Here is a 144,179-nt window from a genome sequence, read left to right as displayed (position 1 = left end):
GCGAGTGTTATCTCCACCTGGGCTGGAAGGGGCCTCGCTTCCGCCATCAGCACCACAGGAGAAGAGTAAAGGCAAGGAGCCAGTACCGGAGGAAGGGCCATCAGGTGAGCATGAGACCGAGTTCGTTCTCCTCCAGGATGATGAGACAAATGCAGAACCCACCAATGAGGAGCTTATAGAGATAATCAAAGAGCAGCAATAAGAGATTGAAGACTTGACCATTGATTTAAAAAGGGCCAAGTGGAACATGAACTACCTGGAACAGAGAAATAAACAGCTTGAGGACCAACAGATGATCTTGGAGCTGCAGAACATCCGTGAGCATTGCCAAGCTGCTCAAAGAAGAAGAGCTCCGCTCAGATCTTTGGAACAAGCAATCAATGAAGACCGGGAGTCCAATCTTGAGAGGGTCAACATGCATTTGGAGAGGTTGCTGGACAAAGCCGACCAGAACCTTGCTTTATTGAGACACATGACTTTCCACTACAGGGTGCGGAACATGAGTGCACAGGCCCGGATAAGGAGTTTAAAGGCAAAACTGAGGAAAGCAACAAGAAGGGCAAAAAGCGAAAAGGAGCAAGATAGACTTAGAATCTTGGCTGAGGCTTCCTTGGCTCAGCATGGCACCCCATAGGGATCCTTCAGCTCAAATTTCAAAGAATTTGGGCAAATTTTGGTCACAGGCAAATTTTTTGGGCACAAAACAGGAAATTTCTCCCTGTGCGCCGCGCCACTGGCGCAACGCTAAAATTCTAGGGCTCCAATGGAGAAACCGCTTGCATATTCGGATTCAGCATCGAAAAATACGTCTACTGGTGTCCGGGAAAGAAATTTTTACAAGTTTTGGGTCTCCTAAAGGTCAAAAAACACCCAAAAATGGCCTCTCTGCCACTTTTTAGACACACAGAAAGCAGTCTTGGGAGAATGAAGTTTTGGAGGGGAAAATGAGCTTTAAATTTAGAAATTCTAGTTGGGTTGGAAAGTAGACAGGATAGGATTTCCAACAAGCCCACTTGGGCACATTTTGGACACCTACAAGTGCCCCAAAACAGGCTCCAAAGTGGCGCGATGCACAGGGAATTTGGCACGGCGCACAGGGGAAAAAACTGCCAAATTGCTCCCATTTCGCGAAATTTCGGGTCGCGACTTCTCCAAGTGGGCCCGGTCATCTACTCTTCAGTTTTTTGGCACCAAGGACGGATTTTAAAGAATTTTCTCTCCAGGTGGGCATCTATCCAAGTGGCAAAAGAATGCAAAGGGTCACCACAGCCAAATGTCATGCTTGAGAGTGCTGCACCTGTAGCTGATGGTTGGCTCTCCATCTCCTTTTCGAAATGATTTGAGTAACTTCCCAACCCCTGGGCATTCCATCTCTTCTCTACACTTTCTATATATTGTAATCAAGTTATTTTCAAAGGGTTGGCTGGCTTGTAACTTCTGGGAGACTGTTGGAAAGAAACTTTGTTTCTTCACTGTGTATTTTTTATAGAGAATTAATGGAAGGCAGCGGCTCTGTTTCATGAGATTCTTGTGGTTGTGAGTGTAGAAAATGTGTTCTTATGTTTCATATGTATCTTGTTATGTTTCATAATTCATTTCACGTTTCATTTCAGTGAAATTTTCTAAGTGAGATTAGGTAGAACTCAATTTATATTGCTCTGCCTGTAGGAAAATTTCATATGCAGTGTCATTCTTCTATTGAAAAGGATTCATGCGACCATGCCCTTTTCACTGTCTTCAGAAATCTTCCCATTCCGTGTCACCTTAAGTTGAAATTGTTGCGCTTCCTGCCTACCTTGCCTCACGGAATAATCCGTGCCTTCATTCTCAATTCTCTGTTCTTTGCTAAGCGCCAGTCCCATATACATCCCAGAAGCTCAGCCACTTTCAAAAATCTTTTCCAAAATCATTTTTCACTTACTAGCCTAAGGTAAACATTGCATTGCAAGTCATCTTCGACCATTTTGCTTATCTATTCACTGAGCGTGACTTGGAGAGAGCCCTCTCCTGCTCTGGTAGGGCTAGCTACCAGACTGAGCGTGGTTTGTGGTTACCCTAATTTTTGCCTTCCTTCAGCCTAAGGCAGATTTAGGTGCTAACAAAGTACAAGAGGTGGAATATCTTGGTCATATTTTATCTCATGAAGGAGTTAAGGTAGACCTAGCAAAATTAAAGCCATTAAGGAATGGAAAATCCCCACATCCATAAAGCCTCTGCGAGGATTTCTCAGGTTGACAGGGTATTATCGCAAGTTTGTTAAGAATTATGGGAGAATAGCAACACCTCTAACAACATTATTGAAGAAAGATGCATTTTCATGGACTCCAGAAGCAACAAAGGCCTTCGAACATCTTAAAGAGGCAATGTGCCAAGCACAGGTCTTAGCTACATCAGACTTCACAAAAACCTTTATTGTGGAATGTGATGCTTCAAGGAATGGAATTGGTGTTGTTTTAATGCAAGATGAAAGACCCATTGCTTTTGAAAGTCATCCAATCAAGGGAAAGTTTTTACACAAAGCTATTTATGAGAAGAAAATGTTGGCAATACTACATGCACTTAAGAAATGGCAACCCTACCTAATGGGAAGACAATTCAAGGTAAAAACGGATCATGATAGCCTTAAATACTTTTTAGAACAAAGATTATCCTCTGAAGAGCAACAAAAGTGGGTCACAAAGATGTTGGGTTATGACTTTGAAATCATCTACAAAAAAGGGAAGCAAAATGTGGTGGCAGATGCACTCTCAAGAAAGGACGAGGATGTGGAAGCATTGTTGTGCGCCATTTCTATTATCCAACCAGATTGGATAAATGAAGCAAGTGAGGAATGGAAGAATGATGAAGAAGCGTGGGCACTTATTCGAAAGTTACAACAAGATTCCAGTACATCTGATACATTTAGCTGGAAAAATGATTTGTTATGGTACAAAGATCACTTATACCTCTGTAATAATTCCCAACTCAAACAAAAGATTCTTATGGAATTGCACACTTCTCCCTTAGGAGGGCACTCAAGATTTTTAAAAACTTACCACAGGGTTAAGAAGGAATTTTTTTGGGATGGCCTTAAATCGGATATTCAAAAGTTTGTGGCAGAATGTTTGGTTTGCCAACAAAATAAAGTGGAAACAATTAATACCCTGGGTCTATTACAACCTTTATCCATTCCAAGCCAACATTGGGAGGAGGTTTCAATGGATTTTATCATAGGTTTACCCAAGTCTGAGGGAAAGAGTGTCATCATGGTGGTATTTGACAGACTTACCAAGTATGCACACTTTTGTGCATTATCACATCCATTTAAAGCCAGTACAATTTCTACTGCATTTATGGAAACAATTCAAAAACTACATGGAAATCCAAAGATTATTGTAAGTGACAGAGATCCCATTTTCACTGGAAATTTTTGGACAGACTTATTTTCTTGTCTTGGTACTCAGTTAGCTCATAGCTCATCTTATCATCCTCAATCTGATGGGCAAACTGAGATAGTAAACAAATGTTTGGAAGGATATCTTCGTTGCTTTGTATCTGATAAACAAACACAATGGGTCTAATGGTTGCCTCTGGCTGAATGGTGGTATAACACTTCCTTCCATACAACAACAAAAATGACCCCATTTATGGCACTTTATGGATATCATCCACCATCCATCACATCATATTTAAGAGAAAATTCTAAGGTTCAAGCAGTGGAACATCACATCGAACATCAACAACAAGTCCTCCAACTCTTAAAGGATAACCTCGTGTTGGCACAGAATAGAATGAAACAACAGGCAGATCAACATCGCAGTGAAAGAAGTTTTGATGTAGGTGATTGGGTATTCCTACAGCTACAACCATATAAACAAATGTCCCTCAAGCAAGCTAAGAAGGATAATAAATTATCACCAAAGTATTATGGTCTGTACAAGGTGTTGCAAAAGATTGGTATGATGGCATACAAATTGGAGCTTCCTGCAGCTTCTCGAGTGCACCTAGTTTTCCATGTTTCATGTTTAAAGAAGGTTATAGGCGACAAGCTCCCAGTTCAAAAAATATTGCTAAAACTTGACGAGGAAGGAAAAATTATATTGGAACTGGAAACAGTCACAGAAACAAGAACTCGACAGCTACGAAATCGATCAATTTCAGAGTATCTCATCAAGTGGAAGAACTTATCCACTGAAGATTCCACATGGGAGGATGAGAATTTTATACAGAAGCATCTAGAACTACTCAAGCGTTGAGGACAACACTGTTTTGAAGGAGAGGGGCATGTTAGGTCCTTAAAATACTAGTGATTATCCCATTACTATTGTAGTTGTATCCCTTGTTAATATTGTTGTGCCCCTATTGTCCCCATATTGTTATTACTGTGCCCCATAGAATTCCTCTATTGTTATTTTTATGGCTTTATATTATTATTGTTAGGTCGTTTGGGTTATATTGTGACTCCTTAGACTCCTATATATAGAAAGGAGGTTTTGTCATTTGAATCATCCAAGAATTGTTCATTTGTGTAATATAAAGGAGGTGGCCCCCTCGAAGAGGCTAAATTCTAAGGCGTTCAACTATCTTTTCTATCTTTTTGTGAGCTGGTTTCATAACACACGATGTTGATTTGATCATTGTCGATATTTCTAAGCCACATGTCTTCGATGATATACCTGTTGGTGAAGTGGAAACCCCACAAGTTGTCGAGGCACTTCAACTCAAGCTGATGGTTATGTCAGGTCCTCACTATCTTGAGGTCAATTCCACTCCATATCATAAATTTGTTGAAACACCCAAGCCTCCTCATCACTCTCCTATTTACATTGAAGATCAATCTAGTTCACAAAATTCACATCCTCCACCTGAATCACATGATCCCATCGCTCATGCATTGGAGGAATCATACACAACGAGCATTCTTGCTAAACGTAAGTTGTATTTATTTCTCATGTTTTTGTGTTTGTCATGGTCAAAAGAGTGTGCATGTTTGTCACCTACGCAGAGTGTGATGCATGACCATGATATGTTTGCAGAATGCTTGTCTTGCGCTTTTATTCTTTTATTTTCTGTGGATATACTTAAACTCATATCGTGTTTGTCTTCGCTGTTATATCACTTTTGTTCATTGGTTTACACGTTTCTCGTTCTCATAGACCACGCCATCACCAACATGGGTCAACCAATGCGCCGATGGCTGCATTGGAAATATCACTTCACATGAGTCGGCCCATGCACTGTTTAGTTTAGGCGTAGGATTAGTGTTTGCTTTCTTGTTTTTCTTTGTTTGAATGCTCACTTCATTTACTTTGTTTGTGTTTCTTGTTTGCTTGCTTCACTTTCTTTCTTTTCTTTCATTTACTTCTGTCCTTTTCTTTTTGTTTGTTTTCTTGTTTTTTTTCACCCATGGGTTAAGTTCGCATGAAACCATGTGTGGCTCTCGAGACAAGCAAGGTGAGATACAAGAGTAATTGTACAACTATAAACACTTGGTTATCTGTTGTCCTCTCTCTTTATGAAATATCTCATTGTATTTAGTCAATGATACCCTAATGGAAAATACATTCTATTCAGAGTGAGTCTTGGTGAAAACACAATGCTTGCACTTTAACTAGTACCACCTACTCTAATCAGTCCTTTTGGGTTAACCCTTGTCATCTCAGTCAAGTAGAGTAAGGTGAGGGGGAAAACCTTAACAAGTATTGTCAAAGGTATACATAAAATACTTCTATGAAGGGACAACCTCTTTTGCTCCCAATAAGTCGGGATCCCTCTTTTGCCTCTGAAATAAATAAGTGCCTACACACAGTTCGTTGAAAAATGAAAAAAATGAGTAGCAACAACAATAGCAGCAAGTAGCAAACCTGTGCAAGACAAAGGCAAGAGGAAAATTTCTGAAAGCACATAGATGGAGAAAAGCTACAAGTTTAAGGAAGACCAATTGTGGAAAAGGTAGCTTTGGATATAGATGCAATGAGGCGATAACGCGACGGGAGGATAGTGCAAAGAAAGAGGGAGAAGAAAATACTGGAAGATGCAGAGATGATGTTGTAGGAAGTCTAGTAGAAGCTCAAAGAAGAATAAGAGTTGCAAAGAAGAGAGAAGGAAGCGTAGTATTAGCATGAATAGGAACAGGAATAGGAACAAGAACAGGAGGAATTGAAAGGTGCACAGATAGCGCAAACTACATTGATACAAGTTGAAGACTCTGAACCAACAGCAGATGAGGAACATGCTGAGAAGTTACAGGAACGAAAACTTGCTCTACATGATGAACCGATAGTAGAACATATGGACATGGAGATAGAGCAGCTGGACAGGCTTAGGATACCAACCCCATGCCAAAAGCAACCGAGGTCACTCCATAGGCTTCACCAGCTCCAACCGCAGAGTAAGTCCCTAGTGAACAAGGGGATACCATTCTCCTTGAGGACCATCTGAGAACAGAGGTGTACAACATAACCTTTGATGAGTCACAACACAAAGTTGTACAAGAACATATAGTGTGCACCTTGGATGAGCAGACATCACCTACACACTTTGAAGAATGGGTGATTGAAGCGAACAAAGTTCCTTCTACAGATTAATTACTCCAAAAGACTTGGAATATAAACATATCAATGAAGTTGCATCAGCACTCCAGGAGGGTACACACTTGTAGTGTTCAGCAGTTTGGCATTCCATAGGCCGAGTTTTCCTTTGCAATTCTTTTTTTCGAATTTTTTTATTTTTATTTTTTAAATTAATTAATTAATTAATTACTTTTATTTATTTATTTATTTTAATAATTTTATTTATAACTTTTTTTCTCCTTTTTTTTTTTAATATGATTTTTTTTTTAATGATATGGCCAAAGGCCTAGTAGCAACTGTAGAATGGAGAAGATCCTTCTTCGTAGAGAATGCTTGATTGACGACAACAAAGTTGATGGGAGGTTGATGGCCAAAGGCCTAGTGATCAGCCAACGTGGCTCTGATACCAAATGAAGCGAACAAAGTTCCTTCTACAGATTAATTACTCCAAAAGCCGTGGAACATCAAGATATCCATAAGGATACAAATATTATATTAAATGTATGAATAAGAATAATAATGAATGATTTATAATGAGAATGAGAGGCTTGCTTATATATCAGGCAAGTGTCTCTTCATGAAGAGTCATGTCTCCTTTAGACATGCCTCTTCAACCTAACTACTAATTATTATTAACTAATCATTATTACAATTATCCTTGTTACTTATATTTATATTATTTATGTATTTTATTCTTAACAGTGATTGTGTTAGATGTACGAAGACATCCAACCGCCTTGGCCAATGCTACAAAGGCTTATGCCAAAGCCATGAGCTCGGGTGTTAAGTTCTTGATAGCATAAAATGAGCACATGGCTAAGGAATTACAAGCAGGAAGGCATAGAGAGGAACAATCAACAGGGTCCACCAGAGTAGAGATGAAGAAATCCATACTCGTTGAAGTATCGACTCTTGAGACAGTCACTCAGAGACTATATGACAAGTTAGTCACCATACATAAGGAAGTTGTCCATCTACATGTTCATGAGCAGCACTGCACCAAGATAGCGTGAACGCTCACATATATACATGTCACAGTTGATCTGCGGATGATAAGTCGTGTTGAAGGCCAACTATGTCCCCAAACCTGCAAACAACTCTTTCCAGAACCTAGAAGTGAACTTGGAATCCATGTATGACACAATCTTCTTTGGAACACCATGAACCCTCACTACATATCTGATGAATACCTGTGCTACATCACTAGCTGAATAAGTAGACTTCACTGGAATGAAGTGCGCTACCTTCGCCAACCTTTCAACCACAACCATGATGGAATCATGTTTTTGTTGGAAATAATACTGAGAGGGGGGGGTGAATCAGTATTATCACATTAATAAAACTTTTTCCATTTCCATAATCAGATTCATACATGCTACTTCCACAACTTCTTATGATTAAGTTAATTGATCTTCAATGAGTGCATTAGAACATTATCAACCATATTATCAATTAACAAATGCAGTAACATAGAATAGATCATCACACATAAGGCACACACATGAACACCATGATATAAGGTGGAAACCCAATGCGGGAGAAAACCACCTGCTGCAAGTCATCTCAATCTTCTTCTTAATAAGAAAATCCTTTTACAATATTTGTACTGGTGCAGTCTTATACCAGTACGCGAGCTACAACCCCCTTTGCTCTTGTACTAGCCGATCCATTTACTAGTACGTAGGCTACTACCTGCTACAATGCTCCAAAGATTTCCTTTAGCTCTTGTACTAGCTTAGATACTAGTACGTAGGCGTCGGCCTACAATCTTCTCTCCTTCAGGTACCACGTTTCATCAATTTTCATACTGGATACACTGAAGCACAACACATAATCTGAAAGGCTATGTTTCATCCAATTTTCATACTGGACCCAACAACAACATTGAAGCACATAATCAAACAATCTTCTGAATCACCCAATCACCAGATCCATACACATACAATGATATTATGAGAGTTATCAACCAGATCTAGTACATAAAGATAAGTCATTAATCATGCTGCTATCTGAACTCAATACCAGTAACCAAACATCAGTTATGCACCCAAAACCCTGCAGAATAGTCAAAGGCAGTTAAAACAAATTTCAAGCAGGGACCGCAACTTCACTGGTATAGATCTGCGGATATCTGTACTACCTCCGCACCTGCGCCTTCTGTGGCGTCTCTACACTGCGCCTTCTGTGGCGCCTCCGCACTGCGCCTTCTGTGGCGCCTCCGCACTGCGCCTTTTGTGGCGCCTCTGTGGTGTCTCCGCACTGCGCCTTCTGTGGCGCCTCCGCATTGCGCCTTCTGTGGCGTCTCCGCACTGCGCCTTCTGTGGCGCCTCTGTGGCGTCTCCGCACTGCGCCTTCTGTGGCGCCTCTGTGGCGTCTCCGCACTGCGCCTTCTGTGGCGCCTCCGCACTTTTCCTTCACTGTACTTGCGTACCTGTGGATATAGATAATTTCAAGACTTCAAGAATAACCCAGACTATCAGATCTACAGATCTGATCATGCGTCGAAGTGATCTCAATCCATCAGTAGATTCGCCTTATTTAGATCTAGACATTACTCCCAAGAGATCATAGTATTTCAGATCTAGCTCCCATAAGATGTTCAACCCAAAAACTACACAAGCCAAATGATCTCCTTTGCTTTATATAGGCAAGCTCTTCCTCAAATCATGGATCAATACCACGAGCCAAAACCATAGGATCAAAAAACTGTTGGACTAATACCATGAACCAACCATGAAAGTACGTGAGATCAACACTTTTGGATGCAATACCACGGGCCAAAACCATAGGATCAAAACTGTCGGACTAATACCATGAACCAATCATGAAATTGCGTGAGATCAACACTTTTGACGAGGTACCATGGTCCAAAACCATAGGTTCAAATACCAAGGACTAACTACCATGGACCAAAGGTAAGTTCTCCAACATATACGCGCTTTTCCTTGCATGAAAGTGCGTGAACTTTTTCTCTACATGAAATAAACTTTTCTCTGCATAAAAGTGCGTGAACTTTTCTCTACATGAAATAAACTTTTCTCTGCATAAAAGTGCGTGAACTTTTCTCTACATGAAATAAACTTTTCTCTGCATATAAGTGCGTGAACTTTTCTCTACACTATAATTTATTTTCTGAGATGAGTGGGTTGCCATCAAGTACAACATATGTATCATAATGCCAACAATCTCCCCCTTTGGACTTGATGGCAACAACAACCAATCACTCTCCCCCTTTGACATCAAGGGCAAAGGGTTATGCTCCCCCTAAGAACATGCTCCCCCTGACTATAAACCAGATCTGCCGAAGTCTCTGAATGAACTCCCCCTTTGTATATGCCATGGTGCTCCAATCTGATAATGCTCTTTCTGAGAACAAGCTGAAATATCTGCTCTGCTATATAGTGCTGCTCATGCTCAAGCTCCCCTTGACTGTAAGCAAGGTCTGCAAAAAGATGTTCTATAAGAAGAACATGACTCTATATATCATAAATGACCTTCCTATCACCAAAAGACTCAATACATACATTCATCACAATGGTGATACAAAAATTTACATATGATAACATCATTCATCCCAGGCATAGTGGGGAAACATAGGCCATTACATGACCTGAAGAGATAACTACAATAGAGACATAAAGACCAATCACCTAAGATAAACATCAGCAACAACACTGTATGATCTGCTTCATAGTATCTGTCAACAGCAAGGTACGTCTGCATCAACTCATTCATAACCATCCAGATCTACATGAACCAAGAGTCATCAAATGGAAGCATCTGCATCAATCAACAGATGTACGAAACAACCTATCATCATATAGGTAAGATCTCATCATCATCATGTCTCCAACAATGCAACTTTGAGTAGTCAATCATGAATCCAACCAACAATCCTCATCCATATATGTGCCAAGAACAATAAAGACTCCATGCAAGCATCATTAGAGAATCAACCACAAATCTGATCCAAGGACCATGTGAACAACTCATAACCATAGCAAGATGAATCATAAGCATTGTCACCAAGGATCATAATGCCAACAATGCATTAAGAACATATGCTCCCCCTAAACTGGTGCCATCTATCAGATACTCAGATCTGATTTTATGCTCGAGATATCATACTTCATAGATCAACTTCACTTTTCTTACTGCCTTTCTTCAAACAATCATATACGCAATTGTGCAGTATCCAACTCGCGTATATACGCGACTTTCCTTCATGGAGTTTGCATATGAGATTCAGGACACTGAAGTTTTGTACTTTCAGCTCCCTCTGATTCTAGTTTGTCTGTACGTTGTGCTGTGCCACCTTTTTCTGACTGTACTTCCTTTTTCCTCCATATCTTCAAGCGTGATGATGACATTTTCTCCTTTTGATATGGTGCCCACACTTTGTTCCTGCATTCCTTAGCTATATGTCCAAGCTTGTCACATGCATAACATCTTACATGTTTCATATTCCTCCTGTAACAATCAACAGCTTTGTGACCAAACATATTGCAAGCAAAGCAATATCCATAAAAGTACCTTGATTGAGATGACCTTTCTGCATAATGGTCTTGAATTCTTCTTCTTCTACATCTAGCTGCAACATGTCCAAGATTATGACATACATAACATTCAACATTATTCATAGGAGGAGTAAAGGATTTTCTTTGAGGAATCTCTTTCCTTGGTTGATGATGAGATGGATCTTTCATTTCTTTTGTTGATCACTTTAGATTTCTCTTTAGAGTTCCTTGCTTCACCTTGTGAACTAGATTCACCTTCAACCGATTCATGGAAACCAAGACCAGTCTTTATAGCAGGAGACCTTTGACTACTAAGAATATCATCCAAGACTTTAGAGCTATCTTGAAATCGTAAAATCTTATCCTTTTCTTCTATTTTACCTTTCAAGATATTTACCTCAACCTGAAGCTGTTCTTCCTTTTCAAGAGATTACTTTTTCAAATCTTCTTCAGCTTTTCTTCCTCCTTCCATTTGTTCCCTTAGATTGAGAATCTCCTTTTCTTGTTCTTCATTCAGATCCTGCTGCATTTGACGAACTTGGAAGGCATATTCCAACTAGGATTTTAAGCTGATGACTTCGTTGTCTTGTTTTTCAATTGCTTGATGTAGATCTTCATTCTGCTTCTTTGATTCTTCAAGATCTCCCTTTAGTGAGAGGAATGTAGCTTCAAGAGTTTCATAGTAGCTGGATCTATCTTTGAGTTTCTTGATGGTTGTGCTTCTTTCGTTGACTTCTTTTCTTAATGATGTCACTTCATGCTGCAATTTTTGACATTGGTCTTCCTTGTCCTTGAGTAGTTTTCTTACCTTGTTTCCTTCTTCTAGTTGGGCCTTTAGTTTGGTAGCTTCTTCTTTGAAGTCACATTCCCTTTTGTTCAATAGATCTTGTTGATCTCTAATTTTGTCTGTCAGCCTTTTAAATTCTGCCTCTATTTGATATCTTTCTTGTTCACCCATAAGAGCAAGTTCAGTAGTTTCACTATCACTTCCATCTCTTTCACAAGGAAATATAGCTGGAACATCAGAGGATAACACATTCATACCTGATAATGATTCTGAATCTGATTCTGAATCTGAAGAGCTTCTTATGCCTAATCCCCAATCGATTCTTCCACTGTCATAGCTCTTCTGAGATGACTTCTTTTTCTTAGATGCTTTCTTCTTAAGCTTCTTTCCCATTGTTCCACGGATCTCCTTCAAGCAATCAAGCTTCTATCAAAGGACCTGCTCTGATACCAATTGTTGGAAATAATACTGAGAGGGGGGGGGTGAATCAGTATTATCACATTAATAAAACTTTTTCCATTTCCATAATCAGATTCATACATGCTACTTCCACAACTTCTTATGATTAAGTTAATTGATCTTCAATGAGTGCATTAGAACATTATCAACCATATTATCAATTAACGGATGCAGTAACATATAATAGATCATCACACATAAGGCACACACATGAACACCATGATATAAGGTGGAAACCCAATGCGGGAGAAAACCACCTGCTGCAAGTCATCTCAATCTTCTTCTTAATAAGAAAATCCTTTTACAATATTTGTACTGGTGCAGTCTTATACCAGTACGGGAGCTACAACCCCCTTTGCTCTTGTACTAGCCGATCCATTTACTAGTACGCAGGCTACTACCTGCTACAATGCTCCAAAGATTTCCTTTAGCTCTTGTACTAGCTTAGATACTAGTACGTAGGCGCCGGCCTACAATCTTCTCTCCTCCAGGTACCATGTTTCATCAATTTTCATACTGGATACACTGAAGCACAACACATAATCTGAAAGGCTACGTTTCATCCAATTTTCATACTGGACCCAACAACAACATTGAAGCACATAATCAAACAATCTTCTGAATCACCCAATCACCAGATCCATACACATACAATGATATTATGAGAGTTATCAACCAGATCTAGTACATAAAGATAAGTCATTAATCATGCTGCTATCTGAACTCAATACCAGTAACCAAACATCAGTTATGCACCCAAAACCCTGCAGAATAGTCAAAGGCAGTTAAAACAAATTTCAAGCAGGGACCGCAACTTCACTGGTATAGATCTGCGGATATCTGTACTACCTCCGCACCTGCGCCTTCTGTGGCGCCTCTGCACTGCGCCTTCTGTGGCGCCTCCGCACTGCGCCTTCTGTGGTGCCTCTGCACTGCGCCTTCTGTGGCGCCTCTGTACTGCGCCTTTTGTGGCGCCTCTGTGGTGTCTCCGCACTGCGCCTTCTGTGGCGCCTCCGCATTGCGCCTTCTGTGGCGTCTCCGCACTGCGCCTTCTGTGGCGCCTCTGTGGCGTCTCCGCACTGCACCTTCTATGGCGCCTCCGCACTGCGCCTTCTGTGGCGCCTCTGTGGCGTCTCCGCACTGCGCCTTCTGTGGCGCCTCCACACTGCGTCTTCTGTGGCGCCTCCGCATTGCGCCTTCTGTGGCGTCTCCGCACTGCGCCTTCTGTGGTGCCTCCGCACTGCGCCTTCTGTGGCGCCTCTGTGGCGTATCCGCACTGCGCCTTCTGTGGCGCCTCTGTGACGTCTCCGCACTGCACCTTTTGTGGCGTCTCCGCACTGCGCCTTCTGTGGCGCCTCTGTGGCGTCTCCGCACTGCACCTTCTGTGGCGCCTCCGCACTTTTCCTTCACTGTACTTGCGTACCTGTGGATATAGATAATTTCAAGACTTCAAGAATAACCCAGACTATCAGATCTACAGATCTGATCATGCACCGAAGTGATCTCAATCCATCAGTAGATTCGCCTTATTTAGATCTAGACATTACTCCCAAGAGATCATAGTATTTCAGATCTAGCTCCCATAAGATGTTCAACCCAAAAACTACACAAGCCAAATGATCTCCTTTGCTTTATATAGGCAAGCTCTTCCTCAAATCATGGATCAATACCACAAACCAAAACCATAGGATCAAAAAACTGTTGGACTAATACCATGAACCAACCATGAAAGTACGTGAGATCAACACTTTTGGATGCAATACCACGGGCCAAAACCATAGGATCAAAACTGTCGGACTAATACCATGAACCAACCATGAAATTGCGTGAGATCAACACTTTTGACGAGGTACCATGGTCCAAAACCATAGGTTCAAATACCAAGGACTAACTACCATGGACCAAAGGTAAGTTCTCCAACATATACACGCTTTTCCTTGCATGAAAGTGCGTGAACTTTTTCTCTACATGAAATAAACTTTTCTCTGCATAAAAGTGCGTGAACTTTTCTCTACATGAAATAAACTTTTCTCTGCATAAAAGTGCGTGAACTTTTCTCTACATGAAATAAACTTTTCTCTGCATATAAGTGCGTGAACTTTTCTCTACACTATAATTTATTTTTTGAGATGAGTGGGTTGCCATCAAGTACAACATATGTATCATAATGCCAACAATTTTCTAGATGTGCTAGGAAAACCTTTGACGAAATCCATGGAAATGATCTCCCATTTCCACTCTAGAATCAAAATTAGATGAAGCAACCCACTTGGATGCTTACACTTTTATTTCACCTACTGACAATCTAAGCATACAGCCACAAAATCTGCCACTTCCTTCTTTAGATTCGGCCAATCACAAAACTTGTTCACCAATGTCAATGTCTTTTGGTATCCTAGGTGACCTAAATATGGTTTTGCATGAAATTATCACAAGATAGTCTTCTTGAAATCACTGTCATTCGACACATAGATATTTTCCCTAAATATGACCAAACCATCCGTTGTAAGATGATAGTCCACATCCTGACCACTTGTACCCTATTGTAACCTGTGCATAAGCTCCATGTACCTATCATACTGTTGTCCTGGCTGTAAAATTTGATCCTGTAAGTCTGTCCCATAAGAACTCATAAATCTTATATGATTCACCTGCACTCTCCTACTAAGAGCATCTGCAACCCTATTTTCCTTTCCCTTAATGTACTTGATCTCAAAGTCAAACTCACTGATTGTGGCCAACCATCTAGCTTGCCTGACATTTAGATTTGGTTTGTCAAACAAGTATCTCAATCCACTGTGTTCACTCATCAATCCAAACCTCCTGCCAAGAAGATAATGTCTACACATATTCAATGCATGGATGATCACTGCCAACTCAAGATCATGTGTCAGATAACTCTCCTCATGCTCATATAGTTTCTGTGACTCATAGCACACTACTTGTCCTTCCTGCATCAAGAATCCACCAAGTCCTCTCTTTTAAGGATCTGTACACACCAAAAATTATTTTCCCATATCTGCAATCTTTAGCACTGGAGCATTTATCAACAGTTGATTACACTATTCAAAACTTTCTGCACATTCCTCTATCCATTTAAATTTCTTACCTTGCCTCTATTGTGACATAATAAGATATGCAATGCAAGAGAAGTTCCCGATCAACATCCTACAGTAACTTGCTAACCCCATGAATGATATGACCTCATCCACGTTCTTAGGAACTTCCCACTCCATGATAGCCCTTATCTTTTACGGATCCACTGCTTTACCTTCCTTGGAGACAACATGTCCTAAGTACTATACCTTTGTCTGAAAGAAACTACATTTACTGAGCTTAGCGTACAACTAATTCTCTCTCAGCAATCTCAATACTTCTGCTAAGTGTTCGGCATGATTTTCCTCATTTTTAGAATATATCAAGGTGTCATCAATGAAAACAATAACAAACTTGTCCAAATAAGGACGCAACACACTATTCATCAAGCACATAAAAGTAGCTAAAGAACTAGTCAAACCAAATGGAACTACAACAAACTCATAATGCCCATACGTGGTCCTTAAAGCAATCTTGTAGATGTCCTCTTCTTTAATGTGTATTTGATGATATCTGGATCTCAAGTCAATCTTCGAGAACACTGATGTTCCCTTCAGTTGGTTAAACAAGCATCAAACCTCTACAATGAATATATGTTCTTGATGGTCACCTTGTTCAACTTCCTATAATCAACGCATAACCTGAGAGTACCATCCTTCTTCTTCACAAATAACATCAGTCCACCCCAAGGTGATACACTTGGCCTGATGTATCCCTAATCATTTCCTTCAACTGCAAATTAAACTCTACTAACTATGGTGTGCTCATCTTGGATGGTTCCTTTGATGCTGGTGTTTCCCCTGGTACCAACTCAATGGAGAATTCAACTTCCCTGTGAGGCGACAAATCTGAAATTTCTTCTAGAAACACTTTTTGAAACTACTTCAAGATCGAATACCTATTCATAACTTCTACATCCTTAAAATCCTTACCTTTATTACTATATATATGCACTACAAATAACACACAACCTTTTCTGTGACTACACTTGGCCTGCATAGTTGTCACCATCTCACTGACGTTGCTTTCTTCTTACCCTGCAAGATTCTTTGTTCTCCATTGTCATCCAAACACTCAATAAATTTTTCATAATATTCCACCTTAGTCCTATGAAGATACAACCAGTCTATACCCAAAACCATACTATATGATCCTAATGGAAGTACATTCATATGTGTTGAGGTAAGCATACCATTCAACTCAAATGCGCAAACTCTTACCAAATTATGAACTCTTTTCTTTGCACCTATAGCCAACTACACTAACCAAGATTCTTCATGCAATTATTTATTCGAAACACACTTATCCACCAAGTAAGGACATACATAAATATAATTAGATCCAGAGTAAATCAAAATAGAAAAAAATTGATCACAAATCTTATCCTCCACCTTTATAATAGATGCCTGGTGATCCTCCTGCCTGTTATCCAATATTGCATAGATCTATGGAATACTTTGCCCAAAATCCCCAACTGTCTACACTTCCTATGCACTGTAAATCTAAGGGCTACCACCCTGATACTGTGGAAAAATTGTCTTGAGATGCTCCTTGCCACATATCCAACACTACAACTATCCTTTACCATCACCTTTATTTTGATTCCCTCCATGTTATGAGAAACCGTTTTTCTATCTTGAGAAGGAAATGGATCCTTCAAAACAACAGGATTTGGAGAACCTTTAATAATTTTAAAAACCTCTTCCCAATGTGGGAATTCCTTCATATGGTGATACTCATTGCAAATAAGGTAAGGATAGCGAGGTTTTCATTTTTCGTCCATGGGCTCATCTTTAGTAGGTTTCTCTTTGGAGTAGCATTTTGTTTCGATTTACCTTTCCCCTTATTTTTACCTCCAGTTAATTTTGTCTTACCAGTAGATGATTTTACGACATTAATATCAGAAATAATTTTAGGAGGAAGGCTCTAAGATGGTGTGTCTTGTATGGCCAAAGTCTGAGTATTTTTAGAAATTTTCTTTTTTCCTTTAGACTGTTGGCTAACGTAACCTATAATTCCATCAATGGCATTAGATCTTGATCCTATAGGAGATGTAATAATGGGTTCACCCGTAGGGTGAGGTAAATTCAATATTTTTTCATACAAAGTTCCAGATTGAGTGTAAACTAAGTCTAAGTACTAGGCACGAGCAATTACTTGCTCTTCTGTGATGACACCTCCCTTGGCAACATCTTCTATGATAATAGAAAGAAGTGACTTTACGAACCACTCAGCTAATATTTGATCTGGAATGAAAACTTTGACTAAGTGATATCTACGTATCCATTCATAAATATGATCGGAGATGTGAGTCGAGCTCGATTGTTTTAAAGAATTCAATAATTTGGTACTAGTATCATAATGGATTAGTAATTCAAAGTGGGTTAAAAATGTTGTTTCTAGGGAGTTAAAGTTATAGAAAGAGGCACGAGGTAGTTTTGTTAAACGTAACCATGGCGAAGACAAGAGTGTGAAGGATAAGCCTTGAATTCCATTATTATTCACAATGATACATATTTATAATACATTGGAATGACCATTGGTTTCATATTCCAAGTGGTCTCTTGGACTCCCTTTCACTGTTCAACTTCCACACCAACCCTTAGAGGATTAGGTGTTGAACATTCCCCCCCTTAATCCGAAGGGTATGTATGAGTCCAAGAAGAGTATTTTAATACAAAATGTGCAAAAATGTGCCTGGTAGCACGAGGTTGGATGTTCTCTCTGAAATGTTGGTATAAGGGGGTGGTTTAAGGATAACCACCAACACTAGAATGCTTAGTGTAGTTCCTGAAATTCTTCCAATTCTGGAAAGAAGCTGAAATCTTCTACTAAAGGAAGTGTCCCTAATGTTTTGGAGAGAGAGACCTTCAACCTGAAAAAGGAAGGTCTACAACCAGCATAAAAAGGGAGAACCCCAAGCTAAAAAGGGAGGTCTCAACTTGTGGTGGTTTAAGGATGACCACCAACTCTGGAATGCTTAATGAAATTCCTAGAACTCTTCCAAAATTGGAAAGAAGTTGAAGTCTTCTGCTAGAGGAAGTGTCCCCAATTCTTTGAAGAGGGAGAAGCTCATCCTAAAAAGGGAGGTCTTAACCCCATAGATGGTTTACGGTTGGCGACCAACCAAAGGCATGATCAAGGGTGTCTCTATCTCTGGCTACAACTTTGAATCTAGTATGGAAGGTTATGGCTCAAGCTTGCTTGATGAGGCTTTGAAAAGTGTAGATGACCATCACTTTCCCCCCTGTCAGATACAAGGCGAGAAGATGAAGAGATCTCAACTACAAGACTTTTCAATATTCGAGAACAAATCTTGTTGTATGAGAGAAATATCTTCTTGGTTGTTGAAGCCCATTTCCAAGAAGTGATCCATCCAAGGTGAATCTTTGTTCTTGCAACAGTTTGTTTTTTAAGAATATGTTTGAAGAATGAGTGGTTTTATGACAATGCTCACATGGATGAAGATCAAAACAATGATCTTTCATATGGCAAACTCATTCACAATGTTGGTAGTTAACATTCTGTTGTGGCTACTATGGAAGAGGAGAGGGACCTTGAATAGCTGAAGTTGAACTGTCATGAAGAAACATAGCACTATGGAACTGGACGGGCTTTGATTAATCTGGAATATGAAAGGACACCTCCTTCTCATCTCCAAGACTTTTTATGTGCTTATTGCTGAGAAGCTCCTCCCAAGCTCTGATGATGGGCTTGGGAAGTGGAACTTAAACGTGAAAATATGCTCCTTCATTGGGAACTAGATCTGAATCAACTTCATATTGTTGCTGCTGATGGGAGTATGTCTCAAAGTTCTGAAAAAAATAGGTTCAGAATGATGACTCCACTGTTGTAATTCTTCTTGCTAAATTTGAGATTCAAGCTCCAAAAAATCTACCTTCTCTTGTGTATAATGTAGACATGTTTTAATATCACAGAGAGTGTTCTTGCTAATGTTTATCATCCCATCAACATTGGCATGTATTAAAGTATTCAATAATTCTAATATATTATCCATTCGATCCATTTCACAACAAATGCAACAACATCAACCAATGTGCAATAATTCTTAAAGGAATTCAATACAAATACAAAAGTCTTCTCATAAAGGACTGCTTTTCTATAACGTGCATAGAATTTTGGTGATATTGAGTCTCTAGCAAGAAGTTCTATGGCATCCTCTGTATCTCCTCATGCAAGTACTAGGAATGGTTTAGATCTACCAAGCCCTTAGGTGTTGTTAGAGAAAATTTTGACACAAGAAAGGCACCGTGACTACTAGTTTATACACACCATTGTTGCCTCTACTTTGCAGTCTTTTTCGTAAAATAGAGATGAGGAGCTGAAAGAACAACCTCAGAAGAGAGATGAAATTTTGAGACTTCTCATCAAACAAAACATATTTAAGCGCATTGGAACCGAAGGCAAAGCCAATTCCTTTGTCTATATGTCGCTACTTCCTCCTCCGGCAACCAATTGTCGGCAGATGCTGAGATAACATTTAATTTATGAAGCAGTCTTCATTCAGTGATCACCATAATAGTTATAGCAGTGTTGGTGGTGGATGTGGTGCACTCTCTAAACATTTTGAATATCATGTTATTGTTCTTGGGCTCCATTCATTAGCATCATGGCAGGACCTTAAGGATGATATGCATAAAGTTGGAGATGTTGGTTTTGATCAAGTGTTCTGTGAGGGCAAGGGTGCCACTAGAATTGTCAAATACACTAACTATGAAGATATGAAATATGCTATGATACCATGTTAAACATAACAAGTCACCATTTCACTGCACCATACGCTGATCCCTTCAATCAAATTCGCACAAACTTTTCAATGCATAATAATTACACCTTCAGCCTTGATTCCATCTCAAGACTGGAATCAACCATTAGGTGTCCAACAAGCTTAATGTACCATTTGGCTGCCGAACTAGTTAAAGTTCATTGGAAAAGGCATATACTGATGGAATCATCGATCAAAGAATTCGATGCACACCAAAGATTATATATCATCACATGATTGCATGGATCCTTTCCTGATTTACCTTCAAATTTAGGTATGTCACTTGGCAACTTGGTAGGAATCACAGAGAAAAAAGGATAATAGTAAATAGGATCGTTAGTTAACTGGGATAAATATGGTAAATCTAGCATTGTGATAAATGGTAACTTTCAGCTAGGGTCTTGTAGTAAATCTTGATAACCGTGCGAGTTAAGTCCAACCCCTAGAGGCAAATATCCAGGATATCCTAGAATAGCTTGAGCAATTGGAATTGGAATTCCACTAGGGTAACCAGGGTGAATCATACCGAGTTGAGGTTGAACAGGGACTTGATAAGTATGACCGGGGTATGGTTGACTCTGGAAAGGTTGAGCTTGACCCATTTGACCTAAGTAATATTTCCCTTGTATAGGTTGTGCTTGAAAAGGTTGACCTTGAACAAATTGTAATTGAACAGGTTGAATTTGAAAGAATTGGCCTTGAAAAGGTGGGTTTTGGAAATTTTGGCCTTGGAAAGGTGGACTTTGAAAACTCTTTCCTTAAAAAGGTGGAACCTAGTAAGCTTGACCTTGAAAGGGTGTTTGCATTGTTCTAACAATAGGTTGCCCAATAGGAATCTGTGGTATAGACTAGACTGTAGGAACAATTTGATAAGCAAAAGCCTGTGAGATTGCCTGAGTAGTCTAAGGAACATATATTTTAGGGGTTACTCAAATGGTCGTTTGTGATACTCCTGGAATAAGCGACTGAGAAGAAGTTGGATTCAATTTCGAAATACTTTTTTGAATAGGTGTATGTGGTGAACTCTAAACAAGTCTGTGAATTGATTGTTGAATAGGTATTTGAGGAATCCATTGGACAGGTTGTTAGATGAGTACCACAATACCTGGAATAGGTATTTGGGGAATAGTTTGTCCAGTAGGCTGAAAACGTTGATAAAGCAACACTTATGGAGCACCCGGACCATACTGTTGATTAAAAGCAGGATTCCAGATTGTGTTCGTCCCAGGATAAGGAGTACCATATAAAGGTTGATTTACAACAGGTTGACCTAGGTTAGTTTGGTGTATCTGACTATAGTTACTAGCAAAAGGTTTTCTCCCAACAAAAGGTTGTCCTCTAGGTGGAGGATAAGGTGGTTTCCCCCGAGGATGGTAATAAACGCCAGTTGGGGTTACTTGAGGATTATTTGAATTTGTTGTTCTGAAGATGTAAGCACTTCGGGCATTGAAGTCATGCTCTGAACAGTAGATGTAGATAAAATAGATGACCAAGTAGAAAGTTTGGGAGAAGAGGATGCTCCTGAAAAGGCCACAGTAAGTGACTGGTACCTAGGAGGAACTGATGTACCACCATACAATAGTGATTTTGGGGAGCTAGTAAACATGGATGAATTAACGGGTTGGCTCCCAATAGGAATTTCTGACGTAGTTACTTCTGGTGAATAAAAAGGAATGTGTGGCAGTGAAAAATTCTGACCTAAAAAAATCAAATTTGTAGAAGACTAAGGGTCAGGTTGGAAAGGAGAGAATGCAACTCTTGGGTCAAAAGTTTTAGTACCAGTAAATGGAGAATGAGGTGTCTTTGTTTCTTTGGTAACATCTTCAATGCTAACTAACCCAGAAGATAATTAAGTCGTTACCATCAGCTTCCTTTGAGGTGAAGACAACTCAGGAGTAGGAGCTATAATAGCCGAAGGCGATTCATGTTGAGAAAGTTTAGAGTCAAGTTCTTCTGCCTCTGGTTCGGTAATTTTAGTGTCTGAAACTTCACTAGAGTCAGATTCATTATGAACTTCTTTGGTATTTTCTAGATCAAAGTGAACTAAACTTGATTCTACTTCCTACGTTGGATTCAATTCAGTTTATACTGTCTCATATTGTAAAATTGTTGATGTTTTAGGTTCGTCGGAGGCTTTTGATCCTGTTGACTTCGAATTTTCTATTTTTTTCTTTTCCAATTGACTTGGTGTGTATTCAAGAGGTTGACCTCGCATTCTATGTGATTATCTTGGTGATTCAACTATGATTAAAATTTATCACAAAATTAAACAAAATCCACAATCCAATCCTAAGGTCTCTTAAAAAGTAAAAACAAACAACTAACACACACTAAAAAAGCTAAGGATTCAAACCATGCAAACAATTTTTCCACAATGAAATCACTAATTGGTAATGATCACTCACTCTTTGATGCTCTAAATGTCCTCTTGTCGCTCCCAACAGATTCTCCACAATGTTCTGAAATAGATCTTCAAAGATGTTGGCAAACAAGAGATTAAAGCATATGGAATATAACCAAAGAGATAAATGAATCAATTAACCAATTATACATATGAACTAATCAATTATGCAACCAAAACTCATGTAGGTGATCAAGGAATCCTAAAAATTAAATCAATAGAGATGTAACTAAGAAATAAAAATTGCTTATATTCATAAAACTCGAGAAAATCCTTACAACCATATAGCTTTGATGTAGCAAGCCCTTTCTACAATCTCCAACCCTCTCCTTTGCAAGACAAGCCTTCCAACCTAATCTCAATAGAATAAACCTACTTCCAACAATCCTCCTTCAATCCTCAGACCTATAGTAGCTTTATAGGCCAAGAATGAGAAGTTATGGATCCATTCTCCAAGGGATGAGATCCACTATTAGTGGGATATATGTTACACAAAGGAAGTGGAATTACTCCATGATGGGAGGGATCAATATTGAATAGGCACTCATTCAAAGCTTGTTGGTTGGGATAGATGCTACCAACAATGCTTCTAGACTTTACATTTTATTTTTACGTACGTCAAGTCATGTTCGCAGGTCATAGTGGAAGACAATGCGTACTTGTGCACTGATAATAATGGTCTACCCTGCGTATGGACAAGGAGTGACTAGGAAACAATGAACATGGCCAAAATTAGGGTTTTGTACTATAAGATCCAGAAATTCCACTTTCTTTGCAGGGGAATGTTCTTGGGACACATTTGTGGATAGCGAAAGATCCAAACCGATGGTCATTCTCCCTATATGAAAAAATGTCGTGTAACACATCCTTAGACCCAAGCTCTTTAGGTTTGAGGAAATATAGCTTTATTATCCCAATTTCTTGCAAAACATAATTTTTGTTCACTTGAGATACTTTTTGGCTACAAAACTATGCCAAGGCACTAGTAATGTTTTTTTGCAAGAGAGCTTTTGATTCAAATAAAAACATATTTTATGGATGGTAGGTTAATACCTTTCAAATATCTAATGAAAATGATAGCTTCCAACGAAGGTAAATAACTAATTGGATTGATTGTGGTGATATAAGGAAAAGGAAAACATATAACATATTTTACAACATTCGCCGAATACTTCGAGACCTATTATTGCAGAAAATGTAGAGGAATAATATTCCAATTGTTCTATATCATAACAAAAACTTCAATTATATGAAATATCAACAATAATCTAACCATTTAATGAGAGGTATGATAAAAACAAAACTATTTTATCATAAATCTATGTGTATAACATAAAATTACCAGGAGTTAGGAAAATGGATTCTTAATTTAGCATCTTATGGGTATCTCATATAACTTGAAACAATTGTAGAGATGAAAATATAATGTAAACTCACAAAGGAAAACTAATATGGAAGATATACATTTCCAAGAGTTGAAGGCATAATCTCTTGATTAAAAATTGTAGTAATATTTTTCTAAGATACAATAATAAACTTTGAATCTCAGAATTCAAACCTTCTTTGATTTCTCCTTGAGCATTTATACAAAATATTACAACAAATTATTGTCACAAAAGCAACTTTCTAGGAAAAAACTAATAAAAATAGAAAGAGTTTACAAATGTCTAGTAACTTTCGTTCATTCGTCCCTTTTTCTAGTTGAATTTTGTTTAATGATGGAATAAAAAATATTTTGAAACCAAAATTCAAAAAACCAATACTAATTTGATACACTGGATAGCTATATGACATCATTTTCCTATGGGAAATATCGAAATCTATGTATTTTTAGTATGTTGGAGTAGTTGAAAATATCATTTTCACTTGACAATGAACATACAAATTATCCATCAACTTATCTAATATGGTTGGCCCCTTCAACATTCCACTCATGTTTGAAAATTTGATGGAATATTCTTTGGTTCTTAATAAAAATTCTATGTATGCATCCAGAGACATCAAATTTCCACTTTGATCCCAATATGAGGGTAAACCCATTTCCTTTAAAACATTAAACCTAGAATTAAGTAAATCAACCTCCTTTTTAATAAGTTCATGTTTATCTTGTACCTGTTGTACACAATTTCTCTTAGTTAAAACATTATTGACCTCAATGATTACATAAGTTTTGTCATTTGTATCGATAGCTCTTGACTATTCACAATTTCTAGTGTCGAGGAACTTTACTATTTTAGTAGCAATCTTAGATTTGTCTCCTAGCTCTCTTTGGATCTTGTTAATGGCCTATTAGTATTGTACACTAGTTCTAATTCATCTCAAATGATTCTAATGGATCACCACATCTTTGAAATACTGGTCACTAGTTCTCCCCAAAGAATTTTCCAAGCCTCAACCAAGAACTGTGTTGCCACTTGTTGATTCTTCAACCAAACTATTTCCTTCTGTAATCTTGCTTTTAATTCTTGATCAGTATGAATAGTTGCATTTCTTTTAGCTAGTTCCTCCATGAGATTATTTATCTCAAAATTATTCACTACGAGTATTTTCTTAAGGTTTTCAATTTCAATATCCTTAATACAAAAAGTTGGCATCATTTCAACAAGCTTCTTAGAAGGATCATCCTTGTTGTGGATGGTGCTTGGTGTTGAAGAAGTTGTTGCAAAAACTTGTTAAATATATTCTTTTGTAAAAATTTCAATCTATTGTGCATATTTTTCAAGTTTCTTATTCTATTCAATTATTAGGGACAATAATTGTTCTTTTTCTTTTTGTGCAACTTCTAATTAAAGAGTTTGAACATGTTTAGTAAGTGGCATTTTCATCTTTCTTCTAATTACTTGAATATCAATGTCTCTAGATTTAATTAAGGCATGTATAATGAATGATTCATTTGGATTTATCCCCATTCTAATTATACACTACTACAAGTCATCAATCGTCATGTATGGTGGTAATGTTGGGTACAATGATTTATGGTGGTAATGTTGTGTCACCTAGAGGTGCACCATGATTCAAGGTCAAACCTACTATTGATCCCTTATTCAAATAAAAAATATTGTAGTTGATTTATATGCCCTAATTTGGTAATTTGTGACTATGAAGAGATGTGTTAGGGTAGTGATTAAGTATTGCACATGTGCTATCTATTTAAGCATTGAGAGGCTTTCACAGTGCAACATATTATATATCATCTTTTGGAAATATTTTATTAATTCATTAATGTGTGACCATATCCATGAGTATTAATCTCAATTGATTGATTTCTCATTATTTGAACTAATTCACTTAGCATTCATTGCACTAAATGATGCTCACATGGGTGAAGAAGTGGGATTGATACTAGAGAAATGAATTAGATAACATCAATAATCATCTCTTAGGCTTACACTCAATAACCAAGACTTCCCAGGTGGTCACCCATCCCAAGATTCTTTTGACTCAAGTCCACTTAACCGTGGATTTTTTCCCACAATTAAGTCGCTTAGCTTGCTACCCCATTTCAAAAACCTTAACAAATATTGTGCCTTATGAGCTATTAAATAAGAGTTCCCTTCACTCTTTTTACTTAAGCATTGATTACATATTGATAAATACATGGTAAAAGTATTAGTTACATATTGATAAATACATAGTAAAAGTAGTAACTAGGTTAATGAACACGAGACAAAATATTCAAGTGGCATTTGAACTAGGGTTGGAATTTTAAATACATTCCACCTTCTAATTTTATGGTTATAAAAGTTTTATTAGAATAACTAAGCATTTCGTTTAATTTTGGTGACATGTATGTTAAGTTTCTCACCATATTTGATAAGTAAATCACCTCATGACAAGTAATTCTCACATCAAATTCCATCCTCGATTCCAACTACCTAAAGAAAGCCCCATGAGAGAAGGAATGGATGTGTATTTAGGGATATATGATTATTTTTACATCGAGTATGATGTGTAAAAGATGTATTTATGATATAATATCTAAAACATAAATGACATGTACTAGAGTTGGTTTCCTTCTAGTTTTTGTATATTAGGATCATGAGGAAATATAGAATGAATTCCAAACGAATTTTATACTTCATAAAAAGTTAGAACTCTTCCTAATGAATTTTAAGTTGGGCCATTAAATGTGGTTTCATCATTTCAACCAATGACCCAAGTTAAAATGCATTGGGAAAAGTAAAAAAATTGCCTAGCATATAACCTTTGTAGTGTAGATGTGCTCAATTTGTTAGCCAAGCATCATATTTATGTGTGGATGGGATCCAACTATATTGGTTCTTCTACCTAATGAATGGAATCATACAAGTATACATGGTTGCACGTGATTCTAATCAATTATTTACTTATGGAGCCTAGTTATTGTCCATGACTATGATGGAATTTGGATCCCTCTATAGAAACTATCTAAAAGGTAGGAAATGACCATTTTTGGTATTGTGCTACAAAAGGTTCATGGGGAGTATTGATACAACAATAGAAGTTATTACAATCAACAACTACTTCAATCATTGGTATTAGATGATGGTTGATAGTTGATGGGATCGCCATATTATTGTGAATACCCTTTGAATTGAAATTATAATAAATATGGAAAGTAGTACCAACTTGAGTTGGATAACATTATAGTCATATAAGGGAGAAACTACCTAGTAGAGGAGTTTGCCATGCTTGATTGTGTGATTAATCTTCATTAGTTATAGTAAGACTATGCTCGATTGCACAACTATTATTTTTGTATTAGTGATTTAATGTGAAATAAAATATGTCAAGCAGATTCTTTAACTGGGTTAATATAGAGAAAAAAAACCAAAATAGAAAAGGCACAGATTGAAACACAAAATTTACCTTTGAATCCTAATGTGAGAAAACCAACTAGAAAGGAAGAACAATTCATTTTGTCTTTTATATTATGGACGTCACAATACAAATTTCAAAGTGATCCAAACTTGTTGCAAAGGTATGAGACACGATATTGTATATTCTTATACAATATGATTCTCTTGGTCTTCCCCTTTAATATCACCTCCAGCTTACTAATTGTACCATACAACAATAATGGTGGCTAAAGAAATTGAACTCGTTTCCCTCATTTTACTAGATTTTTGAAAGCTTGGATCAATGTTAGGTATATGATTTCATAATTGTCCTATGATATCCATGATGCTTATAGAGGTCTCTAGTGGATTCCTATGCATTACTACATCCGCAATTGTGAATTATGGTGAAATGATAAAGTTACCTCTTAGACCTATAAAGAATAATTAGACTATTACCTGGTTGAAATGTATTTCTCATACTAAATTTATTTGTCAAAATAAACCACCATTAAAAATATATTAATATATAAAATGCATGCAAAAAAATCTCTAAAATACATGTATTCAAAATTCCATACCTTAAATTAATTACACTTATTACATTTCAAATTAAGCAATGATCATTAAAATAAAATTAGGCTCTCTTTATTTTTATAGTAAATGATTTGAAAATTTATTTATATAAAATAGAATAATTATGTTATTTCTACATTCTTTACTTTTTCAAAAAACTTTATATGCTACTTTTAAAACTATAATATTTTGAGATTTTTCGTTATTTCCAAATCTTAAGAACTTTTCTAATACCACCCAACTTTATATGCTATTTTTAAAACTATAATATTTCAAGATTTCTTAAAACACATAAAAACAACAATAATAATATAATTTGTTGCACTTTTATCTTTGTTGGAAGAAGTTAGATTTCTTCAGACAAAGTGGGACCTCCTCATACAATGGATATGGAAGTTCATGCACATGTTTCACTTCTCTACCTTTGTGTTGGTAATCATTTTGTCCTTTCATTGAAATTCAATGAATAAATTAATATATTATTAATTCCATGTCTTCCAAAGTCCTCTCATCATATCTTGACCTTAAATAGATATATTATTAATTCCAGGGCATCCAAAGTCCTCTCATCTTATCTTCGCTAGAAATAAATTTCCAAGTGATTAGAAACTGAGTGGTAGGATGTGAGCATTGAGATTAGGGACACATGGAGAGGGCCTAGAAGCCTTTGACTTGTGTCCCCACACCGACCACTTAGCATGACCAAAGCATGTTGTGAGCATGACCACAAATTGGAGCCCCACAACCGACATTGGACGAGAAGTGAATATCATATGGTGCCTCAACGCCCTCTATTAAAAAAAAAAAAAACTGATTCCATGAACACTCATTACATTGGAATTTCCGTGGTATTTGGGTACATAACATGTTTGTGCGGTACGTTTTGAAAATTGGATTATTTGGGGTACATAACATTTTATCTTTCACATTGCCTAACCCTATTTTACATATCAATAATTATAAGAATATTATATACAAATAAAAATTTCATTCTATTTTCATTTTATATATTTACAATTATAATAACAAGTTACATGTTGGAATACAAATTTTCTTTGAAAATTTAATGCGGGAAAATTAATAAGAAAATAAAAGATAGTGTATTTTAATTAAATTTATATTATCAAGATTATAAAGTGATCCAAGAGTGTTGTCAAGAGTGTTGTGAAGATATAAGACACTATGATATTTTGATGTGTCTACAATATGCTCTTCTTTCTTTTTAAGTATATCTTTCACACTCAACGATCATATTATGGAACAACAATGGTGGTTAGTGAAAGTGAATTCATTTTTTTTTATTTTAGTAAGTTTTTGATAGCTTGAATTAAGGTTAGATGTATGGTTCCATAACCGTCTTCGAATATCAATGATTTTTTTGAAAGTGTCTAGTGGATTCATATACATTGTTAGCTCCATGTGTGTGAATTATGGTGTGTTGATATGGCTGCAAATAATCATATCATTATTTTGTTGGGGGCATATCTTTCTCATATATACTCCATTTGACCAAAACTAATCATTGTTGGTAAGATATCTATGTGTATAATGCATTAGAAATCTATAAAATGCATTTATTCAAGGTTTGAGACCCCAAAATTACATGTATTTCACCCTAAAATAGGGAATTATTCTACTTTATCATTACAATTTTTTGGGTTTTAAACCAAACTAACCTTTCTAATTATCAAATTCTATATTATAAATTAGAAAACATCAATAATATCTTAGGGTAGTTATATAGATACATCTTTGATTATGCCTTCGCTTGTTGGGAGGCATTTGGTCTCTAGAAACACTAGTTTTGAAAGAGTGAGAAAAACCATTCCTCAACTTTCTCATTAGAGTACCATTTGGACATGAGTGGTAAGTGACCCTTCAATTCTACTTGTCAATGTTCTTATTGACCCTTATGGTCATTATAATCTTTTGCAAAATCATAACCTCTAATAATGTTGAATGTGCATCTAAACTTAAAAAAAAAAAAGAGATTTAACTAATTTAAAATATCAAAATTTACCAAATATAATTTAAGAATTCCTTATATAAAGTAAATATATAAATCATTATTTTTATATTTTGAAAAATTCATATCTCATAGATTTGATTTTTTTTAATGACCTTTCCTTAATAGCATAAAGCTAAAAAAATATATTCCAATATTAAAAAAATAATAAAAACCCACTTTCAATAAAATAATATTCCAAAATTCCAACATAAAAGGTAGGAAAAATATATTTTGTTACACTTTTTCCGAACATTTTTTGCAGTAGACTTCTTAAATGGTAAATAGAATGAGACAAGGTGGGACCTCATTCTTTGTCGTGGTACAAGGGACATCGTGTGGGGGCTGCTCCTCTCTTTTCGTTGGTGTCATTTTATAATCTCCGCCAAAGTCAATAGAAACGATTTCTTCAACAAAATCCATGCATTTGTTTTTTCAATACCTTTGTAGGGAATTGGAATTGGATTGCGACTCTATGGTTAATTTTTTTTATTAGGGTTGTTTGTACAATATAAAATATAATTATGGATAATATTTATTTCTGGTTGCATTTTTGTTTAATAAATATGTTTTTACAAGTTAGTTATACTTTTTCCATATTAAATTTTGTAACAATTTCGGAGGTATATCTATTTTTTAATCATGGTGGTCTTTCTTAACTTTCTCATCTTATAAAGTTATTAATATTGGAAATGGTAAGCAATGTTTTCTTGTTTTGATTAACTTTGAATTTATTGATACACTCTCTTAAAGTCTTCATTTTCAACGTAATTCTTTTTGTATGGTTCATGGAAGAACCAAACCATGTGTATAATAGCTCTTACATTTCTAGTTGTTGGTGCTCACAATCTGTTGATAACTCTGGATAATTCGCCAACAGTAGGGGTTCTCCTACGTATGAAGTCCCAACTAGACCTCACATTGTTCGGGATAGGAGCCCCATCTAGATACCAGCCCGACTGCCATTGTGTGTGTGTTTTGCTCTTGGAAATTGAATGCGGAGATACGTGTGAGACCAAGTGTAATATATTAGAAAAATGAGGACGAGATCAATTCTCCATTGGAATCTTACAAAACATGATATAAGAATACAACAACAACATCATGAGCAAGAGCATGCCTTAAGGAAGCATCAGATAGTTGAGACTAACTAAGACATACACAACAGGGAAGTGCTAGAAATTAACTGCAAGTTCATTCACAATCAATCGCTAACATTAACATTGAATGAAGAGCAAAGATTCAAAGCCAACACATAAGCTGCATGAAAATGAATTAGTTCATAAACATGTAACTCACGTGTAAACCATATGCATACATAATTGGAATACCAGATAGCTAATACAACAATAGAGGAATGCATGGGGTTCAATGCATGAACTGGAAAGCTTCTCATTAATATTGTCGTCCATTCAAATACATGTACAACAAGCTCATCAAAACCCAATAGTGGGATGAGATCAATTCATATCATCTTCATAACATAGCACTAGTCTCACAATCCCTCCACCTATAGGCTACCAAGAGTGAATGCTTTCAGCTCCTCAAGCACAAAATAATGATTTCATTATTAGCCTGGCTTAAGTGCTAAAAGTCCCTTCAAATGAGGCATGAGGTTACATTTATAGAAATGAGGATGGTGAACCTTCACCTTCTCCTATGAATTTTGGACTCCCTCGTGACCTTTCGACTTCCAATTGACTCTTTATGTCCCCTAGGACTTTCATACTTCTACCACGACTTTTGAGATTCTAAGTGAATTGTAATGTTCCCTCTTTTGTCCTTTTCATGATTTCAATATTTGTCTTTTACGTTGGCGCTGATACCATGCTACTTTTCTAGATCAAAATGGGCCTAATAATTTTTCAACAATGGTAACTACTTTTTTATAATAATGTACTTCAAAGAGAATTCTATTTTGATATTTAGAGCATAGTAATCATTCAACAACTATACTTGAAAAAATCATAACCATAAATAGTAATAGACCATAACAGATTGGTTTCATCTTTTTACCTTCACCTTGAAGCCTTTCCTTGCTAATGTGAATCCAAACTTCATCAACTACTTGAAACTGATGATCCACGCGATGCTTATCATGCCTTGCATTATACTTTCCTTTACTCTTTTCTAGTTGTTCTTGAACTGTTTGGTGAATCAACTGAATTTGCTCAATGAATTTCTTTGCTCTGTCTATGTCGTTGTGTCCATCTACAACTACATCTTTCTCAAAGATGAAATCCAAAGGCAATTTAGGAAAATAACCAAGACATGCCTCAAAAGGCGAAGTTAGAGTAGAAGAGTGTTTTGCTCGGTTGTAAGCATGCTCAATATAATGCAACTGTTCATCCCACAACTTAGGATGTTTGCTGCAATATCCTCTTAGAAAATGAATAACTGTCATGTTAACCACTTCAGTTTGACCATTTGTTTGTGAATGGAAGGCTACACTTTTCTTCTACTTGGTGCCCATCAAGTTCCATAATTTGACCAAAATTCCCAAATCAGGATCACGATCACTTACAATAAAAGTAGGTAATCCAAAATGAACCCATACATTTTGAAAGAAAATTTGAGTTGTTTTTTCAGCTGTAATTTTCTTTTACAAGGCGTTAATTTGCACATCTTGTTGAACCTATCCACAACTGCGTACAAATAATCATGACCTTTTCTTGATAAAGGAAGACCTCCTACAAAATCCATAGAAAAACACTCCCATGGATGTGAAGGCACTGGAAGTGGTGTGTACAATCCTATTTTCCTATTACTAGGCTCATCGACTATACACAATGGACAACCACTGATAAATCATGACATACTTTCAAGCATATAAGGCCAGTAAAAATACCTTTGAAGATTTCCCATTGTTTTAGTTACACTGAAATCTTCAACAATAAGAGAACTGTGCACTTCCCTTGTGACATTTACTCTCTCTCCCTGTGGAACACAAAGTTTTCCCAAATGGTACAACATATTATCATGTACATGGTAGTCTAACTCGTCAACTTGGTGGCCTTGACTCAAGTTTGAATATACCTCTTGAAAGTCAGCATCATGTGCATATTGTTCAACATAAATTTCAGGAAAAACAAAATGATTATTGAGTAAAATGGATACATTAACAACTGGCCTAGAAATCATATCAACAACTCTGTTATAAATACCTTTCTTGTACCTAATTACCAAGTGCAATTGCTGTAAAAATTCCATCCAACGAAAGTGCTTTGATTGCTGCAATTTTGTTTGAGATTGCAGATATTTCAAAGGTTGATGATCAGTGTGAATAATGCTTTCTTTTCCCATCAAGTAATGCTTCCATTTCTTCACACTTTGCACCAATGTGTAAAGCTCTTTATCATATGTAGGATAATTAATAACAGCACCATTAAAAATATCAGAATGAAATGAAATGGGCTTACCATGCTGTAAAAGAAATGCACCCATGGCATAGTCACTTGCATATGTTTGTATTTCAAATGGTTGTTTCAAATCTCGCAATGCCAAAATTAGGGTTGAATTTATCCTTTGTTTTAAAGCATCGGATTCTATTTTAAAGCATGGAAGAGAAATTGGCAATGGACTTCCTCGACTACTGCACTTCTCCCATAAAACTCCTTACTTTTGTGACTGATTTGGGTATTGGCCAATTCACAATGACCGAAACTTTAGAAGAGTCAATCTTCAGCTCACCTCCTCCAACTATGTGGCCCAAATACACAAAGGAAGTTTTCCCAAATTCACATTTAGACATCTTCAGAAATAATTGTTCTTTTTTCAAGATATCCAACACTTCCTCACATGCTTGACATGCTCTTCTCATGATTTGTTGAATATCAAAATATCATCTAAATAGACAATTACAAACTCATCAAGAAAGGATCTTAAAACATCATTCATAACTCTCATGAATGTAGTTGGAGCATTGCAAAGACCGAAAGGCATAACCAGCCACTCAAACAATCCCTGTTTGGTTTTAAAAGCAGTGTTCCAAATATCCTCCTTAGCTATTCTAACTTGATGATATCCACTTCTCAAGTCTAATTTAGTGAAATATTTTGCATTCTTCAACTAATCTAGAAAATCATCTATTATGGGCAGTGGGTATCAATTCTTTATGGTAATTTTATTCAAAGCTCGATAATCTACACACATGCGCCAGGTTCCATCTTTCTTGGGTACCAAAACAATTGGTGAACCACATGGAAAAGTAGAGGGATGAATTACACCTTTATCTAACAATTCCTGGACTTGTTTCTTAATTTCTAAACTTTCCAGAATTGACATTCGATACATACCGATATTTGGGAGTGGACAGTCTTGTTGTAGCTGAATTTCGTGTTGAATTCCCCTTTTTGGTGGCAATCCCTTTGGTTCTTGAAACACATCTCCATATTGATTGACCACATCAACCAATTCAGCTTTCAGCTTCACGTCACAACCTGCAAAGGATTCACGCTTTGTGTCATTCTTCTACTTAATCATAAGGAGCATGAGATTCTTGTTGGAATTGATTAGTCGCTTCATTTGCCCTGCGCTTGCTAAAGACAGATTAAGCTTTCTATGATGGGCTCTTACAATCTACTCCACTCCATCTTTGAACAAATGATATTTGTTCTCAAATATATGGAAAAATACTTTTGGTCATACAGATACGGGCTTCCCAACACAATTTCAGAAATATCCAACGATACTACATTTAATTTGACTTCATCAACGAAATTAGCAGTAATAGAAAACTTGAAAATGCATTTCCTTGTGACCTAGAGATTTTCATCCTTGGTTATCCAACCCAACGGATATGGTTTATGATGAGGCATGGTTTCCAGATTCAACTTCTTAACCAAGTTTGTAGAAATTAAATTTTCTTGGGATCCACTGTCAAACAACATATCAATATTGGTGTGTTTGGAAATAACTCTGATATGGAACAACTCAATTCTGTTTTCCTCATTTGAAGCGTTGTGAGAATTATTTGTTGCGTTGGTGCTTGCCACGGCTTCCTCTTTTCTTGTTTTTGCCACGACTTTTCCTTTAGTGATTGTGGCTGCAATCTTTGTTTCATCACCTGATTCAGAACCCAAGTCTTGTTGTACAACAATGTTTGTCTTCAATTTCCCTTTATTGTTAAGTTTCTTCGGCCTTAATTAAGGATGAAGCTTCGAGCAATGCGCTTCATCATGGACCTCTTTGGAACAATTCTTGCACACTGGTTTCTCCCTTTCTTTCTTAACAGAAGCATTTTTCTTCTGCTTTCCTTTAGATTTATTTCATTTTTTCACTACTATGGAATGGGTTCTTCTTACCTTCTTCTTGTAAATTTCTCCCTCTTGCCTCGAGGTATGTAGCTTGAACACATACCTCATCAAGATTCATGGGATTAAACATAAGAATGGCGTGTTGAAGATAGCTATGCAAACCTCCTATATATTTTGGCAAAGTATCTTGTGACTGCAAGTCTACTCCTAGCATAAGAGCTCTTCTCCTAAACTCCTGAGTATACTCTTGCACATTTTGACCTTTTAACTGTCTGAAATTTTTCCAATTCATGATAGCATTTTGCATATGAGCTAAAAGGTAGAATTGTCTTTTTATAGCAGTAATGAAATTAGACTAAGTAATAGAGATCTTACCATGTTTTTTGATTTCATCTTGAGTCCATGCTTCCCACCAAATAAGTGTTTGACCCTCCATTCTCAATGAAGCCAAATGAATTTTGATGTCATCCTCTTGAAGGTTCTGAATTCTACAATACACCTCCAATTGACGAATCCAGCTATCCATCTTTTCTGCATTAACTTCTCCATTGTATATTGGAATCTCAAACTGAACATCTAGTTTAAGTAGAGGTGATTTTCCAGGTCCTTTTGAAGAACGTGGATTTTGAAGAGTTGTAGTAGTGGAAGATGACGACGAAGAGGATGATGATGGAGTGGATGGTGACTTATCACCATCTCCATGACCTCCTCCTCCTGGAGAACCCTCTCATCTTGGATGTCTGGACCTTTCTCCTTGCAACCTCAAATTCCTCTCCTCATAGAGGACTTTAACCATCTCAGTCATATCGAAAAAATCCTTTCTAAATGCTCTTTCATCATCGGTCATGGTAGGTTCTCCTTCATGGGACATGGTCTTCGAAGACTCAACTACAACTTCTGAAACTTGGGAATGTACTAGTGTAGAAGACTTTGGAAACATTTCTTTTCTTACACTTAAGCCAACTACAAGGCTTTCAACCAACTTCCCTTCTCCTCTTTTGAGTTTTAACCTTGTTAGCATGACACAAAACTAGCAAACAATACTCCTTCTTTGCACAAGAAAATCTAGTAAGCAAAAACCAGTGCTCTAATACCAACTTGATCTGAAATGGAGAAGATTAGTAATTCTGTGATAATTCCCCATTCAGAATAAAACCCAATATGCTTATCATTTTCTTATCAAGTGCTTAAGGATTCACCATTTTTGCTTAATTAACTGATTCCCGTGAGAGTTTCTTATGCAAATGTTATAAACAATTTAACATAAAAAAATGTTGAACAAAAGAAAAATAACAGAAAAGAACATCAAAATAAAACACACAACATAGGGATTTGATGAAGAGTTCACCCCTCCTGGGCTACGTCTCCTTGGTCCAACTTCCAATGCTTGGGCCTCTCTATTATGCTCCAAATTACAACAAAAGTGTGTTTACAATGCTCAAATGCCTCTGAAACCTGTCTCAATGATTTTAGAATAGCTAAAACTACTAGAATTGACTCTTTTTGCATTTGATTTGGATAAGAAGTGAAGAATTTATGACCTCTCAGTTCTCCCACAATTTGTTCAACAAATTCCCCTTTTTTGGCCACTAACCATCAAATTAGCCCCAAAATCTGCTAATTGGGCGAAAATTTCGCCGCATGACATGCCATATTTTGTTGGTCGAATCGCAAATTTCAATTTGAAAGTGCTGTGGGCTTATGGTCTATGAAATAAATGGGTGATTTGCGACTACAATATTGGCAGACTCAACGACGCTATAAATTGGAATTCATAAACACCTCGCGTCTGGGATCTTATCGCTTAATCGCAACTCAGCGCAGTGAATCAACAGTAATATTTATGCGGGACTCTACATGGGATATGCGATTGCGATATCACATCGCAACCAATCCTGTCAGGGGTCGATTCTGCAACGCCTTCTCCTTTACGGATTGCGATTGCAATTTGCGATTGCCTTATCGCATCGCAACCCTTCCCTGCTCGGGGCCAATTTCTAATGTCGACCTGCCTGCGTCTTACGATTTGTGATATGTGGGGGCCAATGGCAGTCTGCCACTTGGCGCTTCCTCATTCGCTGAAGAGCTTGGCACATCATCCAATCCTGCATTGTAAGCAAGTCAAACTTGAACTTTGAATTGCTCTAACTTCTGCATACGAGTTCAGATTTGAATGTCGTTCGCACAGTTGGATTTAGAATGACGAGCTCTTTGATATGAAGCTAAGTATAACAAAATTCTGACACTTTGATTTTTGAGCATAATTTTGAGCACCTGATGATTGGAAGAGTAACCAGTTGGAGGAGTAGATAGAATCATATGTATGGTACAAATCCTAGGAAAGCTAAAATCGAACTATGAGATAATGAAACAGATAGGTGTAGTGTTCAAGGGTGATGCAAAGGATGTTGTCGTTTGATGACTAATGGAAATAAATGTTCCCTCCCTTCTCTTTTTATAAGTTATTTTTTTGTAAAGTTGTCCCCCAAGCTTGAAAAAGAGATAAAAGTATACAAGGGAAAACCTCCTAGACATAGTAGATTAGGGTATTCCTTTTTCATAACTAGTTTATCCCAATCTAGAAAATGGTTAAACTTATAGTGGGTAGATGACCCTTCACATACTTTTACAAGTGTGAAGGAGACAAATTCTTTGACAATCTTTTCTAAATTAAGGATTCTGAAAAGATCTTAAAGGAAAATCCTCCTGGAGGAACAAGTGGTATAAAGGATATCAACTAGTTCCGGTAATGATGTAAATGATCATGTCATAATGAGTACAAGAGGTTGGCTAATAAGACCACTCATCGCAACGGTTCCTCCAAGAAAGGGTAAAACACCAAGTGAAAGTGGATGATAGGCCAAGTAGATGATGATGATGGAAGAGATAAACCAAGGCTTATTGTGCAAAAATAGGTTGATAAAGAGTGGAAATCACAAGGGATAAAAGTAGTGGAATCCTCTTGGGGTATAACCAGAAAAGAGACAAAGAAGAGGACATGAGGTTCATATTCTAAGTCATGGTGGGTCAGACAAAGGGATTTCGAAAAGAGGTAAAAATGACTACATGGACACCAATACAACAAAAGGGTGCTAACTAGGGTATCCATGATCAGGCAATATCTACCACTAAGCGACGATGTGCATAACATGATGGTACTCCACACATCTCATTTATTGCACAACATGAAGGGTGTTTTGAAGGATTTGGAAATGCCTATGATTTTCCTTATGTACTAAGAAGATGGATTTTCCATTTTCATTTTGTCACCATGAAAAATATCCACCCTTTGGTTCATCTTATTATTTCCATATGTTGTTTTTATCTTTCCTTGGGGGGTAGGACTAGGGCCCCCCGACTTGGCCTCCACCATGAACTTGAATTCATGACCCAACTATGCTTGTAAGTAAGTGGTGGTGGCCAAAGAATCGACATTGTGTTTGCAGTGTGAGAATCGGGGGTGCTAGGCACTCATTGGCAAGGTGGCCAACTAATTTTGGAGAGGCTCAATATGTGGATTATTCTATCCCTCAACTTACAGTGTCCATTCGTTGCCTTGCACTTGGATGTAGGTACTTTTCTTCACTATTTCCATTCTTTCTCATTGTTGCCTCCTGCAAATTATTTCTTTGGTTTCTTTGTCTCATATTTTCTTTACTCAACTAGTGTTGTCTTATAGGTGCTTTGTATTATCCTCTCATTTTGCTGCTTTGGTTTTCAGGGCTACCTCTCATTCCTATCATACAGTTTAGACCTGTGCTCTAGCTAGCCTATCTAGTCTCTTTATTTCCATCTTGACTGCTTTCATCTTGAATCCTCACACCATTTACCCTTGCCTTGTTGACTCGACAATGATATCCTCTCCTAAGTCACACCTTTCATCCCCTTCTAGCATCTATCATGCCTCAAGCACGCAAGGAGTTACAGAAGCTCCTCTAGGAGAGTTGAGGGAAACAAGAGAGGTCGTCAGTGCACCCATTTTGTTGCCCATCAATATCACTCTCAAACCTCGAACTGCATCCAGTTAGAACTTAACCATGCATCAAGAAAATCCATGGGCGACATGGATGAATTTTCAGAAGCAAACATTTAGCCTTGATTGTTGAGGTGGTCCCTGGTCCTAGTCACACCCATGTGAGGTAGAATTAGTTTCATTGTACCATTGGGTTATAGTGGCATATTGAGGCTCCCCTAAGAAAAGTCTTGTTGGAGAGAAATGAAGCCAAGAGAGAAGCCTCTCTTCAGCTGGATGATATGTAGGTAGAACATCAACATATGTCTCTCGATCATTGTGACATGGCCCTTCGACTTGCCCGAATTGAGGTTATACTTTCTAGAGGAAAAGATGTAGCATCCCCTGGTGCTCTAACAACTCCAATTGATGTTTCCAACTCTACTTGAGCATTGTCATGCCTCATCGTATTGATCATGACAACTCTCTTATAAACTCTTTTATGTTTCCTTTTTCTATGGTTTATGGGCAACATCAGTGCAATTTTGTTAAGATTAAATCTACGTATTACATTAGTAAATCATAAGCTAATAGTATGCTTTAGATGTGGCTTGGTTACTATAAGTGTTATGCAATTTTTTGAAAAAAACCATCATTTTTTCGCCACTAATTTGATATCTCTAATAACACACTGTGACAAAAAAATCACTACTATAATATGATATATCTATCTCTTTTATAATTCATCAATAAAAAGTGAAACTTACCCCCCCCAAAAAAAAAAATATCACTAATATCAAACTCCATGCAATATCAAAATTATTGATTTTTTTTAAACAAAGTATATCATCAACATCCATCTCTATCCAAGTAGAACTAACACGCCATCATTAACCTCGAAAAAGTTGTTTTTAGGAATCAAATAATATGAATTTGTAATTTTTTAGTTTTTGAAAGTTATTTATACTCCTCTGAGTGACCTGTCTTCCATACATTGTGAGTTGGCTTTACCATACCTTCAGCATCCCCATAATTACGAAAGAGATTTAAAGAGCTTTCACTTAAAAAAAGAAATATTATAAAGAGTTTCATTGATACATAGTACAATGATAAAAAAGTTTAAGGAACAAATTAATATTTATTTACATATTATAATAGTTATAAGTTTGATACATTATATTTGGGATCGTATTCAAAGCCTAACATCATGTTCTATTTAATTTTAAAATGAAATTTTATATAAAATAATGTGAATTAGATATGGTGAATAAATTAAGTTGTTGTCTTAGTATTAAAAGAAAGGAAGGATGATCCATAAAATTTCATTTTAATAATGAGGGGACACATTAGTGTTCAACTCCTATGTGGGAGCTTTATGGTGATGTGTTTTACTTTTGATAATTCCTTCTTTCTTTAATAGTGGGTGGATGAGATATACTCGGGGCTCTCTCTTAAATAGCTATGAAAGAAGATTCTTTTTAAGATTTTTAGATATTTATTTCAATCAAATTAAATTTTGTAATAAACAAATCCATAATATTATCTTATTATTAACTATATGCTTTCTTCGTTGCTATCAATTTATTTTTTTCATAATATTATGTTATTATTAATTATATGCTTTTTTTTCCTTGCTATCAACTTGAATTTTTTTTTATAGATTTTTATATTTCTTTTATATTATAGTTTATAATATCATTTAGTTTGGATATATATATATATTTATTATTACGTATTTAGTTTTTCTTTTAATTATGTATTAGTTTGTTTTTGACTAAAAATTTATGTCACTTATCCATAGTTTAAAATTAGAAATTCAATGTTTGTTATTTTTTATTATTATTTAAATTTATTTATTTGTATGGTGATTGGTTAAGGTCTTATTATGAGTTTTTTTAGTAACTTCCATTTCTATTAATTACTAATTTTTTGTTTTTAGTTTTATTTCTTTTAGATTTTATATTTATATTTTTTCTGTTATTCCCATTTTCCTGAATTATAGATTTTCCTCCCTATTTTCAATTTACAATGACTTATTATTATATTAAAAACATATCTTAATAAATTTAATTATAAAAAATTATATAGATTAATAAAAAATAAAACACATAAATATATATAAAAATAAACATATATATTAAAGTGTATATATGTTAATATAAACTATATTAGTCAATCATATTTCTTAATTTTTTGTGATGACAATATAGTATTTTATTAGTTGTTTTACTTTTGTGATGAAATATTTGTCTTTATATATTTTTTAGTTTAATTAAACTATGATCTCATTCAACAATACAATATTGTATTAATTGTTTTATTTTTGTGATGAAATTTTTATCTTTATTATTGTTTAGTTTAATTAACATATATTTAAATCAAGTTGTAGGTACTAGCTACTACTTAGCCCTTATCTTGTTTTATATTGTGTGTTTTTAGATGATAAATGTATTTTTCTTTTATTTTTTTAAAAAATATTTATTAAATATAATTATCACAATATAGAAAATTTATATATTTATAAATATTTAATATTTATAATTTTATTTTCTTAAAATAATATAAAAATATATTATTAAAAAAATTATAAATATTATTTTTAAAATAATTTTTTATTGAGCCGAGAGACTTATTGTATTGTAAAACCCACTAAGAATGTTCGTTCGTCATCAAAGTTGAAAATTTGCTCATGTCAACCATTTTTTTTTTAATCTAAAAAATAACCATATTAAACATTTAATAATATCGGCTCATAAAAACATTTGCAAGTGAAAAAATTAGATTCTTCTCTACCCATATTAAATCCATATTTAAAATATAGACACTCTAATTAAAAATCATTCTATTGTATCTTAATTATCTTTCCCAACTCAAATAGTTTTCTATTATTAAAAAAAAATGAAAATGGATCACCAACATCTTGGGATTAATACACATATGTAAATTATAAACTAAAAACACTAGATCAAATAAAAAACTTCATTTTTATGTTTTTAGATATTTAAAATTGCTCACACTTTAAAATGTTAGATTTATTATAAATGTCAAAAACTTATTACATCCGAGAGTTAATGGCATAGGTTGTTCTGCACACCCCAGAACTTTGAACTTCAAAATTTGTGAAATGTTTTTGTGTTTGAGGCATGTGGATTTATTAAAATGCGGCATGTTTATATAATTATGATATAATTATAGAGTTATAGTTTAATAAGGTGATATTTTTTTATTTTTATTTTTGGAAAAAATGTAAATTTTGCTATAATTTTAATAAAATTTGGATAATATTTTTGGAAATTTAAATTATAGTTGTTTAGTTTCAAGATTTTGAGTGCTTTCACCATAAAAAGGCGATTCAAACACTCCACACTCATTTTCTTGAAAAAAAAATACAAATTATCCAAACAGAATTGTCACCTCAAGAGACAACGCGATTTATAACTAACATGAATTCTCTTCAAATCAATTCTACATTTTATCATCACGGAGTTGGACCATTGGGAAAAATATTGTAGGAAGGAAATGACTCACAAGCACCCAATAAGATCTTTTAGATAGACTTATTGATGACAATTTCTAAAATGTAAATAACAAAATAATGGGATAAGACTTTTAATACTAAGTTAAGTTTAAAGGTAATACATTTAATAATAAAAGTTTTGAAATGTTTTTCATTGTATTGAAAGAGTCTTTCTAATTTAATATGGAATTGATTGATGTTGGTAATGTTATGTAAATTTTTTATTTAGTTTAATTAAAAATTAAAATTAGAAAGTTGAAATTATTTATAATAAAATAAAAATAAAAAATAATAATAAATTATATATATATATATATATATATATATATATATATATAGATAACCACCCTAGATCTATCTTAATTTCAAATCTCTCCAAAGTCCAGAGGGATCAAATCTCTCCAAACTCAAAAATGAGGTTCACCTTGAGAGATTTGATCATTTTTTACACTTGATAGATTTAAGGTTAATATGGATCTAGACTGGTATTCATAATGAATTTAAGATGAAAACATCTCTCATAAAGGATAATGTCCACATAAATATTATTCAAAATTAAATGATAAGATAATAAAGAATTTGTTTAATTTGGATTACTTATAGTTTAATTTACATATATTTAATTTGAAAAAATGTCATAATTATTTTTTATTATAAAAATTGATGAATTTTATTTATATAAAAGATTATGGCAATTTCATATAAATGAATTACATAAGTAAATAATTGGTGTAATGTTAGGAAGTTGTAATAGCTTGTTAGTCATGATTTACAATTTCAAAACCACTCAAAATATCAATTATCCATTGATATGAGATTTATACAAAAGGACTAGAATCCTCAAAATGAGGGAATTGGCTCCTTGACAAGTTGTACATTAATTAAAAACCTTTTTTTTTTTTTAATTAGGTAACCTAATTCACGTGGAAGGCAATCAATTTATTATTATGACGTCTAACCTAAATCATAAATCATATTTGAGATCTTTATGCTTTATTGCAAATTGCATGTTTCATAATGACAAATGAGTACCTTAAAACAAAAACAAAAAACTCCTACAATGAAATGCAAGAACTAAAATAATGCTTTACAAAAAGCATATACGTTTACTAGATTATTTAAAAAACTTTAATTATTATCCCACATGAAAAATTACCCTATCTACACAACTATGGAAAAAAACACTATCCCAGAATTCCCCACACCTCCCTATCTCTAAAAAAAAAAAAAAAAAAATCAAAATCATAATTAATCCTATTTTAAAAAATATATTAAATTAATAAAATTAATAGTTTGAAAATTTTAAAATATATTAAATATTAACATTTTTAAAATAAATAAATATAATAATAATAATTTAATTTAAAGTATTAAATTAACCTATAAAACATCTTATCAATTCTTTTCACCACTATTTAATTTATAAGGTACCCATGGTTCTTGCTCATGCAAACTCAGTATATAGACACATACAACATAGTCACATCGAATATCTTCCATCACGACGAACTTTTGATTATCATAATTTTGCAGCAATTATGAGTGCCTTCTTTAATTACAAAGTAATTTTTATTGAATTGGCCGCTTCGTCGAAATTAGAGAAAGAGATAGGTCGTTGTTAAATGACGCAGTGGTGCTGAAGTTAGTGTGACGAAATGGCCGGAGCTGCTTGGTTGGCCGTCGTCAATAAGAAGTCCGATAAATGCAATAATAGTCTATCTCTATAAGGAATACTCTCTGTGATCTGTAATCTGTAATCTATATCCATTTCTGAGAAATAATATGAGAAGGCATTTTCCGCGTTTGAATACCTGTTCACTTTTATAAATCGTTTGCTGTGTAGTAGTTGTCTCATAATCTTCACTTGAAGTTCATTAGAGGTTCACCAAAGGTTCGAAGGGACACCAGACGAAAGGCGAAGAAGCCGTGTGTAAGGTCGCAGAGCGTGAAAGATCCGAGTAGGTTCGCACTAAGTTCACTAGAGGTCGATCAGCGAGGACAAACGAAGAGACACAGCAAGGCTAAGACAACAGAGCGTGACAGCATAGCGTGCGGAGCGCGTGGCACTATAGCAGCACTATAGCAAGCTTTGTGGAAGCCCCTATGTTGAAATTGCTATCAGAGCCAGTAACGTCTGGTTCAAGAGGTTGGTATTTATAAACTTCTCATAAAAAGAAATGGATCCATTCCGAAAATCTGTTTCCTTTCGTGAAATCGAAGAAAGAGAGTATTCTTCAATAGAAAATCCACTCAGAGATATGTTTGCATTAAGTTCTAGTCGTGTTCTTAACCAAGCCGAACTAGAATATGAAGAGCCACAACCTTCTGCTCGATGGAAATTACCTAGTATCTCTGCATCAGAAGTTTATGATGATTTGTCTATATTCCATTTGAAAGTCGCCACTAGAATTAGTATAAAGGAGTCTATTAGTCAGATTCAAGAGAATTCTGACAATATCCAGTCTATCCCTCTTCTAGATCCAAAAACTTTACAGGCCGAAGCTAAAAGGTTAAATACAAAATATTTGCACTTGGGATGTATAAGGATTGGGATCAATCCTCTGACTCATCAGGGGCTAAATACTTTCGTGCTAGCCACAGTCAGAGATATTACTCATAACAAGTATACTGATTCCATAATAGGTGGGATAGTCGCCCCTCTATCGCATGGCCCAATATTTTTTTACTGTTATCCAAATTTTTCAGTCTATGTCTTTGACGAAACAATAGAGCAAATCCTGCAGTTGCAGATCAAAACCACAGGATTTGACATGCACCAGAAAAGACATAATATAGCCATACAAACCAGGGGATGTTTCCGGCATACAAATACCTTATATCTAGTTGTACGCCATACCCCCAGTCGAGATTCAAAAGCAAGTGTCGTTGTTCTAACTAATTCCAAAAACCAGAAAATAGAACATCAGACAATCCGTTGGGAAGATCTCACATTCCCTGAACACTGGGTAGTTTCTAATCCCAAGCTGCCAGCTCTCAAAAAAATAACCTCTGCAGATATACAGGAGAACCAATCCTCTGTCGTTTTGTCTTTCCCAAGAAGATCCACAATTGACTACAGAGGGATTGACCAAGCCTGTAAAAATTCTCGTTTTTATCGTGATCCATCCACTGTTGATACCGCTTGTTCAAGTTCAGTTTCTTGTAAACATATTTCTTTATTTGAATTTGCCCAGCTTGTCAATTTCAATTCTTTAGAAGTGAAATGTCCTGAATGCCAATCAGCTGTAAATTTATGTACCCTTGCTGAATCTGTCATCCATGAAAATCACCACCTGAGGACTGGAGAAGCCCCTCCTTCCACATCAGTTAATCCATGCCCGAATCCAAAGTGTTCAGATATACCTTTTCCCCATGAGCCAGAGTCTGACCATGTTTTGATGATGCATGAGATTATCACTCTAGAAGGAGAAGATCCCAGATTGACAGAAATGTTCAGTACAATGAGGCCAACTAAGCCTAAATATGGACTAGGCTATTTAGAGAAAACAAAAGGTCTGATTCCTCAATGCAGATTTGGCCCTGTCCCAGATGACTGTAAAAAGCCTGCAGTCATGGAAATGCACAAGTTCTTCACTCTGATGAATGGATGCTTGAAATCAGAAATAAGTTCAAAATGGATGAAAGCCATGTTGAACTGGGACTTATTTACCCATCCAGAAGCAGAACAATTTGGTCTCAGTCATACCATAGAAGAGAAGATTAACTTGTCTCAAGATTGGAAACATTACATGGAAGTCACAAATTCTTGGATTTCCTTTTATGAATGGAAAAGGAATGTTTCCCCTGAAATTGTGATGACAAGATCATCTTCTTCATCATCCACCAAACATGCCTGGACTACTTTAGACGACAATAGAGTGGAGACTCCATCTACTTTTCCCACATATAGAGGAATTATCATAGGGGAAAATCAGAATGCAGAAAAGGCCATCCTTTTGGTCGAAAAAGATGATAATACATTGGGAATAGATGGAAGAATTCAAAAGGCCAGTGAACAAATCAACTGGACTAATACAACAATAAAAGGCCTAGAAATAAATACAGCAAAGACTGTAGAAATTAAAGAGCAATTTGACACTATTCAAGTTTCTCTGAATGAGGTTAATAAGAACCTCAATGACATGCAGTATTCCTCACCAGTTATTGGATCTTATGCCAAAGAATCTTTAAACAAGATAGAAGAAGTAGAGGAAAAGATAGTAGACCACATGGGTACTACTAAAAGTTTAATCACTGGTTTAACTGAAAGAGTTGATAAGATAAGTTTGTCAAAAATTGATAAACCAGTTCCTACCTCTTTTCTCTACAAGAGAAATATAAAGATTCAAGATCCTGTTAAACCAATCAACAGGTTCCTGGCATTATTTCCTAAAGAAGTAGCCACATCTTCTACTGAAAAAACAAAGGCTACAGAGAAAATTACCATTGCTTCTTTATTCAAAGAAGAAGAAGAAGAGAACAAAGAATCTGATTCTCAAATTCTTCCCATATTTGAACCTCTAGAAAGTAGGTTCAATAAATATCCTACACCTGATCTTGAAGGAAACGGGAAGCTTCCTAAAGCTCATACTTTCTTCCCTGAATCACACAGAGAATGGAATATTGATAATCTGAGTGTTGGTCAGATTAGACAATTAATAGACATGATGTTTACAAAATATAAACTCATGTGTCTTAGAGGCAAGATTGAAATTGAAGCATGCAAGACCATTATTCAGTGTTTTACAAGAACACTGCTCAGGTGGTGGGAGACCGAATCATCTCCAGCATTACTAATAAAAATGGAAAGTTGAAGTGCTCAAAGATGAAGCCGGAGATGTGATTCACAATTCAAATGGCTCAACTACAAGCAACATGATTGGAGCTTTAACCTCCATGATCTTAGAACACTGGTGTGGCAGTGAAACGGAGATTGCAAATAAGCATGAATTTATCCTCATGAATCTCAAGTGCCACAAGATGTCACAATATGAAGACTTTCACTGAGATTGGATGCAAAGAATCTATGAAGTGAAAGATTCAAAGAATCTGTTATGGAAACAAGTATATCTTACTGATTTTCCATCCAAATTTGTTGATTATATCAGGTTGCAAGAAGTCTTCCAGTTGCCATTTGAATCATATACTTGGGGTGAGATTTATTCTCACATTACAAAAACATTGGTAAGCTTATGCACCAGTTCCAAAGTAAATAAGTCTTTGGAAAAACTTTCAAAGCTTCCAGACAGAAAGTCCATCTGCAGTAAATATGGACTCACAGTTGATGACCCTCTGGTCAAGAGAAGGAAAGCAAAGAAAAGGGCTAAAAATGAGTATAAGCAGACTACTAAAGTATACAAAGAAAGAAGAAATCCTTCTCAGCAATATAAAGGCTGCTCCTCTAAAGCCAAGAAAGGCTACTACAGGTATGTCCCAAGGACACACTATTATAAACCCTCTGACATTCATTTACACACATCAAAGCAAGAAAAGTGGAACAAACTCACTTGTTGGTTGTGTGGCAAAACTGGACATACATCCTCAAGATGTCCTGAAGGAGAAGAATCAAAGAAGAATAGAGGGAAAAGGTCCCAATCCTCATTTGAGAAAGGAAAAACTATCAAAACAGAGGGACAAATACAATGCATGAAGTGCAGTGCCTGCACTCATAGAACAGAACACTGCCCGAATGTGGTAATCAAAGACCAAATACAGCAGCAACTTGAAGAGTCATCTTTTGACTCCTATAGTTCTTCATGTGAAGAAGAATTACAAGCTCATATACAAGATAGTTCATGTTCAGAACCAGAGTCTTGTTCATGTCCAGAGTCAGAAGAATGTGCTTGTCATATGCATTATGATTCTGATTTAGAATCATACAGTGACTCCAGTTCTGAAGAAATATCCTTCAGACCACAGAAAGAAAAAGTCTTAATGGCTGCTACAGAGGAAGATGAGATAAAAATTCTCTCTCAGATTCAAGCAATGGAGGATGGAGAAATGAAGAATCGGCTGACAGAGGCATTCATGGATCAGCTCAAATCCAGTTCTTCTAGGAATACAGGAAAAAAGCCATTATTTGTTGATGCTTCTTTTGAAAGAAATACCAGATCTTTCCAACGACATCAAGAGAAGCCAGGCAAGGTGCGTTCACTCACCTTGGGGGAGGTAAGTAGAGAGATCCATAACATTAAATCTGAAATCTCTGCTTTGAAATCCCAACTTGCTGAAATTAAAAAGGGAAAGCAATCTGTGGAAGAAAATTCTCACTCATGGGACACAGAAGAATATGCTAAAGATTCCAATCCAAATCTTGAAATCATTGAAGGAAGGAAAGATCTTGTTTTTGGGTTTCAAGAAATGAGAATTCTTGTTATTTCCTACCAACAGCATCATGTGAAGGTGAATATCTGCATAAAAGGAGAAATGTTTGCACTAACAGCACTCCTTGACTCAGGAGTTGATGTGAACATTTTAAATAAAAAAGTGATACCAACAAAGTATTGGATTTCTGCAACGAGAAGAGTTGTAGGATTGGGTAACAAAACGCTCAATTATGAAGTTCCCAAGGCCTCTATTTGTTTTGATCATCACTGCATCAATTTGAAATTTGCAGTAGCAGAAATACCAGTCGACTGTATTCTAAGAAATATCTTCCTAGTAGCTGTTGAACCTCATGGGTCAACTAGGCTAAAAGAAAATAAAGCTGGTTACTTTATCTCTGTTCCTACATCAAAAAGAACAACAAAAAGAATTGAGTTACCATATATCTCAAATCCTAGAATCTCTACAATGGTCCAAACTGTCCAAGAATTGGGTAAAGCAGAAGCAAAACTGTCAGATCTAAAAGATTTGAAATCTACACTGAAAGTAGAAGATCCATTAAAAAATCCTCATGTTAAGAAGAAAATTGAGGCACTGAAGAAGCATATTGAAATAGAATGCTGCTCAGAAGAACCAAATGCATTCTGGCACAGAATGCAGCATACTATCCAGCTCCCATACAAGGAAGGATATACAAGCAAGCCCTGTAAAAGTAGAGCTATTCCAATGAATAAGGAATATAGAGATCTCTGTGAAAAAGAGATCAAGCAACTTCTGGATCGCAAGCTCATTCGAGAATCTGGCAGTCCCTAGAACTGTTACGGATTCTATGTCAACAAAAGAGCAAAATAAATCAGAGGGATTTCAAGGCTGGTAATAAATTTCAAACTTCTAAATTTTGTTCTTGCCGATGACACCTATCCAATTCCCCACAAAGGAGATCTGATTGCAAGGATAGCAGGGGCTAAGATATTTTCAAAGTTTGACTTGAAGGCAGGATGTTGGCAAGTAGCCATTTCAGAGGAAGATAAGTTCAAGACCGCCTTTAGTATTCCAGCAGGCCACTATGAGTGGAATGTCATGCCTTTTGGTTTGAAAAATGCTCCATCTAAATTCCAGAACGTGATGGATAAAATATTTAAGCCATACTTTGACTGGCTTATAGTTTACATTGATGATGTTCTAATTTTTTTTAAGAACATCCAGGACCATTTCAAGCATGTTCATACATTTAAGCAGCTGGTAAAGCATAATGGTCTAGTTTTAAGCAAGAAAAAGATAGAAGTTTTTCAAACTACTATCAAATTTCTCGGCCATACTATTTTCAATGGCCAAATTTCTCTGCAGAAGCATGCACTTGAGTTTGCTGACAAATTCCTAGATGTTATTATAGACAAAAACTAGCTTCAAAGGTTTTTGGGTTGTTTAAATTATGTCAGTAACTTTTACAAGGATTGTGCCACAGACAGGAGCGTATTAAATAAGAGGCTTAAAAAAGAGCCACCCCAGTGGACGGAAGAACACACCAGAGCTGTTCAAAACATCAAAGCCAAGGTAAAGTCTCTTCCTATTCTATATGTCTCTGATGACAGTGCATTCAAGATTGTTGAAACAGATGCCAGTAATATAGGATGGGGAGGTATCCTAAAGCAGAGAAAAGATGGCACTGAACAAGTTGTCCAGTTTGCATCAGGCACCTGGAATCCTACTGAGCAGAATTACTCCACAATTGAGAAAGAAGTAAAAGCTGCATGGAACTACATTAGCAAATTCGATGTCCATTTAATAAACAGACAATTTTTGCTCCGAAATGATGCTTCAGCTTTGCAGAAAGTTTTAACTAAGGACATTAAGAAACTAGGAGAGACGAAATTTTCTAGGTGGCAGGCACTCTTTGCCAACTTCAAATTTCAAGTCAAACATATCAAGGGCACAAAGAACTGTTTACCAGATTTTCTCAGCAGAGAATTTATCCAGCCACAAGAACATATAATGGTCATTGTTACAGAATGGGACCAAAGCCAGAAACAGGAAGTCTTGCATACAATACCAGACAACCAGGATTGGGAAGAATACAGAGACAAATGGAAGCCAACCTGGCAGTTGAGAAATACAAAAGTATTAGATGCCAATTTGCAAGCGCATACTGACATTCAACATCTTGTACCAGAAAGAAGGGTGTACCCAAAAGGGAGTAGATGGATTCATGACATGATCTACACAAAAGCCAAAAGAGATGCATTGTATGCAGAAGATGCCCTTCAAAGAGATTTTCATGATATCTCGAGAATCTAGTCACATGGAGGTATCCGCCGTGGGATTTATGAAAAATATTTTTGCATAAATTGTACCAGAAATCTTGCATGGCCCATGCCTACTCAGACCTCTGCATTATGGCCAGGAGGAGATCCCAAGATAATCTTTCCAGACACAGTATATGATTTCTCAGCATATAAACAGCTGTGGTGGGATTTTCTGAATGTAGATGACAAAGAAGAAACCCATTATAATAAATTAAAATTTAGTACAATGGGGATAATGCAAAGAAATCAACAATGTGACTCGCTACAAAAATGGTGGGCCGACTACAGTGTTAACAGAACAACAATGGACCCACTCTATCATGAAGCATACTGCAGATTCCACTATGATATTTGTTTCAAACACAACATCCCAGATTTCTTCCACATAGCTTATAAAACTGTCAAAGGAATGACGGCAGGAGATTGGTCTCCTTTTCATGATGAGAATAAAACTTTAAAAGAATACATGTCTCACCATTATGAATGGCTTGTATTAACTAAGGTAAAACACCAAATCATTTTAGGTAAACCTATGATTGTTTGGAGGATTTTCACCAAAGCATGGGATGAATTATTGTACAAAAAGCATAGACTCCCTGACATTACTATATTCTGACGGTTCTCATGGGCTTAACCGACAAAAGCATCCATTATTGTAATAATGTTGTCCAGTCACAAGGAATTAATTGTGGCCAGCTTTTCTCATGGGCTTTGCTGGACAAAAGTATCCACTTTGTAAACATTGTAGACAAAATATTTTCCGTAGATTTTTGAATAGTATTTACTTTTCCGGACCAAGAATCTTTGTGCGGATGTCACCTCGGTGTTACCCGAAAGTAATGATTTCGTCCCTTTGTTTGATGCCCTATAGTAATGTTTGTCCCCTCTCATTTGTTATAAAACAACGCTGACTCACAAATTCATCATTCGAGGTGAGAGAATGAATGCTAGAAAAGAGGAGAGGAGAAGCATGGTGATGAGCCCTTTTCCAATAACCTCAAAGCAGCAGGTCCCACATTGTTTATGGAAAATAAAAATGTAATAATGTTGAATTTATATTTTTATATCGTTTTTATATATATAAGGTTTTGGAGTATGTTTTAAAAATATTTTTATTTCATTAAGAGATTATTTTTCTTTCTTGAATTGAAGTAAATAGGTTAATGTCCAAGATTCAGAGGTATCTGGGAGAAGTGAAAGTGTGCCCCTTATGGACCACCAATGGGTGGCATAGTTTTCCTTGAATAATGATGATGAGTCAACTTGCATTCATACATAACAACCAATAATGATTGTCCTCACAGTTGATTTGAAAATTTTTATATATATATGGTTTTAAAAAATAAATTATATTTAAATATATAATTAACTTGAAAGTTAGAGATTTTATAAAAGTGTTTTAAGTTTATTTAAGAGATTAATTAAGGCACATGTGAAGAGATATATGACTGCAATTTGAAGGAGGAAAAGGAAGCGATGGCTCTAGCCCACACGGACTCTGCAGTGCTAGGTCGAATCGCCTTGACACCTAAATGGCAAGCTGCACCATTGATGCCCACCCTTTCTTCTGCAGTCGGTCTTGCAACCGGTTCCAGAGTATGGTATGCCTACCCTCCCTGTTGGCTCTGGATCCGTGTTACTTTGCCTCTGCTGGAGAATAAGCCCGGATCTGGACATGCAGCCACAAACAACCTATCCGCCCCCGAGGACAACCCTGTCTCAGCTAGTATAACGCAGATTGGCGGCGCCATCAAGGGCAGGGGCTGCCGAGAGAGCGACTCCAAGGCCAAAAAGAGGGACGAGGGTTTGAAAAAACCTGATCTCAAGGATAAGGGGAACGGATGGGCCGATTTGAAGGCACCCCAAGATGGAAATGGGCACAATACTGTGGATCTGTGCTTCAGGGACGCCGTTAAATATCATATGGATCATGCAAACATCTAGGGGAAGCTGGATCTAATCAGTTTCTGGAGGATCCGTAACCACACTATAGATCTGGTGCGCATACGGATAACCTCTCCTCAATCAGGGAATTACACAACAGAATATCTGCTAGAATGGGCAAGCAGACCTCACAAGATCCAGATCTGGGGGCACACAACCATCAAGATACCCCTATGCCCTGATTCCCGAGCCAAAACCACAGAGGAACACCAGTCAGGCAAACAGAATGATGATGAACTAGGATTTGAGAACTGGATGAACAAGACAAATGATCAGGGGAAAACTTAGTCTGACTTAAACCCTAGAAAGGAAGAATACATACAGTTCTTCATTAAAGCACTAGAAGGCAAACATTACTGCCTAAGGTTATGGAAGGGTAGCAGCATCCAGGAGCTAAGGATTAAAATACAGAATTTACTTGGCATACTAGAATTGGGACAAAATTTGTTCTACATGGGACGCAGCCTACAAGACAACTACACCCTCCAGGATTACAACATAATCACAGATTCGACCATCATCATCAACCTTCATCTGAGAGGTGGGTGTTCTGGAACCGGCTCAAAGAACACAAACTAGAAGAACATAGGCTCCTTCAAGGACGTTGTCAAGGGTAAAGGGAAAGCACAAGCCAATCCTGCAACAGCCCTTGTTCTTCCCGGGACCTACATTGTAGAACAAAAACCCGAGAATCCTACGCTCACCATTGCAATGCCTGAGGTAAATGCTATGTACTCAGATCTATATTCCCACTCAATTATTTGTAGATTCAACGGGTTTTGGCCTCGATCTAGCGACCTACACCACTGGATCCACACTACCTGGACACTAGACTGCGATATTTACTTATACCCAAAAGGTTTTTTATAATAAGATTCCGCACATAACAGGATAAGGAATACATCCTTAATAAGGGGCCATGGTTCTGGGGCAACGCGGGGCTCTTCATCACCCCATGGTTTCTAAATTTTGACACCAATACTATGGTGGTATCAAAGATGCCAGTCTGGGTTAGGATGCACAATCTTCCACTACACTTCTGGCACCACAAGGTTTTAATCGCTATAGGCAATACCCTGGGAAATTTCTAAAGATTGATGAAGATAGAATTACAAGGGAAATATTTACCTTCGCCAGAATATGTGTTGAAGTAGATCTCAGCCAGGGGCAACCAGAAAATATAACACTAAACTTTAATAACACTCAGTGGATACAATCCTTGGATTATGAAAATACAACATTCCGATGCCGACGATGCCTACAAGCAGGCCACCTTCATAGTGCCTGTCCACATGCAAGAAACATCCCCAATCGGAATAAGAAGCAACAGAGGAAGACTAAAGGATGGAAAAATACAAAGCCAGTGGAAGAAGAAGAAGACACAATAGACACTACAGAAGACGAAGCAGAAAAGGATGAACAAAAAATCCAGGACAACATGCAAAAGCAAGAGGAAGCCCCCAGTGACCCATTGCAGCAACACAATCCCCAGACAACAGGAAAGGAAATAACTGGAAATAAGAGAACTCATGGATCAGAAGGATCTGAGTCGGACAAGGACTCTCCCATAACTATAACAGAAAATCAGCTCTCCATTGTAACTACTACCCCCAACACTGGGGGATGGCGTAAGGTGGAGAAAAAGAAAGGGAGAAAAGAATAGTTTTTTAGTTTTATTTTTTTGTTGTTTTCTGTGAAAACAGGAACAGTATTTCTGCATATGCTTTTTTAGCATCTACAAAATGTAATTTTATCTTATGAATAAAATTACGATTTTTTCTATGGGAAAAAAAAAGAGATTAATTAATATTAAAATTTGGTTAAATTATTGGAAAACATTATTATTATGTTGTAAGGGCATGTCTATTATGGACGTGTCATCTTTGGAATAAATCTTTCAAATTTTAACTTAATGATCATTTTTAATTTAAATGAATGGTAGAGATTTAATTTCGATAAAGTATTTTAAAGCACTCTTAAAAGTAGTTTATATATTACCAAAAGCTTTGATGGAGCAAGCTCCTATTACATAGACCGTATCATGAAAAACCTCAAAGCCATGAGATGAGAACACATTCTCTTCTTCTAGGCTTGTATTCAAGACTTCCTGAGTTTTTATGTGGATTCTAATGCACTGTCTAACAAACTAACCTACTAGAAATAAAAATTTACAAGTCATGAGCTCTGTGATAGATGTTCGAAGCTTAAAGACTGAATGCTCCTAATTTAACTGGTTCCTCTTGACAAAAATTTTCCAAGTTCTCTCCTTCGTTGTTCGAAGAATTTTCTCCTTTACTGGGTTGGATACCATGTGATTTGTATGCTTGTTCTTCCCACGGCTCTGCTTTGTGCTCTAGGTTTTTCTGTATATCTCTGGTTTTGGGTTGCCTGAGATGCTTCTTTTTTTGCTATGATTGTCCACTTTCCTTTTTGCATAAACGAGGACCGTTGGGTGAGTTGACGGACGAGGTTGTCAGAGGATTAGCAACCCAGGTTCAGATGCAGAGGTTGGGATTAGAGGCTGTGCGGACGGGATAAACCAGTGGCACTGATGGCTGGAGGATCCGTCACAACCGTCGATGGCTGAGATCGACGGTCAACGGGCGCGAACAAGTCCACAAGTTAACCAAGCAGAAAGGCAGTATTAAATGTGGAGGTGGTATATTGGACAGGATAAAAACTGTAAGCGGTAAAAGGGAGGGGTTGCGCGATTCCATTGATCAGGTGACACGTAGCATTAGAGGAGAGAGAAAATACTTTTCGGGCGGGTAATCTCCGTGCTTGTTGACCGCCCAGAATTGGTGAGAGCCGTCCGATCCTATGTGAACAAATCAATGGTGAGGGTGGTTCGTGCAGATTTGGATGGTCGGGCTAAACAGTGACCATCAGATTGAGCTCCTGATCAATGGTCTTAATTTGATCAGAAGTGCGGGCCCGACGGTAGGAATAGATGCAAATGAAATGTTTTTTGAAATGCGGCTGAGGTGCAGGTCAAAAGAAGGATGGAGGCTTAAGATGAAGTCTGCACACTATGAAGAGGAAACACTGCTGGCAATGAGATAGGACAGGGGGGATCTTGGAGACCAAAGAATCACTATAATAACACAAAAAATGGGAATTTCCTCGCTGAGATTGTTGCTGCAATTTTTATGAATGTACCCTCTGTTCTTATTGTGCTTTATCTCAGCCTGAAACTTGCCTTCGATGAGATAGATTGCAATGTGGTTCTTGTGACTTGGATCCATGCCTTCATTCCTGCTGTTACTCGTGTGAAAGCCTGAAGTTTCATGCTTTTTCCTTTGCTTTCCCCTGTTTTTCTGGCTGTTGCTGCGGTATTGTGTCCTTTGTTGATTTGTAGTTGTTTTTTATTTATTTATTGCTTTTCTCATTGTGATTTTCCTTTGGATTTGGTTAACTTTAAACCTAAGGCTTTTGTTGGTTATTAAGGAACTAAGCTATGGTATTCCTCCTGGTTTTCATGAACAAGCCCTTCATTTTTTTTCATTGCTTGGTTTGCAAATTAATTTGCCTGTTGATTGTGAATTCTCAAGACATGTCTGTAGATTACATCACCAGAGCCTTCCAAGTTCTTCCTGATTCTTCTAAATATTCTATTCATGTGCTCATTGCTTGGTTTTTTGTTTCTTGCCATTGCCTCTATTATTATGGTTGAATCTCCTATGATGATGGGATTTTTCTTTTTTCTTTTTTTAATTATTCTTGGTCCCATCAACAAACTGTATTCTTCTGCCTTGTTATTTGAAATTTGTCCCAACCCTCATTCATAAGTGACAGTTTCTTTCCCATTTGGATCGAGGATTATTCCTCCTGCCCCTCTGTTTCCCGGATTATGATTTGAAGCCCCATCAAAGTGTAGACAATATCTATTTTGGTTTTTCCTCCAATTTGTCAGTTCCTCTTCACTCATTCTTATTTTCCATGTACCTCCTGTGCTTATCTTCTTCTGTCCTCTTTGCCCATTATTATTTATTATGGCTTTGCTTAGCCAATCCCTCTCTTCCTGTTGAAGGATTTGATTGTCTGTTGGAGCTGTTCCTTTGACATTGAGTATTTCAGAGGTTAGACCCCAAGTTTTTGAAAGGGTCTTCCCTATCCTTGGAATTTGATTTTTGAAAATGCACTTGTTTCTTGTCAACCAAATTTGCCAACATAAAACCACTGGAATGCATTTCCATATCCTCTGAATTGTGACTTTTTTCTTTGTTGTGTATGGGTAGGATTTCTCAAAGGTCAGAAGAAAATCCGGCAAGGTCTTTTCGAAATTTATTCTTATTTCCGAAGGACTTATCAGCTGCTGCCAACATTCTTCGGCTAAGATACATTCTTGGAAAAGATGCTGAATATTTTCTTCTGCCTGCATGCATAATGGGCACCTTTTTGGACCTTGAAAGCCTTTTTTTTTTTAAGTTTCCACTGGTCAATATTCTCTCTTTTAAAAGAGTCCAGATGAACATTTTTATCTTAGGCAGGCTTTCTGATTTCCATGCGATTTTCGAAGAATCCCACTCTTGTTGATTTGGTTGTTCTTGAAGGATTTTGTATCCAATCCTAACTGTCTAATGTCCACCGATTGGATCCTAGAGATATTCATCTTCCTTATCATGATGGATTGGCGCTGCCCCTTTTAAGAGCTACTTGATTTTGCTCCATTGCCATTCCAGGTCTGCCGGAATTGCTAAGATTTTCCAGTCTTGCCACTCCTTTTGCTTTCGTAAAGAGATTGAGTGTAAAGTGTTAAAACTTTTACCTTTCATCCACTCTTGTATGTCTTCAATTTCTGGATGGGTCTGAAGTGGTTCTTTTCCCATGATTCTGTCCTCCCAGATTGAGATTGTTTTTCCATTGCCTGGGATTTTAGAAATGTATCTGCTCATTAATGGATTTTTTTTTTTAACCAACTTCCAGACTTGGGTACATTGTCTAATTGGGATATTTCCCTTAAGCAATATTTCCCTAGTGCCATCCATATATTTTGATAAGAGAGTATTTTTCCACTAGCTCTCTTTTCCTGTAATTAGTCTCCATATTATTTTCATTCCCAGTGCTACATTCATAAGCCCAGGTATTCGAATTGATAGTCCTCCTTGTTCATAAGGAAGAACTACTTGCTCCCACCTAACCAAGCTAAATTTTTTGTTTTCTTGCTTCCCCCCCTGCCACAAGAAACTTCTTAAGATTAACTCCATTTGTTTGTGTGCACTTGCTGGAGCCATGATTATTGCATATTGGTAGATAGGTAGAGCTACAAGGAGTGCTTTGATTAGTATTACCCTTCCTGCCATATTCAACCACATCATACCCCAGCTTTGTATTTTGTTTTTCATTTTTTCAATTTGTCTAGTCCATATTTCTGTCTTCATGTTCTCTTTTGAGATTGGAAGTCCCAGATAGAAGAAGTGTGTCCATTTTTCCTATACAGGAATGTCTAAGATTTGTGAGATCCTTTGCATAGTTCTTGGGGGGGTATTCCATCCATATATCCTGCATTTTGCATTGTTTAATAGCCCACCTGAAACCTGTAGGAAATCATCTAGAACTTTTTTGAACCTCCTTGCTATTATTGTTGAAGCCCCTCCCAGCAGCAATGTATCGTCAGCAAAAAGTGAGTGTTTTATTGTTTTAACTCCTCTTGCTTTTCTGATCCCGGTGATGCTTCTTTCCTTTCTTTGGTTTTCCAAAACCCTACTTAAGGTTTCTACCATTATAATATATAGGAAGGGAGAGAGAGGACAACCTTACCTAAGGCCTCTTGTGCTTTGGAAGAAGTCACTGGGCCTTTGTCATGCGGAAAGAGTCAATTTTGTGGACAAAACCGACCTCCCTAGAAACTAAGGCTTTTCTAGTGACAAACAAAACAATCAAGCACTATCTTTCCCTAAATATGCATTTAAAATAAAAGCAACCAGGTGTTTAAGGCTTACCTTTAGTCCAACGCTGTTTGTAGCGGCCAAGCCTCTTCGATCCAGATGAGCTCCTCTCCTTGAAGCTTGCATACACAAACAAGCAAACGATTTCATAGCACCTGAATAACTCATATAATAAAACATATTCATCATAAAGACCAAGGAGTTTATGAAACAAATTATATATAAAAACTTGTTGAGAAAAATGAACTTAATTGTATTAATTGGAAACAAAAGAAACCTTACAACCAATGCCTTGGTGTTGTGCAGGTCCCTCCCAGGGTCCAGCAAGAGTTCTCCTCTACTTTGATCAGCTCACCCACTTCCAAATGAAGCTAAGAAAGGAATGTGATCTCTCCTCTCAAGCTCTATAAGGGAGTCCTAATTTCAGCAGCTTCTACCCTTAGGAATGTTCAGCTTTCAACCTCCTTTGCCTCTGGCCCAATGCTGTATTTATAATGCTTTGGAGGAAGTTAAACAGGTCCACCATTAATGGGATAAGTCCCTCTTTCAAAGGGATAGCTCCCCTCTTCATGGGATAAGTTCCTCTTTCATTGGGATGCATGAACCATCTGGAGGCGCCCAATCCACGTCAAACCATCTTCTAGAATGCTCTAGAATCGATCGCAAGTAAGTTTTTTGAAGTAAAACTTGTGCGTTTTTGACTTTTACAGGGGTACGCACCCACCCATTTACAGACAGAGCGTACAAGTACGCAGGTATTATGTACTTAAGGTGCGGGCCCGCAGGTAAGAGTAAGAGAAAGTGCGGAACCAGAGATATATTGATTTTCAAAGGCTTTCTCTCTTTTTTGGAGTCTGACATGAGGAGCAGAGGTATAAGACTTGCCAAGGAGGACAGTATGGTTATTGATGGAGCCATACTGACTGCAAATAGTCATGGTGACAAATTTTAGTGTAACAGATTGCCCCCTAAAGTGCGAGGTCTGTAGTAGATCAGGGTTTTATATCATCTAGGAAGGGTGAAGCACTTTATTATTTCGAGGATTATCTTGTGGAGAGCCCAGTCGGAACCTGCAAATATTCAACACAAAATACATATATGAGATCATATCATCGCTGAGGTAGGCATTCCCATACTCAGATTAAAAACTTTAACTAACAAACTAACTACTGCTCTGATATAGGAATGATTTCGCAATACATCATAATCATAGACACATGTAGACACAGTATGGACGCAGCCATCTGTTTATAATTAGTCTACTGTATAATGAATACAAAACTCCTCGCAACCTGGATGGCGGAAACTAGATCCAGGGTCTTCATTTCTGCTTCCCGAAATAGTACGATTCTATCCATGCGAATAAATGAGTTGATGTCGAACATGGTAGAAACCACTTGATTACCAGTCAATGATGTAAACTGTTAACAAGTGTGAGAGAGACCACCAGTGATGTCAATGGTTCTCAAAGTACCCAGTACAATCCATGAGATGTGAGTGAATGTGTTGATGTCGAACATGTCACAGAATCCCTTGATCGAAGGTCATTGATGAAAACTGTCGTCAAAGGCGAGAAACCTGCCATTGAGGCATGCAGATTTCAAGGCACTGATGATTCCTAGATCATCTTTCTAGATAATGTGCTGATGTCGATAGAAAGCGATCCGTCGTAGGCAAGCCCACAACACGAAATCATAGATCAAGTTGAAGAAATTTAGTTGCAAGGACTGACTCAGGGATGGTCAAGATGGATGACAGAGATTTTGCAGATGAATGGCTTATTGGCAGTGACCTCTTGAACACATAACGACACAACAGATGGCTTGGTGACAATTGACCCAAAGTTAATACCCAGAAACCGACTGAAGACTTTCAATGTGGTTTGATCAACTATTAGGCAGAGGATTTCCCGACCCAGGTGAATAAAAGTGTCGTGTTCAAGAGTGTTTACAAAGTATGACAAACAGACTCCTTTTCCTCTCTTTTCCCCCACCATTTCTGGCAAGTACCTCTTTATTTTTTACAAGCTTGAGGAGGATAACATTTGCTTGATTATAAGCTCATCCTTCGGATGAGTCCAACTTAGTTTAGATTCGAACCCTAAGAAGGAGTGGTTTGTTCCTGTTTGTAATTGAACAGGTCCTTTACTGTGAAATTTTAACGAGTCCAATATAGGAGAAACTCGGCGTTTTTCAATTTTAGAGAGTCTGAAAAACTTAAGAAGACTCCAGGGTTGACCTTTTTCGTAAATTTGTGTCTCCCAAGCCCAAAAAAGTATAAAATAATACTTGAGAGAACCGCTTGATCTTTACGACCAAGGAGTACTTTCATGATTAGTGTCTATGATCTGAAAAGTAGAAAGCGATCAAGGACACGTCGTTTTATTTCCAATATCGAATTTGAAACAACAAAAATCCGGCAATCTTTTCATGTTTTTACGGTCAGAAAAGGGTTGTAAGAGGACCGTCTTTTTAATTCTGTTTTAACGAGCTAAAAAGAAAACTCGGCAATCTTTTCACATTTTAGGAGTCAGAAAAGAGCTTAAAGATGACTCTGAGGTTTCACTTTTTCGTAAGTTTTAACGAGTTCGAAAAAATGATAAAAATGTACTCATGGTTTTCACTTTTTCATAAGTTTTAATGAGTTCGAAAAAATGATAAAAATGTACTCATATGGCCGACTTTCAATTTAATTTACGAGCAGGAAAAGACGGAAAGAACTCGGCATTTTCATTTGTTTTACAAGAATGAAAGATAGCAAAATAATCTCGAGATTTTCATGAGTTTAACGAGTCTTGAAAATAACTGAAATTGACTCGAGATAGGTTTCATTTTTACAAAAGCTTGAAACAGAGAAAAACTATGCTTCAAAGTAGTTTCATTTTTACACAAGCTTGAAACAGAGAGAAAACTGTGCTTGATGCCCCCTAAGCGTAACTGCTAGAGCGCATGCCCCCCAGCTTCATTTCATTCAACTAAGTACAAGCTGAATGGAATGAAGGTTCATTTACGAGATCATTTGAAAGACTCGACCTAAAACTGTAAGAAAATTATGCAAAAACTGAAATAACTAACCTAAATATACAACTTAACATTTATGAGATCTAGTCAAACTCTCGACTCAATTAGAGGAGGATTTGTTTCATTTTTTAACGAGCTTGACACAGGAAAAGAACTATGCTCGGATTCAGTTTCATGTTTACGCAAGCTTGAAACGAAAAACTATGCTTGTTATAAGTTCACATGCCCCCAGCATAATGACGCAAATCGAGGTACATGCCCCCCAAGCTTCATTGCATTCAACTAGGTGGATGAAATGAAGGTTTACTTTCGAAATCTTGGAAAGACTCGTGGGAGTTGTTTCATTTTTTAGTGAGGTTGACACAGGAAAAGAACTATCCTCAAAACCCTTGTTTCATTTTTTAAACGAGCTTGACACAAGATAAGGAACTATGCTCATAACTACTCTCTACAATCTACCTATATAACCTATCCTTGTTTCATCTTTTAATGAGTTTGACACAAGACAAGGAACTATCCTCGAACCTGATTCATTTTTTAACGAGGTTGACTCAGTAACAGGAACTTTCCTCGAAACATCCAATTTCATTTTTTAACGAGGTTGAGAGAGGAACAAACTATCCTCGCTTCTACTCTCTACAATCTACCTAACAAAAACTCTACTCTAAAAACCTTGATTCATTTTTTAACGAGCTTGACACAAGACAAGGAACTATGCTCATGATGCCTTGTTTCCTTTTTTAACGAGCTTGACACAAGACAAGGAACTATGCTCTAAAATCCTTGTTTCATTTTTTAATGAGCTTGACACAAGACAAGGAACTATGCTCTAACCTGATTCATTTTTTAACGAGGTTGACTCAGTAACAGGAACTTTCCTCAAACAACTGATTCATTTTTTAACGAGGTTGACACAGGAAAAGAACTGTCCTCATACTCACTGATTCATTTTTTAACGAGGTCGACACAGTAAAAGGTAATTTCCTCAAACCAACTGATTCATTTTTTAACGAGGTTGACACAGGAAAAGAACTGTCCTCATACCTGATTCATGTTTTAATGAGGTTGACACAGGAAAAGAACTGTCCTCATACTAGCCTGTTTCATTTTTTAACGAGGTTGATACAGGAAAAAACTATCCTCGCACTCACTGATCATGGCTTCCAACTGGAAGAAAGACATGTCAATGGACACACCTTGATCATGGCTTCCAAGAGGTCTTCATCAGAAGGAAGAATAGTTCTCTGGAAGGAACACATGTCAAGGGACTCAAAAGGGATAAGAACATCACGTTCAAATAATCCCATAGAGTTTTCCATGTCAATTACCGGATCTAAATCAAAGGATGATGAGCATACAGTGAGAGGCTCACTTACATCGGTAACTGAAAACATGGGACCAGTTGCCACATAATTAACCCGTGGCGGGGTAGATACCACTTTAGAATCAGGAACATTTAGGGGTGTCATATTATTGGTAGTTGAAACAAGACTAGGGAACGAAAGCTGGTCTACAGTCACAATATTTCCATTGTGAGGGAAAGACATCACGCGAAAGAGTGTCGATACGACAGCTTTCATTGCATAAACATAGTCTCGCCCAAGGAGTAAATTGAAATCCAAGGGACCTCGAACTACTATAAGATCAATACAGACAGTTTTACCTTCCAAGGTAATAGAAAACTTAGGAAGGATCCCTAAAGGTTCACTAATGGTTCTGTTAAAAGCTTTCAGATTCTGCGTAATAGGTGCAAGCTGAGGGGAACCCAAAGCTTTCCAAGAAGTTGAGGATAAAATACTAACAGAAGCACCTTCATCTACCTGTGTGCGGTGTATGTCCCTACCACCAACCTTGACAATGATTTGGAAAGGGATGGAGGAAGGAAGACGAGGTTCTGTCAGTCTATTCCAATCAAAGGAAAAGACCTCAGTACTTGGAGGGGGTTCTGTAGAAATAGGTGAAATGCCCCCCGGCATAGAAGAATCTGATGTAACAAGAAGAACCTGAGCGGTATGAAGTTCACTCTCTAAAGGGAAAGTGGGATCGACCGAATGTGAAATTGAATCGACCACTTGATCAACTAATGGATCATCAACCTGAGTGATATGAGTTTCACTCTCCAATGGAAGAGTGTGATCGACTGTACTTGAAACTAGATCAATCACTCCATCAGTTGACGGTAGGTTGGGAGAAAGTTTACGGTAACCAGTTGGAAATTCTTGCTGTGGAACAGTAAGGTTTTCCAACAATTTCGAGGCTTCATCCATGTGAGGGCAAATGTGAGTTTGATGACTCCCTTTGCATAACTTACAAGGAAACCTAACTTTACCCTTTTTCCCAGGAACCTGACTATCACTGGTTGATGGATCAATGGAAAGTTGATGTGATTTTTCTGACCATACTTCCAAGACCTTTGGAATACCAGGACAATTGATAAGGAAGTGGTCACCCTTACAAAGCCTGCAAGGGTATTTGGGTTTACGATGCATGTCAGAGTTTTCCTCAACACAACTAACACTTACAGTCGTGGTTGGTTGGTTGACTTCTTTTTTAGCTTGCTTCTTCTTCTTCTTCTTCTTCTTAGCCACCTGGTTACTAGCATCGAGGCTTTTACCAAGCGAAGAGGAAGAAATGGAGGAAGAAAAATTAGGCGAAGAAGGTAAAGGGTCAACAGAAGGTTGGTGATGTTGAGATGGTGAACTCTGTTGAGGTGAAGCATTCGGTTGAGGTGGAACAATTGGAGTATTTGGGGCCAATGAAGTTGAAAATAACCATATCGGTAAACCTATTGTAAATCCAGGTAATGACAAAGTAGCCATATAAGGAGGACCAACATTTCCAAAGAAAGGAAAAGTACTAGGATCCTCGTTAAGAGGGGTTCCTAGGTTGGTAAATTCCGGAACAGTTGCCATTATATTCAACTTCAGTGAATTTTATTAACAATTTAAAACTAAAATTAACAATTCACAATTCACACCTATGGTCTCTAAAAGTAAAAACAAACAAATTAACACACACTATCAAATCTAGGAGTCAAACCACACACAAACAGTAACTTTCCGTACCAAAAACACTAGTTGGTGATGAAATCCAACGTCGCAGAATTCAATACAGAAATAGCGGTTGGAACAGTTACCCCGACAACCTGCTTAATGAATAGACTGGCACAAGTTTCTCCACTAAACCGTCTCGAGTGAAGAGAACCCCCCAGAAAATCCAAGTGAGTCTAGCCGACGTCTGCTCCAGGTACAGTGGGATCTTCCCACCACTGTCACCTTAGGAAGAATCCTAAAGAATATGGCCACTAAGGTTACCAACTGAAACAAATATACCTGGGGGAACAGTCTACGATCCGATACGCACGCAAGGGCAGAGTAGCAAGCTCAATCCCCTTGAAGGCTCCTTGACATAATCCAAGGTTTACCAACAAGTGACCCCAGGCTCCTCGACAATGGTTAATCCGAGGTTTACCATTTTTAATACGTGAATATCTGGCGTCGTTCCCAATGAGGAAGGATTGATTCCCACACTGGTTCGGACACGATCTCGTGCTTCTCCTTTAAGAGGAGCTTTCCCAGAGCATAAATGCAACAATTGGATTTCTCCCTACCACAAGATACAACGACTTGTTTGTTTTTACTGTCTTGGAGAGTTAACTAAAACCTATTCCAAGACACTAGCCTAAGCTAGATTGGTGGAAAGAGCCCTAAAAATGTAAAAATTACTAGATAAATTTTAATTAAGCGTTGTGTTATTAAGGCTGTTATTACTCAAATGGGTAAATGGATACGAAACCAATGGTGTTATGACCCAACTCAAAAGTGAATGCAATCGAATATGATAATGTAATCTTTTCAATTCGATGAATCCTAACTAAAGTAAGGAGAGAGTTTCCATTTACTTCCAACAATGCAAAAATTGATCATTAAGAGAAAATACAACAAATTCTCTAATGCACTAATTTTATCAAGAAAAACTAATGCAAATCAATTTCAAAACATTTTTTATTTTTATTTTTATGTGTTAAAAACAAGCATAAAAATATGTAAATTCAAATCAAAGAAAGCTGATCTAAATCTACGATTGATTTTTCAGAATGTGAACTATGCAATTGTAATCTATGCACAATTCATTTGAAAAGTATGCAAATGTAATCTATGCACATTTTTCATTCATATTCTGAAAATGAGAATTCTAATTATGCAAATGTGATCTATGCAAGAGAATTCTCAAACACAAGATGATTCTAATGTAATCTAAGAACCAATCAAGTGCAAGTCAAGAAAATTGGGTGAGAGTTCCAAAGATCAGAAATAAAAACACTCAAAGGCGATTAACACTCATACACAATTTAGCCCCCCCCCGGCGAATGAGGGGGAAATTTTTTTGCAAAAACAAAAGCAAAAAGATGCAAAATTGTGAAAAGACTGAGACAAACCTCCAAGTAATGACCAAAGGAAATCAAATTAAGAATTTCTCAAAAAAGAGACTCAAAACACCCAATTGATAAAAGCTTAAAGTAGGAATGCCAATGAAATTAACCAAGGAAAGTTTTTTGACAGGGAACAAGCAGGTCTGGGCAATGGCTAAAACCTATAAACAAATTCTAAACTGATAAAAAAGAGAAAAATTTAAAATTTTCAAATTTTTGACAGGGTACGCAGGCAACCTGTTTACACAGGTGCGTCCACGCTCTGTGCACAAAGCAAAAGTGCGTACAGGTACGCACTGTGCTTAACTCAGAGGGTGCGTACCTCTCCCAAAACTATGAAAAATAAAAACTAACTCAAAATTAACTAAATTCACCCAATCCCACAATCATCAAGTCAAAAACAGAAACATAAAATACAGTTTCTCTGGTCAAAGTATCAATCAAAAGAGAAATCAATCAAATCCATGGATTCCCCAGCGAAGTTTCCATTTTGTCATGCGGAAAGAGTCAATTTTGCGGACAAAACCGACCTCCCTAGAAACTAAGGCTTTTCTAGTGACAAACAAAACAATCAAGCACTATCTTTCCCTAAATATGCATTTAAAATAAAAGCAACCAGGTGTTTAAGGCTTACCTTTAGTCCAACGCTGTTTGTAGCGGCCAAGCCTCTTCGATCCAGATGAGCTCCTCTCCTTGAAGCCTGCATACACAAACAAGCAAACGATTACATAGCACCTGAATAACTCATATAATAAAACATATTCATCATAAAGACCAAGGAGTTTATGAAACAAATTATATATAACAACTTGTTGAGAAAAATGAACTTAATTGTATTAATTGGAAACAAAAGAAACCTTACAACCAATGCCTTGGTGTTGTGCAGGTCCCTCCCAGGGTCCAGCAAGAGTTCTCCTCTACTTTGATCAGCTCACCCACTTCCAAATGAAGCTAAGAAAGGAATGTGATCTCTCCTCTCAAGCTCTATAAGGGAGTCCTAATTTCAGCAGCATCTACCCTTAGGAATGTTCAGCCTTCAACCTCCTTTGCCTCTGGCCCAATGCCTGTATTTATAATGCTTTGGAGGAAGTTAAACAGGTCCACCATTAATGGGATAAGTCCCTCTTTCAAAGGGATAACTCCCCTCTTCATGGGATAAGTTCCTCTTTCATTGGGATGCATGAACCATCTGGAGGCGCCCAATCCACGTCAAACCATCTTCTAGAATGCTCTAGAATCGATCGCAAGTTAGTTTTTTGAAGTAAAACTTGCGCCTTTTGACTTTTACAGGGGTACGAACCCACCCCTTTACAGACAGAGCGTACAAGTACGCAGGTATTATGTACTTAAGGTGCGGGCCCGCAGGTAAGAGTAAGAGAAAGTGCGGAACCAGAGTTATATTGATTTTCAAAGGCTTTCTCTCTTTTTTGGAGTTTGACATGAGGAGCAGAGGTATAAGACTTGCCAAGGAGGACAGTATGGTTATTGATGGAGCCATACTGACTGCAAATAGTCATGGTGACAAATTTTAGTGTAACAGCCTTCCATTTATAAGGGGGGCAATCCAAGGGGTAGAAATGCATGCCTGTATGACTTCCCTTATTTCTCTTGAGAAACCAAGTTTCTAGAGGAAATCCATTAGATATGGATGGCTGACCCTGTCAAAAGCATTAACCATATCTAGCTTGATTATGAGGCCTTTCCCTTGCCTTAGCATACTAGAGTGAATAGCTTCCTATACAATAATGACATTATCTATGATTTTCCTATTGGGCACGAAACCTCCTTGATTTTCAGATATGATTATTGGGAGTACTTCCTTGATTCTATTTGCAATTATTTTTGTTATTATCTTGTAAGAAGAATTACAAATAGAGATAGGGCGAAATCTATTGAAAGTTGAGGGGTTTGCTTCCTTTGGGATTAGAGCAAGATAGGAGGATTTTGTGTTGCCTCCTTTTTTTTTTTTTTTTGAAGACATTCTTCACCATTCTTAAGAAATCCTTTCTGATGATATGCCAGTGAGATATGTAGAATGCTATTGTGAAACCATCTGGCCCAGGGGCTTTGTCTAGATGCAGGCTCCATATAGCCGCCACTACCTCTTCTTCTGTGGGATCCTTGCACATTGCAGCATTTTGTTCTTATTTTTTTTGTGTTTCAAGAAATCTTCACTCTCAGCCATTTCTCCACTGGCCGATAGTAAGTTTTTAAAGTGCTGATACGCTGCTTTTTTTAGTTCCTCCACACCTCTGACCTCTTGGCTTTCGACTTGAATTTTTTCTATTTTATTTCTTGCCCTTATTATTTTCATTGTATTGTGGAAAAATGATGTGTTTTTGTCCCTTGCCTTGAGCCACAAACTTCTAGATTTCTGTCTTGCCTCTTCTTCTTCTTTCCTATTTTCCCTATATATTTCCTAGAAGATTTCCTTCTCTCTAAGGTAATCTTGCTTGCCTTCTTCTCTGTTTTCTTTTTCAGTTTGCATGCTTTCCATTTTCTGTTGTAACTCTTTTTTCTTTTTTTCTTTTTTTTTAATTTCATTTGCTCTTGCCCATTCCTTTAGTTTGGTTCTTGCAGTTTTTAATTTTGTTTCCCAGATATACTGTGGTGATATTGTTACTCTTGGCTCCCATGCTTCCTTGACTATTTCGCTAATTTCTGTGTTGCTGTCCCAAATTGAGTTGTATCTGAACGGGAGTGGTCCCTCATTTTCCATATTGCCCATGACTATTGTCACCGGTTTATGGTCAGATGTTGTGGTGTGTATAATTTTTTATTTTATGGAGTTGTGCACTGCTACTTTGTTTTCTTGTATCAAAATTCTATCCAGCCTCTTTTTTATGTTGCTTTTGCCCACTCTTTTATTGCTCCAAGTGTATTTCCCATTGCTAGGCAGGATGTCTATTAAATTGTGTTGTTCCATTATTTCTTCTAGAATATCCCTGGATGGGTCAATATGGTATGTTCCTCCCAACTTTTCTTCTATACTTCTTACCAAATTTAAATCTCCCCCTAGAATTATTTTCCTAGCTTGTATTTCTTTTAGAGCTTCTTTTATGGTGGCCCAACATTGCTCTTTTTCCTTGTAGTGATTTGGGGCATATATATTTATAACATTGTACCTCTCTTTTGTGCTAGTTTGCATTAGGTCTGTTTGGATCCAATGCTGGTCTTTTTTGTACTTTATTAACTCCCATGTTCCTTTTTTCCATATTGTGCAAAGACCTCCAAACACTCCTGTTGCCTGTATTGCTTCCCCTTCATAATTTCTGATTTTTTTTTTTTTATATTTTCAGTTTCTTGATTGTTTGCTTTTGTCTCCTGAATCATAAGGATATCTGGGTTTTCTTTTGCCAGAATGTCTCTTGTGGCATTTTCTTTAATGGATGATCCCATTCCTCTGCAATTCCAGGAGACCACTATCATTATTTACTTGTTGGGTGGTGCATGGCTCCTTTCCCTCTTTGTTGGTTCTTTTCGTTGTTTCCTGTATTCCTTCCTAAGAAGCTTTCCATAGGTTGCTGCGTTCCTAATGCCATTTCCTTTGCTGCTGCTTCATCCCTGAGTTCTTTGTTTGTCTTTCTTCCTGCTTTTTTTTGGTATTCTATGTTTGGAGGTGCTTCCTTTGACTGTTTTCTGGTTAGAATTCTGTCTACTGAGGGCGGGGGAGGGGTGTGAGAGTTTGATGCCAGAGGGGATGATGGGGGGTTGGGGGTATGTTGTGGGGATGTGGATCAAGATCTAGATCTAGATTGTGGTCTAGGGGATGAGGGGGCTAAAGGATCCAGAGGCTCAAAAGGATGAAGGCTGGCAAGGGGATTATTATCTTCTTTGGGTGATGTGGGATGGAGATCAGAGGATGTGGGGGGTTGCGAGGAAGATAGATTTGTTTGTTTGTTGACTGTCTTCTTTATTTTGACCTGTTCCCATTTGTTTTCCGGTTCTTCACTCTTTTCATTTTCTTTTTCTTTTTCTTTTGTACATCTGTTTGCAAAATGACCATATTCGTGACATACCTTGCATTTGAAAGGAATTTGTTCATAATCCAGCTATTGTATTGTGTCCACCGGTCCACTTTGATTTTGATAGCTTCTGGTAGCCCTTTCCCTAGATCCACTTCTATACAAATTCTGGCACATGCATGCATATTTTCCTTTGGCTCGCATCTATCTATATATTTCCCAACTGTGTTTCCTATGGCTTTGATTGAATCATCCTCTTAACAGTGAAGGGGGAGGTGTGGCAATCTAACCCAGACAGGGACGGCATTGGGGACATCCATTTCTGGGTCGAAATTTGGCGTCCATATGTTTAGATACAAACTCCTTGTGTCCATAAAATAAGGTCCATTTCTGAAAATCAGGTCTCAATCGTCCTTGGTTTCAAAGTGAAAGGTGTAATATCCTCTTCTGCAAAACCTGATTGATATTTTCCATCTATTGACGGATCCAATTCCTTTCTACCCATTTTTTCATAGTTTTGGGTGATGGCCATAACCCTGTAAACTGCCCCACTAATCCTCGCTCCGCCAGAGAAAGTGCTGCTCTGCGGGGAAGGGCAAGAGGAAGTGAGATTTCAGGAATGTCTTCCAATCTTTCAACAAACTTTGTGACTAAAGTTCTGTTCTTTGCTGGGCCCATTGCGGAGATGAGGGAGGCAAAAGCTTTTGCAGTTCCTTCATTTTCTTGTTGTTGATTTGATAGAAGCTCTCCATCCTTTGGTGTGTCCATGGTACTCAAACTCCAGCAGCAGGGGACTACTGAGGAGCAGCTGGGAGCAGTTGCAAGCTTCTTGCATCATTCTCTGGCTAGGGTTTCGTTGCTCCTTCAACAAGTAGCAACCTCTCTCAACCTTCCTTAAACTCTTAATGTACTGCACTGTCACATTTTTATGAAACAAAAAAAAAAATCGTATTTCGATGATTTTTGGCAGTGTGGGTGAATCTTAAGTATATATATTAATGATTGAAATGATGATTCATATCATATGAATACTTTTTATAAACTAATATTTCTATTAAAAAAATAGTAATTGAATATTTTAATTCATATATATATATATATATATATATATATATATATATAGCTTGAGTGGGCCTAATGGTTAAGAGCATGTGTTTCCTCCTAAGTGGTCACATGTTCAAAACCAGAGGGGGGTAAAGTAAGTATGCCTTTGTAGACTTAGTAAGTCAAATCATTGAGCGGAGGTGGATTCCTTGTCCCACAAACACCAATTTTGTGTTTGGCTTGGCCTTGACCTTAAAATTGAATAATAATAATAATATATCTTTTTTGGGTTAAAATCTAAATTCAAATTATAATAAAATAAAACATACACATTTTTATAAACTAAATAATAAATCAATGTTATTATTATTTTTTTCAAATAGAAATTCAAATTAAAAAAAAAAAAATTATATGTATTTTTATAAACTAATAATTGTATTAAAAGAATTTTTTATTGAATATTTTAGTTCAAATTTTAAGAAATAAAATATATAATTCTTGATTTGGAGAGACAATCTTTATTTAGACAACTCATGTAGTTCAAATGTAAATGCAAGTATAACATATTATAGTTTTTTAAAGCTATGTTTGCATAGCCATTGAAATCAGAGTCTTGCTCTTTAATTGCACAGATCAAGACTTTACCAATAAGTAAAACTCAAATTAATAAAATTTTAAACTTGAACACTAGTTTGAATTCAATATTTTTACTATAATTTAACTATTCTTAAACTATGCGGCAAAACTAACTATTGTATAATGCTTGTTCACTACGTTTCCTTCAAAATTGTCACTTCCATAGCAAAAGTACTAGTCCACTACTAACAAAACCAAAAACCTAACCAATATACAAAATAAAAATCAAATTTTATAGCAAATATCACACTCTAGTATGACAAAGAAAAACTAATAAACTGTTTGAGTTATCCTTGTCAATGATTTTAAGATTATCTACTGCCATGAAAACATACAACTCGTATTTTAATTTACATACAAAAGAATTTAAAAAAGCATATGTTAAGCTATGAATAGGATTTAAAATCCAATATTCTCGAACTCATAACTAAATATTATTAAGAATATTCTGATGATTGGTCTAGTGAAGGGGTAGATACATTAATTGGACCAAGGTGATTGGGCAAATGATAAGAGCTATGACATTCCATTTTAATTTGAAAATAAGTACGTTTTCTTACTCTAAGATAGTTCCTTCTTCCTATGTTGTAGATGGTGGGACCTACTCCCTTTACCTAGAGATTAAGTAAGCTTCTCTTTCCAATTTTATTTTTAAATTTTGCATAATACTAAATTATTAGTATTAACTTTGAGCTTTTCAATGGATTGGAATATTTGTACATATTATTTCATAATACCACCTTCCTCAGAACATCATTACCAAATTTTGTTGTTTAATTATAGCAAATTTAAGGTATACACACATTTTATCAAAATTTCATTTGTATATTAAATAAAAATTTCATTAGAACTTAGTATATGATAAATAATCTATATCAGTAATCATATGGAATGAAAATGGAGAACATGCAGTGAGTTAGGGTATCAAGTGTTAACAACTTTTGGAATTGCATCACCTATGGTCAAGAGATTGACAGAGGAAAGGCACCCTTTCAAAATTATGCAATTGCACAGTGGTTTCAACCATGCCACTGTTACACAGTATTTTGTCACACCTCCTGTTCACTTCCTATCCATATCCCGAAGTGCCAAAACATTGACTACTTTGCATCATATCCATCATGATATACAGACCAAAGCCCCCTGAAGAATCAAAGGAAAATTATCCTAAATCCATTATGGAGAAGGTTGCCTAAAACCCTATTTTTGGCATCAACACGTTTTGCTCCACTGCATGCCCATGTTGATGGCAGGTTGCTTAGTTATACACTTGCGTTGCTAGCACGGGTTTTCATATGAAAACCTGCGCTGAACCTCTTCTGGCAAGTTTTCTCAATCTGGAGGAGAAGCTTCTCCTTCTAGAACGTTTGGGAACAACGAGCTAGATATTAGTTGTTGTTGATATGGTCTAGCTCTCTCATTTGGGCCTCTTGATCTTATCATCATGAGCTTTCCCCTTGAGATGTGGACCTTCCTCCCTATTTTTTGGATCCCTAAATCCCTCTCTCTTCCTATAAATTCACTCCCTTCCATCCCCAAATGGTTGGTCATTGATTGTGGCATCCCTATGCTGAGATTATGCTTACGTGCTACCCATTCTAGTTTAGAGAAGAAGTGCTTGAAGAGTCTTTGCTTGGACTTGGACATCCACCGAAACATCAAGGCATAGGTTGTATGCTTCAATTTTTAGCTTATTAATATATACATCTGATGTTCAGTTTCCATAATTGTGTAAATGTTTATTCAATTAGCTTAATACTCCTTGATATATGAAGTAGTTTATGTTTGATGTATTCCATATATGCTCTTGTATCTTGCATAGCTCTTTGATCTTCCTTGTCGATACTCGGATGTGAAGAATAAGTAATGAGCGAGGCCTGGAGTGAAAGATTCAAAGCCATCTCCAAGGATCGAGCGATTAGTATCATAGCGAGATAGGTTTCTCCTTCTCTCTGCATTTGTCGAACATAGGCTAGGAAAGTGTATGTTAGTTAGTTTAGTTTGTTGCTAGACCCACTCATTGGGCTAGAGGGATCACCTCTGTCTGCAGAGGGGATTTTCCTTCACAACAAAATGGCGACTCCACTGGGGAAGCTATAACCTTTTCATCCACATTTCTCAATTGATCTCTTGATCAATTTGACTGACCATCATGTTCTCAGTTGGTTTGTGTTTGTATAGGTCTGCACAATCACTGGTTGTTATCTTAGAGTGCTCAGTCTAGAAGCGTTTGTGATTTTTTTTTTTTCTTATTCCTCGCCCAACATTCTTTCTTCTCTAACAGTTGCGTTTCCAGCGCGTTTTTTTATAAAAACAGTCATGCTGATCCCCTATTTAGTGCCAGTTTGGCCATAACAGTTACGCTGATCCCTAAGATTGGAAAAAACCCTAGGGATTCTCTATCAGACTCCAGCGTGTTTGAGTCCTTGAGGTCTTGCTTTGTCCTGCATGACTGGATTTGTTGATGTTTTAATTGATTACCTCATTTTATTAGCAAATTCTTACTTCTTTGAACTTTCAAGTGTTTGAGTGCAATTGGATTGATTTTAGGGTTTATAGGTCGTTTGATTGTCACTTTCCGCTTGTGAGTGTCTTTGAGTCTCTGGTTTGTTGAATGATTAGGTCTATTCATCTAGTAAAATCACTTGAAACATTGATTTACATTGGTTTCGATTTGTCTTGTGCAAAGTTGTTTTTCATTTGTACTAGGTCATCTTGCATTTGAAATCCATATTTGTCATTTATCAAGCATAGATTACATTGTTTGGTTTACAAACTAAAATGAGTATATTTGCTTATCTATTTGAAAGAGAAAGTGAAAGACATTTTCATTGAGTGCTTTTGAATTTGGTGTTACTTTGATTGATGCCTTGTTTGCATTAGGAGTATTTTGAATCAAAATCTTCGTTTTTGCTTTAGTTGAAGCTTAGTTGCATGTGAGAATATGAAAATCAAAGAGAACATCATATAGGTAAAGTGCATCTTAGTGAAGTAAAAGTCATTTTTTCTTTTAATAGATTGAATGTTCATTAGTGAAAGTGAAGTTTAGTTTTTCTATTACATGTTGCATTTGGAAAAGTTAGTGGAGGCATATTGTTTGATGCATTAATTGATTGAACTTTCTTCCCTTGTTAATATAGAATTCATTGAAATGAAAGGTTTCCTTTTTCTCATATAGTTTCATTCTAGGATTCAGGTGACATCGTTTGAGCCCAAAATTGAAACTTAATTCAAGAAAAATATTAAAATTTATTGAATTAACCTAAGGAGCATTTGGAACTTAACGCAAACATTTAGAGGTCTAGGCTAGAGACATGTTCCGACGTTTATAAACCTAGCAGCTGTCGTTAACTGCCTGCATTATATCTCGGGGGTGAAATCTCATTCCAGTACGGAAGTATATTAGAGGTTCTCTAGTACTCTTGGGTATATCGAAGGCACTCTAGTATGGAAAGTATATGGGAATGCTCTCACTGAATAGTTATGCATTAGACAACGCTAACACAGACTTGTTCTCCCCGTACCGTCGAGTATATATTGGGAGACCCCACTAGGTTGCTATCCTTTAGCAACAGGTAACCGAAACAACCTCCTTGTAAACGTGATACACCAAACACAACATTCAGGGAGATCGGTTGTCATACGTTAAGTCCTTGGTTTCAGCTAAGATGTATATAACGATTCACGGATACTTGGTAAACCCTCTTGCCTAGTACACCCTTTTTTATTTATTTCTTATTTTTAAGTTCTAAAATTTAATTGCCCATGATAACATGACTTAGCTATGCGGTTATCCTTGGCCTCATATTGCCTGATTAATAGAAAATTTCAATTGTAGGCTCAAATCAACCACTCATTATTTTTTGAGAAAAAGTCATCGTGGATGAACCACCGACTTCACCTTACATTTCCCCTTCATCATATGATACTGAAGGGTCATCACAAGGAGTTCATCCTTAGTTTTCACAATCACTTGAATCCCAAGGTCTTGAAATTGGAATTATCCTGAGTATTCAACCCATTTCTTCTCGTCCTCCACCTCAAGACTTAGCATCTCAAAAATCTGATCCAGAAACCCCCGAGAGTCCACAAAAGTTTGTTCTATTACCTTTGAATCCGCTTTATGATCCAATGGTTATATCTCCTCAACAAACTTATAGTCCGTACGATATCCCTGGTGTACCTTTGGAGTTATATCCACGACCATCTCGGATTCCCCCTAGCCAACTATTTCCACCCATGGCTTCAGAAGGTGAGTTTCCAGTCTCTTCTCAAGGTCCAACAAAGGTCTCATCTACTCATACTCCCAGCATTGACAATGATTCTGAATATGACTTTTCACTTGAAGGTTATCCATATTTGGGAAGTGTTGCACCTCTTTTGTCACCTGAAAGTAATGAACCTTTGTTTCCAGCTGGTTATACCTCTTTGGCTCAATTGGTTTCAGGTAATTGTTGGGATGGGGTCCCCTAGGTCAGTTTTGGGGCAAAAGCCCAAATTTTGATGTAAATGGACACGGAGTTAGTTAGGAGTAAAAAATGGTTTTTACCCTTGTTCATGTAAAGATGAGTCAGTTTTTGAGATCTACCCATGGTCTGATGATCATGGGATTGTATAAATAGGTGTGTCTTAGAGAGTCTAAGGAAGATCTATGCCTTGTCTATGGGTACGAATGAAGAAGTCTAGCACAGAGAAGTAAGTCTTAGAGGGGAAAAAGGCTCTACAGCTGAGTGTGCAAAGGCCTAGAGTCTTATCTGAAACTGAGTCGCGAACCCCTATAGCTGAGTGCAAAGGGAAGTTTTGAGTTTGTAAGCCTTTACTGAAGATTAATAAAGAATATTGTTGCAGAAATTCCTGTGTTTTATCTCTTTACTTCTGTTATGTATGATTGCGATATATGTTGTGATGAAATGATGTCTTTACAAAATAATGATGTATTGATGCGCGAATTTTCTTGATCAGTCTTATTATCTGAATGCAATTAATGTTAAGTGATTATGAGAAGATCATAACACTTTCTGTTAAAGCTACACTTAGGTAGATCTGAGTAAATATTGATCTAAGGAGAATCTATGGTGCGAGTGATTATGAGAAGATCATAACACTTTCTGTTAAAGCTATTGAACACTTAGGTAGATCTGAGTAAATACTAATCTAAGGAGAATCTATGGTGCGAGTAAGTAGATAATTTTCCTGTTCAGGGTCCGCAAAATCTAGTTGTAGACCTTCGCAGAGGTCTAGAGGCCAATCAAGGGAAGTTACAACGATAAGCCTTAAAGGCTTAAAGATCTGTGCGAAGGTAAATCTAGGTCATAAAATGACATCACACTAATCTCTGGGTGTGGAAACTTGGTTCCAGCATCCCCCCATACTGCTTCAGGTGAGACTTTAGTCTGCGCACCACAGATTGATGCCGAAAGGGCCAGTAGTGTAAGGATTTGTTTGGCGCAACTAACTCTGAACCTAGGTCAGGACCCCATAAGCCAACAAATGATTATGTTGCCAGGACTGGGATCTACATAAAGAGATGTGTGATGCCGCATCACTGGAATCTAACCAATAAGGAAATCAAAAAGTGGTTGGATAGAAAGATCCACGAATTCATGGCGCAGGAAAATGAGAATCCACACGTTACAAAATAACAGTGGTTGGACAGATATTTGTACACAGAGATACACAAATTTTTCTTCTGCGCCTTCCCGATTGAACCATACGAGTGGATAGCTAAATTGGCAGACGACGAAGGAAGGTAGAGGCTTGAAGGTCCAATAGTGTGGAATCCGAGACTAGTGCGGAGGTTGGAAGCCTCTACAGATAAGGTAGCACGCGCTGTTGACCATTGGCTTGATTGGGTTATAGGAGGATTTGTTACAAAAATTCGTTGTTGACATCTCGGTCAATTACAGTGAAGCAGAGAGACGCTTCTTCAAAGGATCGCGAGGTAAGTATCTAAGATCTTTGAATACTTGGATTAAGATGTTGTTGTGTGAGAAACAGGTTATGCCATTGCCTTGATGTTTGGAGCTATGCGAAGTGGGAAGCTCTTCAGAGATAGGGGAAGCATAGGCCCTGAATATAGCCCGTTGATTGGACCTCCTGTGAATGATGACGAGGGAGAAGCACAAACTTCACTGCAGAGTGTTGTGCAATTGATAAGATAGGGTTTTTCACGGATACCATCCATGCCACCTCCAGCTTCACCCCCACAACATACACCGTCACCCACACCACCAAAACCACCGTCGTCGTTCAACATGTCGAATACCATAAAGTTTCCAGTTTTCAAGGGCTTAGGAAGTGAGGATCTGGATCAATTTTGGTTTGTTGCGAAGGCTGTGTGGACAACACAAAAGATTACAGATGATAATATAAAGAAGGTGCAGTTGGTTACAACTCTACAGGATCACGCACTAACATGGTAAGTTAAGTATTGCACTGATAATCCGCTAGCGTCATTATCAAATACTCACACCGCTTTGAACAAGGAATTTGGTAAGCCTAAGTATGCCTCACAATTTATAATTGGATTTAAGGAAATCACGATGAGGCCCGGTGAAACGCCCTAGGAGCTAGATCAAAGACTAAAGTGCGAAATCTGTGAAACTAATATGAATCTCACAGATAGTCAGCACTATGATTGGTTTATAGCCGCGCTCTTTCCCCACCTGAGGATTGCTTTATCACAGCAAAAGGTAGGAACTCAGGTGGAAGCTCTGGAAATCGCGATGAGATTGCATGAAACACCTATTCAAGACGTGCCTTTGGGAGTCCAACAAATTCACTTGTAGTTGCAGAACCTCTGTTTGGAATTGTAGAGCTTGAAAAAAGAAAAGGAGGCTAGGGCAGTGGTGTGTGAAGAAGTCTTGTGCCTCAAGTGTAAGAGTCAGGGGCATGATAAGGATCATTTCCCTGTCTTCACGAGTTATATCTCCAAGGGGGGCGATGCCTCTGAGGCAGGAAGCTCCAACAGGACCAAGTATGGGGCCTGTGATATGGTGTGCTATTTGTCAGGTGGCTGGAAAACATGTAACATATAACTATCATTTGCTGCAAACTTTTGTGCAGACACCACAATAATTGTTTTGTGATTTCTGCGAATCGGTGGGCCACGATGAGCGCCACTGCCATAACTATGAACTAATGATGGAGAGGATGCGTATTTATTGAATGCAAGCAGAAAATTGGCCTCTCGATCAAGGCACTGGGGGAGCGCGCAGAGGATATCAGGGGCGCAGAGAAGGTCAAGTAGGAGGAGGACCTGGTAGAGGTCGTGGACAGGTCATTTGCTATAATTGCGGAACACCAAGGCACTACGCATGGGAGTGTACAAGTGAGACACTCCCATCATGTCAATACTACACTCAGTTTGACCACATAATAGAATATTTCCCTGTGTTGATTGCTAAGATGCAGAAGAAGAAAGCACGGCCTCACTATCCTACCCAGAACTTATAGATGATGAGGGCCAAGCCTCGCAAGGAAGATTCAAATGTGAATATCGTGCTGCAAAGTGGAATAACGATTGGTGATGATAAAGGAAAACAACCTAAAGAAAGTGGGTGGGTCCGCAAGGCCCCAGAAAAGGAGGTTGGGTTTGATCTCAAGCGCGCGAAGGAAACGTTTATGGAGGTGAATAAAAGCTTCACTGAAGCGTTTACCTCAGGAAGTCAGGAGAAACTGCTAGTAATCAGTGAACCTACATAGGTTGACCCCTCTGTGCTTACCACCTTCTTGGATACTTGTATGAAACTACTGCGCAATAGCAAGGCTATGAAAGGGCTACAAGAATTGATAAATAAGTGCGCTGGGAAGGAAAATGCTCCTGAAGGACACTGCGTAGTCAAAAAGATTGGCAAACATAAGACAAGGACAAGGCACAAGATGAGGCTCACCGCGCAAATAAGAGACTATGAGATGGACTAGGTTATTCTAGATTTGGGATCTAATGTGAACGTTTTGCCTAAACAAACATGGGAAGGAATGGGGAGACCTACGCTGCAGTGGTCTCCAATTCAATTAAGGATGGCAAACCAGCAGAAGTTTATCCCTATGGGACAATTGCATGGAGTGATCGTAGATATAGAAGGTGCGAGTGCGTTGCCGATTTTTAAGTGATAGAGATTGTTGATGACAACAATCCATACCTCATGCTCCTGGGAATTGATTGGGATATCGACATGAATGGGGTCATCAATTTGATGAAGCGAACAATGTTGTTTGAAAGGAAATCGCTTCGCATTGTAGTACCATCGGACACTACAGAAGGACCGTGCTATACTGAACCGGTCCACGACTATGAGGAAAGTGATGATGATTTGGATCAGATATATAAAATAACAGTCCGAGATCAAGAGTGGGTTAATCCAAAAGCTGATGGATGGATTGCAGGGGACCGTGAAAGCTCCTGTACCTCAGAATTAGATGAAGAATTGGAGCATTGGTAGAATAGGCTGCATGAAGTATCTACGTTGCGCTGCAATATGATGACTAAATCACTGCGCTGTGTGTCCTCAAAGGTAAGAAATTTACCTTATTACGATGGTTTAACTGATGTAGATAAGTTTTTGGATTATTTTGAAAGAGAAGTCCTAGAGGATCATCGTTTTCAGGCTCTAGATTTGGCACTACGCGCTACGCCTGCTCGATGGTGGGGTATGCACAAGGACAACTTTGATGAATGACGTGATTACAGGAGAATAATGAGGATGTGATTTGGTCATCCTAAAGTGCGGTTAACTGAGAAATATGATGGGAGGAACGATCCGCGTGATCATTTAGCAAAGTGGACTAAAGTCTATGGAACAGAGAAGCAACCAAAGTGGGTTCACTTATTCTATCATAGTCTGGATATAATCCCTATGAATTGGTATCTGGAAACGGAGCTCCACCATGGCACCGTGGAGTGGGATATATTAAGGAAAGGGTTCTTAATGAATTTCAGTTTTGAAGATGGGTTTGAAAGCATTGATGAGACGCTGCAAGAAGTTAAGGTAGCGATCTTTAGAATTCTGCAGGATACTTTGGAATTGGTTCAACCGGATTGGAGCCCCCAACTGCGCCATGCGCTGGAATGCTATAATGTGATTGCTAAAGGGGAGGATGATGATCTAAGGAATATCAATATCCCATAAACGGAAGGCCACCGCGACGTCGAAGGTCTGCAGATAGAGAACCCGGATACCACCGCGCCATTGAAGACAAGGCAAGTAAATATTGGTACTGAAGCGAAGCCAAAATTTGCGAAGATTGGGGATTACTGGGATGATGCCACTATGGATAAAGTTACTGAGTTACTCCGCGAGTACTAGGATCTTTTTCCTACAAAATTTTTGGATTTCAAAGACATCATATGCAATTTGGGTGTAATGAAAATAACTTTGAAACCGGACGCGAAGCCCATCAAGCAAAGGCCATATCGCCTTAATCCCAAATATAAGGAAAAGGTCCGCTTGGAGTTGGACAAGATGATTGAAGCAGGAATTATCAAACCTATGGAGGAATCTGATTGGGTGAGCCCAATGGTGGTCCAAGAGAAGAAACAAAAGGGAGAAATAAGGATTTGCATAGATCTAAGAAAGTTTAATCATGCCTGCGTCCATGATCCTTTCCCGACGCCATTTACTAATGAGGCACTGGACAATGTTGGAGGGCAGGAGGCCTATTCATTCACTGAGGGGTTCTATGGGTACCATCAAATTAAGATTGTGCCAGAAGATAGGAGTAAGACAACCTTCGCGATGGAATGGGGTTGTTTTCAGTATACAGTGATGTCGTTTGGACTCAAGAATGCGCCGACGATATTCTCCCGTGTAGTCATCGCAGCGTTCAAAGAGTTCATTCACAAATTATTAGAGGTATATTTTGATGACTGGACAGTGTTTGGGTTAGTAAAGCACCATGTAGCCAGTCTACGCTTAATGTTGGATACGTGCCGAAGATATCAAATCACGTTGAACCTGAAGAAATGCTTATTCTATGTCCCCTTTGGAATTTTGCTGGGTCATGTGGTGTGCAAGCAAGGACTAATGGTGGATCCTACAAAGATTGCAGTAATAGTCAATTTGGAGGCCCCAAGGAGTGTCAAACAACTGCGCGCAACGTTGGTCCATATCAGTATTATCGAAAGTTCATTATGGCTTATGCCCATATTACCACTCCTATGGAGAAGTTACTGAAGAAGGATGCTACATTCTGTTGGGATGAAGAATGTCAGTGCAGTTTGGATGTATTGAAAGAAAATATGGTCACCGAACCAATCTTGGTCTTCCCAGATTGGAAGAAGGAATTCCATGTGCACGTTGATGCCTTGTGTATTGCATTGGGAGCAGTACTAACATAGGATGGTGAAGGAGAGATGGATAATCCTATAGCATTTGCAAGAAGAAAGTTGTCAAAGGCTAAAAATAATTATTCAACAACAGAGCACGAAGGATTGGGTATGGTGTACGCGCTCCAAAAGTTCAGACATTATCTGTTTGGTGGACATTTCAAGATATACACAGACCATTCTACCTTGAAGTATCTAGTCAATAAGCCTGTGTTGGGGGGCAGATATGCAGATGGTTGCTGCTGTTTCAAGAATATGATTTTGAGGTAATTGTGAAACCAAGAAGGTTGAATGCAGGACCTGACCATTTGTCGCGCATTGAGATAGGGGAGGAGCCTACTAATTTGGAGGAAGGGGCACCTGACATGTAGCTCTTCATGTTGCACGTAGCAGATAACCACTTTGAGGATATTATCTACTTCTTGACTACAGGGACAACTCCAGAAGGATACATCAGTCAGCAGAAGAAAGAGTTGGTAGTGCGCGCGACAGATTTCTTAGTAATTGTTGGACATTTGTATAAGATGGGATCAGACGAGATACTCCAATGATATGTGCCCGATTTTTAACAAAATAGCATCCTTGCTGAAGCTCATGGAGGAGCTGTGGGAGGGCATTATGCAGGAAAAGCAACAACGCAGAAGGTTTTGCGCACTGGGTTGTGGTGGCCTATGTTGCATAAAGATTCTAAATCATATTGTAGGGCATGTGATGCATGTTAGAGAACGGGTAGGTCATCACAAAGGGACGAGCTACCATTAAATCCTCAAGTGTCATTGCAGCCATTTGAGAAATGGGAAATTGATTTTGTAGGACCAATTCAACCCCCAGGTAAGAAAACAAGTGCGTGCTATATCATCACCGCGGCATAGTATCTAACTAGATGGGTGGAGGCACAACTTGTGAAGGATTGTATAGGGGCTACAACAGCTAAATTCTTGTTTGAGTACGTGTTAACTAGTTTTGGTTTCCCAAAAGTGTTGATGGGTGATCGCGTTACGCACTTCCTCAACGAAACAATCAACTCGCTGACAGAAGAATTTCAAGTGTATCATCAGAAAAGTATGCCATATCATCCTCAGGCTAATGGAACAGTGGAGGCCTTCAATAAGATAATAATTGGAGAATGTGTTGACAAAGGTTGGCAACGCGCAACCGAATGATTAGGATGTGCTCGTACCGACAGTATTTTGGGCGTATAGGACTACTCGCAAAAAACTCACAGGTCGGACATCTTTCCGGTTGGTCTATGGTGTAGAAGTTGTGATGCCTATGGAATATATCGTCCCTAGTCTACGTATAGCAGCTTTCATAGGGATGGCAGACTGCGGAACCTTGGAACAAAAGCTCGCGTAGTTGATGGAGCTCGAAGAGGACAGATTCTTGGTTGGATTTCATCAGCAAGTACAAAAGGAACTTGAAAAAGCATGGCACGATCAACACATCAAGTTGCACACATTCAAGGTAAATGATTTGGCATTATTATATGATAGTAAGTTCGATAAGTTTCCAAGAAAGTTTTAGATGCACTGGTTGGGGCCATATGTCATCAAAGAAATCATAGATGGAGGCACGATTCAACTCGCAAAGCTGAAAATAGAACCTTTTCTAGGAAGAGTGAATGGAAGTCAGTTGAAGCCGTATGCAGGATATCCTGCTCAATGACTACATGACGACAGGACAGTCTTAGTGCTCCAGGCGGTTGTAAGGGAGCACGAGACTATAAACTACACTGCCTAATTTTGGGGACCATGCGACAGGGGATGCTGCGCAAAAAAGGGTGATGTCATAGTACCAGTGGCGGTGTGAAGGGAGCTGTGCTATGGAGGGAGATATGCGCAGTGTAGCCAAAAAATGACCATTAGGGTCACTGTTCATGATTTGACATTTAGGAGACGGTTAAGAGGAGTGAGGGGCAGCATTTGAGGCTGAAATCTTTGGAGATATGCCACCAAATCAACATTAATGGACGCATTTTGGGGGGAACGGTCGGATTTGAATTCAAATTCTCCTATACATTATGCGTGCTAGTCTAGCAGATAACACTTTGCACCCTTAGATTTTTTGAGTTGTGTTGTCTGTCGCTTATGGTTCACAAGTTGTTCGAGGATTTGGTCACAAGATCTGTGTTTGATACTCTTCCCGAGGAAACCCGACAGTTCATTTGTAGCACTATGTTAGGACCAGGTGAGACTACAAGCACTAGAGGAACTGTTGCCTCCAAAGGAGCGGCCCCAGATGTGGTGAGCATGGAGGCTCCAAATGCTGTGCCTACGACACCAAGGTCACATAGCCTAAAGTCTACACCAGTACGCAAGACCCACAAGCCGAAGAAAGACAAGCAGAAGAGGCCAATGCCAGTGCGCGAGTTGCCTAGAAAGCACTCTACTACCTAGGCATAGAAGAAGGACAAGAAACCTGAGAAGGTTGTAGATTTGGAGGCCGAAGAGGACGCTGAAGATATAGATGCTGAGGGCACAGAGCCCATTTCCAAGTTTCTGGAGTATATCCCTCCACGTAAAGGAAAGGTGAAGGTCACAAAGGACCCCGAACGCGAATAAATTCATCATTCATAGGCCCTTGTTGCCAGAAAAGATCACCTTTAAAGGTCCGTGCCTAGCGTGGGTTCCCCTTTTAAAGATGGAGGATTGAGATTTGACTGTCCATGAGAGGTTCCCCCACCTCCCAACGGAGAATTACATGAAACAAGTTTATTACAAAGAATCTGGTGTCACTGTGTTGGAGCCAGTTGAGTGGATCCGCGGAGTAAATAGATCGGGGTTGTTGAACCTACTATGGATGCCCCACTACCATCGCTCCAATATCAATACCACTTGTATAAGGTAGCTGCTGACTCTAGTGCATGATGGGTGTTTATGGCTTGGCGCGCCTATCCCCATCATAGACATGCTCGTCCACAAAATCATGACCCTGCCGCATGAAGGCTTGAATCCAGCTAAGGAGTTTGGCTAAAAGACAAGCGAGCACAACTTCGCAGAAAAGATGAAGAAGAAATTTGAGCTTATTAAGAAGCCACACGGGTACTCCATAACATCCATCATCAACCCCGTGGTGAAAAATTTCATGCATATACTAGCTCGTAAGGTCATGAGGAAGTGTCTTGCAGATAAAGTTTCAGCACCCATGAACTTGTTAGTTGCACAATGCATGGAGGGTGTGCAGTTTAACTGGTCGCACTATCTATATAGCAAGTTCCTTGTGAATTGTCGCGAGGCTCAAGATGAGAGAAAGACCTTCCACTACGTGTGGTTGTTTCTCTCTATTGTGATAGTTGCTTGGGAGCTACCAGAGGACAATCATTCCACCCCTTTGGAGGCAAGTTTGCCAGAGGCTACATAGTTTGCCTCCCTTTGGGCCACGAAGGACCCTGCGTGGGTCATAGAAACAAAAATATTTTGGGTTTTGATGGAGGCGAGCATTCACACATCCATCAACTAGTGGCCACGGTTGTCCCCAACCGTGTATGAGCAGTTATCAGAGTATGCAGAGTTCAAGGCCGACTTCCACTGCATCTATATCAGGGTGCGGAAGGATTTGGAGCAGAAGTGGTTCGATATGCCATATCTTGCCATGGATGATGCGATTCAGGAAGTCATCAAGCATTGACATGTAGATTGGCAGTCTCCGTCTGACCTAGCCGCGGGTACCTGCAAAGGTGCAAGGATGTCGGCGGAGAAAAATAGGAAGGATGCAGTGAAATAGGCGGTACAGAAGTTGGCTGCACAGCAAAGGAAGGAGGCCGAGGAGAAGGCCTGGCTGGAAAAGGAGCACACTGCAAAGTAGTAGGCTGAACAAGAGCAACGCAACTCCGAGCAAAGCGGTAAATCCCCTTCGCCCCAAACTGAGGAGGAAGAATGGTCAGCGTAGAGCGGTGGCGGTGATGAAGGTCAGAGCACTCCATTTCGATTAAAGAGGTACAAATAACAGTGGAAGGAGGGGCCCTAGAAGAAGTCAAAGGCGACTAAGCCACTGCTAGATCCCATTACGCTGACAAAGGGCGATCTCGACGAGATTGAGGACAAAGTGTGCGACACCACTGCTGAATTGTTGCAACAATTCGAGCAACAAAACCTGCAGTCATTAGGTACTATTCAGAAGGATCTGCGTGAACTTCATATCCAAACCAGTAGGATATAGGTGGGCACAGGTCAGGTGGGCGTTTCATAGACAAGCCTAGCACAGGCTGCCGAGCTGGTCATAATAGTGGATCTCAGGACAGTCGCGCAGCCAGAAGGATCCCTGAGCATGGAATCGACCGATGACAAGGTCGTCGTGAGAACTCTGAAGAACATCGGCCTCAAAATTGCAACGCTCCCCAACGAATATCTTCGCGCACTGTAGATAGGTGTGATAGTTGAATTGAGAGCGCGGGAACAGTGCGCTCTTAGTTTAATCAGCGAGTACCGGGTGAACAATGAACAAATGTTTGCTGAGAAGAGGGAGGATTTGAAAGAAAGAGATAAAATCAAGGAGAAGAACGCCGAGTTGGTGGCAATAGTTGCAGAGGCGTGCCGAATAGTGCCGGCATTGCATATCCTTGAGGAAGCGCAACTAGAGGCCAAGATCTGAAAACTCATTGTGGGCATTCGCAATGCTAAGGCAGAGGTGGTCAGAGTTCAGTTTGAACTCAACATGAAAATCACGGAGCTAGAACTCAAGTCACAACATTCCACTCCACCCGAAGTCCAAGAATAGCGCGACACTACCATCAGGGAAGGGATAGCTACTGTGGATGTCGCGGTTGTTGATTGTACAACTTTTTTTAAATAGGCAATGGAAGTGGTGATGAGCCTGCAGGAAGATCCCACCATGCAGATATTGAATACTGAGATCTGTGAGCTCCAACATCAGTATGACAAAGTAAGGGCAACAACACACACCATTGCTACAGCGCAATGGCTCGTCAAGTTACAAGAGGCAAAGCAACTTCTTGCACAAGTGGAAGCAACGCAAAAAAAGGAAGCAGTCCTTAAGGCCAGGTTAGGTCCTTGGTTGGACGAAGCCTACCTAGTCTCAGCCAACATACAGGAAAAGTTGGCGAACTTGCAGCTTACATAGTAGAAGATCAAGCGAGCTGGTGAAGGACCAGCCATAGAGCAGTTGGTGGAGCAAGTAAAGCAAGAAACCACGTAGAGCGAGGTTGAAGTAGCGGTTGTACATGTATATGATTTCATAATTGTCCTATGATATCCATGATCCTTATAGAGGTCTCTATTGGATTCCCGTGCATTACTACATCCACATTTGTGAATTATGGTGAGATAATAGGGTTGCCTCTTAGACCTATAAAGAATAATTAAACTATTACCTTATTACAACATGTTTCTCATATTGAATTTGTTTGTCAAAATAAACCACAATTAAAAATATATTAATATATAAAATACAATAAAATATCTAAAATACATGTCTTCAAAATTCCATACCTTAAATTAATTACACATATTACAGTTCAAATTAAATAATTAAATAATGATCATTAAAATTAAATTAAATAATTAAATAATTATCATTAAAATAAAATTACGCTCTCCCTATTTTTAGGAGTTGTCTTTAGTGCGACTTTTTTGAGATTCCGATGACAAAATCTGGCGGAAAAAATTGAGGTTAAATTTTGATTTGTATTATTTAAAATGGTTTTTTAACTGCATATTTGGATTCAGCACCCTGAAAAACCCCTGGGATGCTTTGATTGCGCAGAAATTAGCTATCAAACTTGCGATTTCAATAAATTGCTGCTGGATTTTGACTGGAAAAACCCACCGGAAAAGCTTCCAAAAAGTCTCTTTACAGACAACTCCTTATTTTTATAGTAAATGATTAAAAAATTCAAACTTTTAAAAGTTATAATTGAAAATTTATTTATGTAAAATAGAATAATTAAATTGTTTCTACATTCTCTACTTTTTCAAAAAACTTTATATGCTATTTTTAAAACTATAATATTTTAAGATTTTTCAAAATTTCCAAATCTGAAGAATTAACCTTTCTAATACCACCAAACTTTATATGCTAGTTTCAAAACTGTAATATTTCAAGATTTCTTTAGGCAAAGTGGGACATGGAAGTTCATACACATGTTTCACTTCTATGCCTTTTGTTGGTAATCATTTTGTTCTTTCATTGAAAATCAGTGAATAAATAAATATATTATTAATTCCAGGGCATCCAAAGTCCTCTCATCATATCTAGACCTTAAATAGATATATTATTAATTCCAGGGCATTCAAAGTCCTCTCATCTTATCTTCACTAGAAACAAATTTCCAAGTGATTAGACACTGAGTGGTAGGATGTAAGCATTGAGATCAGGGACACATGGAGAGCGCCTAGAAGCCTTTGACTTGTGTCCCCACACCGACCACTTAGCATGACCAAAGCTTGTTGTGAGCATGACCACAAATTGCCGACATATGGTGCCCTACGGCCGACATATGGTGCCCCACAACCGACATTGGACGAAGAAGTTAATATCATATGGTGCCAGTTCATGATAACTCTCACCAGTTACCAATTATCCTAGATTTAAATATATATATATATCATAAGGTGCCTCAACATCCTACATAAAAAGCTGATTCCATGGTTACACAAAAGGTATTTGGGTACATAACATGTTTGTGCGATACGTTTTGAAAGTTGGATTATTTGTGGAACATAACATGTTTCTGCTTACATTTTATCGTTCACATTGCCTAACTCTATTTTAGATATCAATAATTATAAGAATATTATATACAAATAAAAATTTCATTCTATTTTCATTTTATATATTTACAATAACAAGTTATATGTTGGAATATAAATTTACTTTGAAAATTTGATAATAGGAAAATGAAAGATTGTGTATTTTAATTAAATTTATATTATCAAGATTACAATATAGATTATAAGGCAATCCAAGAGTGTTGTGAAGATATAATGTGCAATGATATTTTGATGTCTCTATAATATGTTCTTTTTTCTTTTTAAGTATATCTTTCACACTCAACAATCATATTATGGAATAACAATGGTGGTTAGTGAAAGTGAACTCATTTTCTTTATTTTAGTAATTTTTTGATAGCTTGAATTAGGGTTAGATTCATGGTTCCATAACCATCTTAGCATATCCATGATTCTTTTGAAAGTGTCTAGTGGATTTATATACATTACTAGCTCCATGTGTGTGAATTATGGTGTGTAGACATGACTGCAAATAATAAGATCATTACTTCATTGGGGGCATAACTTTCTCATATATATTCCATTTGACCAAAACTAACCATTGTTGGTAAGATATCTATGTGTAGAATTTATTAACAATCTCTAAGATGCATTTATTCAAGGTTTGAGACCCCAAAATTACATATATTTCACCCTAAAATAGAGGATTATTCTGCTTTATCATTGCAATTTTTTGAGCTTTAAAACAAACTAACTCTTCTAGTTGCCAAATTCTCTATTACAAATTCGAAAGCATCAATGATATCTTAGGGTAATTATATAGGTCCATCTTTGATTGTGCCTTCGCATGTTGGGAGGCATTTGGTAAAAGAAAGAGAGAAATCATTCTTCAAACTTTCTCATTAGAATACCATTTGGGCATGAGTGGTAGGTAACCCTTCAATTCTACTTGTCAATGTTCTTATTGACCCTTATGGTTATCATAATCTTTTGTAAAATCATGACCTTTAATAATGTTGTATGTGCATCTGATGCCAAAACTTAAAAAAAAAAAAAATTGAAATTTAGCTAATTTAGAATATCAAAATTTACCAAATATAATTTAAAAATGGTTTATATAAAGTAAATATATACATCATTATTTTTATATTTTGAAAAATTCATATCTCATCAATTTGATTTTTTAATTACCTTTGCTTAATAGCGTAAAACTAAAAAAATATTCCACTATTAAAAAAATAATAAAAAACCACTTTCAATAATATAATATTCCAACATTCCAACATAAAAGGTAGGAAAAATATATTTTGTTACACTTTTTCCGAACATTTTTTGCAGCAGACTTCCTAAATGGTAAATAGAATGAGACAAGGTGGGACAAGGGACATCGTGTGCGGGCTGCTCCTCTATTTTCGTTGGTGTCATTTTATTTTCATATTTGCCGGCCATGTAACGTATTACCATATATAGGTATCTGTCTTTAGGAAATTTCTCCAACAAAATCCATGCATTTGTTTTTTCAATACCTTTGTAGGGAATTGGATTTGCATTGAGACTCTATGGTTATTGTTTTTTTTATTATTAGGGTTGTTGGTAAAATATAAAATATAATTATGGATAACATTTATTTCTGGTTGTATCTTAGTTTAATAAATATGTTTTACAAATTAGTTAAAATTTTGGGCAATTTTGGAGGCATATTTATCTTTTAACCATGGTAGTCTTTTTTTCTTGGGCACATAAATTTTATCATTTTCTAGAGTAATCAACATTGGAAATCCAATGTTAAGCAATGTTTTCTTGTTTTGATTAATCTTGAATTTATTGATACACTCTCTTAAAGTCCTCATCTTCAACCATAATTCTCTTTGTATGGTTCATGGAAGAACCAAACCATCTGCATAATAGCTCTTAGATTTCTAATTGTTGGTGCTCACAATCTATTGGCAGTGTTGGATAATTCGCCAATAGTAGGGGGTCTCCCTGGTATGAAGTCTCAACTAGACTTCACGTAGTTTGGGATAGGAGCCACATCTAGATACTAGCCCAGTTGCCATTGTGTGTGTGTTTTGCTCTTGGAAATTGAATTCAGAGATAAGTGCGAGACCAAGTGTAATGTGTTAGAAAATTGAGGACGAGATCAACTCTCCATTGGAATATTACAAAACATGATATAATAATACAACAACAACATCATGAGAAAGAGCATGCCTTAAGGAAGCATTAGATAGTTGAGACTAACTAAGACATACGCAACAGGAAAGTGCTAGAAATTAACTGCAAATTCGTTCACAATCAATCACTAACATTAACATTGAATGAAGAGAAAAGATCAAAGCCAACACACAAGCTGCATGAAAATTAATTAGTTCATAAACATGTAACCGGCGTGTAAACCACATGCATACATAATTGGAATACCAAATAGCTAATATACCAACAGAGGAATGCATGGGGATCAATGCATGAACTGAAAAGCTTCTCATTAATATCGTTGTCCATTCAAATACATGTACAACAAGCTCATCAAAACCCAATAGTGGGATGAGATCAATTCATATCATCTTCATAATAATATAGCATTAGTCTTACAATCCCTCCACCTATAGGCTACCAAGAGTGAATGCTTTTAGCTCCTCAAGCACAAAATAGCAATTTCATTACTAGCCTGGCTTAAGTGATAAAAGTCCCTTCAAATGAGGCATGAGGTTACATTTATAGAAATAAGGATGGTAAACCTTCACCTTCTCCTAAGATTTTTGGACTCCCTCGTGACCTTTTGACTTCCAATTGACTCTTTAGCTCCCCTAGGACTTTTATACTTCCACCATGACTTTTGATCTTCTAAGTGAACTTTAATGTTCACTCTTTTGTCCTTTTCATGATTTCAATATTTGTCATTTATGACAAATCAATAATAATTGAAATTCAATGGGCCTTAACATAATATCTTGCGAGATATGGTGCCTTGTAGATGCCTTCATCCCATTCTAGGGTTATCTTGATGTTGAGTTGACTCTTAAATGGTTGCCATGTATTTATGAAGCATTCATATATATATGAATGACTAGCAATCACTCTAAAAGTTCAATCTGCAAACACACACAACCATTAATTAGGAATCAAGATAAACATTCCTCGATAAAATTAAAAGCAATTATCACAAATAAAATTTAAATGAGTAAGATTTCATAGCCTTGTGATGATGGTATTAAAACTGCTTGGTTGAGTCTTCCTTGGTCCCTTGCAAGGATATTTCAATCATTAGCTCTTCATGCATGACCAACAAGTCTTCTAACATTTAGGGACTCCCTTCGTGTGTGTGAATCTAGTCATATTTTTCTTTTCGCATAGTGTATCATATGCAACTCAATCACCTTATTCAAATCCGAACTTAATAAATGGCTTGTGCTTATTGTTGAAATATGGTAGCTTTAGTCAATATTTTTTTTCTCTAGCAAAACGAACTTTAAAATTATATTTTTCTGGTTCAAGTCGGCTCCAAGAAGTTCAATTCATATGGCACCATTTGGTGGGTCTGCTAACCCCAAACAGGTGCATATAAATAAAAGACAAGTGTAGGACAAAAAGGTCAAGCAAGTTGATCTCCAAGAAGACAAAAATATGATTAGAAATTACCTCGGCTTCTCTCGCACATGTAAAAGAGTCAAATACTAAAGTTTGAACTGCGTTGAATTTAAAATACTAACCTCAGAACGTTGATTGTTCAAGGAAGTGTGTTGACCGAGTTTTGAAGTTGTTCTAACTCCATTGACCAACATTTTGACCTCAGGTTTGACCAGTGAGTTGACTCCACCCTTGATTGAGATTTTCAAAGGGTTGACTAGCTTTGATCTATTTACAGAAGCTATAGTTTGAACATGCAACTTTGATTGCAACGTTGACCAAGGTGTTGACCATATTTTTAGGAGGCTTGACTAATTTTGACTGGAAGTTTGACTAGTTTATCTCAGGTATATATTTGCAAGTGTTGAACTAATTTGTTGAATTTTCAAAGGGTTGACCTTTGAGTGGTTTATTTGTAAGACATTGATATTAGATTACTCTCTCTCACCATTAAGGCAAGTTTGTTGGATTTCCCCCCAGGAGAGGGGTTTTCCCAGGGTAAAAATACTATTGTGCATTGTCTATATATTCTTATGCTCTCTTATGCTTTGCTACTGTTTATGGTTATGATTTTTCAAGTATAGTTGTTGAATGATTTATATGCTCTAAATATCAAAATTGAATGCTCTATTGAAGTACATTGTTATCAAAAGTAGTTACCATTGTTGAAAATTTTACTAGGCCCATTTTGACCTAGAAAAACAACATGGTATCAGAGCCAAGATAAAAGATCTAGAGCATTGAGAGCATTATTCAAGAGTAGTCTCAAGGTCAAGTTAAGAAGCATCTTCAAATCTCATCATGAATTCCTTCATCAAGACCGAAAACAAGCTTGAAGGGGCTACAAATTTCAGGGCATGGAAAACCAAATTGGACCTATTTCTTGCAAGAAACAAAGTATTGGATATTGTGAAAGGAGATAAGTTAAGTGAAAATGCTAGTGCTGCAGAAAAGGAGAAGTATGAAGAAAATGATCTTTTGGCAAGGAGAATCATTGTTTAGTCTATTAGAGATCATTTGATACCATACATTTCTGATCATGAAAATTCCAAAGCAATGTATGATGCTCTTGTCAATCTCTACACCATCAACAATACAAATCAATTGTTAAGGAATCAACTTCATAACAAAAAAAAGATAGAGAATGATGTTTTTGCATCCTATTTTGTGAGAATATCTCAACTAAGAGACCAGCTAAAGGCTATTGATGAACATACTAATAAGGAGTTGGTTACTATAACAATCAATGGTTTGCCTCATTCTTGGAATTCTTTTGTATCAGGTATCAATGCAAGAGAAAAACATCCGAAGTTTGAAGAATTATGGACTGCATGCACCCAAGAAGAATCAAGTCTTCTCAACAGAAGAGTAATGACAGATCTCAGTGAAGACCCTCAAGCTTTTGCAAGCCATGCTAAAGGTTCTAAGGGTAAGAAACATTTTGTAAAGTTTCAAAGGAAAGGAAGGAATTCTACTCCTCAAAAGTCTTCAAAGAAAGAATTTGATATGTCCAAAATTGAGTGTTATCCTTGTCACAAATATGGACATTTCAAGAGTAATTTCCCTCTCTTGAAGAAAGACCGTAAGATAAACGGCAAGCAACATGCCACAACAATCGAAGTAGAAGAAAAAGAGCCCTCATCCAAAAGAAGATCCAAGAAGCAATATTCTGATGATGAAGCCAATTCCTTCTATTGTGCCCTTAGTAGTGCCATTTTAGGACATGATGAAGTTTGGATCATCGGCAGTGGTGCATCAAGACACATGACAAGTTTCAAAGACAATACCACTGGATAAATGGGGAAGAATATTCCCCAAAAGATGGAACTTGGTGACAATGGGAAACATGAGGTCAAAGGTATTGGACCATCCTCCTTTCAAATGGAATCAAGTACAAATGTTTCTATCACCAATATTCTTTATGTTCCAGGTTTAAAGAATGTTTTTCTATTAATTTCATCTATGGAAGACAAGGATATAAAATTTAATTTGTAGAAGGACAAGTACTTGCATGGAAGAAGAACACCTCATTTGAATCAGCTAAGGTTATTAGTGTATGAGTTGGAGGATTTTATCGAATTTTGGGAAAAAAATTTCAAGCACTACTCCATAATACTACTGATCTATGTGAATTATAACATAGAAGGTATGCTCATATTCATCATGGAGGTCTACCTAGATTTAATAATTGTGTAAATGGTGTTCTTGAACTCAAGATAGAGAAAAAAAGTGTTGCAATGAATTTTACATGCAAGGAGCTATTTCTTTGCAATCCTCTGTTTGAAAAGGATCACCAGACAACAAAACTAAAAATGGATAATGGATAGATATATCAATCCCAACCCAATGCTCACACATGAAAAATACAAGCAATTATAGATGCTATAAAGAAAGAGCATGCACCTAGCCTCCTCGTAGGTCGGTGAAGGGGTTTGAGTTCATTGCATAATTGAAGTGCTCCACTTGAATGATCTACTTTGTCTACACTTGATCTCAACGCTTGATCACATCCACAAACACTCAAGGATGGAATATGATATTCCTTAGAAGATCTTCAACTCAAAACACCATAGAATTAATATATGTAACTGTTGCAAACATGTAAATACAGGGAAGGAACGTGTATTTCTATTAATCCAAAATCAAGATACAAATATACCTTCGTTCTAGGTCTCCTCTCTAAAATTAGGCAGAGTCTCCCCACTATAATAAGAAAAGATCCATGACAAACAAGGACTCTAGCAGCATAAACCTCACAAACTTTGTCTCTCTCAGTAGAAATATGATGCTAACGCATAAACTTTGGATCTCCAATATTCTATTTATAGCTCTCGCTAGCCTGACCCTCTCAAGTGGTTTAGTATAAATATGATGAAGATATATCCTAAGAGGATGAATGTGGACGCTCAATATGATGAGAAGTTATGGAAGCTTCTCAATGATAAGCCCTATCCAACTCGAATAAGTGATGAATCAAACTGATCTCCTTGGAACCACGAGACTATAGAAATATTCCCTAGTTGCAGACACAAAACAGGGAGAAATATACTACAATCACTCTCATAAGACAAGTTATCAGTGAATGAAAGGTTCTAATCGCTTTGATAAGCCGTCATCCATGCATTTGGGTGTCATGACTGAAAAAACAAAGGTCTGATACCCAAAAAAAGGTCAATCAGTATGATGTATCAGAGGCACTAACCCTAGGGAGAAAAATAGGATGATAACAGATGCCCCCTAATGTATGAGGTCAGAAGAGAAGTTGATGGCCGAAATACATTATGACAGAACTCAAAGGTCAAAATAGGAGTGAGGAGACAAATCCAAGGATTCAGATTGAAAGACACTAAGTTAAAGTCTCATATGTGCTGATAACATCCTCAAGGCAGGCATACACTGTGGATCCATGACATGAAATGCTAAAACATTGCCACAAAGACATACATAGTGGATCCATGTAACTTAATAGATTGACCATAGCCACCAACAAATACAATGTGGATCTATGTCACTGTATACATCAGTAAGACTATGGATGCATGATAGATATATAAGTGTCTCATATAGCCCTCAAGGTACATAAATGATACATAACTCCAACGTATCCTGGGAAGGATGCCATATAAGAGAGAGATGTCCCTAACCCAGGTTCTTCGACATAACCCCAATGGTATGAATCTACACCATGCAAATAAATGAGTTGATGTCAAGCAGGGTAGAAACTGCCTAATTACTAGCTAGTGAGGTAAACCAGTATAAAAAACCAGGGAATCCATCAATGAGGAAAATGGACCCCAAGGTACCTAGTACAGTCCATCAAGTGTGAATAAATGAGTTAAGACTAAACACGAGTGAACTCGACCAATTAGGAGCCAATGATGTAAATGCAATATCGATCGCGAGGAATCCTCCCACTGAGGTATGCAAGCTCCAAGGTACTACTAGTTCCTAGATCAAGCTCCTCGATAATAAGTTGAATTCGAAAGGAGAAGATTCGTCAAAGGAGGGCCTTGATGAATCCCTCATCAATCAACATGAAACAAACCAGGATGATGTGATGAATGGATGAAGTCATGAAGCGATGAAGTACAACTGACACAAAGATGGCTGACTCATAAAGGTCAATAGGTTACTGAAGATGGCTGACACAGGTTAAAACTTCCCTTGAACACATAGTGACATAACACAAGAGTGAGGTGGAAGCATGACTAATGAGCACCATGTGATAACATGCAATGACACAGGAGGCATCGAAGCATGCTCTATATGACTGGAAGAGTAACCATTCGGAGGAGTATATATACTCATATGTATGGTACAACTCCTACGAAAGCTAAAACCCAGCTGTGAGATAATGAAATAGATAGGTGTCTTTTTCAAGGGCAATGCAAAGGATGTTGTCGTTTGATGACTAATGGAAATAAATGTTCCCTCTCTTCTCTTTTTATAAGTTCCTTTTTTGTAAAGTTGTCCCACAAGCTCGAAAAAGAGATAAACGTATACAAGGGGGAACTTCCTAGCCATAGTAGATTAGGGTATTCCTTTTGCATAACTAGTTTATCCCAGTCTAGAAAATGGTTAAACTTATATTTAGTAGATTACCCTTCATGTACTTTTACGAGCGTGAAGGAGACAAGTTCACTCGACAATCTTTTCTAAATTAAGGAGTTTGAAAAGAGCTTAAAGGAAACTCCTCCTGGAGGAATGAGTGGTATAGAGGATAACAACTGGTTTCGGTAATGATGGAACTACTCATGACATAATGAGGACAAGAGGTTGGCTAATAAGACCACTCATCGCAACGGTTCCTCCAAGAAAGGGTAAAACACCAAGTGAAAGTGGATGATAGGCCAAGTAGATGATGATGATGGAAGAGAGAAACCAAGGCTCATCGTGAAAAAATAGGTTGATAAAGAATGGCAATCACAAGGGATAAAATTAGTGGAATCCTCCTGGGGTATAGCTATGAAAGAGACGAAGAAGAGGACATGAGGCTCAGATTCTAAGTCATGGTGGGTAAGACGAAGGGATTTCGAAAAGAGGTAAAAATGACTATATGGACACAATATGACAAAAGGGTGCTAACTAGGGTATCCATGATTAGGTAAGATATACCACCAAGCGAAGACATGCATAACATGATGATACTCCACACATCTAATTTATTGTGCAACATGAAGGGTGTTTTGAAGGATTTGGAAATGGATATGATTTTCATTATGTTTAACCAAGAAGATGGATTTTCCATTTTCATTTTGTCACCATGAAAAATGTCCACCCTTTGGTTTGTCTTATTATTTCCATATGCTATTTTTATCTTTCCTTGGGGCGTAGGACTAGGCCCCCCCGACTTAGCCTCCACCATGAACTTGAGTTCACGACCCAACTATGTTTGCAAGGAAGTGGCGGTGGCTAGAGAATCAACATTGTGTTTGCAGTGTGAGAATCGGGGGTGGTAGGCACTCATTAGCAGGGTGGCCAACTAATTTTGGAGAGGCTCAGTATATGGATTATTCTAGCCCTCAACTTGTAGTGTCCATTCGTTGCCTTGCACTTGGATTTGGGTACTTTGCTCCACTATTTCCATTCTTGCTCATTGTTTACTCCTACAAATAATTTCTTTGGTTTCTTTGTCACATATTTTCTTTACTCAATTAGTGTTGTCTTATAGGTGCTTCAGACCATCCTCTCATTTTTCTACTTTGGTTTTCAGGGCTACCTCTCATTTCTATCATACAGTTTAGACCCCTGCTCTAGCTAGCCTATCTAGTCTCTTTATTTCCATCTTGACCGCTTTCCTCTTGAATCCTCACACCCTTTACCCTTGCCTTGTTGAATCAACAATGATTTCCTTTCCTAACTGACACCTTTCATCCACTTCTAGCATCTAACATGCCTCAAACAAGCAAGAAGTTGCAGAGGCTCCTCTAGGAGAGTTGAGGGAAGCATGAGAGGTCGCCAGTGCACCCATTTCGTTGCCCATCAGTATCACTCTCAAACCCCATACTACATCCATTTAGAACTTAACCATGCATCAAAAAAATCCATGGGCGACATGGATGAATTTTCAGAAGCAAACATTTAGCCTCGATTGCTGAGGTGGTCCCTGGTCCTAGTCACACCCATGTGAGGTAGAATTAGTTTCATTGTACCATTGGGTTATACTGGCATATTGAGGCTCCCCTGAGAAAAGCCTTGTTGGAGAGAAATGAAGCCAAGAGAGATATCTCTCTTTAGCTGGATGATATGTAGGTAGAACATCAACATATGTCTCTCGAGCATTATGACATGGCCCTTTGACTTGCCCAAATTGAGGCTATGCTTTCTAGAGGCAAAGATGTAGCATCCCCTGGTGCTCTAACAACTCCAATTGATGTTTCCATCTCTACTTGATCATTGTCATGGCTCATCGTAATGATTATGACAACTCTCTTATGAACTCTTTTATGTTTCCTTTTTCTATGGTTTATAGGCAACATCGCTGCAATTTTGTTAAGATTAAATCTACGTATTACATTAATAAATCATAACCTAATAGTATGCTTTAGATGCAGCTTGGTTACTACAAGTGTTATGCAATTTTTTAAACAAAAACATCATTTTTTCGTTACTAATTTGGTTTCTCTAATAACACACTGCAGCAAAAAAATCACTATTATAATTATATATAATATATTTATCTCTTTTTAATTTATAATAATAGAAAATATATTCACTAATTTCAAACTTCATCAAATACCAAAATTATTGAAAATTTTTCCTTTTGTATATCATCAACATGCATCTCTATCCAAGTAGAACTAATACGCCATCACTAACCTCGAAAAAGTTGCTTTTAGGAATCAAATAATATGAATTTGTAGTTTTTTTTGGTAAATTTATTTATACTCCTCTTAGTGATCTGTCTTCCATACATTGTGAGTTGGATTTACCATACCTTCATCATCCCCATAATTACGAAAGAGATTCAAGGAGCTTTCACGAAAAAAAATATTATAAAGAGTTACTTGGATACTCAGTACAATGATAAAAAAGTTTAAAGAATAAATTAATATTTATTTACATATAATAATAATGGGATCGTATTCAAAGTCTAACATCATGTCCTATTTAATTTTAAAATGAAATTTTATATAAAATAGTGTGAAGTAGATAGTGTTAAGTTCCATTAAGTTTTTCCCAACTGCTGCCTACAATTATGGAAGTGAACTGCAGTCATTTCCTTAATTTCTAGAAACCAATTGCAGTAATTTCCTTAAATTACGGAAATCAACTGTAGTTAATTAATTTCTTGTTGGGAGCTTCTGAAGTGGTCCATTACTCCATCTGGATTTCTCTACCATGATCTGTGGAACACCTAACACATAACCAACAGAAGCTTGATGGAAGCTTGGCTATATATATTTATGTTTGGTCCTCAAGCTTGCATCTCAATCCCTTCAGTTTTACACCATCCAGTTGAGAGAGCAGAGCTTGGAAGTGCCTTCAGATTTTTAGAATTTCGTTCTCTTCCATTCTCTCGTTTTCGTGCTGCCTATAAATTACAAGTTATTTTCAGGGATCCTGCTCGTGCTGCAAATTGGTTCTTTATTGTCCGGAGTCTCGTGATGGGAAAGCTAGAAATTGTTGTGTTTCTTAGTTTATTTTGACGTAATGGTGAGCCCCTCACCGTCGTGGAGTCGCCCCTTATACCTCTAGATTTACTCTCTTACCGTGAACTGTAAGTAAAATACAGCAGTGGTGCCAAAATTTTGAATCTCTTTCCAGCCATTGCCATCGGCTGAAGCTTTGTTAAAGCTTGTTTGCTTTTCTGGAATTCTCATCGTTATGAGGGTGGAGATTTTTGAATAAATGTTTACTCAATTCGAAGCTTATACCATATAGAGTCATCATGAATTCTCTTTTGTTTAAACGCAAAAAGGGTTTTAATGTTTGAGATTATTTTGATGCTGAGAGAGAGCAAGTTTGAGGAGTTCGGAGAAGCGTAGGAGAAAGATGGTACTACGTGAGTTTTGAGCTCAGGTAAATAGTGTCAGAGTGTGTGAGCAAGCATCAATGGCCGGAGGTATTTTTCTTGGACATTAAAGTTTTCGATTCTTTTAAGTGTTTTGTTCTGCATTATAGAATCGTTATAATCGTTATTAAACTTACATTTGGTATCAGAGCATTATTTTATCTCTGCCTTGGTGTGTGCAAATTTACAACGGTGCTTTAATTTTATTTTATCTTGTGAGGAATTATTGCCTTCATTTACAGTAATGCTGATATTTATGACAATTTTTACTCATACTGTGTCACTTATAGTTCTGGTTATATTAGTGCAGAGTCATATGGAGTTTATTTTTTTGTTTGTCATTTTAACTTATTCCTTTCACGAAACATTATTTTTACTCTGGTTAAGATTTGTTTATAATCTTATAAGTGAATTTTAAGTGTTTCGTGTGAGTGTTTCCGTTTTCCATATTTTTTTTTTAATTGCTTCATATTAAACTATGTATATGCCATTTCACATAGCATGAAATGTGAAGTATTGTGTATAATTTTGTTTATGCAATTTATGTAAGAAATAATGTCTAGTGATCCATATGATTTTAATTGATTAGAGAATAGCCACAACATCTATAATTAAATAAAATTATATATTATGATTGGTTAAGATCACATAAATATTATTTAGACGTTAAATTGTAATTAATTATACTAAATATAATAAATTTTATCCCACAGGAATTTTTATTGTATTTATATAATTAATTAGGATAAAATATTCATAACTTACCCACAAGAATTATGAATTAATAGTTTTATCATAAAGTTCAAAACTATGAATAATTGAATAATTGAATCTGCTTGAATTGAAAATTTAGTCCACAGGCAATTCTTATGTCATTAGATTCAATTTTGAGCATGATTTACATTGGTAAAACATGAAATTTTATTTAGGCCTCACTTTTTTTTTTTTTTTTTGTAAGGTTAGGCATTTTTCATTCCATAAAACATCAAAAATACATTAAATTAGAGTTCGGGTGGCTGGCCTGCCCGAGGGAAACCAGACCGCCACCTTTTGGCCTGAAAGTTGGACCAAAATTTAAAAATGTTTAATTCCTTCTTCCTATCATAACCATTGTTCTTCTTATTCAAAGCGAGGCTAACTACTGTAACAAAGAAAGGTGCCCAGATATAGTTCATATTCATCACAAAACAGTAGAGAAAATAAACACACCACTAATCTTCATCCGACAAATTCACCGGGGCAGGCTTAGAGTCGTTAGCACCTGGCTTCAGGATCTTCTGCTCAAAGGCCCATTTGAGCTCCAGCGTCATTTGTTCCATGTTTTTTAGCAGCAGATGGTTTCTGGAAACTTGCACTTGGACAGTCGCAAGTTCTTTTAAGAGAATGTTCTTTATGGAGGATGATTCTTCCGTTAGTTGGCGTTTGAGGAGTTCTTCTGCTTGCTTGCGCTCTTCATCCTCCTCTTCGCGCACCGCTTGGTTAACCTCCATGGCCCTGCCAACCACATGCTTCATGATCCAGTAGAATTGTAACGTTCTGTTGAATAATGAGTTTCTGTCTCTAGAAGTGCCCGGGTCGGAGATGATAGCCCAGTCCTCACGGGGAATCTCTTGGTTCGCGCTTATTTCCCTCAGCTCGCGTTCCCATTCGTTGATGAGAGCGCGGACCTCAAGAGAAATACCAGTCATGTAACCATCAATCAGGTGAAGGAGTTTGTCGAAGTCGGGCTTCCTGCCTCTTTTATTAGAATGACTACTGGTGTCGGCTTCCTTCTTCTGTTTAGAAGTGGTCCTTCTTGGAGCCATTTTTCCTCTGGGCCTACCTGTCACAGCAGAAAGCCGAGAGTCAGTGTAAGAGATATAGAGCCTGATCGGGGTCTGTTCCATTTTGGCGACGAGCTTAGCATGAGTAGTCTCACGTGACATTAGAACAGTGCCATTATGGGCACGGCGGTTAAAGACCCGCCACCTTCTTACAGGAGTCCGGAGAACCCCCCAACCAACAGAGCGAAGAGACCAGACGGCCTTGGTCAGCGGAGGGGAGGAACAGAATTGGAGCCAACCACGGTAGAAATCCAGAGAGAAGAGAATAACAGGGGTGCTAGGACCCTCCAGAAGCATGGCGTAGCCCGGCGAAGCCCCCCAAACTGCCTGACTCTTAGAGCAGGACGTAGCACTACCATAAATCAAATCTTCCCCATCCTGGGATTGGGAAAGGAGAAACCAAAAGGAGCCTGAGGGACCCTTATCATCGCAGCGACAGGGGGTCTGCATACAGGGCCAAAGCATATCCAACCAGACCAAGAGACCATAGAAACAAGCATACATGTTTGAGGGACGAGGACAGAAGGAAACATACCACCTTTTCTTGCTGAGGCCGAGGAGGAGGGTTGGTCGCAGAGGTGAGCAGGCATCTTTCCGTTCTTTGTCATTCTTCTTGCTGAGCGGAATGAGCCTGCCATCTATTTTCTCGGGTTTATTAACTCGATGTCGTGTCGAGCATGCCGCCACTTGGCTTATTGTCCATTTATTTTTCCGTCATGCAAACCGGTTTTTCCATCTCAGAAAGTGGTGTGGATTGTCCTTTCCACTTCATGCTTCATCATTCCCCTCTCCATCTGGCTGCTCTTGCCGTAGCCTAACTTGACTCTTGTTGCCACTTGTCGTCCTTCCCCTGCCCATTATCTCGAGTTCCGGAGTTGGTTTTAGATCTTTCTTTAATGATGTCTCAGCTCGCACGTCACCTCCATTTGTTCGGCCATTCTGGCCATGCCCCGTCACCTGCCCGTCATGTGCCTGCCTTACCCCTCTGCCTTTTCCCACGTAGGAGCTGTTCGAGCCTTGCTGATGTAGATTATCTCTGCCTCCGCTGCATGCCGCCTGATCTTGGCCGTTCGTTTTTCCCATGCTTTTCCTTCCTGCATCAACGTTTAGCAGTTGCTGGAGTTGGTTTTTCTCCTCCTGATGCAGATGAGGTAGACCCACGCTATCGATTTCCTTGCCCCGGTTCCGGCAACCCCAATTCGCAAGCCAATCTGCCGGCTTGTTACCTGTGCACCTGGTGTGAGTCGGGAGGAGATAGTCAATTTTTGGAATGAGCTTCCCAATTTCGCTGACCAGCCAAGCGGTTCTCCAGCTTTTGCTGATTCTTTCCACTGGAATTTGCTGCTGGAGCTTCCTAACCATGTCAATTACCAACTTTGAGTCCCCCTTGATTTGGAGTCATTTGAAGTTTGCCCAGAGAGCTATTTCCAGGCCTCTTTTCAGGGTGTGCAGCTTTGCTTCATTGTTCGAAGCTTCCCCACAGTCCATCGCGAAAGTTCTGAGAGTGTTTCCCTCTGCGTCTCTAAAGACTCCGCCAATGCCGACCTCGCCTGGGTTGTGCTTTGCAGCTCCATCGAAGTTTAATTTTGTGAATCCATGTGGAGGGCATTTGTACTGGTTGCTTTCAGCCACCTCTTTGGCCATATCTTCTTGAGAATCCCCGTGATTTACCATACTTTGTCTGACCTCTAGTTTTTTCAGGATAGTTTCTTCCGTAGTTGAGACTTTCCAGTCTTCGTCCTTCCAGCATTCCGAAAGGATTGTTTCCCGAAGGTTTCTAATGACTTGCTCCCAGATTGCTGTGATAGTTCTGGTTTCTGCTTTGAAGATGGCCCCATTCCGGGCTTTCCAGATATTCTAGAGGAGGAATCTGGCGGAGAGGAGCTAGGCACGGTTAACGATCGGGTTCAGGTAAGGCTTTTTTGGCCAATTGATGATTGTGCTTATGATATTTTGCTGGTTTCGATGCTGCCGCTCAAACAAATTGTAGTGGTTGTTCCACAGGGAGGAGCTGACAGAGCATCGGTTCATCAAATGCTCCATGGTTTCCTCTTGGGAGAGGCATAGGGCGCAGCGGGACGGGCCTTGGCTTCCTTTCCGCAGAATTTGGTCCCAGGTGAGCACTCTACCGTGTAGAATGGTCCAAATGAAAAAAGAAATTTTAGGCCAATGCTTAATTTCTCGAGATTTTTCCATTGATTATTTTCCGGATGATGGTTGATGTTGCTATGAAGGTGGTAGGCTTCTGCTATAGTGAAATTTCCTTGTATGCGTTTGCCCCACCTGAGAATGTCAGACCCTGTTTTCTTTGCTATTTTTTGAGAAGCCATCTCTGTATAGTAATCTTGCCATCTGTCGGTTTCTGGTGCTCCTACCCAGTCTTCTTTAAATTTCCAATTTTGCCAGTATCATGCCTCGTTGGGCTTCCAGAAGTTGCCGACAGTTGAAGCCCTTGCCTGGGACGAAAAGGTAAGGATGACATGGAGGTTGTCTTTTTGAATGAGATGGTCTCTTTGCTGCCAGGATTCCTCCCAGAATCTGGCTTTGTCTCCTTCCCGGATTTCCCAGAAACTATGCTCCCTTATTAGATCCTTGTTTCTTCTAGCCAGGTTCCATATTGCAGAACCTCTGGTCTCTATCGTGCTTCTCAGTTTGTCTTCAATTTCCCCTGTCTCGTCGTATTTTCTTTCCCAAAGTATCTTCCACAAGTCAGGGCCCCCCTGAAGCCACTGCCACTAGAGCTTCGCGCCCATTACTTGATTGAGGACGAAGGGGCCGCAGAGTCCCAGACCGCCATCTTTAGGGTGCCAGTAGAGCCACTGCCATGAGATAAGGGCCCACTTTCTAGTTTTGCAAGGAACACTTTCTAGTTTTGCTAGTTCCTTGCCAGAGGAAGTTTTTGAACAGGGAGACTAGCTTTTGGCTCACAGCCTTAGGAATTGCTTGGCATGAGAGCTGGTAATTTGGGATGGCCTGCAGAACAGATTTCAATAAGGTTACCCGACTTGGGGCATTTAGCGAGCGGTGGGTCCAGTTCTCCATTTTATTTCGGATTTTCTTGATAAGCAGATTCCAGTTGGCCGACCGGAATTAGTGCTCATGTAACATGATACCCAGGTATTTGGAAGGGAAGGATCCTCTGTTGAAGCCTAAAGTACGAGCTAGGAACCTTTGGACTGCCAAGGAGGTGTTAAAGAAAATCACTTCCGATTTATCTTTATTGATTTCCATCCCGAAGGCTCTGCTAAATTGAGATAGGGATTTGATAATTCTTTGGGCCTCCTTTAGGGTGGCTTGACCGTAAAGCATTACGTCATCCACAAATTGCTGGTGGGAGACCGGAATATCTTCTCCACAGATGCGGAGGCCTTTTATCTGTTCCTTGGAAACCTGAGCCTTAACCAATCTGCCTAGGCCATCTGCAGCCAGGATGAAGAGGAAAGGAGACAGGGGGTCACCCTGCCTTAGCCCACGGGAAGGAGTGAAAGCTTCAGAGGGGGAGCCGTTTAGGAGAATTGACAGGACGGGGGAGCTAACCATAGACAGGATCCATCCATCTTTGATCAAATCCATAGGCTTTTAGGATACCTTCCAGATAGATCCAGCTAAGCCTGTCAAACGCCTTGGCCAGGTCCAGTTTGATAAGCATGCCTGGGGCTCGGGAGCTTTTCAGGGAATGGATCACTTCCTGGGCTACTATGATGCCATCTGTGATCTGCCTTCCTTTGACAAAGCCAGTTTGCTCTGGGGCAATGAGATCCTGCAGGATTGGCTTAAGCCTGTTGACTATGATAGTTGCAAGGATTTTGTAAACAACATTACATAGGGAGATGGGCCTGAAACCCTGCGGTTCATCTGAGCAGCCAGACTTTGGAATTAACGCCAGGAAGGTGGCGTTCAAACCTTGGTGCATGCATTTGGAGCACCTGGATTCCTCCACTAGATCGAGTAGATCATTTCCCATGAAGCTCCAAGTCGCCTGATAAAATTCTATGGTGAAGCCATCAGGTCCTGGGGCCTTATTTTTAGCCATTTTGTTTATTGCTTCCTCCAGTTCATCCTTGGAGATTATCCGAAGAAGGGCCAGGTTTTGATCTCTAGAGACTTTCTTGGGAATATGGTGGCTGATTTTGTCTATGTCCTCGGCTCTGTTGATATTTGGTTCAGAGAGAATACCTTTGAAATGCTCCACCAATAGATGTTCAATTTCATCTTGCTGAGTCACTCTGTTTCCTTCCTTGTCTTTCAAGGAGAAAATTTTGTTGTGTTGGCGATGATTTATCATGGCTTTGTGGAAGAATTTGGAGTTTTTGTCACCTTCTTTGAGCCATTGGATTCAGGATTTTTGTTTCCACAGGATTTCCTCCTGTTTTCGCCTTTCCTCTAATTGGGTGATTACTCTACCTTCCTCCTCTACCAGAGCCTGACTTCGGCCTTCCAAGATGATTTGCTGCTGGATTCTTTCCATTTTGGATTGGAGTTTGCCTTGCTCCTGCTGGATATTGCCAAATTCTTCCTTGTTCCACTTTTTAATTTTGCTTTTAATTTCTTTGAGCCTTTGCTGAAATGAGCGCATTTTGCTGAGGCCCTCCTTTCCACTTTTGTTGTCCTGCCACCAGCCTCTTACTTTGTCTAGGAAGTTAGGGGCTCAGAGCCAAAAGGACTCAAACCGGAAGGGTCTCTTTTTGCTCTGATTATTTAAGGCTATTTCCAACTTTATTGGCTAGTGATCCGACCCTGCTGAGGGTAGGATAGAGGCTTCATAGAAGATATCCAGCTCGATTATGTGTTCTGAGATGAGGAATCTGTCCAGTCTTGAAGCAATCTGTTTGGAACCGCCTCTTCTATTGTTCCATGTGAATTTCCCGTTGATGGTTGGGATATCCACTACTCTTAATTCTGTCTGCACTTCTCTGAATCTTTCCATTTCTGTGTCTTCCCTGCTTATTCCACCTTTTTTCTCTTCTCGAGAAGCGATTAAGTTGAAGTCTCCAGCCAGGATCCATCTCTATTCCTGGTGTAAACTTCGGAGCTTAGTCAGCTGAGTGAGGAACAGGTCTCTGTCTGCTCGGGTGTGGGGCCCATAGACAGCTGAGATTACAACCCATTCACTTTGTCCTATTAGTCTGAATCGCCCAGTGAGGATTCTTGGCATTCCTATCCACCAGTCAGCGAGGACTTCAGCTGGGTTCCAGAGAATAGCTATCCCTCCTGCACTGCCTTTGGGATCTATAGTGACATGTTCGTATCTTGGTTTTATTTTATTGAGGATTTCCTCCATTTTCTGTCCTTGGATTTTGGTTTCTTGGAGAAGCATGATCTAAGGTTTGTCTTGTTTGAGTCGTGCTTCCAGATGTCTCTATTTTCCTTTACTATTTAAGCCTATGATATTCCATGAGGTCAAAATAATTGATTAACTTGAGAGAGGGTTTGGAACACCGCTGATAGCGGGGCTAATTTTCCAGTGTTGACTAGGGTTTCTCCCATGAGTTGTATGGAGTCATTGATGTTTCTTCTTCCTCTTTTTTCCCCCCCTTTATTATGACTAGTCTAGTCTGATCTGGTTTCTTTTTGAGTCTCTTGGTTTTCTGTTGTTGGGACTTTGCCTTTTTCTAATTTGGTTTTGTATTGTTGGAAGGTTTCAGTATACAGCTTCTTTTGATCTTCGGGGATAAACCTCTCATCCAAGTTCTTCCATTCATGCAACAGATTTTCCAACACTTCCTCTTCCTAGCTTAGGTCCTCCCTACTGGACTCATGGTCTGTCTCCATCTGATCCGTTTGTTCCTCTGTTTCCTTCTCCTGTTCTTGTGTCTCACTCGGGGCTTTTCTTTTAGCTAGGATCCTTTCACTAGTTTCACTGCAGTCTGAGCCTTTATCCTCCTGATTTTCCATGTGCTGATCTTCCTCATCCTCTTCTACCTGCAGTATAGCGAAACTGTTTGGTTTCGCTGTGTCAGGTTGTTTGCCTTTCCTATCTCTTTGGGGGGGTTCCTTGTTGGCTTTCTTTTTGTTTCTCACCTCTTGGAATTCCTCCTGATCCGACTCTCTCTTGTTTCTTTGGGGCCCTCTGTTTTCTTCTTCCTCCCGGGTTATTGGGCATTCCTTTGCTAGATGGCCATGGGTATGGCATCTACGACACCTAAACGGGATATGTTCATAGTCTATGCTCTGCTGCCAGATCTCTTCATGGTATTCAAGCTCTATAGTGTCGGGGATGGGGTTTGCTAGGTTCATGTAGACACAAATCCTGGCATACGAGGTGTATCTACCTTTCTTTGTAGTATCTGCTATTTTCACGAAGCTTCCTATTGAGTTGCCTATTCCTTCCAGGATATCCGGGTCCCAGAAGTCTGTGGGGAGCCCAAATAGACGGACCCAGACAGGAGCAGCCAGAAAGGTTTCTTTGTCAGAGTTATAGTAGTCTTCCCAGAAATGCAAGAACAGACCGGAATTATTATAAAAATACGGGCCATTATCAAAAACCTGTTCTCTATCTTTCAGGTTAAAGAAGATTACCATAAAGAAGCCTTTCGCTCCCAGCTTGAGCTCGATGTGGCCTTGAGGCTGCCATTTCTGCTGTATCCACTTGGTAAGGTCCCTTTCTGACGATCAGACTCCAACAAACTTGCAGATAATGGCATGGTCCCTCATGTAACTTTGGTACTTTTCCAGCTTGTTCGCTGGGATCACATATATGGTTTTCTCTGTTGTACATGGCAGGCACTTTCCTCTGCGGCCTGATTGCCAGGCCGCTCCTAGCACCAGCCCCGTGCTCTTCTGTTCCTCTGACTCCTGGTTGCTTTGTCTGTCTCCTGCCGCCACTTCTCGGTAGGAGGGGATCTCTCCCCTCCTGACATTTTTTGTCATTCCTTTTCTGCTTTGGCCGCTGACAATTTTGCTGGACTGGACTGTGTCGATTGTCCACACTTTCGTCACAACTTCCTTAGGTTTTCACTGCTTTGTCGCCATTAGGGTTTGAGTTGCAGAGCTTTCGTCGTCCCAAAAAATTTTGGTTGTGTATTTAGGCCTCAATTTTAACATAAGCATGTGATCTTTAATTTTAGGCAGTTGTACAACCTCCAAATTTCTCTGAAATTCATTGTGATATCCCTGAACTTAAGGGTTGATAACTATAAGGTCTGGAAGGAGAGGGTTCTCCTTCATTTGGGGTGGATGGACATAGACTATGCTATTAGGAAAGATGAACCACCGGCACTCACTAATACCAGCACTGCAACGGACATCACACTTTATGAACGATGGGAGAGATCTAATCGCCTAAGCATGATGTTCATTAAGACTAAAATTTCAGCTGGTATTCGTGGTTTCATTGATCAACATGAAAAGGTCCGAGACTTGCTAAAGGCAATTGATGATCAATTTGTCACTTCAGACAAAGCACTAGCAAGCACCCTAATCATGAAGTTATCATCCCTAAGGCTCACCAGTGTGAAAGGTGTGCGCGAGCACATCATGCAGATGAGGGACACTGTGGCTCAATTGAAGAAACTCGAGGTTTAAATATTAGAGTCCTTCCTGGTGCACTACATCTTGAACACCCTTCCGCACCAATACGGACCTTTCAAAATCTCATACAACACACATAAGGATAAATGGTCAATTAATGAACTCATGACCATGTGTGTTCAAGAGCAAGAAAGACTGGTGATGGAGCTGGGAGAAAGTGCGATGCTGGCAACGCGTGGAAAGGGAAAATCTCAAGCCAATCGAAAAGGGAAAGGTAAAGTACCTCCCCAAGCCAATATCAAGAAGGATTCCAAGTGTTTCTTCTGTAAAAAGAAGGGACACATGAAGAAGGAATGCGCCAAATTTCAGAAATGGCTTGCGGACAAAGGTAATTTAATCTCGTTTGTTTGTTATGAATCTAATATGGTTAATGTCAATATTAACACATGGTGGATTGATTCTGGATCAACAATTCACATTTCGAATTCCTTGCAGGGTTTGCAAAACCTAAGGAAGCCAGTGGGAAGTGAGCAAAGCATCTTATCAGGAAACAAGATGGGCTCGCATGTGGAATCTATAGGAACATGCTATTTAACTTTAAGTAGCGGCTTTGTTTTAGAATTAGAAAAGACTTTTTATGTTCCAAGTTTTTCTAGAAACTTGATTTCAGTTTCAAGGCTTGTACCTTTTGGATATTCCTTTAACTTTTCAGAAAAATCCTTCAGTCTGTTTTATGAATCTGATTATGTTGGGAATGGTATCTTGTCTAATGGTCTTTACTACATTAATTTACAAAACAATGTCACTTATGATTCAATGCATGTTCACACTGGCACTAAAAGATGTGTTATTAATGAAGATTCCTTTAAATTATGGCACCGGAGACTAGGTCATATCTCCATAGAAAGAATTAAAAGATTGGTAAATGAAGGGGTACTTAATACTCTGGATTTTACTGTTTTTGAGATTTGTGTGGACTGCATAAAGGGAAAGCAGACCAACAAGTCAAAGAAAGGTGTCAATAGGAGTTCGGACATATTAGAGATCATACATACTGATATATGTAGTCCAGACATGGACTCACATGGTCAGAGATACTTCATCTCCTTTATAGATGATTACTCACGATATATGTCTCTACATGCTGATAAAAAGAGCGAAGCATTAGATGCCTTTAAGATCTTCAAGGCTGAAGTAGAGAAACAATGCGGAAAACAATTAAGATCATGAGATCAGATAGAGGTGGAGAATAATTTGGTAGATACACAGAAGATGGACAAGAACCTGGGCCATTCGCTAAATTTCTTCAAGAGCATGGATTGTCGCCCAATATACCATGCCTGGTTCACCCGACCAGAATGGTGTAGCAGAAAGAAGAAAACGAACATTATTGGACATGGTGCAGAGTATGCTTAGCATCTCCAATCTTCCTAAATCCTTGTGGACTGAAGCACTTAAGATGACAGTGTATATATTAAACCGAGTTCCAACCAAGGCTGTTCCTAAGATGCCATTTGAATTATGGAAAGTTTGGAAACCGAGTTTGTGACATATGAGCGTTTGGGGATGCCCATCTGAAGTGAGAATATATAATCCACAAGAGAAGAAGTTGGACCCAAGGACCATTAGTGGGTATTTCATTGGATATGCTGAAAGGTCTAAAGGTTACAGATTTTATTGTCCATCTCACAGCACTAGGATTGTGGAATCAAGAAATGCAAAGTTTCTTGAAAATGACTTGATCAATGGGAACGATCAAACCAGGAACATAGTTTCTAAGAAGGATCATTCAGAATCTCAACCTTCCACCTCAATTGATAGATTGGTTATTGTTTATAGCACCCCTCAAGTACAAACTGGTTTTGAACAACCAATTGTTGAAGTTCCACAAGCTGCTGACGATATTCCAGTAGATCAGATAGTTCAAGAGTTGCCAAGAACTTTTGAACAACAAGTTGAACCACATACTTCTCAGGAAGATGATGGTACAACATTAAGAATATCTACTAGACCAAAGAGATTAGCAATTCCTGATGATTATGTTGTGTATCTGTAAGAATCTGACTACAACATTGGAGCCGAAAATGATCCTGAGTCCTTTTCACAAGCTATGAGTTGCAAAGAATCAAAATTATGGTACGATGCCATGAAGGAAGAGATGAATTCTATAAAGAGTAATGAAGTCTGGGATCTTGTTGAGTTTCCTAATGGTGCAAAAGCCATTGGATGTAAATGGGTCTTTAAGACAAAGAAAGACTCACTGGGCAACATTGAGAGATACAAGGCAATACTTGTTGCTAAGGGATTCACTCAGAAAGAGGGAATCGACTACACAGGGACTTTCTCTTCTGTATCTAAGAAAGATTCCTTGCGCGTTATTATGGCGTTAGTGGCCCATTTTGACTTGGAATTGCAACAAATGGATGTGAAAACGGATTTTCTTAATGGAGATCTAGAAGAGGAGGTTTACATGAAACAACCTGAAGGATTCCCCTCTAGTGATGGTGAGCAATTGGTTTGCAAGCTCAAGAAAGTCATTATATGGTTTAAAACAATCATCCCTCCAATGGTATTTGAAATTCCATAATGTAATTTCTTCTTTCGGTTTTGTAGAAAACATTATGGATCAATGTATATACTTGAAAGTTAGTGGGAGTAAAATTTGTTTTCTTGTTTTATATGTGGATGACATTTTGCTAGCAACCAATGATAAGGGTTTTCTACATGAGGTGAAACAATTCCTCTCTAAAATTTTTGATATGAAGGATATGGGTGAGGCATCTTATGTCATTGGCATTAAGATCCATAGAGACAGATTTCAAGGCATCTTGGGTCTGTCACAGGAAACCTGTATTAATAAAATTTTAGAGAGATTTCGGATGAAGTATTGTTCACCAAGTGTAGCTCCCATTGTGAAGGGTGATAGGTTCAATTTGAACCAATGCTCGAAGAACGACTTTGAAAGGGAACAAATGAAGAACATTCCATATGTTTCTGCTGTCAGAAGCCTAATGTATGCTCAGGTCTGCACAAGACCTGACATTGCATTTGTTGTGGGAATGTTGGGACGATATCAGAGTGATCCAGGTTTAGACCACTGGAGAGCTGCAAAGAAAGTAATGAGGTACCTTCAAGGAACCAAAGACTACATGCTTATGTATAAACAAACGGACAACTTGGAAGTAATTGGCTACTCAGATTCTAACTTTGCTGGATGTGTTGATTCACGCAAATCAACATCAGGATACATTTTTATGATGGCCGGTGGAGCTGTATCATGGAGGAGTGCCAAGCAGACCTTGATTGCCACTTCCACTATGGAAGCCGAGTTCGTCTCCTGTTTTGAGGCTACTTTACATGGTGTATGGCTTAAGAGTTTCATTTCTGGGCTTAGAATTATGGATTCTATCTCTAAGCCATTGAGAATATATTGTGATAATTCAGCTGCTATTTTTATGGCTAAAAACAACAAAAGTGGGAGTCGAAATAAACACATCGACATTAAGTATTTAGCTATAAGGGAATGTGTTAAAGAAAAGAAAGTGGTCATTGAGCACGTCAGCACTGAGTTGGTGATTGTTGATCCTTTGACTAAGGGCATGCCACCGTTTAAATTCAAGGATCATGTATTGAATATGAGACTTGGTTCCATTATGTAATTTCTCATTGTATGGACAATGTTATTTTAATGAAATTCTTAATTATTGTGATGTTTTTCTCATATTTATGTGCACCTTAATTTGATTTGAGAAAACTCATTTGTGTAGGACTAGGAATAAACATAAGGTTTATTCATTAAGAAATTGTTGCCACATAAATTATAATAAGAATAAATACATAGTAGTACATGGAAGATAATACTCGTCATTAGAGGACTTATCGTCATGATTCATGTATCGATTACTTAATACAGATTATTAATGAGTTTTAAGATGAGACATTAAGATTGGAAGTATGGGCCAAGTGGGAGAATGTTAAGCTCCATTAAGTTTTTCCCAACTGCTGCCTACAATTACGGAAGTGAATTGCAGTCATTTCCTTAATTTTTGGAAACCAACTGCAGTAATTTCCTTAAATTACGGAAATCAATTGTAGTTAATTAATTTCTTCTTAGGAGCTTCTGAAGTGGTCCATTACTCCATCTGGAGTTCTCTACCATGATCTGTGGAACACCTGACACATAGCCAACAGAAGCTTGATGGAAGCTTGGCTATATATATTTCTGTTTGGTCCCCAAGCTTGCATCTCAATCCCTTCAGTTTTACACCATCAAGTTGAGAGAGCAGAGCTTGGAAGTGCCTTCAGATTTTTAGAATTTCGTTCTCTTCCATTCTCTCGTTTTCGTGCTGCCTATAAATTACAAGTTATTTTCAGGGATCCTGCTGGTGCTGCAAATTGGTTCTTTACTGTCTAGAGTCCCGTGACGGGAAAGCTAGAAATTGTTGTGTTTCTTAGTTTATTTTGACGTAATGGTGAGCCCCTCACCGTCGTGGAGTCGCCCCTTATACCTCTAGATTTACTCTCTTACCGTGAACTATAAGTAAAATACAGCAGTGGTGCCAAAATTTCGAATCTCTTTCTAGCCATTGCCATCTGCTGAAGATTTGTTAAAGCTTGTTTGCTTTTCTGGAATTCTCATCGTTTTGAGGATGGAAATTTTTGAATAACTGTTTACTCAATTCGAAGCTTATACCATATAGAGTCATCATGAATTCTCTTTGCTTTAAACGCAAAAAGCGTTTTAATGTCTGAGATTATTTTGATGCTGAGAGAGAGCAAGTTTGAGGAGTTCGGAGAAGTGTAGGAGAAAGCTGGTACTGCGTGAGTTTTGAGCTTAGGTAAATAGTGTCAGAGTGTGTGAGCAAGCATCAATGGCCAAAGGTATTTTTCTTGGGCATTAAAGTTTTCGATTCTTTTAAGTGTTTTATTCCGCATTATAGAATCGTTATTAAACTTACAGATAAGGTGAATAAATTAAGTTGTTGTTTTAGTAGTGAAGGAAAGGAAGGATGATCCATAAAATTTCATTTTAATATTTTTAATAATGAGTGGACACATTGCTTTTCAACTCCTATGTGGGAGCTTTATGGTTATGTGTTTTACTTTTGATAATTCCTTCTTTCTTTAATAGTGGGTGGATGAGATACACTCGGGCCTCCCTTTTAAATAGCGATCGTAGAAGAATTTATTAAGATTTTTTTGAAATTTATCTTAATCAATTTAAATTTTGTAATTTTGTAATAAACAAACCTATAATATTATCTTATTATTAACTATATGCTTTCCTTGTTGCTATCAATATATTTTTTTCATAATGTTATGTTATTATTAGCTATATGCCTTCCTTTGCTATCAATTTGAAAATTTTCATTGATTTTTATGTTTCCTTTATATTATAGTTCATAATATCATCTAGTTTGGATACACACACACACACACACACACATATATATATATGTTTTTATTGTACAGCCACATTTTTATATTTCCCTTATATTATAGTTCATAATATTTTCCAATTTGGATACACACACACAGATATATATATATATATATATATATATATATATATATATATATATATGATATTTGTGGCATGGTATTATACATTTATTTTTTTTGATTGTGTATTAATTTGTCTTTAATCAAAAAATTATGTCACTTATTCATAATTTAATATTAAGAATTCATTTTTTGTTATTTTTTATTATTTAAATTTATTTATTTGTAATGTGATTGTTTGAGGTTTTATTATAGGTTTTTTTAGTAACCTTCATTTCTATTAATTACTAATTTTTTGTTTCTAGTTTTATTTCCTTTATTTATTTATTTATTTCTTCATGAATTATAGATTTTCCTCCATATTTTCAATTTAAGATGACTTTTTATTATATTAAAAACATATCTTAATAAATTTAATTATAAAAAATTGCATACATTAATAAAAAATAAAACACATACACATATATAAAAATAAAGCATATATATGTTAATATAAACTATATTAGTCAATCATATTTCTTAATTTTTTGTGATGACAATATAGTATTTTATTAGTTGTTTTACTTTTGTGATGAAATATTTGTCTTTATAATTTTTTTAGTTTAATTAAATTATGATGATATTCAACAATACAATATTGTATTAATTGTTTTATTTTTGTGATGAAATTTTTATCTTTATTATTTTTTAGTTTAATTAACATATATTTAAATCAAGCACTAGATACTAGCTACTAAGTAACCCTTGTTTTATATTGTGTGCTTTTAGATAATAAATGTATTTTTATTTTATTTTTTAAAAATATTTATTAAATATAATTATCAATTATCACAATATAGAAAATTTATATATTTATAATTTTTTATTATTTAATATTTATAATTTTATTTTTTAAAATAATCTAAAAATATATTATTAAAAAAATTATAAATATTATTTTTAAAATATTTTTTATTGAGCCGAGAGGTTTATTGTAACCCAGTATGATGTGTAAACATGTTAGTCCGTCATCAAAGTTGAAATTTTGTTTGTGTTGACCAATTTTTTTTTATTTTTAAATCTGCTCATAAAAACATTTGCAATTGAAAAAATTAAATTTCTCTACTAATATTAAATCTATATTTAAAATAAATCTATACTAATTAATACTTTTCACTCTAATTAAAAATCAATCTAATATATTTTAATTATCTCTCCCATCTCATAAATTTCATTATATTTTAGGTAATTTAAAATTTTCTGTTATTAAGGAAAAATGAAAATGAATCAGCAGACATTTGGGGATTAATACCTATATATAAATTATAAACTAAAAACACTAAATCAAATAGAAAACTTATTTTTATGTTGTTAGATATTTAAAATTGCTCACACTTTAAAATATTAGATTTATTATAAATGTCAAAAACTTATTACATACAAGGGTTGATGGCATAGGTTGTTATGCACGCCCCCAGAACTTTGAACATCAAAATTTGTGTAATGTTTTTGTGTTTGAGGCATGTGGATTTATTAAAATGCAACATGTTTATATAATAATTTATACATTCATAGTTTAGAGTGATGTTTTGGTTCATGAAAAAAAGTATGATTTTGATAATATTTTTGGAAATTTAAGTTATAAATATTTAGTTTTAATATTTTAAGTGCCTTAGTTTTAATAGTATTGAATCTGTTTTTACCATAAAAAAACGAGTCAAACACTTTACAATTATTTTTTTTGAAAAAAATATTAACTGTCCAAACAAAATTATCATCTCAACAGGAAACCCCTTTTATAGCTAACATAAATTCTCTTCAAATCAATTGTACATTTTATCGTCAGGGAGTTAGACCATTAGAAAAATATTGTAAGAAGGAAATGACTAACAAACGCCAAATAAAATCTTTTAGATAGAATTATTAATGACAATTTCTAAAATGTAAATAACAAAATAACAAAATAATGGGATAAGACTTTTAATACTAAGTTAAGTTTAAAGGTGATAAATTTTATAATGAAAGGTTTGAAATGTTTTTCACTATGTTGAAAGCATTTTTCTAATTTAATATGGGATTGATTGATGTTGTAATGTTATGTAAACTTTTGACGAAAATAAAATTAGAAAGGTGAAATTATTTATAATAAAATTAAATTAAAAAAATAATAACAAATTTATATATATATATATATATATATATATATATATATATATATATATATATCTCTTTTATATATATAACCACACTAGATTTATCTTAATCTCTTTTGATAATTTTTTACACTGGTATTTATAATGAATTTAAGATGAAAGCATCTCCCACAAAGGATAATGTCCACACAAATATTATTCAAAATTAAATAATAAGATAATAAAGAATTTATTTAATTTGGATTACTTATAATTTAGTTCATATATTTAATTATAAGAAAATGTCATAATTATTTTTATTATAAAAATTGACGAATTTTGTTTATATAAAAGATTATGGCATTTTCATATAGATGAATTACATAAGTAAATAACTGGTGTAATGTTAGGGAGTTGTAATAACTTGTTATTCATGATTTGACAAGTTGTCCATTAATTAAAAACAAAGTTTTTTTTCTTAATTAGTTAACCTAATTTACATGGAAGTCAACCAATTTGTTACTATGCCATCTCACCGAAGTCATTTTTGAGATCTTTATGCTTTATTGCAAATTGTATATCTCAAAATAATAAATGAATGCCCTAAAACAAAAAACTCCTACAATAAAATGCAATAACTAAAATAATGTTTTACAAAAAGTATTAAAAAACCTTTAATTATTATCTCACATGAAAAATTGTCCTATCTACACAACTACGAAAGAAAAACACTACCCTAGACTTCCCCACACCAAAAATCATAATTAATCTTATTTTAAAAAATATATTCAATTAATAGTTGAAAATCTTAAAATATTAAGTAAAGTTTTTTTTGATAAAAATCACAAAAGAAAAAATTTTAACCAACACATTTCGAATCAACAAATATGATTAAAAAAACTTTACTTAATTCATTATAAATCATAAAAACTTAAATACAAATTTTTTAAAATATATTAAATATTAAACCATTTTTTAAAATAAATAAATATAATAATAATAATTTAATTTGAAGTATTAAATTAAACTCTAAAACATCTTATCAATTATTTTCACCACTATTTAATTTGTAAGGTACCCATGGTTCTTGCTCATGCAAACTCAGTATGTAGACACATCCATTTATAACTAACATGAATTCTCTTCAAATCAATTGTACATTTTATCATCACGGAGTTGGACCATTGGGGAAAATATTTTAGGAAGGAAATGAGTCACAAGCACCAAATAAGATCTTTTAGATAGAATTATTAATGACAATTTCTAAAATGTAAATAACAAAATAATGGGATAAGACTTTTAATACGAAGTTAAGTTTAAAGGTAATAAATTTTATAATAAAAGGTTTGAAATGTTTTTCATTGTATTGAAAGAGCCTTTTTAATCTAATATGAAATTGATTGATGTTGTAATGTTATGTAAATTTTTTTGTTTAGTTCAATTAAAAATTAAAATTAGAAAGGTGAAATTATTTATAGTAAAATTAAAATAAAATAATAACAAATTATAATTATATATATATATGTGTATATAACCACCTTAGATCTATTTTAATTTCTAATCTCTCCAAAGTTTAGAGGGATCAAATCTCTCCAAACTCAAAAATGAGGTTCATCTTGAGAGATTTGATCTTTTTTACACTTGATAGATTTAGAGTTAATATGGATCTAGACTGGTATTTATAATGAATTTAAGATGAAAACATCTCTCATAAAGGATAATGTCTACACAAATATTATTCAAAATTAAATGATAAGATAATAAAGAATTTGTTTAATTTGGATTACTTATAGTTTAATTTACATATATTTAATTGGAAAAAATGTCATAATTATTTTTTATTATAAAAATTGACAAATTTTATTTATATAAAAGATTATGGCAATTTCATAGAAATGAATTACATAAGTAAATAATTGGTGTAATGTTAGGAAGTTGTAATAGCTTGTTATTCATGATTTAAAATTTCAAAACCATTCAAAATATCCATTATCCATTGATATGAGATTTATACGAAAGGACTAGAATCCTCAAAATGAGGGAATTGACTCCTTAACAAGTTGTACATTAATTAAAAAACAATCTTTTTTTTCTTAATTAGGTAACCTAATTCACATGGAAGGCAATCAATTTATTATTAATGCGTCTCACCTAAATCATAAATCATTTTTGAGATCTTTATGCTTTATTGCAAATTGCATGTTTCATAATGATAAATGAGTACCTTATACAACCATATAGCTTTTTTTCGTGCTGAAAAAAAAAATGATAAATGAGTACCTTAAAACAAAAGCAAATAAAATTCTACAATAAAATGCAAAAACTAAAATAATGCTTTACAAAAAGCATATAACTTTACTAGATTATTTAAAAAACTTCAATAATTATCCCACATGAAAATTACCCTATCTACACAACTATGAAAAAAAACACTATCCCAGAATTCCCCACACCTCCCTATCTCTAAAAAATCAAAATCATAATTAATAAAAAATCATAATTAATTTTATTTTAAAAAATATATTAAATTAATAAAATAAATAGTTTGAAAATTTTAAAATATATTAAATATTAACATTTTTAAAATAAATAAATATAATAATAATAATTTAATTTAAAGTATTAAAATTAACCTATAAAACATCTTATCAATTATTTTCACCACTATTTAATTTATAAGGTACCCATGGTTCTTGCTCATGCAAACTCAGTATGTACACATACAACGGAGTCACATCGAATATCTTCCATCACGACAAACTTTTGATTTATCATAATTTTGCAGCACGCGCCGTCTTTGATTACAAAGTAATTTTGATTGAACTGGCCGCTTCCTCCAAATTAGAGAAAGAGATACGTCGCTTTTAAATGACGCGGTGGTGCTGACGTTAGCGTGACGAAATGGCCGGAACTGCTTTTTCGGCCGTCGTCAGGTTTTAAAAGTGACGCCGGTTTATCCGTTTTTAATTCTTAGCTGCTTGTTTTTTTATAAAACTGTCATTTTGACGGGGATATAAAAAATTTAGAAGTTTCAATTTATATATACTCTACGCTGCACTGGGATGACACATGTTATGGGAGGAAATTCCTATTTCCAACACTATAGAAAAGTTAATGCGCCTTGATATGCGGCTTCGATAGCCCAATATAACACGCCGTTATTTTTTTTTCTCTAGTCATCACCGCGCGTGTGTTATATCTGGCTATCGAGAGTGCATGTCAGGGCGCATTAACTTTTCTATAGAGTTGGAAATAGGAGTTGGGTAGTTGACCTAGGTTGGTGCATTGATTATTTTGGCGGCGAATAGGGATTAACGTTGTATGTGGCAAGTTGTGGAGGCTGCTTGGGGTTCTACGAATGACCCATGTGCGAGATGGATAATCGAATGGTTTGATTCCATCGTTGAGCCTTCAGACCATGTGCTTGTCCTATAGCTCTTAGATCCCCCTTTATTGCCATTTTTGAATAGCACAGAGACCCAAATTTGAAATGGGCCCGGGGTGGGTCACGAAAGGTGGAGGGAAGGTGGGGTTCAGGGTCTATTTTGAGTTTTGAATTTTATATGTTGAGAAGTTGCAGCGAAAGAGATTTAGAGTTGAGAGAAATGTAAATGAATATTTATGTGAGAAAATGGTTGAGGGTGTTGCAGTTTCGAGGTTGTTTGGTAGTGTTGGAGATTTAGATTTGAAAGAAATGTAAATGAAGATTTATGTGAGAAAATGGTTGAGGGTGTTGCAGTTTCGAGGTTGTTTGGCTGTGTTGGTGGCTAATGGAGGAATCAAAACCTATATTATACATATGGCGAAGTTAGAAATCCCTGCTGGTTTAGGACATTTGGTCAAGCAGACTTGAAAGGTGGAGGTTCGACCCTTGGTGGCACTCATCTGAGCGAGGTTAGTTACATGATTTTTTCACTAACTTCCAGTTTTTTATTTTTCACTAATTTCATTGTTGGAAATCATCAAAATACAAAACCGAAGGGTTTTTTTTTGTTGATAGATTTGCTTGAAAAACTAGTGTTACTATAGTTTTAAATGGGAATTGATTGGCTTGCAGTAAAATTCTGAAATTGGTGATTTTTTTACTATCTAATTGATCCAATTTGATGTTTGATTTTGGCATGTTGTATTCTATGTATTTGTTTATGATGGGTATATTTATATTTTTCTTATATACTCAAAAATAAATATCAACCTTTGTGTTATTTTTATGAAATGTTTCTCACTTCTTTTTTTGAACGCTGCATAAATGTACTCAAATGGATATTAATCACAATGCTTCCTTTATTTAAAGAACTTATAAAAAATGCGAGGAACATAATTACCTAAGTCATTAAACTTTGTGCAAATTATTTATTTATTTTCCCAAGCTTTTCACTGTGTTCACCACGTATCGATATTATGGTGTTTCCAATTAGTGTCCAAATCAACCCTTAAGTATGATTGATCTTTGGGGAATATAAGCCTAAACACTCTCACAAGTGAAATGAGAAATAGTTAAAAGACACGGGAAAAAATAGCACTTTCTTCCTTTTGTAAAATCTAAACCTCATTTCTGAACAGATTTGTCAGCGATCCAAAATCTATGAACTTTGTTAGTGATTTCTAATATTTCTTAAGTAAATTTTCCAAAAATATTCATATACACTATGTTGAGTCTTCAAAAGGCAAGAAAAAAAACACCCATTTTTCCTTTTTGCAATCACCATTTTACAATAAACTTTAAAAGTCCAAAATCTATGGTTTTTTACGTGATTACTCTACTTTTTTTTAGTTGTTTACTCACGTGATGATGGGTTAAAGTGTTCCCTAAAAAGTTGGGATTACATATATTTGGAATGCTAGTTATCCAAAACATGCATATAAAATATGATGATCTATTGAAATCTGGTCAACAAATTTGAGATAAGTGGAGAATTTGGATTATATGGACATAATAAACTTTCTTATTAGTGAAAAATGATTTTTTTGAAATACATTTTCTTTACCAAGTCAACTCTCAATTTAGTTACTCAAGAATCTATTAATCTATTTTGGTACTTAAGATGTAGCTTACATTTGTGCTATATTAATGGACTAATATTAGAATCTATTAATCTATTTTGGTACTTAAGATGTACCCTACATTTGTGCTATATTAATGGACTAATATTAGTTATAGTAGGGAATAAAAAATGATAGAATTTTAATTGATTATGTTTTTATAGGAAAAATATTATGCAAGGTAAAAATAAATATTAAAAGTCATGTGAAGGGCTATTTAAAAATAAAACCATCATAAAAAATTCTCTGATGGGTAGGGTTACCTGTCAAATTTAACCCCTGGCCGTCGTCAATAAGTAAAACGGTGACTCACAGATTCCATCATTCGAGGTGAGAGAATGAATGCGAGAAAAGAGGAGAGGAGAAGCATGGTGATAAGCCCTTTCCCAATAACATCAAAGCAACAGGTCCCACATTGTTTATGGAAAATAAAAATGTAATAATGTTGAATTTATATTTTTATATCACTTTTATATATATAGGGTTTTGGAGTATGCTTTAAAAATATTTTTTCATTAAAAGTTTCTTGAATTTAAGTAAATAGATTAACGGTCCAAGATTGAGGTATTTGGGACTAGTGAAAGTGTGCCCTTTATGGACTACCAACGTGTGGCATAATTTTCCTTGAATAATGATGATGAGTCGCTTGCATTCATAGATAACAACCAATAATGATTGTCATCACAGTGGATTTGACAACTTATATATGTGTGTGTGTGTTGTTTTTCTTGTTAAAAAATAAATTATATTTAAATAAATAATTAAATTGAAAGTTAGAGAATTTATAAAAGTGTTTTAAGTTTATTTAAGAGATCAATTAATATTAAAATTTGGTTAAATTATTGGAAAACATTATTATTATGTTGATATGCATGTTTATTATGGACGTGTTAGCTTTGGAATAAATCTTTCAAATTTTAATTTAATGATTATTTTTTATTAAATGAATGGTAGAGATTTAATTTCCATAAAGTATTTTGAAACACTCTTAAAAGTAGTTATCTAATTTATGTATTTTTAATTAATTTGAGTAATTAAAAATGTGTCATATGAACATGAGTTATGGTTTTTTTGAGTATATGATATTAGTAAGTTTTGGTATTATAACAAATCTTGTTTACAAGTTATTACAAGTTAAGAATGTCCACCGAAAAGTGTGCATAAATCTCCATGATTAAAAATATTGTTACATGTTTTTTTAAAACATATATATGCTTAACTTATATATTAATTCTCTTCTATAATTAATAATAATAATACTATTTTTTTTGTGACTAGCAAAATCGGTAACATGATGAGTACTCGTGTGACACGAGGTCGATTCCTGATGGCTACCATTATAACCTCTAGGTGCAATTGCACCCACGATGGATGCCATTATAACCTCCAGGTACAACTGCACCCCGATGGCTACCATTATAACCTATTGGTGCAACTGCACAACCCCCAACCACAACACACGTGTAAGACAAGGTTTGAACCCGTGACCTGCACAATGACATAAATGCCTTAAGAGTACGTTTGTTGGCCAACAAATTGTACTGGCGAAAGCTTATAATTAATAATATTTTAAAATAAAATTACAATTTAATTAATTTTTATATTTTTTAAAAGCTTAATAATACAAGATGTATCATAAAATACTTATGTTAATATCTATTAACATTTACCACCATTTAATTTGTATAAATATATTAGTATTTAAATTTTAAAAATTATAATATTAAAAAAAATAATTGAAAAAATTAAATAATAATTATTTTTATTAATTTTAATTTAAAATATTATATTCAAATTAATTTTAATCAATATTAAAAATATACATCATTATAAAATTTTAAAAAATGATTTCAAACTAAACACAAAACTAACCCTTTAAAAATATCTAAAGAAAAATAAACACTCTAAATGGAAAATTGAAATGGGTTAACTTTCATCTTTTCAATATTGTAAAATTTTCTAATATATTTATTTAATCTTTTCAAAATATCTAAAGCAAAATAAACACTCTAAATGGAAAATTGAAATGAGTTAAATTTTATAATATATTTATTTAACCCTTTAAAAATATCTAAAGCAAAATAAACACTCTAAATGGAAAATTTAAATGGGTTAACTTTCATCTCTTCCGTATTGTAAAATTTCCTAATATATTTATTTAACCCTTTAAAAATATCTAAAGCAAAATAAACACTCTAAATTGAAATGGGTTAACTTTCATCTTTTCCATATTGTAAAATTTTCTAATATATTTATTTTGATGGTTTACATTTAGTAAAGAAAAAATAAATATATTTAAATATTTTAAATTAATTATTAATATTATTAAATTAATATTTTTCATAAGTTTCAAACCTTTATCTTTTATATATATATATTTTTAAGTATATAAGAAGATGAACCATGAAATACACATGGTCAATACCTTTAAATTATCTCATAGTGAAGTAATTGGGATATAATAACCTCATCATTTTTATTTCAGGTATATATATATATATATTTTTTATATGATTTAATTAATATTATAGTTTTATATATTTTATAATAATTAAATTAATAAATATGAAATTTAATATTTTTATGATAAAATATTTGATTAATATTTATTTGGAATTGATTTGGTTATAACGTTTTGGAATTTTTTTTCATAATATTTCGAAATTTATTTTCAAAATCAAAGTGTTAATCTTAGAAATAAAACTAATTCAAGATTCAAAACATCAATCATTTTAAATAAAGATTATGTAAAAATTTCAAAAAACTTACAATCAAATTAAATTAATATTATATTTTTTATAATAACTAATATGACTCACCAACACTAAATAATTTCCTTATTATCTTGTCTGTATAACACAATAGGTATTGTGTTGATCTCAATTAGTTAAGTCAAATATATAAAATTTGTTTTGATTTAACAAACTTTAATTATATATATATATATATATTTATTTATTTATTTATATTTTCCTAAAAAAAATTATTAGCATTTATCTCTATTACAATTTGAATATCTTATTATAAAACACATCAAAAATACATTATAAATCATGATTTTGCAATCATTACTTTTTATTAATGCATTGTCTTCATTCTTATCATATTACTACTTTTTATAAACTAATATTTATATTAAAAAAAATTGAAATATATATATATATATATATATATATATATATATATAGCTTGAGTGGGCCTAATGGTTAAGAGCATGTGTTAGCTTCTAAGAGGTCACAATTAAAGTAAGTATGTCTTAGTAAACGTGAGAGTCAAGAGGTGGATCCCTTGACCCGAACCTTAAAATTGGATAATAGTAATCATATATATATATATATATAATAAAATTTAAATTCAAATGTTAATAAAATAAAACATACCCATTTTTATAAACTAAATAATATATCAATATTATTATTATTATTTTCAAATATAAAATCAAATTAAAAAAATAAATTATATGTATTTGTATAAACTAATAATTATATTAAAAGTTTTTTTTTATTGAATATTTTAGTTCAAATTTTAAGAAATAAATATATAATCATTGATTTGGACATACAATCTTTGTTTGGACCAGTAATGTAGTTTAAACGTAAATGCAAGTATAGCATATTATAGTTTTTTAATGCTATATTTGCATAGGCATTGAAATTAGGGCCTTGCTCTTTAATTTCACAGATCAAAAATTTACCAATAAGTAAAACTCAAATTGATAATTTCAAACTTGAACAATAGTTTGAATTCAATATTTTTACTATAATTTAGTTATACTTAAACTATGTGACAAAACTAGCTACTATGTAGTGCTTGTTCACTATGTTTCCTTTCAAGATTCTCACTTCCATAAAAAAAATTTACTAGTCCACTACAAAAAAAAAAACAAAAAACCTAACCAATATACAAAATAAAAATCAAATTTTATAGCAAATATCACACTCTAGTATGACAAAGCAACACTCATAAACTATTTGAGTTATCCTTGTAAATGATTTTAAGATTATTTGCTGCCATGAAACCATACAACTCATATTTTAATATACATATAATAGAATTAAAAAAAGCATATGTTAAACTATGAATATAATTTAAAATCCAATATTCTTGAACTCATAACTAAATATTATTAAGAATATTTTGATGATTGGGTTAGTGAAGGGGTAGATAAATTAATTGGACCAAGGTGATTGGGCAAATGATAAGAGATATGCCATTCCATTTTAATTTAAAAATAAGTACGTTTTCTTAATCTAAGATAGTTCCTTCTTCCTATGTTGTAGATGGTGGGTCCTACTCCCTTTACCTAGAGATTAAGGAAGCTTCTCTTTTCAATTTTATTTTTAAATTTTGCACAATACTCTAAATTATTAGCATTAACTTTGAGCTTTTCAATGGATTGGAATAGTGTACTCCAGTTAACTGAAGATTCCCTCATCAAAAACTCATGCATGTCTATTATGAGAAAGACCCAGTTGATATTAAAGACAAGGACAATGTACTATCAATTGCATGTGTTTTCTTATAAAGAAAACTCATGCATGCAGAAGGAATAATTCCTTGAGGATTGCGTAGTTCTGACAATGTGTGAGAGCAGTGTTCCACTTGGTGAGGTGAATCATCCACTAGAAATAGCGCAAGGAAATAGGAGCTTGGAGGGCAGAGAGGAAGGCTTGAGAGAAGCTAGGATTGCGTGTGAGCATCTGTGAGGATTGTACTGAGAGTTGGCTAGCTGTGAGAGCTAAGGCTTTGTATAATTCCTATGTATTTCCACCTTGTATGATAATACACATAGTGGGGTTTTTACCTGAGGCTTTCCCCGAAGTATTTTCATGTGTATTGTGGATTGATTTTTCTTCTTCTGGTTATATTGTTCAGCTCGATCTTTAAGCTTCCGCAAATTGATAGTAGAAGTAGGTTATAGTATTTTGCTTTGATTTATATTGCATTATCGAGATAAGCTACATCAAATTTTCTACATGGTATCGGAGCCAAGTTTATCAGAGCTGTGAACAATATACTGAGAAGAGACTTTGAAGTTTGAAGTTCGGGGTTGCAGGTGCAAATTGAATTCATATCGTACTTCAAGGTTGGCCAATGGCGTTCTATGGCTTGAGACTCGAGTATGCCTTGGAAGGTAGCTTGAATTACATAGCATGGAAAGATAGAATGGAGGCTGTATTAGAAGAAAATGGCTTGAAGGAATACATTGATCAAGGAATCCCAAAGCCAGCTTCAACTAATGCACAAGAGTTGGCTGAGTGGAAGAAGTGTGTGGCAAAGGCGAGACAGATCATCCTTGAGGGAGTTCGAGACCATATTGTCTCGAGTCTCCATGGGAAGGATACTACATTTTCAATGTGGAAGACATTGAAGGACCTCTACGAGAACAATAGCGACTAGAGGAAATTGGCGCTCAAGGATAAGCTTCGAAGAATCAAGATGGAGAAGGGCGATACTATTTCCACATATCTGAACAAGCTCACCACCTGTAGAGATGAGCTTAGCAGTGCGGGAATAACTACTGTTGATGATGATATGGTGAGCCTCGGTCTCCTTGGCCTTCCAAAGAGTTGGAATAGCTACCAGGACTCTGTGAATGGAAGGGAGAAACTGTCTGATTGGGAACGACTGTGGTCAGATCTCATCCAGGAGGAGATCAGGAGGAGCACACGAGATGGTTCTTCATCCAAGAATGATGATGAAGAAAATATGGCCTTAGCAAGTAAGGCAAGGAAAGGGAAGGGGAAGCCTTTCCATTCCAAATCAAATTCTTCTCATGGAGGGAAGAAGGGTGAAAAGTCTAAAGTGAGATGATTTAATTGTCACGAGATGGGACATTATGCGACTAATTGCCCATCGGAGAAGTCCAAGAAGGGATCCTCAGAAGGATTGGAAGGTGAGGCATTAGCCTCTCAGTTCGAAATGGTCTTTACCCTCATCGCATGCATGGTGTCATCGATGATGGGTTGTGTCTGGTAACTTGACAGTGGAGCCTCATTCCACATGACCGACGATAAATTTTTATTCAATAGCTTGGAGGAGAAAGACCTCAAGATGCGCATAGAGATGGGTGACAATGGAAGGTATAGTGTTTCAGGAGTGGGCATGGTTGCTTTTCAAAGGGATCATGGTGCTCCTATCACCTTGACAAATGTGAAGTATGTGCCTGGACTAAAGAAGAACTTGGTATCTGTCGCGATGATGGAGGACAAAGGCTACGATGTTGTCTTTAGTAAAGGAAAGGTGTTCCTAAGACACAGAACCACGGGTTAGACCAAGAGGATATGGATTTGGGTGAAGAATCTCTATAAACTAGAGGTAGATGATTGTACAACATTGAGTACAAAATAAGAATTGGTGCAAAGCCAAGACATTGGCGAGTTGTGGCATAGGAGGTTGTGCCATTTGCATCATGGGGCTTTGAAGATAATGCAACAAATATCTACAGGACTTCCCAAAGGTAAACTTGAGCAAGTTGACACATGCAAAGGTTGTACCTTGGGAAAGTACACCAAGTCTTCCTTTCATGATCGAGACAGTTGAGCAAAGGCTATCTTAGAGCGAGTTCACACTGATGTGTGTGGACCATTCTCGACGGCATCCAAAACGAAGCAAAGGTATTATGTGATTTTCATTGATGATTTTTCTCATAAATACTGGATTTATTTTGATGCAAAAGAAGGACCAAACCTTCACAAAGTTTTGTGATTTCAAAGCTTTGGTCGAGAAAGAGTCAGGGAAGAAGATCAAGGCCTTGAGAAGCGACAATGGTGGAGAATATGTCTCTCAAGAGTTTAAGGACAACTGTGCAGCAGAAGGAATTAAACGAGAGTTGATGGCACCTCATAAGCCACAACAGAATGGGGTGGCAGAGAGGAAGAACATAACTATTGTGGGGGCAGCACGGGTAATGCTGCATGACCAAGGCCTATCACTTCACTTGTGGGCTGAGGCATTCAACACAACGGTCTATTTGTAGAATAGAAGCCTGCATCGCATACTTGGGATGAAGACACCAGAGGAATCTTTCTCCGGTAAGAGACCAGATGTGGGTCACCTCAGGATCTTTGGCTCATCGGTATATTGCCATGGGACAAAATATGCACGAAAGAAGCTTGAGCCGACAACATAGTTGGGGATACTTGTGGGGTACACTGATACACCTCACAACTATTGGATGTACTTGCCTACCAATCAGAGGATAGTGGTTCGCAGAGATCTCAAGTTTGATGAGCAGAAGGCCATGCGAGTTTCCCTTGAGAGGGAGCTCCAACTACAGGCTATGAAGGAACTGTTGGTTCCTAAGGAGGAGGAGCCTTAGACTGATGCAGAGTAGCCGCATGTAGAGGTTCCAAGAGTGGAGACATCCACTCAAGTAGAGTCTTCCAGAGATGGACGGAAGCGCACAAGAGAAGCTGACAGATTGTTGGAGGATGCGAGAGAGAATGTGGGAGCACCATCTTCTCAGTGTAGACAGAGGAGGTCACCTGAGAGGTACACTAGATACATGGCCCTTGCTAGGGAATGAGTTGAGACCGATCCATCTTCCTTTGAGGAAGCAGTGCAACAGCCGATTTGGGTTGATGCTATGGTGGAGGAGTATGACTCCATAGTTCGTAACAGTGTTTGGGACGTGGTTCCAAGACCGGAGAACAAGTCAGTTGTGAGTTCCTGTTGGCTTTACAAGGTAAAGCAAGTTGTTGATGATGGGAGGATCATGTTGCTGCAGTATATTTCGACAAAGGAGCAAGGTGCTGAGATTTTGACAAAGGCATTGTCAAAGTGTAAATTTGAGTTCCGTAGAGACAGGATCGGGGTGGCAGATAATCCCTTTCTTGTTGAGAGGGAGTGTTAAAATGTGGCAACAAGAATATTCCAATTTAATTTGTCCTTGAATTAAATTGTGAATTAAAATCAAATTTAGTTTTAACAACTACTTGGAAATAATTAAATAAGTTATTTTGACTTAATTAGTTGGAGAAATTCAAGTTAGAAGTCTTTCTGAAGTCATGCAAGAGTTATCCCTTAAATTAAGGAGATAAGCCTTAAATTAAGGATATAAGATTGAGTGATATTTGAGTTGTAATTAGTTAAGTCCAGTTAAATTAGTTCCAAACTGTTTGAGGAACTAATAGAGAGTTAACAGTTAGTTGATGCATCCATGCACTCAACTAGTGTACTCCAGTTAACTGAAGATTCCCCAATTAGAAACTCATGCATGTCTATTTTGAGAAAGACCCAGTTGAGATTAAAGACAAGGACAATGTACTATCAGTTGCATGTGTTTTCTTATAAATAAAACTCATGCATGCATAAGGAATATTTCCTTGAGGATTGCGCAGTTTTGACAGTGTGTAAGAGCAGTGTTCCACTTGGTGAGGTGAGAATCATCCACTAGGAACAGCGCAAGGAAATAGGAGCTTGGAAGGCAGAGAGGAAGGCTTGAGAGAAGCCAGGATTTCCTGTGAGCATTTGTGAGGATTGTACTAAGAGCTGGCTAGCTATGAGAGCTAAGGCTTTGTATAATTCCTATGTATTTCCACCTTGTATGATAATATAGATAGTGGGGTTTTTAGCTGAGGCTTTCCCCAAAGTATTTTCATGTGTATTGTGGATTGATTCTTCTTCTTATGGTTATATTTTTCAGCTATATCTTTAAGCTTCCACAAATTGATAGTAGAAGTAGTTTATAGTATTTTGATTTGATTTATATTGAATTATCGGGTTAACCTACATTAGATTTTCTACACAACGCGCTTTATGATCTAATAATCATGCTGCCAGTGCGCTTTTTTATCAAAACAGTCATGCTGATCCCTTGTTCAATACCAGTTTGGCCATAACAATCGCACTGATCCCTGAGATTGGAAAAAAAAACCTAGGGTTTCTCTGTCAAACTCCAGTGTGTTTGAGTCCCTGAGGTCTTGCTTTGTCTTGCATAAATGGATTTTTTGATTTTTCAATTGATTACCTCATTTTATTAGCAAATTCTTACTTCTACTTTCAAGTGTTTGACTGCAATTGGATTGAATTTAGGGTTTATAGGTCGTTTGATTGTCACTTGCCGCTTGTGAGTGTCTTTGGGTATCTGGTTTGCTGAATGATTAGGTTTGTTCATCTGATAAAATCACTTGAAACATTGATTTACATTGGTTTCAGTTTTTCTTGTGCAAAGTTTTTTTTTCATTTGTACTAGCCCATCTTGCATTTGAAATCCATGTTTGTCATTCATCAAGCATAGATTACATTATTTGGTTTATAAATTGAAATGAGTATATTTGCTTATCTATTTGAAAGAGAAAGTGAAAGACATTTTCATTGAGTGCTTTTGAATTTGGTGTTACTTTGGTTGATGCCTTGTTTGCATTAGGAGTATTTTGAATCAAAATCTTTGTTTTTGCTTTAGCTGAAGCTTAGGTTCATGTGAGCATCTAAAAATCAAAGAGAACATCATATAGTTAAAGTGAACCTTTGTGAAGTAAAAGGCATTTTTGCTTTCAATAGATTGCATGTTCATTAGTGAAAGTGAATTTTAGTTTTGCTCTTGCATGTTGCATTTGGAAAAGTTAGTGGAGGCATATTGTTTGATGCATTCTCTTGTTTGATGCATTAATTGATTGAACTTTCTTCCCTTGTTAGTATAGAATTCATTGAAATGAAAGGTTTCTTTTTTCTCATATAGTTGCATTCTAGGATTCAGGTGACATTGTTTGAGCCCAAAATTGAAACTTAATTCAAGAAAAACATTAAAATTTACTGAATTAACCTAAGGAGCATTTGGAACTTAACGCAAACATTTAGAGGTCTAGGCTAGAGACGTGTTCTGATGTCTATAAACCTAACAATTGTTGTTAACTGCCTGCATTGTATCCCAGGGGTGAAATCCCGTTCCAATACGGAAGTATATCGAAGGTTCTCAAATACTCTTGGGTATATCGGAGGCACTCTAGTATGGCAAGTATATGAGCATGATCTTACCGAACGGTTATGCATTAGACAACGCTAACACGGATTTGTGCTCCCCGTACCATCGAGTATATATTGGGAGACCCCACTAGGTTGTTATCCTTTAGCCATAGGTAACCGAGTCAGTCGCCTTTTAAACGTGATACACCGAACACAACATTCAGGGAGATCGACTGTCATATGTTAAATCCTTGGTTTTAGTTAAGGTGTAAATAATGGTTCATGGATACTTGGTAAACCCTCTTGCCTAATACACCCTTTTTTATTTATTTCTTATTTTTAAGTTCTAAAATTTAACTTCCCATGATAACATGACTTACCTATGCAGTTATCCTTGGCCTCATATTGCCTGATTAATAGTAAATTTTAATTGTAGGCTCAAATCAACCACCCCTTATTATTTTTTGAGAAAAGGTCATCGTGGCTGAACCACCGGGTTCACCTTACATTTCCCCTTCATCATCTGATACTGAAGGGTCATTGCAAGGAGTTCATCCTGAGTTTTCGCAATCACTTGAAGCTCAAGGTCTTGAACTTGGAATTATCCCGAGTATCCAACCCCCTGCTTCTCGTCCTCCACCTCGAGACTCATCATCTCAAGAATCTGATCTAAAAACCCCTGAGAGTCCAAAGAGGTTTGTTTTATTCCCCTCGAATCTGCTTTTTGATCTAGTGGTTATATCTCCTCAACTGCCTTATAGTCCATATGATAACCCTAGTGTATCTTTGGAGTTATCTCCCAACCATCTCGGATTCTCCTTCACCAATTGTTTCCACCCATGGCTTCAAAAGGTGAGTTTCCAACCTCTTCTCAAGGTCCTCTATAAGTCTCAGCTACTCATACTCCTGGTGTTGACAATGATTCTTAATATGACTTTCCACTTGAAGGTTATGGATATGTGGGAAGTGTTGCACCTCCTCCTCCACCTAAAAGCAGTGAACCTTTGTTTCTAGCCAGTTATACCTCTTTGGCTCAATTGGTTTAAGGTACTCCAAGTGTGTCTTCACTTTATCACAATCCCATTTGGTCATCGGATGCCATGCCTACTTCTGGTCCATTTGTTTCAAATGTGGCCTCTCAAATTCCTATATCAACTGTAGTTTTGTCAGTTTTTGTATAAACAAAAGTTACAGTTAGGGAAATTAATGTCCCTATAAGTTCTTCAAGTCCTCCATTAAGTGGACAATATGTGCCACCACCTATCCCACCGCATGGGGGGAAACAACCACCTCCGCCTTATGTACCTCCTATTTTGGGTGGAGCTTATGTGAGTGCACCTCAAACTCACGCTACTAGAGCTAGTCAAAATGTTGGCAATTTACCTTATCCTAGTGGATCATCAATTCCATTAGGATCAAGCCAAATCCCATATCAACAACCTCTTTCAGTCTAGATACCCTACCAAAAATTGTACCCTCCGTATGGCTCATAATAGCCTCAAAATCCACCTTTTACTCAATAGGCAAGCCCCCAAATGCAACGTGGTTCAAATCCCTCATTTGGGGCATTTGGTCAAATTCAAGCTGGAACTTATTAGTACCAACCTAGAAATCTTCAAATTCCACAAGGAACTTTCCAACAACAACAACCTTATGTACAACAAGGAAATTATGTGCAACAAGGGCTTTATCAACAACCCTTGTAGCATCAAAACCAACCCTTGTATGAATAAGGTCAACCCTTACTGCCACAAGGTCAACCCCTGTAGCAGCAGGGCCAACAATTTTACCACCAGGGTCAATAGTTGCAACATCAACCTTATAATCCATATGCATCGCATGATGTTTATCCACCTTATGATTCTCAATGGCCCATGGTGGGTCAATCTCAAGCTTACTCTAGTAAAAAACCGCCTTTGTGGGGGCAGAATCCACCTTTGTGTGGTCAGAATACCCCTTAGTGGGGGAAATATAAAACTCCTTATGGTCAAAATCCACCACTTTGGGGGCATAACCCATATCAATAGGGATGGAATCCACAATTTGGGCCTTATCAAAGGCCTCCCATGCCTTTCAATCCACAATTTCCATTTTTAGCAACGTTGGAACTACCAAATGTGTCAAGACTCACTAATGATCCAATACTTCATTCACCATATTGGCCTCCATTTCCTACTAAGATTCCTAGCGATTATCTGAAATTCTAAGGAAATTATGGAGAAGACCCCAAGGCCCATGTTATGACTTACCATTTATGGTGTTCATCCAATTCTTGGGTTGAAGACTTTGTTCGTCTACGTCTTTTCCATCAAACTCTGATGGGCGCTGTCGCGAAATGGTACATCGAGTTACCTCGAGGTGCCTATCAAGACTTCAATTCTTTGGCAATGGAATTCCTTACTCACTTCCAGTTACCGGTTCACTATGAAACTGGTACCCATTTGCTTACGTCTTTGAAATAGAATACTGCTACCCACATCTTTGATCATATCCATGAATGGAGACGTCGACGTCACCTTATCAAGTTTGATATACCTGATGAGTTGTTAACTGAATGGTTTACCAAATCATTCGTCAACAAAATTTCCAAGGACATAGCTATGGGAGGTTGTGTAATCAAATGTCAAGCCATTGCTCGTGCCCAATATTTAGATTTGGTGTATTCCCAATCTAGCATGTTATATGATCTCTTGCCAGATACTCTGAGACCATCTACGGATCTAGCATCTTCTAAACCTCTAGATTTACCACCCGTCGATGGTATTATTGGATTAGTGACTCAAACTTCCAATAAAGCTTCTTCGAAGAAAAAATATGTCTCTAATACTGCATCCAATCCTCCTTAAAATCCCTCTCCAAATCTTGGTAAAACCTCTGAGCTTATTGTCATTCAGTCTATCGTCACAGACAAAGCCTCCAAAGGTAAAAACAAGGGTAAAGGAAAAGCAAAATATGATACCCCAAAAAAGAATCCTCCAAAGCCATTTACTGATGATGCATCTAAACGTAAGCCCAAATATCCTTGCCTCATTTGTGAGGAACATCAGTATACCAAGGATTGTCCCCGTTGTGTAGAAGTTAGTTGCTTGTTAAAAGGCACTCAAGGGACACCAAATGTACTAAAAGAACCTTTCCCATCACAACAGACCTAATTGGTAGAACAACCGAAATCTTCTACATCTTCGGGTTCTCAAATTTATATGAGTGGAATAGTACCTATTTCTGTTGCCACCTAGTCAAAATACTACCCAACTCCTCCCAAACAGACTGTGGAAAAAGAAGTTACTGATACACCTTCTACTTCTTCTCCACCTAGTTCCAGTCCTCTTCATATTGAGAGACCTAGTAATGACTCCGTTATCCGACCACCTCCCAAGGGTGTCCTTCGGAAATCATCTTACCATATGAATGCACGCGTTGCCCAACATTACAATATTGTTGAATATTTAGCTCAAGCGCCTTCAGCGATGTCTGCGTTGGAAGTTCTCCAGACTTGTTCAATGCGGTGGAAGGAATTACTATCCGCTATAGGGGTAATTGACCCGACTGATTCGAGTTTGATTACTTTTAACATGGAAAATCATGTTCCATGTCTTCCCCATCAACTTGCATTTTTGATCCAAGTCATTATAAAAGGGAAGACGATTCATCGGACTGTGATTGATGAGGGTGCTTCCACCTACATCATGTATGTTTCATGCTGGAAATCTATAGGTTCTCTGGCTCTCAACCATTCTCTGAACACCTTAGAAGTCTTTGATGGCATAGAATTTCGTCCTTATGGTATTCTCACAATTTTTCCCATCACATTGGAAGGGAAAACTATTGAATTAGAAGTAGAAGTCGTTGATGAAAATTTGAATTATAACCTTCTAATTAGATGAAGATGGACTCATGCCATGTTTTGTGTGGTTTCTTCTTTGTTCTGTGTGCCTCGTTTTCCTCCTGAGGGGAAAATAGTCACCATTGTTCAATTAGCAATGTGCCATTTGTGGGAAATACTAGCATTCCTTATGAAAGCGTTGGGGCAGGTCTTTTTAGAGACTCCGCTCTTATGGGGATTTCTTCCTCCCACCTCCAAACATCACTTCTGTCAATAGAATCTCCACTTTGTACGATCCTTGGATCGTTCCTTCACACGATCAAGTTGATTCTTTTGGCAATGTCATGCCACTTAGCCCAACAGAACAAGCCTATCAAGTTGTTGTTTTGGCTTCAGTGACCACTTGTAAAAGTCATACTACTCTTAATATGCATCTAGACATGTATTCATAGTCCCCTTGGCTTGATTCTTGGGATTCTTCAAATCCCTTGAATGAGACATTTTCCATTGACGAGAGTATCACTGAGGTTATGTCTCTTGGGGAAACTCCCTGGAATGATGCTCATCATCGTTCCTTGTTTCTCTCGAGTCTCGGAGAGATTTTATCATGTTTGGATACCTTTGTTTCCCATACACTCACTCATCCACTTCAAACGCCCATTTTGGTGCATGAAGTTTTGTCTTAGGGAAACATGGGGAACAGTACTGCTACCATGCGTATTGACATTTATGTTAAACTAGGAATTATTGAGAACATCCATGTCGAGGTTTCTTGTTCTCCAGATGAGATCAAGATTTACACTGCCCTTTCTAAGGAATTTCGCGATGTCTTTTCCTAGTCATATGAAGAGATGCCTGGCATAGATCCAAGTATAGTTGTGCACGAAATTCCTACCTATCCAAATGTGAAGCTTGTTCATCAACGACTTCATCCAGTGCACCCTAGAAAGGTAGCCGCTATTAAGGGAGAGGTTGAAAAAATTCTAAAGGCTGGTTTCATTTACCCCATTCCATTGACATATTGGGTTTCGAACATTGTCCCTGTGACTAAAAACAAGGGACTATCCGCGTTTGTGTTGATTACCGTGATATCAATCGGGTGTGTCCCAAAGACAATTATCCAACTCCTTTTATCGATCAAATCATTGATGAGTGTGTCGGGCATGATATTTTTTCTTTTATGGACGGTTTTTCTTGCTACAACCAGATTAACATTCTTAGCGTCGATCAACAAAAAACTTCTTTTATCTATCCATGGGGAACCTTTTCCTACAAGAAATTACCTTTCGGTTTAAAAAATGTTGGCACTACCTTCCAAGGAGAGATGTCTTATGCTTTTCATGACATCAAACACATTGTTCAACCATATCTTGACGACTTACTAGCTCATTCTGCTAAGCTTCATGATCATCCTGACCACCTACGAGCGATTTTTCTACGTTGTAGACACCATAATATTAGTTTAAATCCGCATAAGTGTGTCTTTTGCATTGAATCTGGTCATCTCCTAGGGTTTGTGGTATCTTAGGAAGGCATCAGGATTGACCCCCTCAAAGTTGAGGCCATTGTAAATTTATCCCCTTCGTTATCTTTACATCAGTTGCAGAGCTTGCAATGGAAAGCTAATTTCCTTCATCATCTTGTACCCAATTATGCTGAACTTGTCAAGGGATTTACTCATTTGCTAAAAAAGGGGATCCCATTTATTTGGGATGAAACTGCTCAAAAATCTTTCGATTCATTAAAGAACACCCTCATTAGCGCTCCTTTGCTGCATCCCCCCAACTATCACCACGATTACTTCTTGTACTTGGCCGCAGCCGATAGTATTATTTCCATGGTACGGGTGCAAGATGATGATGATGGAAATTAACGCGTGATCTACTACTTAAGATGAAATCTTATCCATACTGAAACTCAATATGCCCATGACGAGAAAATTTCTTTAGCAGTTGTTCACATTGTTCAACGCTTTCGACACTATATTCTCTTGCTTTAAAACACTATGATTTTCGATTGCAACCCCATGACCTACATCCTAACTCATCAATTGCTGGGGGGAAAATATTCTAAGTGGATTGTTATCCTTTAGGAGTTTGATTTGGAATTTGCTACAACCAAATCAAAGAAATCACTGGTTTTCGCTGAGAAAATTTGTGACCTTCCCTCTGCAACAACATCTACGACTTTTGATGAGCTCATTCCTGACGAGACTCTCTTTCTCATAAGAATTCTCCACCCATGGCATGGGGATATTATTGTCTATCTCCAGACCCAATATTCGATCAGAGTTGTCCAAATTTGAACATCGTCACATTCGACATCAGTCCCAACTATATCGAATCATTGGCGATACTTTGTACTGTGTTGGTGTCGATTCTATCCTTAGTAGATTTTTGGCACTCGAAGAAGATGAGATATTCCTCAATGATTTCCACTCTTGGGCTTGTGGTGGTCACATGTCGAGGTATGTTACTGTTAAGAAAATCCATCGTGTCGGTTATTTCTAGCCTTTAATCTTTAAAGGTTGCATATTAGCAGTCCAAAAAAGTCACGCCTACGAGATTTACAACAGTAACAATGTGCCCCACTTGCACCCCTACACCTAGTTGTTACCGTCGGCCCCTTTGGTAGATGGGGTATTAATTTCATGACATTGTAAACCTCACTTGGACGGTGGGCATGGTTATATCATCGTCACCATTGAGTATTTCACTAAATGGGTCGAGGCGATGCCCACACGTGATGTTGATGGTAAAAATGCTGCTCAAATTCTTTTCAACCATGTCATAGCTGATTTGGTGTCCCTCAAGCCATCGTTACTGATCATGTATCTCATTTATGAAATTACATGATGGCATATCTTACTGATCAGTTGGGTTTGTGTCACAACAACTCAACTCCTTATTATCCACGGGCCAATGGCCAAGTTGAGACAGTCAACAAAGTCTTGGTTACTATGCTTCAACGCACCATTGGGATGAATAAATCAAATTGGCATCTTATGCTATTTTCAACTCTTTGGGCTTTCTGAACTGTAGCTACGACTGCCACTGGATTTACACCCTTTCAGCTGGTGTATGGTTTGGAGGCAACTCTTCAAATTGAGTGTGAAATTCCTTCATCGAAACTAACCGTTAAATTACTCCTTGATACCTCACCTGAAGAGGAACATTTACATTACCTAGAAAGGCTCGATGAAACTCGTCTCTTTGCAACGTTAGTAATTGAAGCCTAGAAGAAACGAGTTAAAGCTCAATACGATATAACTATTTCTCCCCACATTTTTGCTAAGGGTGACTTGGTCTTGCTTTATGATCAAGCCAATGACAAATTGGGAGTTGGGAAATTCGAACCAATGTGGCATGGGCCTTACATTGTCAAATGAGTTTTACAAAAAGGTGCCTATGAGTTAGTAGACTATGAAGGAAATTCTTTGGCTGAGCCTCGAAATGGGCTTTACCTAAAGAAGTATTATGCATGATTATACATGTAAATACTTATGTAAATTAGTGTGTAGTGTGGTTTTGGTTTGTTAGTTTGCTTTTTCAAACGTTTTCTTCTGCTTAGCTCATGCTCTACTTGGTTTGCATATGTCATCCAAACGTTATGTCGGTTTTTTTTTATGGTTCTTGTCATAGTACACACAATCTATCTTCTGCTGCATGGGAAATATATGAACCTAATGGTGAGTTAGTGAATTTACAAGGTATATGTTTAGGTTGGACACCTAATAACATTGCTAAATATAGTGCGGTCATCAAGATTTTGTCAGAAGCTATTGCTCTTGGCATTAGAGAGTTAATCATAAAATTTGATTCACAGCTCATTGTACTACAACTTAATGGAAAATATTTAGTTAGAAACCCTCAAATTTTGAGAATGTATTTGTGAGTTCATTTATTGGAACGAGAATTTGATTTTATTACTTATCATCATATTCCAAGATGCATGAACACATTAACAGATGCATTGGCTAACTATGTGTTAGATAGACATTTGAGAAACATGTAAATCGTAAAGCATCATATATCAGAGATGGTAAATATGAAAACATGTATATATATATAGTGAGTGTTTGTAAAAGAGTTTTCTACATTAAACTAACAAAATTTGTGTTCTGAGACACATGGCTTTATAAAGCCTACAATAGTGTAGAAAGTAAACTAGAAATTGGATATTTTCCCACATGGTGCTCATGATAGCACGAGACAACCCTAATGACGCAGCCCAGTAGCCAACTTAGTCTGACAGAAACCCCTACATTGTGCCTCTGGCAGCGTAATGGCACTTCATCGATCGAGGCATACTCTGGAACCCCCTGGGTCAAAACTTCCAGGTTATGCTCTACTTCGATGATAGGATATGCTCCCTCCTCATAAGGAGGAGCCTCCTTAATCTGGCGTGCCACTCGCTTGGCTATTGGAGAAACCCCTCGAGGTCTCTCTGGTCCAACATCTGCACAACATAATAAGTCAAATATTAGTACACACATAAAAATATATAAAAACTTCAAAAACTTTAAAAATAGTGTTTTACCTAAATCAGTCCACTGTGCCCCTGGAGGGGGTGGAATATTTGGATCTCCTCATAAATCCGTGCCTGCATATGCCCAATCATCGACCATGATTAGCTGCTGACGCAGCCATCCAAAAAATGCTGGAGGGAATGCCATTTGTTGGTCGCCTCCATGTTGAGGCATCAACTCTCCCCATTTGAGTAATCGTGGAGCTCTGGGTGCTGGTGGATTCACTTCCAACCATTGATAACAGAACAATGGCACATGTTCCAGGATGAAAGTCATATGAATAGGTCTGAAACCAAATTGTTTCAGATTCCCTGTCTTACACTTTGTTAGTTGGCGCTTCATGCACACCAACAAACCTTCGATCCAATTAAAAACCATGGGATTTAGGCACTCGACTGCATACCGGAAATGAGACTTCATTGCCTCATTCAACGCTTGTGCCCTAGCTACTTGGGCCATTGTGTGTAGGAATGTTTGTATTGGGAGATTGGTAATGGTTTTTATGCTAATTTTCCCACTGTGGGTCTTCTTGGCCCTAGGACAATGCCTCGCAATGAGCATATCTATGTTCTCTCCTCTAGTGTGTGATCCAGACAATTGCACCCGTTGTCCCTTTCTGGACAACCTAGTGATGAAATAAATGTCGAAAACCTCTATTTTGAGCTCTTGATCCCCGAACATGAACAATTGGTGATCTACATCCCACCAACTGATCAGGTGTTGCAATAACTCAGGTTGTGATTTGATCCCAGGAAACATGAAGAACTTGAGAAATCCACATGTTTGTAGGGCATATATACAATCTTGATCCTGCATAGCCTGATGGTCTTCGGTTTCATCACCCCTCTCTTTCCATTTAATCACCATTTTGGACTAGTTATGCTGCAAAAAATAAACAAACCAACATTTCATGAGCATCCATGGAGAGAAAATTCAAGATTAACTATTTTACGTGGAAGATTTCTCTTCAAAATTTTCACCTCGGCGTTAGCGTGTCTGTTTATGGGTTTTCTCGCGCTACCAGTGTGAGGGCCTAATTGACCGCAGGGTGAGCAGCGCGAGTCCGATGGGTGAAACGTGTTGGTCACCCACGATATGATTTTTTTGCAATTCTTCCTTGTAGCCTACCCTATGGATGAAAATGCATAAAATTACTACCAAAATGAAGGGAAGGGACATATATTTTACATGCAACAAGCGGCTTGACGAATGGTGTCCCGAATTGATCGTGCTCCTTGCTTGAAAATCAAGGTAAAGTGAGGTGAAAATGCTCTCACAATTACAAATTGGTAAAATGGTAAAAATAACTTACTTTTTGCCCTATTTATAAGTTTTAAATAATATTTTTACCAAATTAGGGCATATTTCACTCATTTTTTAATATTTTTCCTTGAAATCGGTAATGTGCGTTTCCTTGTGCAGCGACAGGTCATATGTTCTTGGTGACGGTGATTTATCTTGACTGATTCAACGAGTTTTATTTTATCACTTTTTTGGACTCATAAAAAATAAACAAAAAAGAAACCTCCCGGAGTCATCTTTAATATCTTTTCTTACTCTCGAAAAAGGAAAAGATTGACGAGTACTTGTCGTTTCGAACTCGTAAAAGTAAACGAAATGACATCTACTTAGTATAAGTTTAACCCTTTTCCAGACTAAGATAGACTATTGTACAAAAAAGGAATACCTTAGTCAAACATGGCTAAGAGTTTCTCTTGGATATTGTTTTCTACCTTTTCGGGTTCAAGAGACGATTTACGAAAAGGGACCTTTGGAGTTTTCTTTTCCGCTTTTTTTTCAAACTCTCTAAACATGAAAAAGATGTTGAGTTTTACCTCCATTGGACTTGTAAAACTTAAACGCCGCGAGACTCATCACCATGATGATACTGAGCTTCTCCTTCCTAGGGCTCGTAAAAATTACTAGGATGGATTCATCCGAAGGGTGAACTTATATGGAAAGCATATGCTATCCCCTTCAAGCTTGCAAAAAAAATATATCGGCTACTTGCTAGAAATGGTGGGGGAAAAGTGAAAGCGATCATCTCTTGTATTTTGTAAAGGCATCATGTCACTCTTGAACATGACACTCATCTTTTGCTCGTGTCGGGTTTGGGAAATCCTCAGTTAGTCACTTGCTTTCTTGGTATTGGGGAATCCATTGTGCCTCTCATCTGATTATACCATTTTCGTCATCATGACCTTTGATCCTATCTTCAGCCAAATGCTTCCAAACTCCAGAGTCCTATCGCTGATATGTTCAAGAGAAGTCCTATATGCAATTCTTTACCGCTTATACACTGTCTAACTTTCTGCTGCAGTATTGGATCAAACTTATTTACTCTACTACATCCTTTTGTTTCATGTTGATGATGTGGAATTTTTTATGGACCTCCTTCAACGGATCACTTCCTGTCGACTTCAGCTCTTATCCAAGAATATGATCTAGAAACTCCATTCCAGTACCTTGGAGCATGCATGCCTCAATGGCAAGTTCTTCGCATTCGACGATAGGTTTACATCATTGACCTTCGCTTGGATGATTCCACGGGTGTTCGAATTTAGCTTCATTATTCACATTCATGGATTGTGATGATTGTAGCTTGAGAACCATTGTCATTATTGGTGGTTTCTCTCATGCTTGTTAACTGTTTACATCATTGATCGGTAATCATTTGGTTTTCTATCATGTTCGAATTCGACACATCTATTCACATGATTAGAATACGTACATTGGTTGGGTCAAGACGGAGCGCAAGGCCCTAGATTTTGTCTGGTAAAGTCCAATTTGTGTGGAGTTATGAGTTATTCCTGATTGTACACATGTTTCCTCTGGACGGATGGCTGTGACCATACCGTGGGTCCATATTCATGATCCTTTTTATTTAGATGGCTACGAACATACAGAGCATCTTTGCACATGATCACTCCTATTTGGATGGCTGCATCCATACCACAAATTCGTGTATTGTTAGATACCTATTCATGTATCATTAGGCATGATCATCATACATGTAATATATGTATATGTATATATGTATATGC

This window comes from Pinus tabuliformis, chromosome X (genome assembly GCF_031772625.1).
Source record: "Pinus tabuliformis cultivar Carrire ecotype Pingquan chromosome X, CPIR1, whole genome shotgun sequence".
Taxonomy (NCBI): Eukaryota; Viridiplantae; Streptophyta; class Pinopsida; order Pinales; family Pinaceae; genus Pinus; species Pinus tabuliformis.
Note: the sequence above shows the minus strand (reverse complement) of the source record.